Here is a 116,749-nt window from a genome sequence, read left to right on the forward strand (position 1 = left end):
CTGCAACCCCTTTATTACTAGGTTGATATGAAGTCAAATGCAGTATTGGAAGACTATTTGAATAATCATATGTTTCATTTTCCTAAATAGATAGGACCCCAAATCACTAGATGCCAGATTCTGTTTCCACATCAACCCACAGTGGCTGATATTATACATTTGGATACTAAAAGATTTGTTTTAAGGAAATCAGCTAGTTCTCATTGCAGTTTATAAATAAGTATGACCAATGAATGTCCAATATATTTGCCTCTGCCAGGCTCTCCTGTTACTTTCCACTGTTGGTACTTGGAGAATGATTGCTAGAAATGAGAAAAAGGCAGTTCCTACTGATCATAATTGTAATGGCATTAAGTTGTATCACTATTCTACTTGTTAATGGCAAAAACAAACTGATTTCATTTTAGAGTCTTTTCTACTGTTTTTAGTCTATACAATTTCAGAGTAAGATTTCTATTCTACAAGGAAAAAGGTATGTTCCTAACAAAGGAAGAGTATATATTTCTAACTGAAGGAAACAAATTTACCAGAAATGACAAAATTAAAACTGGAAGTCTAAAATGGATATTTCACAAGAGTAAAACTGAAGTGAAAAATGTTAACATTTATTTTAAAAACTAAGTTTCTGAGCTTTTTACTTATGGGAATAGTTCACTAGAAAGTCATGGCAAAAAAAAAATATAAAAGTTAATAACTACTACTTTAGCACTTTCATTATCTGATATCACTGCAAAGAAAGATTTCCTTTCACAGTGGAAAAATTAGAAGTCAGAATGCTTCAAGTTGGGCCTATAACAAGTAAAGAAGGTACTGTATCATTTTAAAATGACAAACACCAGCTCCATTCACTGAATGGAAATGCTGTAAAGTGATCAATTTCCCCAAACAGTCCTTAAATTCCATGTTTATGTCTATATCTAAAATTAGTAATTTATTTTTAACTTCTCATGGAAGTTGATTCCTACAAGGAAGTCTCTAAGACTTTGCTTACAAGATATTGATTAAAATATTCATGCCATTCTATTCAAGAGTTTTGAGAAAGGACTTTCTTGAACTTGACTCCCCGTACTTAATCCCATCTATAACGCACCATTCAAACTAACCCCCTGCAAACAAACACACACTCCTATCACCTCTTCTTCAAAGTAGAAGGGGATTCTGCAGATTTATGGCTCATTTGGCAATTGCTAAGAAACCTCACAGTTCAGCATCATCTCTGAAGATGGCAAACCTATATATAACCTGAATTTTTACACCTACAGTGCAGCTAACATGTAGAAAGAAGCCAAAATGTAATCGGTATTACATTTCAACATCTTCAAGTTTCAATATCACAGATATCAAGAGATGGAAAAGACCTGCCTGTAGAACTTTAAGCATCTGTTGAACAGAATTACTATCAATATCAAAAATAATTAAGAAATACTAATTTTTTTGCTCTACATGCACACCTTTACAAACTGTGTTTCTTTAATGTAGTAAAAGCTGGAGATCACCAATTTAGGTAAACTATGGCTTTTATCAATAGGTGTTTTGAAACATGCATCAGTAAGTGCCGTGGGTAGTAATCCTAATATTGTTTCAAGCCCTGTTCAGTTCTATGTCTGTGCTTTGCACCTCAGAAATGAGCCTGCCAAGGCACTTAAAAACATAAGACTTCTGCGGACTTCAAAAATCAACCACAATTTACACAATGGAGAACGCCCATCCATCAGCAGTCCAATCAATAAGCATTTCTTTCAACATATAGTATTATCAAAAATTCCCCAAGTTAAAAAAAATACTGTATGCCACTAAGACAAAATTTACCCCTAACAAATTAATAGAGAATGGTTCTTGCCTCCCTCTAGCAATAGTATATGGTTTCATTTATTCAGAATAAAGAAAAAGGAACCCAAACAAGCCCCCCAAACCTAACATAAAAACAACCAAGATAAAAATAAAATAAAACAAAATCCAAATACACTCCACACAGCTTCATTTGAGGAATAATTTGCACACATCTGCATCCTTTTATCTGTCCTTTGAGGTGAGTTTTTCAATCAGTTCCTGGAGTGGTGCAAGTTCTCTTCTGTCAATAAGGTTGAATTCCTATGTATGACAAAGGCAGAAGAAATAGCAGAAACACATTATTTACATCTCACTCCAAATCAGATTTCCATTAACATTTGTTGGAAATTAGCTTCTAAAGTAAATAAAAGTCAAATCTTTTTTTCAAGAAAATTTTTTCTATTCCCTACCTCTGTGTCTTAGGCAAATCACTTAACCACTTCTGATATTATATTTTACATCTGTAATAATATTAGGGTAAATTACCTCATAAGATTATTACGGGGACTAAATGTGATACTGTATGTTAACCACTTCATGTAATCCCTGGCACAAAGTAAACGCTCAATAAATGGGAGTTGCTGCTTCCTGTTAAAAGGAATAACCAGGGCACCATTTAGATATAGTCAACCAAGCAGGGATCAAAAACAATCTCAGGCAAATTTCAGCATTATACGAAGAGTAAAAAAGTTAGTTCATGTTATTAACTAACGTATCTGCAAGCTACCATATAATGTGGTATGAGAATAACATGAATAATGTGGAGTCCACAAATGATAAATAAATCCTGTAAAGAACAAATAAGAAAGCCTGGCTTTAAATTGTGCTTCTTTAGAAGTTCTACCACTGTCATTCTGAAATTCAATTATGAACAGATTTCCCCTGAACTATAAATTATAAGGCTAATAAAAAGTGGCTGTTGATACTTCTGATCTTTTGATATTCTGCCACAGTGGGGCATTCTGAGCTCACAATTTCACTCATTTATTAGCATCCATCACGTGCCAAGCACTGCAATAAGTACTAGGAAGAGGCATTAAGGGGCATTCAATAGCAAGTCTACCACTAAGACTTGCGGGGTCTGGACCAAGAGCACAAATGGATATACATCACATGACTAAATTACTGTATTTTACATTAAGCTAATATATTGTTATATATGTTCGATTCTCCTACCTTAACAAACACACCACAGTAGCCAGGAAAGCAGATTCAAATTTAGAATTCTTAAGACTCCTCAGTCTACACTGGAAAGTAGTGACATGAGGAGAGCCAGTCCCTGGCCCTCAGCAAACCTCCCTGATCTACCAAACCGCAGCTCCATCCTGTACTTCAATGGGTCTCACATGCAGTAGTGTGGACACCCTGACAGGCTTATAAAGGCAATGTCCACACACACTCACCAACAGCTGCCATCTGGCTATCCCTTAGGTCTGGCTATCAGAGATATGACCTTCCCTTAAAAGAACGGACCAAAGGAAAAGATCCGTGCAAACCCTGGCAATACACTTGAGACCATGTGGGCAGGGAATTCTGAATCTCAGGTATCCAAGCACATACCAGAAGGGATCTATGTAGGTATGTTCTTGGCCCTGTGGATTTCTCACTCCGTGGGGAGGAGTATGGGGAAGGGCCAGAGCAGAACTTCTAAATTGTGAGGCCCAGGGCAGAGGCCACTCTCACTGAAAGAAGTGGTGATACTGTATAGCTAATGGACCCACCTTTAAGAAGGTCACAGTGTCCTGAGCTGTAACTAGGCTCAGATGTGGTAAATGCAACATATCAATCCCTTACTATTTGCTAGGAGTTGGGAGATACAGTGTACTTTAAGATCATACAGTAAGGTAAACCTAAACCTTCTGGTGGGAGAATATCCTCCCCCAAACCACTAAAGCCTCAAGCAATCATGTTCTGCCTAAACCAAAGCGCAGATGCAAATTTTAGGATAACATTTTGTTTCTATTGGTGTCTACAGATGGGATACCGTAGTAAAATAATTGCTCAGGGAAACAGTTTTGGCAAGTTACTATCTCCTAAAATTTGTTTATATAGGTGAAATTAAGATACAAAATGTGTCTCCTCATTATGAGGAGTGTATATAGAGGGAAAATAAACACCTTTTTCTTTGTGGAGATGGGGCATGGGAAAGGTATTTATAAGTTTATGCCCACAGATATACAAAAACAACAGATTCAAGCTTTGGACTTCTCCTGCCTACCATCTCCCTTCTCTAAACTCCACCAAAAAACAGCTGCTCAGCTTATGCATTTCTACCTCTTTTTCACTCCTACCTTTTAGTTCTCTAATTATTAAAGCAGGACAAGAATAGCCTCACTCCTTTTAGTCTACATCTCTAAGGCCCATTCTCTGAGAAATAAAGAGAGAAGGAAGAGGAGGTCAACTAAGGATTCAGATCAAAAATTAATGGACCTCTGGAACTTCAACACTCTTTGGGACATTTTTTTCCCCTTTGGAATAATGGACAGTACCTAATTCAAAAATTACTCAGAATATGGTTTTAAATAGGAGGGAAAAAGGTATGATATTTAGAGTCCATTTCCATGGCAAAGTATGCTAAATAAAGATCCAGAGCAGACAGGAATTGAGGGTTAACAGGAGTAGGAGGAGTGCTCAAGACCAAGTTCATCTACATGTTTACCAAACTAGCCAGGTTCTTTATTCAGCGGCTCCATTATGGACTGTTAACTGAAGCAAATCCAAGGTAAGACCTCTCAGATTCACTGTAGATTTGCAATGGAATTCAGAAACCAAAGGCCAATCTTTATCATCATGGCAAGTATTAAAGGGGATGAAGACTAGAGAGATATAGCGAATTTTATCCTGACAGTATGGATGTAGTATTCACCTCAAAACTCTGTAGATAACTGCTTTTTCTGAGCAAAAAAGATCTCCTAATCCAACTTACCTGGACAAAAAAAATAAAGTGCTTGAAAGATGTATTGAGATGTGCTTCCTCCTGAAGCTGGATCACAGGGTCAAAATGCTGATGATAAATGTGAGCATAAACCCTAAAGAGGCGTTTGAGTATAGTTTTTGCCACAGACATGAAATTCTTCGGAAACGGGACACCTAGTAAATAGATAAACAACCCCCTCTATTAACAAGAAGAGAACAAGGCATTATCAGCAAATGGCAATATAAATTACCAAGACAAGGCTGAAAATAAGAAGTATTTATGAATTACTATTTAAAATACCCATTGTACTTTTCAAAAGTTCTCAACATATCATGAATGAAAATAAACTTCAATGCTTCTATGGAATAAGAATTTGTCTTCAGTTTAGCCCTTTAGGCCTCTAAATATACCACCACTTTACCAAAATGAAACAAATAGATGTCTAAGATGGTAATGGAGCTAAAACGTATACTCAGATCCTCAGATTTCTTACGCTGAACACAAATAATGTATTACTATGTTTAGTTTTGTTTAAAATACCTGCAATACATTTTCATATTTTTTTCTATGGAAATTATTTCATTACTACACCAGGTCTACATTTACCCTGAAATTAGCTGCAGTCTCAGTTCAATTAGAGAGACTTGTTTTATGAATTAGAGCACTTTTACAGCATTAAACAAATACAAAACTAGAAAAATACAAAAGTCTGCATCCTTTGTTAAAGTGGCTAAATGATCCAGATTGGCAAAACACAAGGCAAATACTGGTACTACTGGGTTCAATGTCATCACATTGCCTACTGCCCATTTAAAAATGTTATAGATCACAAGAAAACATAAGACATTTTGGGGTACATAAGTGTCTCCCAAAATGAAGGGACACTATATAAAATAGTATGCTTACACTCTTCAAAAATGTCAAGTGTCATGAAAAGACCAAAAAAGCCTGAGAAATACACATATTCCACATTAAAGGAGGCTAAAGAGACATGACACTGAATGAAAACAAATGTCAAAGATTTTCTTTTGCTCTTAAGGAAATTACTGGGAAATTTTGAAAAATCTGAATAAGATTTGTAAATTAGACAGTAGTATTGTACTGGTGTTAATTTCCTGATTCTGACAGTTATACTGTGATTTTCTAAGGAAATACACATTGAAGCACATACAGATAAAGGTGCATCATAATTGCAACTTACTCTCAAACAGTTCAGGAAAAAGAAAAGAATGTGGAGTGGGGAGGGAGGGAGAGAGAGAGAGAGAGAACGCAAATGTGTTAAAATGTTGGCAACTAAAAAATCTGGAAGAAGGATACATAGGGATTGTTTGCACAATTCTTACAAATTTTCTAGAAGCCTGAAATTGGGTTAAAATTAAAAGTTAAAAAGTATATTATGAAGATAAAAGATAAGATGAGGGCACTTATCCCAAACCATTACTATGTATATAAGTAATGCAGTCTTGAAAAATAGACCTTTTATTACAAAGGCTCCAAAGTAGTTAAAGCATTCAATGAATGTGTTTAAAACAAGCCATAACAACAGCAACTATTTACATTGCTGACTCCTCCACTATATCCTTCTCCCCAAAACTAAAAAAGCATAAAATACAGTCAAAAAGTTGAAAAAGAGCAAATTCTTAATTTTTTCAGAAAACACAGTTGTAAGGAGTTTGACACACTAAAGTCATATGAACTGTCTAAATGTAATTTCCACTTGAAAGGTCAGCCCTTTAAAAGGTCAGCATATGTAGAAGTCACTCAGTGGATAACAGGCCAACCTGTCAAATCTTGTTTTCTTCTCACGTAGCCTGATTTCACAGCCTGCAAGGTTCACACCGTGGGTCATGAATACAAATGCCCTCTTTGCCACAAATATAAGGTAAAACTGTTTTGAAGTCACACAAACTCCCTTCCTAAACAAGAAATGGATATGACTGCAGCAGATGATACTGGCTGCTTACCCCATGTCCAGTCTCTTTTTTCCCTAACACAGGCCAGATTTGTTACTATCCAAGATATACCGATCTTCTTACTGTTTAAAATTATAGGGAGGTTTACCTAATGTTCATGATAAACTTGGTATGAAAAAGATAGACACTTTCAAGTACATAAGATTAGCAATATTTTGATAGGTATGGTAATCTAACATGGTTCCTGGAACAGAGAGGCAATAAGCCCTAGAAACGCATGAAATTAGATAAATCATGATGGATCCCAGTTAAACAATTATACCAATTTTTGATGGAAATAATGTCTCATCATCCAACTGGTCCTGAACCCAAGTCATCAGGTAATCAATGTACTTTGGTGCAGAGCACTTAATAGGCTTCTTTATGTTTGTTCCATCTGCCCAATGATACTCATATCTGTATTAGAAAGATAAAAAGTACACAGAATATCAGTGTATACCTATATATAATGTGTATATTTTTATATTACATATATATGTTTATTAGGAATGTATTCAGGACATATTCTAATCTCTTCCTCCAAATAAAGATTTTTTTGCATTTGGCACTTAAATTTAGCATTTTTAAATTGCTATTGGACTATTTTGCATTTACCAGGATACAAATTAAGCAGATCCCACCAAACCCATTTTTTGTGAGCTTTCCTTCATACATAGCAGTTATATTTTAGAATCACACATAGTATAAACTGCCATAGTAGAAACCCTAAGTTTACTTCCCACTTCTATGATGACCATCTTTAATCTTTATGATTATTGTTTTCTTCCTCAAAAAACGCTTCTCCTTACGCAGTACAGTTCTTTTTAACTTGGGGCTTTAAATTTTGGGTTAAGACTAGAGAATGACATGGAAGCGCCTAAGTAACATTAATGAAAAAGAGAATGATTCAATATTTGAGTACATTTGGTTGAGGAGCTAAACATGCCTTTGAGGAAAATTGGCAACCCAAAGATGCCTATGGTATCTGGGTATTAACCAGACACTATCCTTTGGTATAATAAACATTTAATGTACACCTACCATGTGAGAAATACTGTGTCAAGAAATACTGTTCTTGAACAAGGGACACTAAAATGAAAGACACTTTCTCTGTTCTCAAGGAAAAAGACTAGTAGAGAAGACAGACTTGTAAATGAGTATGTGAAAACAGTACAACAGAATGCTAATGGAGTTAATTAAACAAACACACACACATACAACCACAACCTGATTTTTAAGACAAGGAATAAGCATGCAGCTGAAACTCCATGTACTAAATTATCTAAACTGAACTAGCATTTAGTTTTTTAGTTTCTGAAGATTACCTCTGCCACTTAGCTTCTCTCTTTGAATCAATTGTGTTTTTATAATCTTGTCCCAGAGTTTGGACTGACATAATGATAGGTGATTAAGCCTAGCAAAGGAGGTGGAAGAAAATACAATGGAAAAATACTACAGGGTATTTTAAACAATGAAAACTATCTTGAGATAGGATAACAAGGATGCTTTCTATTTAATCATAGTTACTTACACTTGAACAGTAAATCTTAAACAGGATACACCTGAATAAATATTCTGACAGCATACCAACCCTGGGAAACAGGGATGAATGTCAAGTCTACTTCGAAGGTCTCCAAGAGGAGATTCCCCAACATTTCTTGGCATCCTGTTCCACTATTTAATCACTTTCACAGTCAAGAGATTCTTCCTAACATAAAACAAAAGTCTCAAGTGTGACTTAGGTCTCTTCTTGTTTGAGCCTCTTAGGAGATAGAGAACATGAATGGTAGGACTTCTAGCCATCATTACTTAGTCTTCATTTAAAGACAGGAACTCATCCATGTTTTTTCCCTTATGTTATGAAGCCTCAACGTTTTTGCATTTCTCTCACAATCATGTTTTTGATTTTGTTAATGATTCTCAGGTGTTCCCTATTCATTTTTAAATGCAAAAGTCAAAAGCAGGCACAGTAAACCAAAAAATCATTTTCAATATCCTGAAGCTTTATAAAAAATACTAATATTCAATGTCCTAAGGTTTTTTGAAAAATAAAACAACTGTATATTGCTTATACTTCTAGAGTTGATGATTCCCTGATTCTTTCCTTTTCTTTTGTCATGTTTATACTTACGATGACTTCATCTTCTAACTCTATTTTGCACCCACTGATTTTTTTATTCCACCTTTGACAGACCGTTGTCTTTGAAATTTATTTCTGTCATCATGGTATGAACTTATAAACTACAAATTCCAAAATGTTCATTTCTTGGTTAATAATGATAATAAATAGTAACTGAGACACCACTTCAAGAAAAAAGTGCAAAAAATACTAACAGGTGGAGTCTAAACAACATGCTACCCAATAACCAATGGGTCCCTGAAGAAATCAAAGAGGAAATCAAAAAATACCTGGAGACAAATGAAGACAAAAACATAACAATCCAAAATATATGGGATGCAGCAAAAGCAGTTCTAAGAGGGAATTTTATAGTAATACAAGCCTACCTCAGGAAATAAGAAAAATCTCAAATAAACAATCTAAGCTTATACCTGAAGTAACTAGAAAAATGGAACAAACAAAACCCAAAGTTAGTAGAAGGGAAGAAATCATGAGGAATAGAGCATAATTAAATGAAATAGAAACTAATAATAATAATAATAATAATAAAATAAATAGAAAAGACCAATGAAACTAAGAGCTGGCTCTTGGAAAAAATAAACAAAATTGATAAACCCAAACAAATAAAATCAGAAATGAAAGAAGAGAAGTTACAAACAATACCACAGAAGTACAAATGATCATAAGAGATTACTACGAACAATTATAGCCAGTCAAATGGACAACCTAGAGGAAATGGATAAATTCCTAGAAACATGCAATCTCCCAAAACTGAATCAGGAAAAAATTGAAAATATGAACAGATGGATTACCAATAATGAAACTGAATCAGTAATTTTAAAAAAACCCAAAAACTCATAACAAACAAAAGTCAAGGACCAAACAGCTTCACAGGTGAATTCTACCAAACATTTAAAGAGTTATATTACCTATGTTTCTCAAACTATTCCAAAAAATTGAAGAGGAAGGAAAACTTCTGAACTCATTCTATGAGGCCAGCATCACTTTGATCAAAACCAGACAAATCACCACGTAAAAAGAAAATTTCAGGCCAATATCACCAATGAACATAGGTGCAAAAATCCTCAACAGAATATTAGCAAACCGAATCCAACAATACTTTAAAAGGATCATAAACCATGATCAAGCAGGATTTATCCCAGGGATGCAAGGATGGTCAATATCTACAAGTCAATCAACGTGATACACCACATTAACAAACTGAAAAATAAAAATCATATTATCATCATCTCAACAGATACAGAAAAAAGCCTTTGACAAAATTCAACATCCATTTATGATTAACAAAAACTCTCAAAACAGTGGGCTTAGAGGGAACATACTCAACATAATAAGGCCATATATGACAAACCCACAGCCAACATTATACTCAATGGTGAAAAGCTGAAAGCATTTCCTCTAAATCAGTAACAAGAAAAAGATGCCCACTCTCACCATTTTTATTCAACATAGTATTGGAAGTCCTAGCCAAAACAGACAAAAAAAGGAAATAAAATGAATCCAGATTGGAAAGGAAGAAGTAAAACTGTCACTGTCATTGCAGATAACAGGATACTATACATAGAAAATCCTAAGCATGTTACCAGAAAACTACTAGAGATCATCAATTAATTCAATAAAGTTGCAGGATACAAAATTAATACACAGAAACCTGTTGCAATTCAACACACAAATAGTGAACTATCAAAGATAAATTTAAAACAATCCCACTTACAACTGCATCAAAAAGAATAAAATACCTAGGAATAAATCTAAGCAAAAAAGTATAACACTTGTACTCTGAAAACTTTAAGATATTTATGAGAGAAATGGAAAAACACACAAACATATGGAAAGATATAACATGCTCACAGACTGGAAGAATTATTATTTTTAAAATGACCATACTACCCATGGCCATCTACAGATTCAATGCAATCTTTATCAGAATAACAGTGGCATTTCTCATAGAACTAGAACAAGTAATTCTGAAATTTGTACAGAAACACAAAAGACTCCAAATAGCCAAAGCAATCTTGAGAAAGAAGAACAAAGCTGAAGGTATCACACTGCCTATTTCAAACATACATACATATAGTATACTATAGCTATACTACAAAGCTATAGTAATCAAAACAGTATGGTACAAGCACAAAAGGAGAAACACAGATTAATGGAATAGAATATAGAGAGCCCAGAAACAAACTTACACTTAAATGGTCAATTAATCTGCAAAGGAGGCAAAAATATACAACAGGGGAAAAGAGACAGCCCCTTCAATAAATGATGTTGGGAAAACTGGAGAGCTACATGCAAAAGAATCAAACTGGACTACTTTCTCACATCATGTACAAACATAAACTAAAATAAAAATGAGGGACTTCCCTGGTGGTCCAGTGGTTAAGACTCCACACTCCCAATGCAGGGGGCCCGGGTTCAAGCCCTGGTCAGGGAACTAGATCCCGCATGCCACAACGAAGAGCCCACATGCCACAACTAAAAGATTCCACATGCCGCAACTAAAGATCCTGCATGCTGCAACAAAGATCCCGCATGCCACAGCTAAGACCTGGAGCAGCCAAATAAACAAATAAATATTTTTAAAAATAAATAAATAAAATAAAATAAAAATGAATTAAAGATTTAAATGTAAGACCTGAAACCATAAAATTTCTAGGAGAAAACTCTTTGAAATCAGTCTTAGCAATATTTTTTGGATCTGTCTTCTCAGGCAAGGGAAATAAAAGCAAAAATAAATAAATGGTACCACATTAAACTAAAAAGGTTTTGCACAGTAAGGAAACTATCAACAAAATGAAAAGGTAGCCTACTGAATGGGAGAAGATATTTGCAAGTGATATATCCAATAAGGGGTTAATATACAAACTATACAAAGAACTCATACAACTCAACATCAAAAATAAATAACTAAATAAACAACCCAATTAAAAAACGGGCAGAGGACCTGAATAGACATTTTTCCCAAAGACATACGCATGGCCAAGAGACACATGAAAAGATGCTCAACCTCACCAATCATGAGGGAAATGCAAATTAAAAACACAATGAGATACTTCTCACACCTGTTAGAATGGCTATTATCAAAAAGACAACAAATAACAAGTATTGGCAAGGATGTGACAAAAAGGGAACCCTTATGCACTGTTGGTGGAATTGCAAATTGGTGTACCCAGTATGGAGAAAAGTATAGAGGTTCTTCAAAATATTTAAAATAGAACTGCCATAAGATCCAGCAATTTCTTTTCTGGGCATTTACCCAAAAAAAACAAAAACACTAATTTGAAAAGATATTTGCATATATGCAAAAAGATGTATGTTTTTCATTGCAGCATTATTTTCAGTACCTAAAATATGAAAGTAATTTAAGTGTCCATCAACAGATGAATGAAGAAGATGTGGGGTGTGTGTGTGTGTATACACACACACACACACACACACACACAACGGAATATTACTTAGCCATAAAAAAAAAGGGAAAGAAATCTTGCCCTTTGCAACAACATGGATGGATCTAGAGGGTATTACATTAAGTAAAATAAGTCAGGCAGAATAAAACAAACACCATATGATCTCATTTACATGTGAAATCTAGAAAACAAACTCACAGATACAGCACACAAAAGGGTGGTTGCCAGAGGGGAGCGGGGTGGGAAAAGAGCAAAATAGGTGAAAGGGATTTAAGGATACAAACCTCCAGTTATAAAATAAATAAGTCATGAGAATATAATATTCAACATAAGGAGTATGGTCAATAACACTGTAATAACTTTGTATGGGAACAGATGGTTAGTAGACTTATCATGATGATCATTTCATAATGTATGGAAATGTCAAGTCACTATGCAATACACCTGAAACTAACATAATATTGTATATCAACTATAATTCGATTTTAAAAAATATTTGGATAGAGAGGCATAAGCAATCAGAAGAAAAGCAGGATGGAGGACAATACAATAGGGAGGACTATAAAGCTCAGGCTAAGGAATCTGGACTCAAAACATTAGTCATTGGTAAATCACTGAAGGAGATGCTAAATACAGAAAATTACAAGGGCAGAAATTTTCTTCTAATCTAAGAACTGCATGATAAAGTAAAAATGAGAACTGATCATGAATCATGTCTTACTTTGGGCCAGCTGACATCACTGGACAACTTTCTTCTGTACAAAAATCTGTGATTGTTCCATAAAGCATGTTGATCTGATTGAAGAAATCTACAGCTGCAAAGCAAATATCAGTTATAAGTAAAAAGTTAAATTTTAATTTTACTCAATCTTTTATTCCAGCAGAATCTGAGATCTATCAGTGTTCTTTCCTCAACAAAGAACAGATGAAAAGAATACAAACAAACAATATTTGCCTCACTGAATTTAGGAGCTTCTGTTCATTAAGTGACTCCCTTAAGAGAATAAAAAGCCAAGCAAGAGTGGGAGAAATTATTTGCAACACATATAATCAATAAAAATCTTATATTCAGAATATATAAAGAACTTCTATAGATCACTAAGAAAAAGACAACACCGTAAAAAAATGTGAGATGGTTTCTGAGTCTGTTGGTTATCTCTATGGAAAAGAATAAAACTTGACTCTTCATTCACACAATACCTGAAAAGCAATTCCAAGTGGATCATACATGTAAATGTGAAAGGCAAGACAATAAAGTTTAAAAGAGCATAGAAAAATATGTCCATGAACTTTGGCATGGAAATATTTCTTAAGAAGAGCACAGAAAACACCAATCATAAAGGAATAGTTTTCCATATGTTTCACTGGAAAACTGTTATTCCTTGTTTTTTTATAATTTTTATGCTACTCATAATTTTTTTATATTGACCTCAAAGCCAACAAGTTTATTAAATTTACCTATTCATAATAATAGTGATGGTGTAGTAATAAAATCATAGTCTTTTGGTTTTTCAACATTCATTCATGTTGGCTATGAACATAAATGTTGTTTCTTCCTTTCCAGTTATTATTATCTTTTATTCTTCTTCCTGCCTTACTGCATTGGCTAACGCTCCAGGAAAGTGGTGATGGTGGCTAACCTTAACTCATTCCTAATCTGAGAAAAAACTTCAACATTTCATTATCAAATATGATGTTTGCTGTATCTTTTTTGTAGATATGCTTTATCAGAAAAAAGTTCTCAACTTTTACTTCATAAGTTTATTACGAATTGATTTTAAATTTTACCAAATGTTTTTTCTGCTTATACTGAGATGATCATATGATTTCTTCCTCTTCCTTTATTTTGGCTAATGCGGTGAATTACAACTGATTTGCAAGTGTTAAGCCAACCTTGTATTCTAGGAATAAGAATAATTTGGTCATGATGTGTTATAATTTTTAAGTATTGCTAGATTCAATCTGCTAATATTTTTATTAGGATTTTTACATCTAAGTTCATAAGTTAGATGACCTGGTTTCCTTTCTTATATGTCCACATAGAACTCATAACACTAGTATTTTCTCCTTTCCACATAAAGCTTTAGAAAGACTGGTGTTCTTTCTCTCTTTTCTTTTTAAAATTGAAGTATAATTGATTTACAATATTTTGTCAGTTTTGGGTGTGCAACATAGTGATTCAATATTTTTATAGATTACACTCCATTTAAAGTTATTATAAAATATTGGCTATAGTCCCTGTCCTGTACAATATACCTTTGTAACTGATTTCTTTTATACATAGAGGTTTGTACCTCTTAATCCCTTACCCCTATCTTACCCCTCCCACCTACCCTCTCCCTACTGGTAACTGCTAGTTTATTCTATATCTGTAAGTCTGTTTCTGTTTTGTTATATTCATTCTTCTTTTTTTATTTTTTAGATTCCACATATAAGTGATAACATACAATATTTGTCTTTCTCTGATTTATTTCCCTAGTCATAATACCCTCCAGGTCCATCCATGTTGTTGCAAATGGCAAATTTCATTCTTTTTTATGGCTCAGTAATATTCCATTGTGTGTGTGTGCGTGTGTGTGTGTGCGTGTGTGTATACACCACATCTTCTTTATCCATTCATCTGTTGATGCACACTTAGGTTGCTTCCATATCTTGGCTATTAGCTTCCATATGCTGCTATGAACACTGGGGTACATGTATCTTTTCAAATTAATGTTTTCATTTTCTTAAAATATACATCCAGCAGAATTGCTGGATCATATGGTAGTTCTAGTTTTAATTTTAAGAGAAACCTCCATATTGTTTTCCATAGTGGCTGCACCAATTTACATCCCCACCAAGAGTACACCGTAGGGCTTCCTTTTCTCCACGTCCTTACCAACATTTGTTATTTGTGATCTTTTTGATGAGAGCCATTCTGACAGGTATGAGGTGATATCTCATTGTGGTTCTGATTTGTATTTCTCTGATGAATAGTGATGCTGAGCATCTTTTCATGTGCCTGTTGGCCATCTGTATGTCTTCTTTGGGAAAATGTCTATTTAGGTCTTCTGCCCATTTTTAATCGGGTTGTCCTCCACATGAACAGTGGGTAACCCTATGGCTTTGAATCCCAACTCTATACTTAATAGTTGAGTTACTTAACCTCCCTGAATCTCAGTTTCCTACCTTTAAAATTCAGTTTACTGCAGAGTGCTAAAAAACAAAATACGTGTCTACCATAAAGTAGACATTTAGTAATTGTTAGTTTTCTTCCACAAATGAAGATATGGCCTCAAGATTCTGTGCCACAAAAATTAATTATAAGCCATCCATCCACTTTTTCCAAAACTCTGAACCTTGTATCTTCTTTAAGTTATCACTCTTTCTAGCAGCAGAACGTTCAAAACCAGCCTCTGGTTTCTGGCTATGAGACTAGTTGTTGAATTTGTAAAACTTCCCATCTTCTACCATTTATCTTCATCTGGCAAGTAAACTGAAGGAAAAAGGCCATTAAGATGCCAATCTTATCAACAAATCCCCTTCACTCTTTTATGTACCCGAAATGTTTACTTAATCACTGTCAGTGAATGGAAATTGTCTATCTAGCCTCAAATCCTATTCACTTCATCAAGTGTCACTTGGAAAGATTACTATGAATAAGAAAAAAATTGTAATCCAATACTTCAGTCAAATGCTGTATTTTAAAGGCAGAATTCTATGTTCTACAGGGATGTTCAAACACTTCAGTTCAAAGCAAGTTTTTTCTGGCTATAACTGCAATATGTCTGTGAAATTTTATAAGTTCCTGAAGTTCTAGACATTTCAATAGTACAGACACTCAGTTCTGATAATTGAGACAGAGCGAATACAGACAGAAAACAATGATCTGCTTTTATACTTAAAAGTCACAATCTCATGTAGTACAGAAGCTCTACACTGCCTTCCTTAGATTTCTAAAATTAGAAAATGAGCTCTCAAATAAATGGTACAAAAAGGCACAAACAAGTACCCAGAAAAAGGATGTACACATATATTGGAAATTTATTCTGAATATTGTCCTTAAAGTGTCATAGAACTATCTTATAGGTTAGATGACTCTCATCAATAAAGCAAACAAATCACTTTATCTCTTTAGTAACTAAACTCTCTGGGTCCAGGAGGATAACCATACTCTAATAAATACTGCTCTTACAGAACTGCTGTCACAGTAAGGTTTTAAGACATCTCAGTAAAATACTTTAGGTTCCTAGAAGTTAGTGGGTGGCAGCTCAATTTATAAATCCCATGATATGTTTCAAATTACCGTAAGATACCATCAAATATTACAATAAAAATACTGTTCTGTTTTTCCTTAATCAAAGCCTAGGCATTTAGTGTGTATTTTCAATTAAATTTCATTTATTATAACTAGAGTCATATAAATTTCCTCCAGTTATAAAATTCTATTAATTTCTTCACCAATGCTGATAAACCTTGAATATTAAAAGTACCACTTTTGGGCTTCCCTGGTGGCACAGTGGTTAAGAATCCGCCTGCCAATGCAGGGGACACGGGTTCAAGCCCTGGTCCAGGAAGATCCAACATGCCATGGAGCAACTAAGCCCGTGCGCCACAACTGCTGAGCCTGCTCTAGAGCCCGTGAGCTACAACTACTGAAGCCCGCGCGCCTAGAGCCTGTGCTCCGCAGCAAGAAAAGCCACCGCAATGAGAAGCGCACGCACTGCAACGAAGAGTAGCCCCCTCTCTCTGCAACTAGAGAAAGCCCGCGCACAACAATGAAGACCTAACGCAGCCAAAAATAAATAAAATAATTAATTTAAAAAGAGAGAGAAAAGAATCAAAATAAAATTTAAAAAAAATTTTTTTTAAAAAGTACCACTTTTATTCCCCAACTTACTCTGCTTAATTCCCAAGAATATATTTACTTTTTACTTATATTTTTTTCTTTCTAGGGGTTACGAATATATCATAAACATATTTTACTAATTTCATAAGATCACTATTGAATTGTCTTTTTTTCTTTTTAAAGCAAAGTTTAGACAAATAACTAAGTATGCTACTGAAAGAGGCAATTTAGCATAGGGGTTAAAGCGCAGTCTCTGAAATTTTAGAGCTCTGTATTTGAGCCCAGGCTCTAGCATTCAATAGCTGTATAACATAAGCACATTACTACAATCTTTCTGTCTCAGCTTTCTTACCTATATACTGGGATAATAATAGTACCTACATCATGAGGTTGTAAAGATGAAATAAAATAATCCATGTAGAAGAAAATAAAAACAATAATTTGAAAAGATACATGTACCCCAATGTTCAGAGCAGCATATGGAGGCTAATAGCCAAGATATGGAAGCAACCTAAGCGTCCATAAACAGATAAATGGATAATGGTGTGTGTGTGTGTATGTACATATACATATATATAAACACCACATCTTCTTTATCACACACACACACACACACACACACACACACACACAATGGAATATTACTCAGCCATAAAAAAGAATGAACATTTACCATTTGCAACTACATGGATGGACCTGGAAGGTATTATGCTTAGTGAAGTTAAGTCAAACACAGAAAGACAAATACTGCATGATATCATTTATATGTGGGATCTAAAAAATAAAATGAATGAATATAACAAAACAGAAATAGACTCACAGATATAGAGAACAAACAAGTGGTTACCAGCGGGGAGAGAGAATGGAGGAAGAGCAAGACAGGGGTAGGGGATTAAGAGGTACAAACCAGCAAGTATCAAATAAATAAGCCACAAAGGTATATTGTACAGCGCAGGGAAATATAGCCATTATATTGTAATAACTTTAAATGGAGTATAATCTAAAAATATTGAATCACTATGTTATACATCTGAAACGAATACCATAAATCAAATAAACTTCAATAAAATAAATAAAAATAATTCATGTAGAAAGAATAGCAGAGTGCCACAGTGTTCCATAAACATTAATTGTTGCTATTATTATCATTTTTTCCAATGAAGATGGTAAATCTATGCTTTGTATTACATGATAACAGGAGATAAGAATTTCATGTAACTCCATATTCAGAAATAAAATACCATAAAGGTTAAAGTAAACTGAGGTACCACTATCTTGTGGTATTAGGTTGCTAACTAAATCCTAGAATAGAGAGCACCCCAACACTCACCTACAGTGAGGCTACTAACCTAATTTACGGTCTACTGAGAAACAGAAAGGCTACTTACTGTTCACTGCAACCCACTCATTCAGATCTTCCCCCTCAGGAAGCATGACAGCCATCCGGAGGTTTCCACTGCCCAGTGTGGCCTCTGCATGCTTTAAGAGCTCATACTGGTGAGAACCCTCTGGTATGTTCTTCTTTGGTTTAAACGTTTTAGAGGAGCGACTACCACTATAAATAGGAAAGAAGAAAAAGGCACATCAGTGTTTAAGGCATGACTTTCAATAGAGTCTACTACACTATATTACTGCATAAAATAACAGAGGTGATCCTAAAAGTCCACAAATAAACAGCCCTAAATTGTACCGGCTACGTTAAATCCTGGCAATATCATTGTTGTAACTACTGTGTTTGATTACCCAAAACTCCTACAAACCTCCTCTACATTCCCTACTGTAACTCCAAAGGAGAAAAATAATTTTTAGCTATAACTAATCCAGCTAACTAATCTAACAATAAATTACTGATTCAGGATTATAAATTGTAATCTATAAAAACAGAAAAGTACTGGGGACTTCCCTGGTGGTCCAGTGGTTAAGACTCTGTGCGGGGGCCCAGGTTCGATCCCTGGTCAGGGAACTAGATCCCACGTGCTGCAACTAAGAGCCCGTGTGCCACAACTAAAGATCCCAAGTGCCGCAACGAAGATCCCACATGCCACAGCGAAGATCCTGTGTGCCACAACTAAGACCCGGTGAAGCCAAATAAATAAATAAATAAATATTTAAAACAAAAATCAAAAAAGTACTTCTGTGATAATCTTTAGTCATTGTATTCCTTTTTACCCCTATTCTAAGTCTCTCATCCTAATACAAATAATTTGTTTCCTTTGTATAAAACACATAAAGATATAATTTTATATCAGTAAAGCACAAAAATCCTAGAGCAAGAAAGAAAAGCTACATGTGCTTCTATCCAATTATAGGAAGCAACAGCAATCTTAATCCAGAATCCCAGGTATGCAGATAAGTAGCTAGACATTAATATGGTTGCTCAAATTTCTAAATGTGTGTATGTATACACAAAGAAATATATTTTTTAAATGAATCAATGGAAACTCATCTTAGAAATGGTTTGACGAATTTTTAAGAGATGGATTCTTCTGTTAATGCTGACAAATTCTTTTTTTCTTTAAAGAGATGTTCAAATGGAGAGCCCCTTTATTTATTTATTTATTTATGGCTTCGTTGGGTCTTCGTTGCTGTGTGCGGGCTTTCTCTAGATGCAGAGAGCGGGGTCTACTCTTCGTTGTGGTGCGTGGGCTTCTCATTGAAGTGGCTTCTCTTGCCGCGGAGCGTGGGCTCTAGGCACACGGGTTTCAGTAGTTGTGGCACTCGGGCTCACTAGTTGTGGCTCGCGGGCTTAGTTGCCCCACGGCATGTGGGATCTTCCTGGACCAGGGCTTGAACCCGTGTCCCCTGCACTGGCAGGCAGATTCTTAACCACTGCACCACCAGCGAAGCCCCAATGCTGGCAAATTCTTATCAAATTGTATTATATTCTAGTCATCCATTCTCAATACTGCCCTGGCTCTTCTTATGAAAAGGAACAGATAGGGAAAGAATCAATTATAAGAGGCTGGATAAGTAGGAATTACCTAAAGTTTAATGTTACTAAATTCATACTACCGTAACATTCAGACATTTGAACATACGAATTTGAAAATAAAATTCCAAAGAAAACAGATAAACAATAGTTATACTTTCCAAGCTCTCCAAAGCTTTTCACTTTTAACCCCCTTCTCCCAAGCTTACCCCCAAGATCTCTCCTTTTTTCCCCAAGATAAAGCAGATAACCCCAAGATAACCCTGGCTGCATTTTATAATCACCTGAGGAGTTTTCAAAAAATATTGAGAATCCTGAGAGAAACTAAGAATCTACTTACTAGTCAACCCAAATATCCAATTCAAATGACAGGTATTTTTCACTCTAAGATAATGGTATTCTCATTTACATGTAAGTCTCTCAGGTGTTTATTTAGAGTAAAGTGACGCTCCTCAACTCTAACCTTGGTCCCTCTCCCTGCCAGATACCTCGACTCAACAGCCAAGGATCTCTTTACAAACACTAATCAGATGATGTTACTCCTCTGCTTAAAGCCACTCAGTGGCTTTCCATTGCACTCAGAGTAAACCCCAAAGTCAATATTAGACACTAGAGTGTGGAAACGCTTCTTCAGTTTAATCAGATAATGTATTAAATGTCAAATTCTCTCCCAGTATCTCTAAAATGTGAAAACGTAGAAAAGGTCACTATGCCTACCAAGCTTGACGCTTATTTCATTTTCCTGCTCCGTCTCATCCTTTATCAAAATTTAGTGTGAGAAATAAACTTCACCAATATTTTTTACAAAAAGACATTTTACTAACTTATGCATGATTAACTACAAAAATAGCTCTCCTAACACCAATCTGGTACACGTCTTCAGGCCAAGTGTTAAGTACATTCCCTTTAAATAGCCCACTGCTCAGACCGGTGCAGCAACTGAGGTGACAAGCTGCTCTGAAAAGGGCTGGCAGAGTACATGAGAACAACAAGCACATCAGCTGTGCTTGCACCCAGGAGGGTCAGAGCCTCCCCTGCTCCCCTAAACCACCTATTTATTGAACCACTGTCCCTTCAAGTTTTAGGTTTCCAAATGTTTTCTTGATTGTTGACCCACCCAGAATTGGTCTTCCACAAAGCTAAACAAATATACCTCAAAGACCTTATACTTGGGTAGAAAGAAAAAAAAAAAATCTGAGTTTGATTTTGTAAAGGCCAGTTTTGACACTTATCAGCTGTGTTATGTCAAGCAAATTACCCAACTTTCTCGAGCCTATTTTTTCTTTAATAGTGAAAGCCTAATAACAATAACAAAACATTACCACTACCTGTATCATAAAGAGCTGCAAAATGAGAAAATAATAAAGGTGAAAGAAGTTTCTAAAGCTGTAACATGCTGTGCAAATGTTAGTATCCTTCCTTTTTCTGAACCAGAATGACTCATAGTAAAAAAAAGAAATGGTAGTGCAATGTACAAAGCGGTATTCAACCCTTATTCCCATTCTTGTCCCCTAAGACTGGGGAAAATATAACCTTACTTTGGAAACAAATGCTCTTACACATCAAGTTCCAAACAATTTTTTAAATGTTTTGGTTTGGTTTTTGGTGCTATTCCCATGTCACGGTTCAGGTGATAGAATACTCGTGGGGCTGGGCGGGAAATCAAGAAAAAAGGTGCTAGTCCTCATTTTGCTATTTTCTTCTTATGTTACTTAGGAAACCACAAATTATCATCTGGGCTTCAATTTCTTTACTTTGTTTTATGAAAGTCTGGAAAATAACTTTTTACAAAAGGGTATAATTTAGAGATGAGATAATGTTTATAAAATGTTTTTAGTTACCTGAGGACTCCCTCCTCGGTTCCTCATTTCCATGTACTTTCATACTTCCAAAATGCTTTCAAGTCCTCCATCAAATTCCCCTTCTTTCTGACCCTTCTGCTTTATTCAGGCAGAATAATTAAGCATTTCAGTATTCTGATTTTTTAAATGTTCTTTTTTAAAACTATATTCAGTTTTTCTTCAACTACCTGAAACTTCAACCAGGATGCACCCTACCCTGGAAGGGGTGGTGGTTCAATACTGCTCCTTATTCCCATGTCAAAAGATTAAGAGAGTCCTCAAGTTCAAAAGTACAAGTACCGAAGCATGTACACAAAATTCCTCATCAATGAGTGCAAGTTCTTAAGGTAACAGTGTATGTGGCCAAATGCAAATATATCTCACATGACATGTTAAGACATTTGATGCAAATATTCAAAAACATTTTCAATAACAGAAAGTATGTAGCCCTCCCACACCACCCCCTCAGAAGAAATTTCTGTATCAGAAGAATCTCAGAAGAAATATCTTGTGTATCCTTCCAGAGAGTCTATGCCTACACAAGCATAAGAATGATTGTGCCTGTTTTATACAATTGTTGCATACTATAGTATACTAAGTAATGTTTTTCACTTAATATATCCAGAATATTGTTGTGTATTAAGGTAGAAGTAGATCTACTTTATTCTTTTTAAAGACCGAATAATATTTCCTTATATAGGTACATAATATTTTCAGTCAGTCACCTATTGATACACGTTTAGGTTGTTTCCAGTCATTTGTTACTTCAAACAATGCCACAGGGACTTCCCTCATGGTCCAGTGGGTAAAACTCCGCACTCCCAACGCAGGGGGCCCAGGTTCAATCCCTGGTGGGGGAACTAGATCCCACATGCGTGCCGTAACTAAGATCCGGCGCAGCCAAAAATAAAGAAATAAATAAGTTAAAAAAAAAAAACCAAAAACTAAGACTCCAAGAGCGTTTTAAACTATAAAAAACAAAACAAAAAAACAATGCTGCAGTAAGTATCCTCATATTATGAAAGATAAATTCGTAGAAATAAAATTGCTGTGCTACAGAGCACATACATTTTAAATTGTTATATAAGGTCTATTTTTTCCCAAAAAATAAGTTGTACCCTTTTAAAACCCATTAACAATGTATGAGAGTAGCTATATACTTTTTTGGTCTTAGAGGACAGGGATTCAATTGCTAGTTTCTCTTGTACAGCTCCCAACAGGGCATCATAACTATATGAGAGTTTAGAGCTTTCTGATTAGGATGTAAATGTGACTGACAATTCACAGCATTACGTTGAGGTCTTTTCTTTCCAAATAAACATCCAGGAGTCAGGTTTGTTTATTCCAGTCCTCTTACTCATATTTGAAGGACAATCAATTTCTAGAGCAAGACAGGATGGCTTGACAGGTAAATAACTGAGTCTAAAGGGAAAACTCTGAACACATATCCCTTATAATTAGTCATCCAATTTGATCACCTTTTGTAAATTTCAAAAGCATCATTTATTTCCTCTTTGAGACCCTAAACAATAGATTAGTCCCCACTGTGACACCTACATTTATTCTCATAAACCACTTCTTACTATCTCAACACAGTCACACCCATCATTACCCTCAATTTTAACCCTTTATTGTTCAATCCAACTATCAACAAAATTGATATTTTCTAAGTTGGACTGGAGAATTGTAAGGCTGAAGGAATTGAGGGGGCGGATTTACAGAGAACTCAAAACAGGCGCACTAGTAAGGGTTAGAAGAATACAGATCTGTATATTTTGACCCTGAAGAACATGTCAATATATTCAAAATTAGAAGTAAATTAACATCAACTTATTTGTGTCAATAACTCCATACCTTCAAAGTTAAGTGACTTACTCTGACCACCTAGCTAAATTCAATGGTAGAAGTGGGACTCAAAAACAGTCCATTATCTTCAAGTTACTTAACATTACCAAGCCTCAGCTTGGAATAATAACATCTACCTTACTATTGAACCCTGTGGTAAGAACTCCACTAATAATAGCTCACTTTGTTCCATCTCTAGGTACCAACCTGATATTCACAACAGTAGCTCCTTCTATAGGTTTAAATCCAATACTAGAGATCAGATACTTGATAAATACTTGTTAATTGATAGTTCCAGTCAACTTCAGGCTGAGAACTCCTACACTAGGATAGTAATGATGATGATTAATATTAACTAATATTTACTGCAAGCCTTGTACTCTTAAGTATTTTACATGCAATATCCCATTTAATCTTCATAACTCTATGACGTACATACTATACTTCCTTTATTTTATGGGTAACAAAACTGAGGCTTGAAGTACTTAAATAATTTGCTCAAGCTTATAATATTGGTAAAGTAGGAGCCAGAATTTAAATCTAGGATTTAAATATTTAAAGCCCATTCTTTTATCCACTACCCAACACTACATGATGCTTACCTTTATTTTCCATCCAATTATTTCTAATTATTTTCTTCCTCTATCACCAAAGTTTAATCAAGTCACTTATGAAACAACACAAGGCTAATTTATACTGAGAGTGTCATTAGTAGGTACATCTTTAAAAACAATCTTCAAAGTACCTAATTCCATTTCCTCTCCTCACACCTCTTCTAATTTATATGAATATTCAGTACTGCCATTAAGGAAAACTACAATTTCACGAGAGAGCAATTTCCCCTAAAAGGTTGCCACACACATTTGTACTTTCAGAAACACACATATGCACCAGCAAAAGATGTTAGAAACTGTCAAAATCAAGTAGAATGTGTTCTAGACATAATAAAGCCAAAGGCTAAAGGCTAAAAGCTATGAGTACCAAAAATACAATCTTGATTCAGAAAGTTAGCAATCTGAACAGACATATCTATTTACATTTCTGCCTTACATCCTTTTATAATCACTGTTACTGTTAATGTTATGAGAGTAAAAAAAAAAAAAAAACCCTCAATATTTCTGGAAAGCAAGAAAGAAGGCTAAGAGAAGATCAGAAATTGAGGAAATCTGGTAAGATTAAAAAGTTGATGAGAAGAAAATGGGGAGAGGAACCAAGATGGTGGAGTACAAGGACGTGCTCCCACTCCCTCTTGCGAGAACACCAGAATCACAACTAGCTGCTGGACAATCATGGACAGGAAGACACTGGAAATCACCAAAAAAGATACCCCACATCGAAAGACAAAGGAGAAGCCACAATGAGATGGTAGGAGGGGCGCAATCAGAGTAAAATCAAATCCCATAACTGGTGGGTGGGTGACTCACAGACTGGCGAACACTTATACCACAGAAGTCCGCCCACTGAAGTGAAGGTTCTGAGCCCCACGTCAGGTTTCCCAACCTGGGGGTCTGGCAACGGGAGGAGGAATTCATAGAGAATCAGACTTTGAAGCCTACTGGGAATTGATTGCAGGACTTCAACAGGACTGGGGTAAACGGAGACCCCACTCTTGGAGGGCGCACACAAAATAGTGTGTGCATCGGGACGCAGGGGAAGGAGCAGTGACCCCAGGGGAGACTGAACCAGACCTACCTGCTAGTGTTGGAAGGTCTCTGGCAGAGGCGGGGGGCGGGGGGGGGGGTGGCTCTGTTTCACCGTGGAGACAAGGACATTGGCAGCAGAAGTTCTGGGAAGTACTCCGGGGTGTGAGCCCTCCCAGAGTCTGTCATTAGCCCCACCAAAGAGCCCAGGTAGGCTCCAGTGTTGGGTTGCCTCAGGCAAAACAACCAACAGGGAGGGAACCCAGCCCCACCAATCAACAGTCAAGAGGATTAAAGTTTTACTGAGCTCTGACCACCACACAGCAACAGTCAGCTTTACCCACCACCAGAGCCTCCCATCAAGCCTCTTAGATAGCCTCAACTACCAGAGGGCAGACAGCAGAAGCAAGAAAAACTATAATCCTGCAGCCTGTGGAACAAAAACCACATTCACAGAAAGACAGACAAGATGAAAAGGCAGAGGGCTACATACCAGATGAAGGAACAAGATAAAACCCCAGAAAAACAACTAAATGAAGTGGAGATAGGCAACCTTCCAGAAAAAGAATTCAGAATAATGATAGTGAAGATGATCCAGGACCTCGGAATAAGAATGGAGGCAAAGATCGAGAAGATGCAAGAAATGTTTAACAAAGACGTAGAAGAATTAAAGAACAAACAAACAAAGATGAACAATACAATAACTGAAATGAAAACTACACTAGAAGGAATCAATAGCAGAATAACTGAGGCAGAAGAACGGATAAGTGACCTGGAACACAGAATGGTGGAATTCACTGCTGCGGAACAGACTAAAAACAACAGAATGAAAAGAAATGAAGATAGCCTAAGAGACCTCTAGGACAACATTAAATGCAACAACATTCGCATTATAGGGGTCCCAGAAGGAGAAGAGAGAGAGAAAGGACCAGAGAAAATATTTGAAGAGATTATAGTCGAAAACTTCCCTAACACGGGAAAGGAAATAGCCACCCAAGTCCAGGAAGCGCAGAGAGTCCCATACAGGATAAACCCAAGGAGAAACACACCGAGACACATAGTAATCAAATTGGCAAAAATTAAAGACAAAGAAAAATTACTGAAAGCAGCAAGGGAAAAACGACAAATAACATACAAAGGAACTCCCATAAAGTTAACAGCTGATTTCTCAGCAGAAACTCTACAAGCCAGAAGGGAGTAGCATGATATACTTAAAGTGATGAAAGGGAAGAACCTACAACCAAGATTACGCTACCCGGCAAGGATCTCATTCAGATTCGATGGAGAAATCAAAAGCTTTACAGACAAGCAGAGGCTAAGAGAATTCAGCACCAACAAACCAGCTCTACAACAAATGCTAAAGGAACTTCTCTAACTGGGAAACACAAGAGAAGAAAAAGACCTACAAAAACAAACCCAAAACAATTAAGAAAATGGTCATAGGAACATACATATCGATAATGACCTTAATCGTGAATGGATTAAATGCTCCAACCAAAAGACACAGGCTTGCTGAATGGATACAAAGACAAGACCCATATATATGCTATCTACAAGAGACCCACTTCAGACCTAGGGACACATACAGACTGAAAGTGAGGGCATGGAAAAAGATATTCCATGCAAATGGAAATCAAAAGAAAGCTGGAGTAGCTATACTCATATCAGATAAAATAGACTTTAAAATAAAGAATGTTACAAGAGACAAGGAAAGACACTACATAATGATCAAGGGATCAATCCAAGAAGAAGATATAACAATTATAAATATATATGCACCCAACATAGGAGCACCTCAATACATAAGGCAACTGCTAACAACTGCTATAAAAGAGGAAATTGACAGTAACACAATAATAGTGGGGGACTTTAACACCTCACTTACACCAATGGACAGATCATCCAAAATGAAAATAAATAAGGAAACAGAAGCTTTAAATGACACAATAGACCAGATAGATTTAATTGATATTTATAGGACATTCCATCCAAAAACAGCAGATTACACTTGCTTCTCAAGTGTGCACGGAACATTCTCCAGGATAGATCACATCTTGGGTCACAAATCAAGCCTCAGTATATTTAAGAAAATTGAAATCATATCAAGCATCTTTTCTGACCACAACGCTATGAGATTAGAAATCAATTACAGGGAAAAAAACGTAAAAAACACAAACACATGGAGGCTAAACAATACGTTACTAAATAACCAAGAGATCACTGAAGAAATCAAAGAGGAAATCAAAAAATACCTAGAGATAAATGACAATGAAAACACAACGACCCAAAACCTATGGGATGCAGCAAAAGCAGTTCTAAGAGGGAAGTTTATAGCTATACAAGCCTACCTAAAGAAACAAGAAAAATCTCAAGTAAACAATCTAACCTTACACCTAAAGGAACTAGAGAAAGAAGAACAAAAAAACCCCAAAGTTAGCAGAAGGAAAGAAATCATAAAGATCAGAGCGGAAATAAATGAAATAGAAACAAAGAAAACAATAGCAAAGATCAATAAAACTAAAAGCTGGTTCTTTGAGAAGATAAACAAAATTGATAAGCCATTAGCCAGACTCATCAAGAAAAAGAGGGAGAGGACTCAAATCAATAAAATTAGAAATGAAAACGGAGAAGTTACAAGAGACACTGCAGAAATACAAAACATCCTAAGAGACTACTACAAGCAACTCTATGCCAATAAAATGGACAACCTGGAAGAAATGGACAAATTCTTAGAAAGGTATAACCTTCCAAGACTGAACCAGGAAGAAAAAGAAAATACGAACAGACCAATCACAAGTAATGAAATTGAAACTGTGATTAAAAATCTTCCAACAAACAAAAGTCCAGGACCAGATGGCTTCACAGGTGAATTCTATCAAACATTTAGAAAGAGCTAACACCCATCCTTCTCAAACTCTTCCAAAAAATTGCAGAGGAAGGAACACTCCCAAACTCATTCGATGAGGCCACCATCAACCTGATACCAAAACCAGACAAAGATACTACAAGAAAAGAAAATTACAGACCAATATCACTGATGAATATACATGCAAAAATCCTCAACAAAATACTGGCAAACAGAATCCAACAACACATTAAAAGGATCATACAACACGATCAAGTGGGATTTATCCCAGGGATGCAAGGATTCTTGAATATATGCAAATCAATCAATGTGATACACCATATTAACAAATTGAAGAATAAAAACCATATGATCATCTCAATAGATGCAGAAAAAGCTTTTGACAAAATTCAACACCCATTTATGATAAAAACTTTACAGAAAGTGGGCATAGAGGGAACCTACCTCAACATAATAAAGGCCATATACAACAAACCCACAGCAAACATCATTCTCAATGGTGAAAAACTGGAAGCATTTCCTCTAAGATCAGGAACGAGACAAGGATGTCCACTCTCACCACTATTATTCAACATAGTTTTGGAAGTCCTAGCCATGGCAATCAGAGAAGAAAAAGAAATAAAAAGAATACAAATTGGAAAAGAAGAAGTAAAACTGTCACTGTTTGCAGATGACATGATATTATACACAGGGAATCCTAAAAATGCCACCAGAAAACTACTAGAGCTAATCAATGAATTTGGTAAAGTTGCAGGATACAAAATTAATGCACAGAAATCTCTTGCATTCCTATACACTCATGATGAAACCTCTGAAAGAGAAATTATGGAAACACTCCCATTTACCATTGCAACAAAAAGAATAAAATACCTAGGAATAAACCTACCTAGGGAGACAAAAGACCTGTATGCAGAAAACTATAAGACACTGATGAAAGAAATTAAAGATGATACCAACAGATGGAGAGATATACCACGTTCTTGGATTGGAAGAATCAACATTGTGAAAATGAGTATACTACCCAAAGCAATCTACAGATTCAATGCAATCCCTATCAAATTACCAATGGCATTTTTTACGGAGCTAGAACAAATCATCTTAAAATTTGTATGGAGACACAAAAGACCCCGAATAGCCAAAGCACTCTTGAGGGAAAAAAACGGAGCTGGAGGAATCAGACTCCCTGACTTCAGACTATACTACAAAGCTACACTAATCAAGAAAATATGGTACTGGCACAAAAACAGAAACATAGATCAATGGAACAAGATAGAAAGCCCAGAGATTAACCCACGCACCTATGGTCAACTAATCTATGACAAAGGAGGCAAAGATATACAATGGAGAAAAGACAGTCTCTTCAATAAGTGGTGCTGGGAAAACTGGACAGCTACATGTAAAAGAATGAAATTAGAATACTCCCTAACACCATACACAAAAATAAACTCAAAATGGATTCGAGACCTAAATGTAAGATCGGACACGATAAAACTCTTAGAGGAAAACATAGGAAGAACACTCTTTGACATCAATCACAGCAAGATCTTTTTTGATCCACCTCCTAGAGTAATGGAAATAAAAACAAAAATAAACAAATGGGACCTAATGAAACTTCAAAGCTTTTGCACAGCAAAGGAAACCACAAACAAGACGAAAAGACAACCCTCAGAATGGGAGAAAATACTTGCAAATGAATCAACGGACAAAGGATTAATCTCCAAAGTATATGAACAGCTCATTCAGCTCAATATTAAAGAAACCAACAACCCAATCCAAAAATGGGCAGAAGACCTAAATAGACATTTCTCCAAAGAAAACATACAGATGGCCAAGAAGCACACGAAAAGATGCTCAACATCACTAATTATTAGAGAAATGCAAATCAAAACTACAATGAGGTATCACCTCACACCAGTTAGAATGGGCATCATCAGAAAATCTACAAACAACAAATGCTGGAGAGGGTGTGGAGAAAAGGGAACCCTCTTGCACTGTTGGTGGGAATGTAAATTGATACAGCCACTATGGAGAGCAGTATGGAGGTTCCTTAAAAAAACTAAAAATAGAACTACCATATGATCCAGCAATCCCACTACTGGGCATGTACCCAGAGAAAACCATAATTCAAAAAGACACATGCGGGCTTCCCTGGTGGCGCAGTGGTTGAGAATCTGCCTGCCAATGCAGGGGACACAGGTTCGAGCCCTGGTCTGGGAAGATCCCACATGCCACGGAGCAACTGTGCCCGTGAGCCACAATTACTGAGCCTGCGCGTCTGGAGCCTGTGCTCCGCAACAAGAGAGGCCGCGATGGTGAGAGGCCCGCGCACCGCGATGAAGAGTGGTCCCCACTTGCCACAACTAGAGAAAACCCTCACACAGAAACGAAGACCCAACACAGTCATAAATAAAAAAAAAAAAAGACACATGCACCCTAATGTTCATTGCAGCACTATTTACAATAGCCAGGTCATGGAAGCAACCTAAATGCCCATCGACAGACAAATGGTTAAAGAAGTTGTGGTAAATATATACAATGGAATATTACTCAGCCATAAAAAGGAACGAAATTGAGTCATTTGCTGAGACGTGGATAGATCTAGAGACTGTCATACAGAGTGAAGTAAGTCAGAAAGAGAAAAACAAATATCGTATATTAACGCATGTATGTGGAACCTAGAAAAACGGTACAGATGAGCCGGTTTGCGGGGCAGAAGTTGAGACACAGATGTGGAGAACGGACATATGGACACCAAGAGGGGAAAACTGCGGTGGGGTGGGGATGGTGGTGTGCTGAATTGGGCAATTGGGATTGACATGTGTACACTGATGTGTATAAAATTGATGACTAATAAGAACTTGCAGTATAAACAAACAAACAAAACAACTAATACTAAACTTTCATTGGGTTATTTGTATGGAAATAGGCTAATAAAAATGTATCAGACATTACATGAAATTTCTAAAAATCTTATATGTTCTGGTATAATGTTATAAGTCATAATTCTAGTTATTACTTTAAAATGTATATCTCAGAAATAACTAAATTTCCTTGTCAATTGCATTATTATGAACTTTCATCAAATCTTTAACTGTGGTCATTTTTAAGTCTTTTGTCATTTACAGACAGTTCTGGGTGTACTGTGATGCTTTTGCAAATATGTTCCTATAAAAGGGTTTCATCTTCAAGGAATTCATGGAAAAGACTCTGACAAGTACAGGTTTCTGGTAACTGACTGTACTGCTGAACTGAATGAATAAGCATTTTCATAACTCTAATGAAAAACTGATGAACACATAAAAGTGCTAACAAAAGATCAAGATGAAAAAAAAAATTAATTACGTGGGACTGAGTGAACTGATGAGGATGATTATAATTTTTGTGACTTTCTGTTTGAATTAAAAAAAAAAATCCCACAAGGACTCAGAGGCAAAGAATATACAAATCAATTTTCACTGCAAAATAAAGGAGCTGTTACAGTGAAAAAAAAAAAAAAAAAGGAAGATGGACTATTGAAAAAATAGCTTCAGACACAATATGGCATTTTATGATTTAGCACGAAATCTGAGAAATATAGAGGTTATCTGAAGCCTGCAATGGTAAAAAAAAAAAAAAAAAAAGTTGATGAGCTACAGTGACAGAGAAAGTCTGAAAAAAACCTAGCCTAGAACGTGCCCAGTAGAAGACTCAGTGAACATGCCCAGTAGAAGACTTACCTTCTCAGTGAAGGTAAGAGTGGTTCCCACTGTGCTTCAAGCTCAGAATCTGGACTACAGGAGAGTGAAAGGACCGTAAGAGACTCTTCAGGAATTATATAGGACTGTGATTCAGAGTCTTTGAGCAAGTGAATCCCAATACCCTCCTCTGCTGATCTTTTTCTGAGCAGTAGGCAAGTGGCGGCAGGTATTTAACATTAGGCTAAAGCTCAGTGTTTTCAGGAGGAGCAGGTTCCTCTGTAGGCAATTTACTAAAATTAAAAATTCTGGAAGACAAAGAAATAAAAGGAATCCAAATCGGAAAAGAAGAAGTAAAGCTGTCACTATTTGCAGATGACATGATACTATACATAGAGAATCCTAAAGATGCTACCAGAAAACTCCTAGAGCTAATCAATGAATTTGGTAAAGTAGCAGGATACAAAATTAAAGCACAGAAATCTCTTGCATTTCTATACACTAATGACGAAAAATCTGAAAGTGAAATTAAGAAAACACTCCCCTTTACCATTGCAACAAAAAGAATAAAATATCTAGGAATAAACCTACCTAAGGAGACAAAAGACTTGTATGCAGAAAATTATAAGACACTGATGAAAGAAATTAAAGATGATACAAATAGATGGAGAGATATACCATGTTCCTGGATTGGAAGAATCAACATTGTGAAAATGACTCTACTACCCAAAGCAATCTACAGATTCAATGCAATCCCTATCAAACTACCACTGGCATTTTTCACAGAACTAGAACAAAAAATTTCACAATTTGTATGGAAACACAAAAGATCCCGAATAGCCAAAGCAATCTTGAGAACGAAAAATGGAGCTGGGGGAATCAGGCTCCCTGACTTCAGACTATATTACAAAGCTTCAGTAATCAAGACAGTTTGGTACTGGCACAAAAACAGAAATATAGATCAATGGAACAGGAGAGAAAGCCCAGAGATAAACCCACACACATATGGTCACCTTATCTTTGATAAAGGAGGCAAGCATATACAGTGGAGAAAAGACAGCCTCTTCAATAAGTGGTGCTGGGAAAATTGGACAGGTACATGTAAAAGTATGAAATTAGAACACTCCCTGACACCATGCACAAAAATAAACTCAAAATGGATTAAAGACCTAAGTGTAAGGGCAGACACTATCAAACTCTTAGAGGAAAACATAGGCAGAACACTCTATGACATACATCACAGCAAGATTCTTTTTGACCCAGCTCCCAGAGAAATGGAAATAAGAACACACATAAACAAATGGGACCTAATGAAACTTAAAAGCTTTTGCACAGCAAAGGAAACCATAAACAAGACCAAAAGACAACCATGAGAATGGGAGAAAATATTTGCAAATGAAGCAACTGACAAAGGATTAATCTCCAAGATTTACAAGCAGCTCATGCAGCTCAATAACAAAAAAACCAACAACCCAATCCAAAAATGGGCAGAAGACCTAAATAGACATTTCTCCAAAGAAGATATACAGATGGCCTACAGACACATGAAAGAATGCTCAACATCATTAATCATTAGAGAAATGCAAATCAAAACTACAATGAGATATCATCTCACACCGGTCAGAATGGCCATCATCAAAAAATCTAGAAACAATAAATGCTGGAGAGGGTGTGGAGGAAAGGGAACACTCTTGCACTGTTGGTGGGAATGTAAATTGATACAGCCACTATGGAGAACAGGATGGAGGTTCCTTAAAAAACTACAAATAGAACTACCATACGACCCAGCAATCCCACTACTGGGCATATACCCTGAGAAAACCATAGGTCAAAAAGAGTCATGTACCAAAATGTTCATTGCAGCTCTCTTTACAATAGCCAGGACATGGAAGCAACCTAAATGTCCATCGACAGATGAATGGATAAAGAAGATGTGGCACATATATACAATGGAATATTACTCATCCATAAAAAGAAATGAAATGGAGGTATTTGTAATGAGGTGGATGGAGTTAGAGTCTGTCATACAGAGTGAAGTAAGTCAGAAAGAGAAAAACAAATACAGTATGCTAACACATATATACGGAATCTAAGGGAAAAAAAAAAAAAAAAAGGCCATGAAGAACCTAGTGGCAAGACGGGAATAAAGACACAGACCTACTAGAGAATGGACTTGAGGATATGGGGAGGGGGTGGGGTGAGATGTGACAGGGATGTGACAGGGTAAGAGAGTGTCATGGACATATATACACTACCAAATGTAAAATAGATAACTAGTGGGAAGCAGCCGCATAGCACAGGGAGATCAGCTCGGTGCTTTGTGACCACCTAGAGGGGTGGGATGGGGAGGGTGGGAGGGAGGGAGATGCAAGAGGGAAGAGAAATGGGAGCATATTGTATATGTATAACTGATTCATTTTGTTATAAAGCAGAAGCTAACACACCATTGTAAGGCAATTATACTTCAATAAAGATGTTTAAAAAAAAAAAATTCTGTTCTGTGAAAGACACTGTAAGGCACACAGACTAGGAGAAAATCTTTGCAAACCATATATCTGATATAGCACTTGTATCCAAAACATACAGAAAGTTCTTAAAATTCAACAAGAAAACCACCCAAGGAAGAAATGGGCAAAAGATATGAACAAAGTCCACCAAAAAAGATAAACACATGGCAAATAAACATATGAAAAGACAGTCAACATCACTTGTCATCAGAGAATTGCAAACTTAAACAATGAGATACCATTACACACCTATTAAAGTGGCTACAAGCCAAAAAACTGACAATACCAAAAGCTGATGAGGATGCAGAGCAACATTCATTGCTGGTAGGAATGCAAAATGCAAAATGGCACAGCCACTTTGGAAGACAGTTTGGCAATTTGCTACAAAGCTAAACAGAATCTTTCCATACAATCTAGCATACCCACTCAGGTATTTACCCAACTGAGCTGAAAACCTATGTCCACCCAAAAACCTGCCTGTGAATGTTTATAGCAAATTCGATCATAGTCACAGAAGTGGGAAGCAACCAAGATGCCTTTCAATAGGTGAATCAATAAACTGTGGTACGGGGCTTCCCTGGTGGCGCAGTGGTTGAGAATCTGCCCGCCAATGCAGGGGACACGGGTTCGAGCCCTGGTCTGGGAAGATCCCACATGCCGCAGAGCAACTGGGCCCGTGAGCCATGATTACTGAGCCTGTGCGTCTGGAGCCTGTGCTCTGCAACAAGAGAGGCCGCGATAGTGAGAGGCCCGCGCACCGCGATGAAGAGTGGCCCCCGCTTGCCACAACTAGAGAAAGCCCTCACACAGAAACGAAGACCCAACACAGACATAAATAAATAAATAAATAAATTTTAAAAAAATAAAAAATAAACTGTGGTACATCCATAAAATGGAATATTATGATCGGAGATTAAAAAGAGACAAGTTATGGAGCCACAAAAACATAAAAAACAAAACCATGAAGAAGCCTTAATTGAATATTGTTAAGTGAAGAAAGTCAGACTGAAAAGGCTACATAGTGTATGATTCCAAATACAAGGCACTCTGGAAAAGCTTTAGAGACAGTAAAATAATCAGTGCTTGCCAGGGGTTCAGGGGAGGGGAGGAGAGATGATTAGGTATATTCCCAAGAAAACTGAAATTTATGTCCACAAAAACTTGTATATTAATGTACACAGCACCATTATTCATAAGAGCCAAAAAGTGTGAGCAGCCCAGAAGTCCATCAACTGATGCACAGATAAATAAAATATGGTATATTCATACATTGGAATATTACTCATCCATAAAAAAAGAATGAAGTACTGATAACATGTTATAACATGGGTGAATCTTGACAATATTATTATGCTGAGAAAAAAATTCAGACACAAAATATGAAGTATCACTTATTTTATGATTCCATTCATATGAAATGTCCAGAATAGACAAATCCATTGAGACAGAAAGGAGACTAGTGGTTGCCAGGGGCTGGAGAAGAGGAAATGGAGAATGGCTACTAATGATACAAGGTTTCTGTTGGGTGTGATGAAAATATTCTGGAATTAGTTGTGATGGTTGCACAACTCTGTGAATATACTAAATCCACTGAATTGTATACTTTTTTTTTTTTGGCCGCAACACGCAGCATGTGGGATCTTAGCTCCCCATCCAGGGACTGAACCTGTGCCCCCTGCAGTGGAAGTGCAGAGTCTTAACCACTGGACCACCAGGGAAGTCCTGAACTGTATACTTTTAAGGAAGAATTTTATAGTATGTGAATTACAGCTCAATTTTTTTTAATGTTTAAGGAAAAACCTTTACTATTAAAAAAAAGTAGCCTCCCAATAACATTCCTCACCAGTTCAATAAGACAGTTTCTTTCATACATTTATTCACTCTTGCATTCCTTCATCCAACTAGCATATTCTGACCACCTACTATATTCTAAGTAGCACTGTTCTAAGCCCTGGGACATAGCACTGAACAAGAGAATCTCTACTTTCACGGTGGGGAGAGAAGGTAGAAGAAAAAGTAAAACCAACAAAACACTACTGGGTAGTGGTAAGTGCTCTGATGAAAATAACAGAATGATGTGACAAATAATGTGATATGACAAGGCACTATATTAGATTAGGTAGTTAGAGAAGGCCTCCCTAAGGCCAGAAAGACAAGAAGGAATCAGCCATGGGACGATCTGGAGAAGGAAGAGCATTCCAGGCTTATAGGATAAACTAGCACAAAAGTGACTTTTTCAAGGAAGAGTGGTAAAAAGGTAATGGTGATGAAGGCAGCATGAATGATGGCAACAGTGGTATAAGAAATCAGAGCCTTGTAGAACCACATTAGCTAAGTCTTTAGAGACCAAAGTATGGAATTTAGATTATCATTTTAAGTATAAATGTGAAGACTTTGCAGATTTAAAAAAAAATGTAAGTATAACATGACTTAATTTAATGGCCTAAAAAAGATCATTCTAGTTGCCATGTAGAGAATGGACTGGGAGGAGGGCAAAAGTAGAAACAGAGAAGCCAGTTAAGAAACTACAAAGAAGAAAGAATGATCGCTTGGACAAACAGGGACAGAAAGATGAAGCCAGATTCCAATATTTGTAGGTAGAACCAAGAGGACTCACTTTGGATTTCAGAATTTGTGGAGAGCGGTGAAGAAAACACAATCAAGAAAGACTCCTAGGTTTTTAGTATCAAGCAGGTAGAAAATGAGCCATTTATTGAGATAGGTCTGGGGAGATGGATTTTGCACAAATTGAGATACCTATTAGACATCCAAATGGTTAAGTTAGGCAGGCAATTGTACCTACAGATCTCAGGCTCAGAGGAAAAATAAGACTGAAGGTAACTAATACTCTTGGCATCCTCACTGGTTAGCACAGTGCCAAAAGATGCACTAGTATATTATTAAAACAAGTATTTTACAAGCTATGAGAAGTCCTATAGTAAAGAAAATTGCTTATGGTTTAGCTCAGGGCTTCCCAAACATCTTTAGTCATGGAAACTTTTCTTCCACATTTTAACATCTTGCTCCTTAACACATATTAGGGATCACTGCACAAGTATATTAAACTGCTAACTGGGTTACCTCTCAATTTTCAGTATATTCATAACACTTCAATTGTATAAAGTGTAACTCCATGACTTCATGCAAGAACAGGTAGAGGGTTGGTCAAGTCACTATTTATTTAATACCCCATTAAATTTTATAATCTAATCCTTAGAAAATAAAAAGCACTTCTCAAGCAAAGGTCAATTAGTCTCTACATCTGTGAAGTTATGTGAGGCATAATTTCAGCTATAGATGAAGACACTGAAGTTTAATCACTCATCTCCAATCACCCTCTGAGCTTCTGAGTTGTATACAGACTGCAGTTTCCTTTGCCCAGAACTGAATTCATTATTCAGTAAATAGGTACTAAAACCACAGGAGATTTTAGGAAGTGCCCATAGTTGAATATCTAGGTGATTTCCATGCAACAGCAGTAACTGCATTTTCTGAATCCTCTACAATGCACTGGACTGTTAGAAGGAAGAAACCAAAACTTGCATATGCAGAGCTCAGAATGAGCATCAACCTGCAACTGAGTTGGTAGTAATTCCAAATATACTGATATTTCAACAAAGAAACACCCAGGGAGCTTGAACATCACTTCTTTTATAAAAACTTTTCCTAACCTTCCATGAAAAACTCTCCATCCTCTCTTCTGTCTCCCTGTAGCTTAAAACACCTGTAACATATATATGTGTTTGTTCTCTTTGAGATAGCTCTTTCAAATAGGAGGCTGTGGCCTCTTCATTTTTGTAACTACAATGCTCAATATGGTATCTGGGATACAGAAGAGGAAAGGGCAAAGGATTTGGAGTAAAGACCCAGTTTCAGATCCTGTCTTCGTAACTTACTGGCTGTGAAATCTTAGATAAATCATATAACTTCTCCAAGCTACAACTAAAAACTGGACATGACATCACCAATTTTGCAGGACCATTATGACAATTAAATGAATGAATACATTTAAAGCAGCTTAATTTTTTTAAATAAGTTTTTACATTCTTTTTTTTAACATTTATTTATTTTATTATTTTTTTGGCTGTGTCAGGTCTTAGTTGAGGCATGCGAGGTCTTCGTTGAGGCATGCGGGATCTTTCGTTGCAGCACGCGGGCTCTTTGTTGCAGTGCCGGGCTTCTGTCTAGTTGTGGCGTGCGCGTTTTCTCTCTCTAGTTGCGACGCGCGGGCTCCAGGGTGCATGGGCTCTGCAGTTGTGGAACGCGGGCTCCAGAGCACATGGGCTCTGTACTTCGCGGCATGCAGGCTCTCTAGTTGTGGTGCGGGAGCTCAGTAGTTATGGCGTGTGGGCTTAGTTGCCCCACGGCATGTGGGATCTTAGTTCCCCGACCAGGGATCGAACCCATGTCCCCTGCATTGGAAGGCAGATCCTCTACCACTGGACCACCAGGGAAGTCCCTAAAGCAGCTTAGTTTTATAGTAGCTGTCACACAGCAAATGCGCAGTATAGGAAATGACAGCTTAAAAATGCTCAATGAATGAAGGACTATATGTATATGCACTTATACATATACATATACACACACATATAGATAATCACCACTTTATCCCTGTCTTAGTCCATTCAGTCTGCTATAACAAAATACCACAGACTGGGTGGCTTATAAACAACAAAAATTTATTTCTCACAGTTTTGGTGGCCAGAAGTCCAAGATCAGGGTGCCAGCACTGTCAGGCCCTCTTCTGGGTTTCTGACTGGCCACTTCTCACTACATCCTCATATGGTGGAAGGGATTAGGGAGCTCTATGGAATCTTTTTCTTAAGGGCACTAACCCCAGTAATGAGGGTGGAACCCTGAAGACCTAATCACCTCTCAGAGGCCTCACCCCCTAAGACCATCACATTGCGCATTAAGATTTCAACTTACGAATTTGGGCGGACACATTCAGACCACAGCAATCTCCCTGCCATACTTCTACTAATCCGTAAAGGGTCAGATTAAAACAATACCTCCTCATGCTTACTTGTTTTCATTTTTCTTTCTCTCTCTCTCACTAGACTGTGAGTTACTCAAGAATATGGATCATGTCTTGGTCATCCTTGAATCCCGAGAATCTAACAAAGAACCTGGGACATAACAGGTTTACTAATAAGTGTTTATGATCTTAAATAATGATACTGAATGGAGAAAAAAATCTTGTTCTTATTGCAAGGAGCAATTGTTCCCAGTATTAAAGAAAGGGATTGACCCATCATCTTTATTTGGTGCAAAAAATCTAAAAGATTTTAAACTACAGCAAGAGAAGTAACAGATGGATTGGGGAGATTTCCTAACCCTGACACCAAAATTTCATTTTAAACCTTAGGCCCTTTAACTCCTAGAGGAAAACATAGGCAATACACTCTCTGATATAAATCGCAGCAACATCTTTTTCGATCCATCTCCCAGAATAATGGAAATAAAAAAAAAAATAAACAAATGGGACCTAATTAAACTCAAAAGCTTTTGCACAGCAAAGGAAATCATAAGCAAAATGAAAAGACAACCCACAGATTGGGAGAAAATATTTGCAAATGATGTGACCAACAAGGGATTAGTCTCCAAAATTTACAAACAGTTCATGAGGCTTAATACCATCAAAACAAACAACCCAATCAAATAATGGGCAGAAGACCTAAACAGACACTTCTCCAAAGAAGACATAGAGATGGCCAAGAGGCACATGAAAAGATGTTAAACATTTCTAATTATTAGAGAAATGCAAATCAAAACTACAATGAGATAACACCTCACACCAGTCAAAATGGCTATCATCAAAAAATCCACACACAATAAATGCTGGAGAGGTATGGAGAGAAGGGAACCCTTATACACTGTTGGTGGGAATGTAAATTATTACAGCCACTATGGAGAACAGTATGGAAGTTCCTTAAAAAGCTAAAAATAGAGCTACCATATGACCCTGCAATCCCACTCCTGGGCATATATCCAGAGAAAAGCATGGCCCGAAAAGATACATGCACCCCAATATTCATTGCAGCACTGTATACAATAGCCAAGATATGGAAGCAACCTAAATGTCCATCAACAGAGGAATGGATAAAGATGTGGTGTATATATACAATGGAATATTACTCAGCCATTAAAAAGAATGAAATAATGCCATTTGCAGCAACTTGGATGGACCGAGAGATTGTCATACTGAGTGAAGTAAGTCAGACAGAGAAAGACAAATACTGTATGATGCGGAATCTAAAAATAAATGATACAAATGAACCTATTTACAAAACAGAAACAGACTCACAGACTTAAGAGAATGAACTTATGGTTACCAGGGGAGAAGGATAGGGGGAAGGGATAGTCAGGAAGTTTGGGATCAACATGTACACACTACTATATTTAAAATGGATAACCAACAAGGACCTACTGTATAGCACAGGGAACTCTGCTCACTGTTATATGGCAGCCTGGATGGGAGGGGAGTTTGGGGGAGAATGGATACATGCATATGCATGGCTGAGTCCCTTTGCTGTGCACCTGAAACTATCACAACATTGTTAATCGGCTATACTCCAATATAAAATAAGAGGTTAAATAAATAAGTAAATAGGTCAATCAAAGCAATACATCTCAGTCAAAGCAAGCCTACTCTTCCCATTGGGGGAGGGGAGGGCAAGGGAGGAGGTAGCTCTTATTTTTCATTTTATTTAGTTATTTGTAATAACTAAATAGGTTGCGGTTTCCTCCCATAGTTTAGAGCAATTTAACTATACTTTAAAAACTAATCAGCACTTCCTTGTAGTAACAGGACTTTTTTTTCCACCAAAGTAAAAGTGGAGAATTTCCCTGGCATCTATTTCAAAACCACAGCTCATCATAAAGAGCGCAACAAAAGATCAAGTCTGCAGTCTTGGCAGTAATGGAACAATCTTTACATCAGATACAGATCTCAAGTTAACACTAGAGCAAAGATTCACCTACAACTCCTATAGTCCATCATTTGCCTGCAAATATGAAGCAGTAACACAGTAGGTATCAACTCAATCAGTGACACAGCAGTTTTACTGGTCTAAATGCTTTGAAATTAAACTCTTACAATAAAGACAGCCTGACTAGGAAAAAAAAGACAAAGTTAAAATCAGATGGAACCTACTCATCCTTATCTCATACACTTTTAACTGAACTTTCTTTTCTTTACCAGTCATCCCTAGAGAATTAATTCAAGGGTGATTTTTCCTCAGGAAGCTTCACTGGTATCCTAAGCTATGTTAAGGATGCCTTCTCCATGTTCACACAGAACACTAAAATGTGTCTCTATTTTACAATGCGCCATGAGATTCTCAAAGGCCAGGACTGTTTCAAGCCATCACTGCATCTCCAGAACCTAGCAGAAGGCCTAGGTCAGAACAGATCCTCAGCAAAAGTTTGTTGAGCTAAACTGATAAAGGACTCCAGGTCAAAAACGGTAAAGTAAAAGCAAACATTTTGACAACATTTGCTAAATTTATATTCTGAGCTTATACAAATAGGCCCAGTCATAATAGATACAGACGCATAGTACATACTATACATGCATAGTTGTAGCTAAGTACATAAGATGGAAATACCTCCTGTAATGTTCTTTAAAATGTATACAATTTTTTCTTTACTGACCTTTTTACCTCTAGTTCTTAATCTATTTTGAGCCTCTGATAATCTGAAAGACTTATGAACCTTCTCTCTAGAGACATAATATTTTGCATACAGGAATTCAGGGAAGTGCTAAAACCTGCTCATAAACCCAGAAAAAGAACTCCTGCCCTCGTCTGTCTCCCTTCTCTCAGGCTATCATGAGAACATTCGTTTTCTCCTGAAATCTTCTAAAAGCTCCACATTTATTTTCTAATCCTTTAGATGTATTCTTAAGGATAAAAACACACAGATGTTAAGATGATAAGTATAGGTTTTTTATTCAATTAAAAACATCTACAGTTTGTATTCTAAGGTTTATTCTTTTTCTATTAAATAGTAACTCTAATAGAAAGCTTTGTTCATATTTGTACAGTAATTTATATTAAAGTTCAAAACCACGGCATTTATAAGACCATCAATGCATTAAATTAATAGTTTTAAGAAAATAAAAAAGCCCATGTTAATGCCTATAAAAACTGATAAAGTGTCCTGGGAAACAGGAAAAGCCATTTCTTTTATTACTGGAACTGGAGGAATATATTAGAAACATGAATACAGAAGTTACAATAAATCATTTTTCTCCTATAAATCTAATTTCAAATGCAGCTAATTGGTTTTTGTTTGTTGTGTTTGTTTTTTTTTTTTAAATAAAACAGATAATTCCTGATTTGGAGATAAATTTTAACCAAAGAATAATTCAGGTCAAAGGAATTAAAGTTTAAATGAGATCTGCTAAAGCATACTCTAGAAGCATAACCTGAATAATCTGGAATATCAGTGAGGACTGATAATAAACAATAAATAAAAGTTCCTTGCAGCTCAAATTTACATTAATCTGCACTTTTGTAAAAATTAGAGTTATTGAACTCTGTTTGGTGGAAAAGGACTCTTAGACTTGCTACCTACTAATACATTGCAGTAACAAAGAACTCAAAAAACATTAAGTAGTTTAACACAGTGATATAATTTCCTTTCTCTTAGAGACACCACAAAACTGTGGATGCTTAACAGAACATGGCAATAAAATGGATCAGTACCTATAAGACGATTATTTTGAAGAGTGATGGTTAAAGATGGTGGACTGAAAACACACATTAGTTTCCACTCCCTACTCAAAGTGATAATAAAGTGAATTTTTAAAAAAATCAATCCCATAAGGATAAAGAGAATAAAAGAGGAGAAAACAACAATTTTAGGAATTAGAAATTAGATGAATAAATAACTGGATTAACATACCTAAGGAAGGACTTCCCTGGTGGCGCAGTGGTTAAGAATCCACCTGCCAATGCAGGGGACACGGGTTCGAGCCCTGGACTGGGAAGATCCCACATGCCATGGAGTAACTAAGCCTGTGTGCCACAACTACTGAGCCTGTGCCCTACAGCCCGCGAGCCACAACTACTGAGCCCACGTGCCACAACTACTGAAGCCCGCACGCCTAGAGCCCATGTTCCTCAACAAGAGAAGCCACCATAATCAGAAGCCTGTGCAGTGCAATGAAGAGTATCTCCCAATCGCTGCAACTAGAGAAAGCCCATGCACAGCAACAAAGACCCAATGCAGCCAAAAATAAATTAATTAATTAATTAATTAATTTTTAAAAACCCACACATATCTAAGGAAACCTAACCCTAAACTTGGAAGCAACCCAATTTATACAACAGATCCCATAAAAGATTCAGGAATCAGTACAAGTAGGATACTCTGGAAGTAGGAGTGAAGATGGAACAAGACTTTCACAGTCTGTTTAAGAAGGAGTTACACACCCAGACCCCCTCTGCAATCTACACAGTAGGCTTCTGTACTACCCCCCATCCTAAGAAAAGACTAGAAGCTAAAGGTTTATTCTATGAAGAGGGCAAAACAGAGAGGGTGTCTGCCTTGGGAGATACAGTCACAAGCCCAGTTGCAGGCAGATGTACCATATTTAACACTGGGCGATTAGATGAGTTTAAAAAATCAACGTTGAGACCTCTAGCCTTTTACCCCAGCAGGATCCCCAGAACCTTGCAGTCGGGATAATAATCTCCAAGCGAAGACTAATTGTGCTTTTTTTTTTTTGGCAAATCTGACCACACCACATAAAGACCTAGAAAGTAATTTATCCTAGGGGTTCTTCAAGGTAACAGCCTAGCCATATCACCCTTCAGCAAATCCCACAGTTGACATGCCCACCACACACATGCACAGAGTTCCAATTCACTTCTCGGTTGTCCTACTTGTAAATAAAAGCAGAAAGCAAAAGGGTTACCAGGTCTTGAGGCAAGCCTCTAATGTGAAACAAGACATCAAAATAGACAGAAAAAAGCAACTTAAAGGATAAACAATGGCAAATAATAAAAATGCCCCCCTAAAATTAATATCCTCAGTGACAGGAAAAAAATATTGCTTCATGAAATGAGAAAGGAATACTATATATAAAAAAGAAAAGAGGACCCTTGAAATTTTTTTAAATGGTAGCAGAAATGAAAACCATAATAGAAAGAATAGAATATAAAACTGAAGTAATCTCTCGGAACACAAAGAATAAAAAACAAAGAAAGAGATGTAAGAGAAAAATATCAAGGATCTGTCCAGGAGGCCCAATATCCAAGTAAGAAGAATTCCAGAAATATATAACAGAAAAACAAGGAAATATTTTATCAAGAAAATACTTTATCAAGGAAATAAACCAAGAAATTTTCCCAGAATTGAAAATGTCTTTTTATTTATTTATTTTTAAATTTCTTCTCAAGTTTCCTTTCTCCCTTCCTTCCTTCCTTCCTTTCTTTTACTTACTTGGTTGTGCCGGGTCTTAGTTGCAGCAGGTGGGCTCCTTAGTTGTGGCATGCGAACTCTTAGCTGCAGCATGCATGTGGGATCTACTTCCCTGACCTGGGGTGGAACCCGGGCCCCCTGCATTGGGAGTGCAGAGTCTTAACCACTGCAGCACCAGGGAAGTCCCCAAAATGCCTTTTTTAGACTGAAAGAGAGACCACCAACTCAGTGGATGAAAATAGACCCACAACCAAAGATGCAATTATGAAATCTCAGAACAAAGAGAAGAACTTACAATAGTCCAGAGGGAAAAAAACAAGTTTCATACAAAGTATCAGAAATCAGAAAGGCATCTGGACTTCTCAATAACAAGTGGAGCACCTCATCCATATAAATTAAAATTAAAATTCTGTGGGAAAATTTACAGCCTAGAACTTGATACGTTGACATAACATCAATCAAGTATGAAGGTAGAATATATTTCTAGACACATGAGGTCTCAAAATATTAACATTCCACTTACTGTTTTTAGTTAGCTTTTAGACAGTCTGCCCCAAATAAGGGAGTAAACCAAGAGACAGGACGTGAGGCCCAAGAAAGAAGAAATCCAACCAAAAACCATGCAAGGGGAATCCCCAGAATGAAGGTGAAGGTAGATTCCAAAAATAACAGCTGCACAAGACTTAGATAACATCAACCAACAAACTGGAGCAGGTCAGAAAGCCCCAACAGACACTATTCAAGAAGATAAAAGTGAGAGAATCTGAATGTATTTGAAGGTTAACTGAGGGAATGTTTGGGGATTAAAAGAAGTATTGACTACACAGAAAATAAAACAAAAAATTTCCATAAACAGTATAAAGTTGTTCAGGAAAGGAAAAATAAAATTACAGTACATACTTGGCTCAACTGTCAATAGTGTTTATATAGTATTAACTGCTATATTGAGAAGCAGGCAGGATGGGATGTGTGTGTGTGTGTATATATATATGGTATAGGAGGGGGTGATAGTCTCTTCTTCCATAATAAGAATTCAATAGTTAGTGCCTAGAAATGAAAAAATCAATATGTAACAATATAAACTAGTTAGAGATAAGAAATTAAAAATCAAAACAATCAGGTAAAAGAGCTCAAATGGCTGTAACTAGAAGCAAGAAAAGAGGGATTGTTTTTATGACAAGCTTTATAAAACTCTTTGACTCTAAATTAAATCATGTACATGTATAATACTGACAAAAATTAAAACTAAAACTTAAAAAGTTTGAAAGCTTAATAAAAAAGTTTGAATGTTTACCAAAACATGGCAATAAAATTGGGTTATTTGCAGAAATGTTAATGAACTGCTCTATCTTTAAAATCTAAACATACTGTGCAATATATTTCTGACCCCAGTATTATTTACAGTACACTATGGATAAGTAAGCCAAAATCACCTATATATATATGCAGACTTCTCCTAATGGCTTATTAGCTGGCGGCTGCTATTGCTATCATCCTTAGCTCTATTATCAAAATTGTTTCAAAAACATACATTCACCTTAGAAACTTGCCAGATTCAATCAGTTTGATATACCAATGGTCCCTGAGGAAACCAAAAGCCATCAGTTAAATACACATCAAGCTGAAATTTGTAAAAGTAGCATGCAGCACAGGGTAGTGGGAAAACACTGATGCTGATTGGACCTAAGCAATCACAGGGCTTGGATTCACAAGGGGCCTGGAATCACAGAGTACCTCTACTACTTGAGAGACCTTGACTTAGTTACTTATTACTTAGCCTCTCTGGAGACTTATCTGCCTCATCTGAAAATGAAGAAAGCATTATGCTGCAGAGTTGTTTCAAGGATTAGAAACCAGTAAGTAAAATACTACTGCAATGTCTGGCACAAGGCTCAATAAAAGCCATCTACCGTTATTATTTAACTTGAGCATTATCTACTTCATCAGGAATAGGAGAAACCTTGATTTTACAGTTGGGTACTCTAGGCTGGAATCCCTAATTTGCTTTGTATTAGCTGGGTGACTTTGGGTAAGTTACTTAGTCGCTCTGATTGCAAAAAAGAGAAATCATATCACCTACCATGTGGGATGGTTCTGAAAACCAAATGATATGCATAGAAATACAGAGCATAAGCTGGTACACAATCAGTGCTCAATAATTGATACCAGTTAAATATATCTGTACCATCTCTTTATCCTTCATAGTGAAGGTCCATCATAGACATAAGCTTTGTTATAGCTACATACTGTCCTTTTTTAATAAGCAATTGTAAAAAGTGTGAAGTCATGTAATGTCAAAAAATACAACTAAAATAGTAAGACACTTGGAATTCTTGGTATAATCAAGATTAGTCTCATTAGAATTTGTTTATATAACTAAGTGTAGCCTTGGAAAATCACAAGATCCCAGAGTCTCAACTGGTTCATCTAAAAATAAGAGGTTGGAACAAAATCTTCTCTATTCCTAAAAATCACTAAATGTAAATTATTTCTCCAGAGATTTAATCTCATTCCTACCAATCCCACAAGCCACCATAAATCTTTTCAAACACCATTAGGAAGAAACACTGAATGTTGTCAAATATAAAACTGGTTTTTTTTAGAAATAAGAAAACGAGGCACAAAAGTACGATTTTGCCCAACTTACACACTCCAGATCACAAGAATAACTGAATTCTTCTATAAAGGAACTGAGGGAAAATATTTCTTTTAATCAAGATTGTTTCATTCTCCCTTTCTGTTCAGAAGCAAGCATTTCCATCTTTCAGACCACCAATGGCTTAAGCATGAGCTTATGGTGCCCAAGCACAGGACAAATCATGATGCTTCTAAAGGAATGCTAAAAACAAGAACGGCTGGTGGATATCAGTGTGATGTCAGGAAAGTCCCTGTGAAAATAATACACAGATGCAGCCAAACCTGAGAATACAAGGCAAAGAAAGGGCTGTATAAAACTCCAGGAAAGACACAAGTGGAAAAAAAAAAAAAAAAGCCCCTTTAATCCTAAGACAGTCAACTGTAAAAGTGACATCTCACACTATCTGAGATTCAGTAATGCTCCCCAGTACCTGGAAAGGGCTTCAACTGTGACTATTTAAAAGTAAGAGAGAATAACACAAATGAGTGAAAACCATAAAAGAGGAGAAAAAAGTAAAAAATGCATAAAACTAAATGAAAAAATCTTCCCCTCTTCTCTCCAGTTTATTTTTGAACTAAGTGAAATGTAAATATCAGAACTGCCATAAAAAGAACAGATTCATTAAGGCTAGCAGGGTTCTTCACACACACAATTATGCAAAGTATTTACTGATAAAGTAAGAGTGTTCTGAGTTTTTATAACACATAACTTACTCATGCTTATAACAGTTTGACCTGTAAGTGCTCAAAAACAACAAGCATATCATAAAGGCATATTCTTCAGATTCACGAGCAATTAGACACTACTATTCACTCAAAGTTTGGGGAAAAGATTCTCCACTTTGAAATAATACAGAAAGAAAACCCCTGGTGAAGCTCTCTATCAAACTCCATGAGAAAGACAATAAATGTGTTGAGAGTAACAAGTGAAAAGCAGTTTTACATCTACCTCCAGAATCTATAGGTCATTTTTACAGCTCCAAGTATGTCATCTGCCTCCCAAACATGTTTATCATTTGCATTAAATTATCAGTTTCCTATCCGCATTAAAATATCAGAAAGATAACTTGGAAACAAGAAATCCGATTGGAGTTAAATACCTCATTTTGTAAAATCCACCTCTACAGATAATCTGTGCCTATCTTGGAGAAAAGTAATATTTTCCTACCAAGTTATTAAATAATTTTAAAATTATATTCTACTGTTACTTTTCACATGACTATTAATTTTTAAATTTCACTTATTAAAAAACTACATTCTCAATTTTAACATAAAACATATTATTTTCCCCTTTTAAAATAAAAGAGAAAAAAGGTTGATGGCAATAAAAGCAAACACCCTAACCATGCCATTAGAAATAAAGGGGGCATACAACTCAACAACAAAAAATCAAACAACCCAGTCAAAAATGGGCAGAAGACCCAAACAGACATTTCTCCAAAGAAGATATACAGATGGCCAATACACACATGAAAAGATGCCCAACATCACTAATTATCAGAGAAATACAAATTAAAACTACAATGAGGAACCACCTCACACAGGTCAGAATGGCCCACATTAAAAAGTCTACAAATAGCAAATGCTGGAGAGGGTGTGGAGAAAAGAGAACCCTCCTACACAGTTGGTAGGAATGTAAATTGGTGCAGCTTCTATGGAAAAGAGTACAGAGGTTCCTCAAAAAACTAAAAATAGACTTGCCATATGATCCAGCAATCCCACTCCTGGGCATATATTTGGAGAAACCTATAATTCGAACAGATACATGCACCCTAATGTTCACTGCAGCACTATTTACAATAGCCAAGACATGGAAACAACCTAAATGTCCATCAACAGATGAATGGACAAAGAAAATATGGGGGTGGGTGTGTGTGTGTGTGTGTGTGTGTGTACACACACACACACACACACACAATGGAATACTGCTCAGCCATAAAAAAGAATGAGATAATGCCATCTGTAGCGACATGCATGGACCCAGAGATTATCATACTAAGTGAAGTAAGTCAGAAAGAGAAAGACAAATACCATATGATATCACTTGTATGTGGAATCTAAAATATGACACAAATGAACTTACTTACAAAACATAAACAGACTCACAGACATAGAAAACAAGCTTATGCTTACCAAAGGGGGAAGCGGGTGGAGGAGTGATAAATTAGGAGTTTGGTATTAGCAGACACAAACTACTATATATAAAATAGATAAACAACAAGGTCCTACTGTATAGCACAGGGAACTATATTCAATATCCTGTAATAAACCATAATGGAAAAGAATATGAAAAAGAATATATATATGTATAACTGAATCACTTTGCTGTATATCAGAAACTAACACAACACTGTAAATCAACTATACTTCAATAAAAAAAGAAAGGAAGAGGGACTTCCCTGGCGGTCCAGTGGTTAAGACTCCGTGCTTCCAATGCAGGGGGTGTGGGTTTGATCCCTGGTAGGGGAACTAAGATCCCACATGCTGCGTGGCGTGGCCAAAAAATTTGCAAAAAAAAAAAAAAAAAAAGAAAGAGAAGGAAGGAAAAGAGAGAAAGAGTACAGAAATTCTTTGGAAGAATCTTTACTATTAACTTGTTTACTTGGTTATATGTACAGACATATTTACATATATATATGTATATATTTATACATATTTACATATGTAAGTATATATTTATATATATATATTTGAAGCCCAAGAAGCTCTCACAATTATTATTCCTAGCTGTGCGATGGTGGTGGGGATGCAGGGATATGAGCACTCACATTCACTGCTACTGGAACGCCATTTATAGTGGCAGGTAGGGAATGTGCCTGGCATATATCGATTCTTGGAAAAAGGGTAAAACAACAAGGTCTCTACAAAACTGTAAAATAAAGATCCAATAAATAGGTGTTCCAAATCTTTCTGTGCACAACAGCCACCTATTTCTAGCTCCCCAAAAGTCTTTGGAAGGGAAAAATTAGAGCAGAATGAAGGGAATCACTCATATCTCCTCCACCTACCACCACGTAAATACTTGAAAACGTCATTGATTTGTTAAAAAAAATTTTTTTTACTTCTAATTTATCTCTCCCCACACCTCCCCGCCCCATCCCCTTTGGTAAGCATAAGTTTGTTTTCTAAGTCTGTGAGTCTATTTCTGTTTTGTAAATAAGTTCATTTGTATCATTTTTTTAGATTCCACATGTGATACCATATAAAAAATTTTTATTACCAAGTAATATATAACAGGCACTATGCTAGATGGTAGAGATTTAAAAATAATTTTTGAAACTGCTGCATCTTCAAAGAGGTCACATACTCTGATGAGGAAGAAAGGCCTGAAAACTGACAAGTACAATATCTTTTTGATACGAGCTATAATAAGGACTATGGAGGACACTGAAATGGTACTGAACAAACTGGGAAGGGGACAGAGGTCAGGGAAAAACAGTCGGCTCCTGGACTAAAGAAATGGAGGTGGGCCGCCTCCTTTCCCTATTAAAAAACGTGATGCTGGAGTGGAGCAATAGTGGCAACAGTGCAGAATTAAGCAGGGCTGGCCCCCAAATTCATCCAAATTCATATTTTAGGCCTCTGCCTAAAAATACAGAAGCACATATTTGCAAAATTTCTGCTGTTTTGAATACATGAATATACCAGACACATAACTTTTATAAATACCGAATGCAACTATTTCACACCTACACCCAAAGAAGTTTGTATTCTCACTGGAATATCAATAATCTTTAACCTTCATTAGCCAGTGGACTTAAAACTAATGAGTTTACAACAATTTTATTGAAGAGTACATCCATGTAATATGCTGGTCTCCAATTTTAAGATTCTTGAGGACAGAGAACACATCTTATTTATTTCTGAATCCCTACCTTTCTCCTCCTACCACCAGCACCTAATAACACTTTACTTATACACAGGAGACTCCAATAAATATTTATTATATTATGCAGCAATACCATGCATTTGTTAAGACGGCTAAACAACATTTGAATTCAGAAAGAGTTTACATACTGGGCTTGGGAATTTCATGAGCAAGGATACTAACAGGGTTTGCACAGGACACTCTGGTTGTTGAAAACCTCCATATACATTCTCTCATTTAATTCTCGCAGTTACCCAATGGAATAGGCATTCCTTTCCTCCCAGTAAACAGAGGAAACAGAAGAAATTAAGTGACATGCCCAAGGTCACATGGCTAGTGACAGACCAAAGACTCTGAAACCCAGGTGTCCTCACTTACAGGCCACTGTTTTTCCATGACAACCTTTAGTCTATCAAACATATTTACATATTGAGGACATATTTGCCAAGCAAGGTACTAACATGCTGGGAAATAAAACAGTGAACAAACCTTATGAAACTTACAGTCCAGGAAGGGGGAAAAGACCTTAAATAATAATTACAAATAATTACAAGTGTGCAAAGACAACCAGAGAACCTAACCTTGAGGGCTGTTAAAGAAAATAAAAAAAAAAACTGACATTTGTTAAAGATGGTAAAGCAGATTTTACTCAGGAACAATGAGGTAGGTATAGGGACTACTGCAATGGGATTTTACAGTATGGGAGAGAGACGGAGTTCAACTCCAAATACAGCATGGGCAAGAGGGAATGTATAACGAAGAAGCAGGGTGCGGGGGTGAGTGGATAGAAAAATTACTAAGAGGAAATATTGGGGGGGAAAGGGGATGGGGAGGGGGGTGTTGTGTTTCTGGTTAAACTGACCTAACAGGATTCTTTTTTTTAAAATAAATTTATTTATTTTATTTATTTATTTTTGGCTGTGTTCGGTCGTCATTGCTGTGCGCAGGCTTTCTCCAGTTGCGGCGAGCGGGGCCTACTCTTCGTCGCGGTGCGTGGGCTTCTCATTGCGGTGGCTTCTCTTGTTGCCGAGCACGGGCTCTAGGCGTGCGGGCTTCAGTAGTTGTGGCACGTGGGCTCAGTAGTTGTGGCTCGCAGGCTCTAGAGCGCAGGCTCAGTAGTTGTGGTGCACAGGCTTAGTTGCTCCGCGGCACGTGGAATCTTCCAGGACCAGGGCTCAAACCCGTGTCCCCTGCATTGGCAGGCGGATTCTTAACCACTGCGCCACCAGGGAAGCCCCTGACCTAACAGGATTCTTGCTGAAGACAGGCAGGGTTGATCCATACATCACCTGAGGGATGGTGGCAGATGAGGAAGCTGATCAGATGTTGAGGGTGGTAGGGGATTGTGGTTAACCTAACTAGCAGGGTTCTTTATAAAACCAGACTTCACAAGGAAGTGCACAGATGCACCTATTAGAAAGTTCAAGACCTGACCAAAGTTTGGTCAGGCAAAGAATCTTTGTCAGGGCCTCACAGAGTCTCTTAAAGACAGAGGTAGTATTATACTGAGTCCCAAGTATTTTTTTTTTCTTCAGTGTTATACTGAATCCCAAGGATTTTTTTTTCTTCTTTACCTTACTTTGAATTATTTAACTCAATACATAGGCATCCATCGACTTACTATTGTCTAAAGCTTCTAAAACTTGAAGGTGCTTTTTAAAGTAAGGGATCTTATTAAAACGCATTCTAATTCGAGGATTGGAGTCTGAAATCTTGCATTTCTAACGTGCTCCTAAGTGATGCTAAAGCGCCTCACTTTAAGTGTCTAAAGTAGACTTCTCAAGGGTTATAGTTATGGGAGTTCCCTCATGACCTAGTAGTTAGGATTCCATGCTTTCACTGCCATGGCCAGGGTTCAATGCCTGGTCAGGGAACTGAGATCCCACAAGTCATGCAGTGTGGCCAAAAAGAATCCAGAAATAAACATATTTTAAATTAAAAAAAAAAAGTTTGGGCTTCCCTGGTGGTGCAGTGGTTGAGAATCTGCCTGCTAATGCAGGGGACACGGGTTCGAGCCCTGGTCTGGGAAGATCCCACATGCCGCAGAGCAGCTAGGCCCGTGAGCCACAATTACTGAGCCTGCACGTCTTGAGCCTGTGCTCCGTAGCGGGAGAGGCCACGAAAGTGAGAGGCCCGTGCACCGCGATGAAGAGTGGCCCCTGCTTGCCACAACTAGAGAAAGCCCTCGCACAGAAACGAAGACCCAACACAGCCATAAATAAAATAAATAAATAAGTTAATTAATTAATTTAAAAAAAAAAAAAGTTATAGTTATGCATAGATATGACCTCCTCAGTCCTGGGGGTGGCCTTCTGTCACCAGAGGGTCAAGAGTAGCCTTTCATCCCAACGGTGCTAAATAAAATGACAGTGATACCTTAATACTGAATGACAAAAAAAAAAAAGAAAAGGTAAAGATATCTCTAGAACCTACAGTTATCATGTGACAATACAGTCCCAACACCTTATAAATATGCTACCATTTGAGCAAAAGCTAAAATTTTTTTCCCCGTTTTTATTTATTTATTTATTTATAACATCTTTATTGGAGTATAATTGCTTTACAATGTTGTGTTAGTTTCTGCTGTATAACAAAGTGAATCAGCTATACGTATACATATATCCCCCTATCCCCTCCCTCTTGGGTCTCCCTCCCTCCACCCTCCCTATCCCGCCCCTCTAGGTGGTCACAAAGCACCAAGCTGATCTCCCTGTGCTATGCGGCTGCTCCCCAATAGCTACCTATTTTACATTTGGTAGTGTATATATGTCCATGCCACTCTCTCACTTCGTCCCAGCTTACCCTTCCCCCTCCCTGTGTCCTCAAGTCCATTCTCTACATCTGCGTCTTTATTCCTGTACTGCCCCCAGGTTCATCAGTACTATTTTTTTTTTTTAGATTCCATATATATATGTCAGCATGAGGTATTTGTTTTTCTCTTTCTGACTTACTTCACTCTGTATGACAGACTCTATGTCCATCCACCTCACTACAAATAACTCAATTTTGTTTCTTTTTATGGCTGAGTAATATTCCATTGTATATATGTGCCACATCTTCTTTATCCATTCATCTGTTGATGGACACTTGGGATGCTTCCATGCCCTGGCTATTGTAAATAGTGCTGCAGTGAACATTGTGGTACATGACTCTTTTTGAATTATGGTTTTCTCAGGGTATATGCCCAGGAGTGGGATTGCTGGGTCATATGGTAGTTCTATTTTTAGTTTTTTAAGGAACCTCCATACTATTCTCCATAGTGGCTGTATCAATTTACATTCCCACCAACAGTGCAAGAGGGTTCCCTTTTCTCCACACCCTCTCCAGCATTTACTGTTTGTAGATTTTTTTGAGGATGGCCACCCTGACTGGCGTGAGGTGATACCTCATTGCAGTTTTGATTTGCATTTCTCTAATGATTAGTGATGTTGAGCATCCTTTCATATGTTTGTTGGCAATCTGAATATCGTCTTTGGAGAATGTCTATTTAGGTCTTCTACTCATTTCTGGATTGGGTTGTTTGTTTGTTTGACAGTGAGCTGCATGAGCTGCTTGTAAATTTTGGAGATTAATCCTTTGTCAGTTGCTTCACTTGCAAATATTTTCTCCCATTCTGAGGGTTGTCTTTTCATCTTGTTTATGGTTTCCTTTGCTGTGCAAAATCTTTTAAGTTTCATCAGGTCCCATTTGTTTATTTTTATTTTTATTTCCATTTCTCCAGGAGGTGGGTCAAAAAGGATCTTGCTGTGATTTGTGTCACAGAATGTGCTGCCTATGTTTTCCTCTAAGAGTTTTATAGTGTCTTGCCTTCCATTTAGGTCTCTAATCCATTTATAGTTTATTTTTGTGTATGTTGTTAAGAAGGGTTCTAATTTCATTCTTTTACATGCAGCTGTCCAGTGTTCCCAGAATCACTTATTGAAGAGGCTGTCTTTTCTCCACTGTATATTCTTGCCTCCTTTATCAAAGATAAGGTGACCATATGTCCATGGGTTTATCTCTGGGCTTTCTACCCTGTTCCATTGATCTATATGTCTGTTTTTGTGCCAGTACTATACTGTATTGATTACTGTAGCTTTGTAGTATAGTCTGAAGTCAGGGAGCCTGATTCCTCCAGCTCTGTTTTTCTTTCTCAAGATTGGCAAAAGCTAAAATTAATACAGCTCAACTGAGGAACATTTTGGTTCCCAAATGTCTAGCCACTTAGAATTGTACTTTTTGGTATAGTTTGGCTCTAACTACAATCTGAAAAAAAAATTTATTTCAGTTCTTGATAACCTGCCATTTCTCAAATTAAAAATTGACAAGGTTAACAAAGGACTGATTAAAAGGTTGAACATTCTGACAAATAAGACCCCTTTGGGAGCCCTTAACAATAGAGTGGAAACACAAGCATCAGTCCTCAAAACAATGCTGTGTTGCGGTTGAGACTTCAGTTTTGACAAATCGGTGTTATTCACTGACTCAAAAGTGCAATTTCTGAGCGTTGAAAATAAGAGGACCAGTTGAACATTTGGCAGGGTGTGGGGAAGGGTTAGGGAGAATGGAACCAGGCATATGTGAGTACAACCTATAACCAACAGGGAGTTTTTAAACAAAGAGCTATTTCAGTAGTTAAATCTAATGCTACAGGGCACCAGCAAACAAACAGATTCTCTAAAGAGAAGGTCATGCTGCTGCCCATCTGTGTGGAACATGATCTGGGCATCGAGATACCAGAAAAGTTGCCATAAAAGACTTTTACCCCTACTGCTTCCACTTTATTCTATGTTTATACTGAATAGTAAGAAATTATTTAAGTTAAACCATTAACTATTTCTACAAAGAAACACAAAAAATTAACACCCAATACTATAACTACTGAACTATTCTCATCAAATTTCAATTTGAGAACAAGAGAACTTTGGCAAAAAAATAAAACAATAGTAGCAATAAAATAAGATTCAGTCTTTCCATTACAAATATTAATAAGGCTGCTTGACTATGAGGTACTTAGACTATTACCCAAATAATGTTTGTTTACCTTCAAACTCCTGCTTTTAAGTTCTAACTTCAAAAAATCAAAGTAGCACTAATACATATGATAATAAACCTACAGAAATTGGCTATGATTTAGTAATCAGAAATGATGACTATGTTTATAAAAAATAATAACAGCTACAAGCAACCATCACACTGTTGAGATATTGACAATGAACTAGATATCACTGTTGCACATTGAGCTAGGCCTTTTACATTCAGGATATCTAATCCTCCCAACATCTCTATGAGGTATTGGTCCTAAACACAGGATTCATGGGGAAAAAAATTAGATTACTATCACACTGATACCACACATAGTGGAGTCTCAGACTACTTTCATCCTTAATATGGGCAAAGGAGGGGTCCACACATGCTCAGGAGAGTATTAATGGTGGCTGGATGACAGCTGGACGCCAAGCCACAAGGAAGGTGGCCAGGCAGAGTTAGAAGAATAGCTATATATACAGAGGTCTGAACAAATAAGTATATTGAGGATAATGGGAGCCAGGTTTCTCACTGACAAAGGAGAAAGTGAAAAATACATAAAGGGATAAGACTAGGATGAACCCTGTGCTCAGAATTGCAGGAATTAGTGTGAGCTCATTGGGTATATATGGATAGACACAAAATAAAATTTTTGGATGTAAATTTTATGGGTATGTATTTTCTAGCATTGTCCAATGAGAGACCCTGGGAGCAGCAAAACATATGTAGTAATAAGCACACCTAGCACCTAAATTCTGGTTTCCAAATACTATTCATCACTGGCCAGAACCAAGGCCCTTAGAGAAATGGCCAGTTCCAGGACTGAGGCAGAGAAAGTATAAGATAAACCTGGGGGACTTCCCTGGTGGCACAGTGGTTAAGAATCTGCCTGCCAATGCAGGGAACACGGGTTCGAGCCCTGGTCTGGAAAGATCTCACATGCTGTGGAGCAACTAAGCCCCTGCGCCACAACTACTGAGCCTGCGCTCTAGAGCCCGCGAGCCACAACTACTGAGCCCGTGATCCACAACCATTGAGCCCGTGTGCCACAACTACTGAAGCCTGCGCGCCTAGAGCCCGTGCTCCGCAACAAGAGAAGCTACCACATGAGAAGCCTGTGCACCACAACGAAGAATAGCCCCCACTCACTGCAACTAGAAAAAGCCCACACACAGCAATGAAGACCCAATGCAGCCAAAAATAAATTAATTAAATAAATAAATTAAAAAAAAAAAAAAAAAAAGATAAACCTGGAATATCTGGTTGTGCCGGAAAGTAACGGAGTACTCAGAGAAAGACAGGAACAAATCAAAGGGACACAGAAGCCAGCCTGAACAGGACTCCAACTAGCTAAAACTGAGACAATTTGAGCACCAAAATAAATAATGATTATAGATTATAACTCATTAAATAAAATAGGAACCCATGAGTCCACACTGATACTAAAAAAATAAATAAATGGGAAGAATAAGTGATCCCTTACAGTAACAGTGTCAAATAATAAATGTAAACGCAATGACAGAATTAGAATATTGGCAAGCATCATAGTAGTAACATAGAGAAGAAATACCAATGAACACTAAAACTAGTAGGTGAAAATGGAAGGAGATAGTTACATAATCTCAAAATAGCTCCCGACAGAATATTAATCACAGAGAATAAATATATAATAACTTTATACTAGAGGATCTTTATAGACACTTAAATCAAAGGAATCACCTCCAACAATGAATAAACATACATTATGTGCACCTGATAAGATGCTGTAAGAAAAACATGTATCACGCCTGTGATACTTCTGCCTCAAATGCACAACCAGGTCTCACCACAAAGAAACACCAGACAAACTCAAACTGAGAGATATTCTACAAAATGACTGGCCTGTAGTCCTCAAAGATATAAAAATCCTGAAAGTCAAGGAAAAACTAAGGTAATGTTTCAGTTTGAAGAAGGCAGCACACACAAAACTGGGTGCGATACATGATTGCTGACTGGATCCTTTTGCTGAGGATGACATTATTGGAGCAACTAATGAAACTAAATGGGTTCTCTGGATAAGGAATATATAGGAGTTCTTTGTGCTATTTTTTGCAGCTTTTCTAAAAATTTGAAAATGTTTCAAAATAAAACTTAAAAATCACTTCTGCAAATGAACAGGTTTCACAGCTACACTTTAATTAAGCATGCTATAAAAGATGGCCTTAAGTTAGTTGATACAAAACAAAAATGGAAGTTATGCCCCTGAAACTAATGTTATACATCAATTATATCTCAATCTTTTTAAAAATGGAATGTTGCAAGACAGGAGAGTTTAAAACTTCTCTATAGGACTTAACATTCCTTATAGGTACCATTTTTCTTATATTTTTCAAGAAGTAACACAAGTATTCTGCTTTAATACCGCCTAATCAAATATACAGTTGAAGAGAAGTACTACATGTGCTTTCATATATCAGAAACTCCAAAGGTACAAAAACTCTTCAACTACATCAAGGAAAAAAAGTCGTTAATGGTAAAAGTAATCACATAGTAATTATTTTGCACTCAGTAGTGTAAAACAAAAGCAATCCTGTATCAGATGGTAAGAGTAAACTAAGGCCAGCCAAGTACTGATATTTGCAATTCCCAAAACTATAGTTCTGAAAAGATGACCATACTTACTTCAACTCCCTCCCCCCCACCCCCGAAAAAGCGTAACATATTAAATTGGTTGGTCAGATAACAAAACTGTAAAGATAATACTTGGTCAACAGCCACTCAAAGTGATGCTGTAGAAGTATACTGACATAAAAACTTCACAAGTGAAAAACCTGGTCTATGGACAGTAGGGATCCATTTGTGTATTTTTACACATGTACAAACAAAAACGTGACAGAAAAGATTAGGAAGTGATATCACAAAATACAATAGTTATCTCTGAAGGTGTGATTATGAGAGATTTTTATTTTCTTCCTTTTCTTATAAGTATTTTGTAATTACTCCAACATGTGTATTATTCTTTCTTTTTTTTTAAAACATCTTTATTGGAGTATAATTCCTTTGCATTGTTGTTAGTTGCCATTGTATAACAAAGTGAATCAACTAGTATTATTCTTACACTAAAAATAAAAGTCAAAAATAATTTTAAAGTATTATTTAAATTTAAAGGTTTCTATTTTCTCTTCCACCATTATATTCTTGATGATCCTTAGAAAGCAGTCCTCACAGTGTGAGATATTAATACCTGGTCATGAAAGACTTCTCTTAAAAACAAGGCCTAAAAACAAACAAACAAAAAAAAAAACAAGGCCTAGCAGTGGTTGAGAATCTGCCTGCCAATGCAGGGGACACGGGTTCGAGCCCTGGTCTGGGAAGATCCCACATGCCTCGGAGCGACTACGCCCGTGAGCCACAATTGCTGAGCCTGCGCGTCTGGAGCCTGTGCTCCGCAACAAGAGAGGCCGCGATAGTGAGAGGCTCGCGCACCGCGATGAGGAGTGGCCCCCACTTGCCACAACTAGAGAAAGCCCTCGCACAGAAACGAAGACCCAACACAGCCATAGATAAATAAATAAATAAATAAATCTGTTTCCTGCAGTTCTGCCTTGCTTTCAAACCCTCTTCGTTGCCTTACCTCAATATATTTAAAAAAAAAACAAAAACAAAAACAAAAAACAAGGCCTATCTGAATACCACCTTTTTATATAATTTTATCAATTAGAGATAAGGTAATATGAGGTAGGTTCTCTGGATCTAGACTGCCAGGATTCAAATCCCAGCAACCCCACTGACTAGCTACATAATTTGAACAAATTATTTAACCTCTCTTTGCCAGTATCTTCATCTGTAAAAATGGGGTTCCTACTAGTTATTAAATTGAGTTACTTATCTAAAGCATTTGGTGTCTGGCACATGGTAAGCACTTAGCAGGCTATTTTTATTATTAATTTCTTTTACAGGTGAGGATACTGAAGCACTAAAATCAGTTGAATCATCTGCCTGAAAACAAAGATGCTGGTATGGGGGGCGGGGCGGGGGGAGGTGTTTGGAGGAAAGAAGGAGGTAAGAGAGAAGAGAGAAGTAGAAGAGGGAGACAGAGAGAGACACATATAAACACAGCTAAAATCCTGGGTCCCCTTTCCCAAATTGCTATTCTTTTGAAAACACAAATGGCAGCTGTCTAGCATAATGTTCAATATATATTTCCTTCCGTTCCCAACCTCTTTGTTTCTTCCTATACAGAAACAGACCTGGTTTATATTCATTCTCATTCCTAAACCACCTTCCTACAAACTTCTGTTTTAAAGTTAACTATATTTGTTCTAACTCTGTTCCAACCAAGCAGTCTTACATTAGGAAATTACACCTTGGTTTTTTCCTAGTCAAATGTTTCTGTGGAATTCCATGTCAGAAGAGACTTGCAATCTAAAAATGCTAGAAACATAGAGAACACTCTATATATTTTTTGAATGGCTGTTAAAAACTCACTCTGATCCTAAATCTCCCTCAACTTTATATGAATAAAATGTCAGGAGAGGAAAAACCCTAAGTCAAGAGACCTGTGTTCCAGTTCTACCCAGGCCAATAATTAGGCCAGTAACGTGAGGTTGGTGATTTTGCCACTTTAGCAAAAAAGAGAGGAGTACACTGTGTTACTGATAGACCCCATCTAGCTCCCAAATTCTACAGCCTCTTGAACAAACCGGAAAATGGAGAATTCACAGGCAATTTCATGCCTCCATGATGTTTCCTCTAACTGAAATCTCCCATTTCCCCTTACCCTTTTAGAGAACTCTTGTTATACCTTCCATTAACTATCCATCACTTCTTCCATGAAATCTTCCCCCTGCTCAAATAGAACACAATGCTCTGTATTCTTTGGACCCCTATGCTTGTATTGCATCTATTACAGATGACTGTTTATACACTGTCTACCATTTCTAGAGTCTCACATCTTGCACAGTGCCTAGCACACAGCAGGTACTATGGATGTGTTTAAAGATTTGAGTCTACAAAGTTAAATTAGGTTCCTGTGAAGTTTTTGTATGCACTATCTGGGAGTTTAGCTTAATTTGAAGACACACACAGGCCAATATGCAGCACAACCAAAGGTTTGTCCCAGTTAGAATCAAAGCAGTGCAAATTTATTCTGAACCAGTGCCTATAGCAGTGCCTGCACAATGAATGATGTTTTTTAAATCAATAATTTTCTTCTATCTTAAAGCCCTCAAGAGTTGTGAGTCATCACCTTCATAACCCTATCGCACATTGCCCTTATTTTTGCAGCTTCATCCACTTATAGCCACTTTACAAATAAGCTTCCAAGAACTGGAGAGAAATATTTGTATTTAACTCCTAAACTGCAGCTCTTATTTTCTCTGCTTATCTGTTGGTACAGAAATAATATTCAGGAAAGTATACCAAATAACAAATAGATAATAACCAAAACTTTGTTCTTTCACTTCTGATAATAATTATTTCTACTTACGAGGTGTTCACTTCAGATTTTAAACTATCGGTGGACAAAAATCAAAACCAAAAATATTAGATTAACTTTTTTGGACTGTCAAGCAGCACACAGGCAAAATATCTTGGGAATTTATTAACTGCTACGTGTGACCTGACTGAAAAATTGTGTTCCAAATGGTACAAACCCTCTAATGTGCTATCTACGTTAGTTGTGGCAAGATTCTTCTTATGCAGCTAATATGCTTCAGGATAATGAACTTATCCATTACATTTCTGTAATTATTACTGAGCCAGGGAAAAGCAGGATACTATTGTATTTATGTTCAGAAAATACCACCCAAACCTTCTCTATCCCCTAGTTTCAGCCAAATATGGTTCTTCCCTGCTTCAAACAATTTTAGCTATGAGTTCCAAGAGACACAGGCCCATCAGAAGCAGTCAAGGACATATCTACATTGCTATTTCAAAGACAGCTTTTAAATTCTTGAAGAAATCAGAAAACAGCAATGCAAAAAATACTCAAGATGAGACGTTTCAAGTGGAGATGCTTGGCTATCTTGATTCAAACTAAAATAGGAAGCAAAGATGTTTATGAAGTCACTCAGTCCTCTCATCTAGTACTACCTATCTGACAAACTCACAATCAACTTCTAGGATGAGCCTAAGAAAGAGGTTTCATAAGCTCAAATGTGTTAGGCAGGTTGACACAAGCCAAGCACCCCCTGTGCATATTAGAAATATTAGCAAGTCCACCTGCCGGTTAGCCTCTGTGATGGCTCAGTTTTGCTTAAACACCCTAAAAAGGATTAACATTCTAGACATAAGCTTGTGAAAATAAGGGTTAATTAAATTCTCAGGATTCAGGTGCCAATGTGATGACGAAAAATTATGGGAGGTGGGGAAAGAAGAAAATCTTTAAATGCTCATTTTCTCCACAACGGTAAAGGAGCATATGGGGTGGGTTTCAATCTCCGAGTTTTTATTAGCTTTCTAACCACAGATTAAACAGAGGTGAATCACAGCGAAGCCTTCAAAAGAGTAATTCCCCAGGGTGTAAGGTCTTGTTTTCGGAGGACCTGAGGCTTGTCTGCTGCCACCATACTCCCATCCGGCCACCCCATCTTTCTGCCCATCCCCCTCAACTCGTCTGCAATAAACGATAAGGGAAATAATGACGAGCACTAAATGCGACGTTGAGTTGGCATTTACAAATGATTTGCAAAACAACTCCCTAATCAACCCAGAGCACACTACCCAGACCCTATATGGTGGTTGTCTAAAAAGATAGAGCCCATACTCTTCAGGGGAGCACGCTGGGAGGAGGGGCACCTCGGGAAAGCAAGGCGCTCCAGTCCCCAAGACCCCAGGTTGTCACCAGAGGATCCTGACGCGCAAGCAGCCGCGTTGTGTTAAATACACAAGACTTGTCACCCCAACTTCCCACTCCTAAAACCTAAGTGGGGAATGAAAAGGGTCCTGGGGTGACGGAAGAAAGTAGAAGCTCTATCTTCTGTGCTTGGGACCCAGAAAAAAAAGCAATGAACAGGGGAGACGGAGACAGGCGACCGGGCACGCGTCGGATACGGGTCTTGCGGAAGAGTGGGAGCTATCTATATAGAGCGTGCAAACAAACGCAAGAGAAGAGCGAGAGGAAAGGTTGGGGTGATGGAGAAATGTGGACGCAGGCATCGGGGTGTGTCGGGACTTGGGGTCCGGGGAGAAAGAGCCTCCTTGGGGGCCGGAGGATTCCCCGCCTGCTCGAAGCGGGCCGGGGAAGCGGCGGCGGTCAGGCAGCGCGAGCATTCGGGGGAGGTTCCCCGAGACCTGGTGGGTGGGGACGCCCGGGTCAAGCAGCTAGGGGCAAAGCTGGGAGAGGGGTGGGGGACCCGCGGCCCAGGTCTTCTGAACAAAGCCGGTGCGCGCTGGGCCTGGCTACTCACAACAAGAAGCTCATGTCGGCCGTGGCGTGGGCTGCGGGCTCGGCGGTCGCGAGGCCTCGGGGTGGCGGCGACGTCGGCGGCCAGGCAAGGAGAAGAAGAAGGAGAGGATGAGGAGGCGGGGAGCGCCGGCTGCTCGGCGGCCGCAACTTGTTCGGTTTTGCTAGTTCCAATGGCTGGCAGAGGGGGCGGAAGTGGGAAGCACCAGGCTTGAGTCACTCAGTGGGAGGAGAAGGAAAAAGGGGCGGGGAAAGGGCCACTCGCCTCCTGCACAGAGAACAACCACCGCGACCGCAGCGCTGCTCCCCCGGCACTTCGTCTCCAGCCCCTCGCTGCCCCGACTCCGTGAGCTCTCGCGAGAGCGGCGCGCGCCCACCCTGCCCCTCCCGTTGCGACCCCGGGTCCCTTACTTTCTGGACACTTTTGCAGCCCCGGGCCACGCCCCGCAAGTGTGCTGGGGCCACCCGGTTGGTCGAGGCCAGTCCACCCGGTTGGGGGTCGTGGCAGAGCGCTCCGAGCCGCTTAGCTGGGTTTCAGCGGTCAGGAAGGAAATTGGCTGCAGCTCTGGGATGTCAGAGTCCTGCAGTGAGGGATGGAATTGCCACCAGAGTTCTGCCCACTGTGAGTGCCCAGACGAAATGTTATGGAGTCTCTCTGCTACGTATGTAAAAACAGGAGTGAGTTTCATCTGGTTGGAATGGTTTGGGTGTGGTTCCGCCAGAAGAGAGGAAAGGATCTAAATGGGCTTTCAAGGTCCCTGTCGTTTTATGGGCATGTTTTAAAACCCTAAACAAGGAGATGGTTAGGGTACATCACTGTCTGAACAGGCAAGTGAGGCTGTCATCAGCAGCTGGGAAAACTGCTGTGGTGACATATTCAAGTTATATGGAGCAAATAGATTATAAAGCCTTGCCCTGGGCCCCTTAACTATGTGAAATGCAAGTCCTTCTATAAGGGGGGACTAAATTCTTTCTAGCTTCTAGAATGTTTTGTGCATCAGAGTGCTCAATGGCTATAAAGGACTTGAGCCCCATAAATGCTTAATCAGCGTTGCCACCAGCCCACCACAGCATTATCAATTTGGGTACCGATTTATTTTACGAAGAGATGTCCATCTTCTTTACTCACAACACCCGTCAAATCTACAAGTAACTTTTCAAAGAATCTGAACAAAAATTATGTGTGGCTAGTAACCCACCTTGGGCTAACAGACTTGAAGGAGGTGCCAATATGAAATGTGTTCTGTTGAGTTTATGTACTATTAGTTTGGCATGTTAGTAAATCAAACCATTTTTTAAAACAAGAAAATATTGAAGTGTTGATACTATCTCAGGAACAGCAGAGGTCACTGGAATAATTTGAAAAGACTTAAGGCTCCAAAGGTGCTGGAAAGGAGGGAGAAGGAGGCGTTATCTTACTATACTGAAAATCATGGATTTATGACATAAAAGCCCTGTGTTCCAGATTTTGATATGATCCAGATTTAATATACAATTCCGTAAGGGTCTTCTGACAATGACTTGAATGACCAGATTAGGATATTATCTTTCATCTTGGGAAGAGTAAGTCTGTAAACCTGTTAGAACAACAGTTTCACCCCCTTTCAAATGAGCGCTTTGGATTATTACATGATCTCTAAGATATCTTCCAGTTCTAAAATTCTGTCATGCCAGGGACATCCTTTAGAATACTGGCAGACAATTTCCATCTGCTCCCTGGTTTGGTAGGCTGGCTTATGTAGCCTTGCTTTTGGTCTAACTAAATTTAAATGAATCCTATGACTCTTGAGTCAGGGCAATGATTGGGAGAGGACAGAATCTGCAAAAATACTGAGTTCTTTATCATACCACTAGGAGAATTGCCTGAAATTAACAGCTGATAAAACATAAATGTATTGGTCGTAAAAATGAGAGTGGTGTCATGTTAATAATACAAAATATAATTTCAGAGGTTAGACATTTAAATCAAACAATGACTGTCACTTAAAATTATTCAGCACTTAAAGATATTGGGCAGTTTAGAATCCAAGAGAGAGTATATTCAAATAGAGATTTCTAATTCCATGTTCTCCTTCACCAATCCAAATTTCATACCACTCTCTTCCTAAAATTTCAATTTCAAGAAATTACTCTCCTAATCAAAATCTTATTTTGTTTATGAAGCAAGATTATTAAAATTTGTATTCTATCCACCAGTTTCTCAAAGAAGTGGAATTATAACATGAATAGAATAGAATAGAATGTGAGTGGGTATATGCCTTCAAATATCTTTAAATATTCATTCAAGTTAATTTCTTATCATAATAAACAAGTAAGATATTTATATAAGTATAAACAAACAAGATAATTATAAATTGTAGTAAGGTATAAAATAAACTGAATATTGTGACAGAGAGTAGTGGTGAAGGAAGATCTAATTTAGATTGAGTGGTTAAGAAAGGCCTCTCTAAGGAGGTGAAGTTTTGCTGAGACCTGAAGGAAGAAGAAGGAGCCAGCCTTGCAAAGAGCTAGGGAATGATCATTTTCTGGTACAGGGGGTAAAAATTACAAATGCTCTAAGATAAGAAAGAGCTTAAAGGGTTCTCAGAACTGACAGGTTATGGCCTGGGCAGCCTGAGCAAGAAGAGTGGCATCAGATAAAGCTGGACATGTAGACTGAGGGCTGGCTGGGGCTCACAGCCATTTGGTTTTATTCTAAGAACATAGAGGAGTCAGCTGAGAAGTAAAATAGTAAGAAGTTAATATAAATAATATGAATAACATTTTATTTTTTTAATTTGGAAAATTTCGAACACATAAAGAGGGGAAGAAATTAGTATAATGAATCCATCACACAGCTTCAACAATTATCAGCTCATGATCCTTGATTAACGTTTTAGAAAGATCACTCTCCCTTCTTGTGGAGAATGTTCCAGAGGAGGCCAACATGTCAGCAGGGATGCCAGAAGACTTATTGTAATAGCACAATTGTTTCTCAACAGCTGTGACTTGGTTTAGGGTGGTGTCATTAATAATAGAAAGAAGAAGTTAATAATCTCAAAATGAACAGCACTTGGTGATTCATTGATTGATTATAGGGATTGGAGAAAAGAAGGAGTCAAAGTCTACTCCTGTTATTTTGGCTTTAGTAACTGGTGGATGGTGCTGCCATTTAGTGAAATAGGGAAGATCTGAGTCACAATTTTGAGGTGAAACTAAAAGTTCCATGTTAGATATGTTAACTCTGAAATGTCTTTTAGACATCAAAGTTGCCATGTCAGATAGAGTTTTGACAGCTGTGCAAAGTCTGGGGAGAGATCTGAACAGGAGATAAGAATGCAGGACACCTCAGTAAGTAAATATTGATAGTATTCAAAGCCTTAAGGTGGGCTTCCAAATAGGAATTTATATGCCAGATAAGAACAGACTTAGCAAAGTGTTACCTTTAAGCGTCTGTATTTCTTTCTTCTCTTCCCAGATATCTCAGGTTTTTGATCACCATTTACTTCCTCTCCTTCATTTGTAGTTATATTCTCCTTTTCCTTCAAGGTGAGGGTTTCTACGATCATAAAGAAAGTGATTCATCGCATCTTTTTATAGGATAAGTTAGTTACTGCCAATGTGTTAATTAATATGTTACCCTTCTCCAAGAAAATAACACCAGGTAAAGCCAAATTTCCAAGTAGTAGATCAGGGGAAATTTCTCCTTATAGAAGTATTTCAGTTTAAAAAAATGAAATAGGGGGACTTCCCTGGTGGTGCAGTGGTTAACAATCCACCTGCCAATGCAGGGGACAAGGGTTCGATCCCTGGTCTGGGAAGATCCCACATGCTGCGGAGCAACTAAACCCCTGCACCACAGCTACTGAGCCTGCACTCTAGAGCCCGCGAGCCGCAACTACTGAGCTTGCGTGCTGCAACTACTGAAGCCCGCACGCCTAGAACCTGTGCTCCACAGCAAGAGAAGCCGCTGCAATGAGAAGCCCACGTGCCGCAACAAAGAGTAGCCTTGCTCACGGAACCCCCGCTCAGCGCAACTAGAGAAAGCCTGCACACAGCAACGAAGACCCAACACAGCCAAAAAAAATAAAAAAGAAAGAAATAGGAATGATTGAATTATTTTTAGAATATCACCATTTTTGCAACCCCTGATGGATTAATGGATCTAGACATTGATCACCAACGGCTGCTAGTATCACAAGAGAGACAACCACACTTTATGTGTGTCCTGATGGAAGACTATATCATCACCTGTGAAGAAGTCTTGCTGACAAAATAGAACCTGAATCTGATCAAGCCTCTATAAAAGATTTATCAAATTACAGGAAATATAGGGAACAGAAGAATATGGTAAAGAACATGTTAAATGACACAACAGGGATGCAAGCAACAAATCCAAACAGTGGGGAAAATATGCAGGACCTAATTTCTTCAACAAATGAATTGCAAGAAAAAAATAGAGCTGAAGGAGAGACATAGAGGTTGAAAGAAACATAAGAGACATATCATCCAGCTGTAATGTGTACAGTCATTTGCATCTCGATTCAAATAAGCAATCTGAAAAAGAACAATAGCAAATATGTATGTCATTTATAGACAACCAAAAAATTTAAACATTGGATATTTGATGTTACTAAGGACTAATTATTATTTGTAGTGATGATGTTGTGGCTGTGTTTTTTGAGTCCTTATTTTTTAGAAATATGTACTGAAATAATTGCAGATGAAATAACATGCCTGGGATTTGCTTCAGAATAGTGTGGGAGGGGGAAAGGAAGTAGGCGTATAGATGAAGTGAGTTAGTAATTGTCAAAACCAGGTGATGAGTACATGAGGATCATTATACTGTGCTGTCTACTTCTGTTTAGTTTTGAAATTTTCCATAATAAAAAGAAAATGAACAAATAGCAGGTCTCTTTTTTTTTAATTTATTTATTTTTGGCTGCGTTGGGTCTTCGTTGCTGCGCGCAGGCTTTCTCTAGTTGCGGTGAGCAGAGGCTACTCTTTGTTGCGGTGCGCGGGCTTCTCATTGCAGTGGCTTCTCTTGTTGCGGAGCACGGGCTCTAGGTGTGCGGGCTTCAGTAGTTGTGGCACGCGGGCTCAGTAGCTGTGACTCGCGGGCTCTAGAGCGCAGGCTCAGTAGTTGTGGCGCACAGGCTTAGTTGCTCCGCGGCATGTGAGATCTTCCCGGACCGGGGTTCGAACCCATGTCCCCTGCATTGGCAGGCGGATTCCTAACCGCTGTGCCGCCAGGGAAGCCCAGCAGGTCTCAGTTTGAAAAGGCCTAGAAAAAGTGTTACTATTAATGGGGTTTTAAATTTTTAATATAGAAGATGAGTTTTCGGACTAGGGAGTTCTTTCCTTGCCTTCACATTAGCCAGCTTTTTCTACCAATATATATATAAATGTTCTTTTACCTGTAAAACTAAAAGCAAATGTTCCTTACGCCAGAGAGAAGAAATGCAGAATTCAAACCCTGTAACTAAATCTGAGCCTCAGTATTTCTTGAGTAGCTGTTCTCTTCTGATTCGGTAATGTGATCTAACTCTGAAAGAATAGATACCTGAAAAACAAACATGAGATAAAGTATACCCAGGTAACAAATCTTTAGTAACCTGATAAAATGCATTCTGTTGTGCAGGAGTGTTTTGGTTACATAATATCTAGATTGATGTGGTAATTATTCCATCTAAATAGTTTATTACATATTATTTTTGCTTTTATAACTACCATTTTTTGATTATTCCTGATGGGCCAATCACTCTGCTAAGCTTTTCGTATATTTTATCTCTGTTTTATTTATTTCTTACACTTCCCCATGAGGTTGATATTAGGTGTTATTTTCCCTCTTTTATAGATAAGGAAACTAATGCTGAGAGGTTATGTATGTAACTTGCTCAAGATCATATAGCTCATAAATACAATCTGAATTCAGTAAAGTCCATTTCTTTCCCCCGCTTCCCAGGATGACCTAAATTAGAATGAATATATTCTAAAGGAATTTTGGCATGCTACATGATCCCATTTAACATAGCTGACAATTCAGCCTGATCCTTATCAGTGGTCTTTAGATTTTAATTCTATATCTTCATTAAAGACAAACCAGTTAATTGTTATAAATGCTTCTCAAGGACATATTATTTTTTTTAACATCTGTATTGGAGTATAATTGCTTTACAATGTTGTGTTAGTTTCTGCTGTATAACAAAGTGAATCAGCTATACATATATATATATACACATATCCCTATATCCCCTCCCTATCCCACCCCTCTAGGTGGTCACAAAGCACCGAGCTGATCTCCCCGTGTGATGCAGCTGCTTCCCACTAGCTATGTTACATTTGGTAGTGTATATATGTCAATGCTACTCTCTCACTTTGTCCCAACTTACCCTTCCCCCTCCCCGTGTCCTCAAGTCCATTCTCTATGTCTGCATCTTTATTTCGAGGACATATTATTTTAATGTAATAGAAAAGAATGGAAGTATTAAAGGTTGTTTGTAAAGCTTGGTGTCTCTCAATGCACTCATTTATCACCAAAAACCATAAAGCATCAGAACACATTATAATGTGTTACAATAGAAGAAAGATCTTCCATTGATCCCAAACCGAAAACAGTACCCTCCCTTTCAAGATGTGCATTCCTCCAAAGGTGAATTTTGTGCAACAGGATGCTAGATTTAAGGGAATGATGAGGTGCAAATCATTGATTTATCAACTCAACGAGTATTTATTGTCTATTATGGGCCTCTGTGAGCAAAATAACAAGGATATAGTCACTGCCATTACGAATCCTATGGATCATTGAGAAATACAGGCAGTCAAACAAAGAAAAGCAAAATTAGAAATTGTGTGTCAGGAAGGAAAGGTCCATGTTGTATGTGAGTGTATTACAGGAACCTCACCTACCTATTTTGGTGGTCAGAGAATTGGATCCTATGCATTCAGAGTAAATAGTATGTATTTACTCCTTGCACTTAAATTCTTGAGATAGATAGATAGGTAGATGATAGATAGATAAACAGCATAATTTAATAAAACTTCTATCTCCCCACTCATCATTGCCAAACCATTTTGGTGTCTTAAAGCACCGTGATATGGACTTCCCTGGTGGCGCAGTGGTTAAGAATCCGCCTGCCAATGCAGGGGACAACGGGTTCGAGTCCTGGTCCGGGAAGATCCCACATGTCTCGGAGCAGCTAAGCCTGTGTGCCACAACTACTGAGTCTGAGCTCTAGAGCCCACGAGTCACAACTACTGAACCCACATGCCACAGCTACTGAAGCCCGCGTGCCTAGAGCCCGTGCTCCGCAACAGGAGAAGCCACCGCAATGAGAAGCCCGTGCACTGCAACAAAGACTGGAGAAAGCCCGTGTGCAGCAACAAAGACCCAAAGCAGCCAAAAATAAAAAAAAATAAAAGCACTGTGATATAGAAATTTATTTTTGTTTGTGAGAAGCCAGTCTTCTAGAACTTTTCTGAAAGTGCTACTTTGAGTATAATGTTGAGGATCTTAGTCATAGGACAAACATCCTAAAAGATTTCTTACATGGGCCTTCGACTTGCTCAAGAAATGTTGGATTTCTTGATCTGTCAAATTTACCCTGGTTTATAATTAATTAATTGTTTTTCCCATTAAACTTAAATCATGTAGCCACTTTTCCAGTCAGCTGCATGGGGAGAAGAAGGAGGAAGGCTCCTTCTGAACCTATTCAGAGCTGCTTTTCCCCAGTTGGTAGTACATTGCCAAGGTCAGAAAGCCTAAAATTAACTCCACCAGCTGTGTTTTGGTTTGCTTCATATAGCACATGGACTCAGGGGGCTCAGTCTGCTGGGCTTGCTTGCTGCTTCAATCTACCGTGCTCTTAAAAGTTTGTTTGCCTGGAGTGCATGTTGTGCGCAAGATGTGGTAACTAAGCAGCTTGAAAGTATATGGGGACTAAACAAATAAGTCTCTCCTTTAATCTCAAAAAAACCTAGCAACAATGTTGGGGGGAGGGGGGTGGGGCATGGAGGAGACCCTACTGAGTATGTCAGTTGAGAGGCTTAACTTTTAACCTTGCTGAAGTTTCCCAGAGAGCAGGCTGCTGACGTGCTGTCAAAGACCAAGAGATGATGATGCAGTTTCAAGGAGTCTAAGTTTTTAGCCCACCCATCTCCATGAGGTCCTTTAGCATGAAGGACCATATATAGACATAGAGAGTATCCCAACTGGCTGCAACTTAAAAATATCCTAAGGATCAGCAGCTGTTACTTTCACCCACACAAATTCACAGTTGGCTTAATTAAATTGCGCCTGTTCTCAAGCGCTGCAACCCTTTGGGTTGTGCCCTAGGTGCTTATGCTGCCTCCCCCATCTCCATTCCCTTCCACAGAGTAACTTAAAGCAGAATGGATGAATGAAAGGGATCACCTTATGAGCGGTTCAAGGTTTGCATCAATATAAATAATGAAATGTGGAAGTCAGATCTTGAATCCCTGCCTAGACAACCACTGGACTCCAGGGACCCTAAGTGGCCCCTAGCCTTGGCCATCTGTTCTCTCTTGCCCGTGGACACTCCCACACCCCTCTTCTTGGCATCTGTCTCATGTTTTCCATAGTTGTCATAATCACAACCACAGCAACCTGAGCAGGCCACAATCCTCTTATAGCTGGAGACATGAGCTACTGCTTTACACGATATAATTCCCCTGTCCTGCACTAGTAGGAATCTGGTCCCAGATAGTCAAACCATTTGTTTTTCCTCAGTAGAAATATTCCAGCCCTCCCAGAATATCACTGTCCTTAAGGTCTATATGGCATCAGGGCAGCCAGGAAGCATCTACAGAGAAGACGACCAAGATAATCAGTCCCACCTTGAAATTTGGCCAAGTATATCCAGATCCCTTATTTATATAGGCTGTACTCTGTGTTTCCACACCAATCATTCCATTTGAGTATAGGACAAAGAGATTTAGTAAAGTAAAACCATAGTGGGCAGGAAGATTTCCTATCCAAAACAGAGCTTTTAAAGGAAGTAATCTTGTAATGTACTCTTTAAGGGATAAGGAGTGAGATCTTCCTGGAGCCCTGCAGGATAAAGGACCACTTATAAGATTCAATGAGTCAGTAACATTTTTTGAAGATCTACCATAAACCAGTTACCCGTGCTAAGGGTGAGGATACAAAAGAAAGGTGCAACGTTACAACGCTCAGGGAGCTCATTTCTAGTGGCAGAAACTGACTTATAAACAAATAATTACAGCACGAAACCATCCCTCTTATAACAGGATTATATGCAAAGGACTACAGGAGCCCAGCTAGTGAAAGAGTGTTAATTTGAGGAGGAAGATAGGGTCCAAGAGAGTTTTACCCACAAAGCAAGTCTTAAAGTGTTAGTAGACTTTCTCCAGGTAAGGAAGGGGTGATGGAGGAGTAAGAGGCAGACAATGGCATTGCAGAAAGATGATGCAGCACGTGTAAATCCCAGAGTCATGAAAAAAATACATGTGTAGGCAAAGGAAATGTTGACTGCTACAACCATTTACACCTTAGTATGAACGCTTATACATTCAACAAATATTTATTAAGCACTAACTATATGCTAGTTACTTATGTAAGCATTGGGGATATAGTAGGGTACAAAACTAAGTCCCTACCCTAAGATGTTTACATTCTAGTGAGGAGGAGATATTCTGAATTTGTCAGTGTATTACCTCTCTAGTTGTATTTGCATTTTTTTTAATACTTTTTTTGTTCAGGTTTTTAAATTTATTTATTTTTATTTATCTTTATGGCTGTGTTGGGTCTTCGTTTCTGTGCGAGGGCTTTCTCTAGTTGTGGCAAGCAGGGGCCACTCTTCATCGCGGTGCGCGGGCCTCTCACTATCGCGGCCCCTGTTGTTGCAGAGCACAGGCTCCAGACACGCAGACTCAGTAATTGTGGCTCACGGGCCCAGTTGCTCCGCAGCATGTGGGATCTTCCCAGACCAGGGCTCGAACCCGTGTCCCCTGCATTGGCAGGCAGATTCTCAACCACTGCGCCACCAGGGAAGCCCCCTGCATTTTAATTATCCCTGATTATGGCATGAAATCTCAAGCCTTATTAAAGGAAAATTTTAGAAGAATAAAGGTGTCAGGAATCAAGTAGGGAAGAAATTTTAGAGTCAAAATTCTGAAGACAAAAGCAGACAATAGTTCCAATGCTCATTTGAACTGCACTTCAGCTGATATCACAGAATCACAAATCCAGTCCTATAGGAGGTGCTGTGAATATTTAAAATACAGCCTTTAGCCATAAACTCAATGGCTGTGTGGCCAAATGGCAGGCCCAAAATTGGAGCAGGTATGTGTGTGTTTAGAAATTAGGATGGATCCACTACTGTGTTACCGGGAACAAAGCCTCCTTTTTCTCTCCTTGTTCTTTCCTCCCTCTGGTAACCTCCAGGGACCTGTGTCATCTATCAGAGTCACTGTCTCAGGGCTGTCATGCTTGCAAATTCCATAAATCTTCCCCAGATCATCAACAACCTTCACAGGAGCTGGAGGCAGGGGGGAAGGTGTTGGCTACACAGCGTGGCTCAAAAGGCCAGTTCCTCCCAGGAGGCCTCAGTGGTTACTCTGGATAAAGCAGCTCTTTGTTCCCTGTGGTACTCTGGAGCCAACTGTGGCTGCATGTCCTGCCATGGCTCTTAGAGAGCTTGTGTAATCATGGAAGCATATGAGAATCTAAGCCAGTGCTGGAAAGGGACCACAGAATCTTCAGGAAATGAGAGGAACTAATATTTATTTTCTGTTGTGTAATTTTCTGCCAGTATCTTTCAAAACTCTTTATAGCTCACTTAATTCTCACTACAACCTTATGAGGCAGATGTTATTGTCCTAGTTCTCTGGATGAGGACATTAAATCATATCTAATATACATAATACCAGTAATAAGTAGTAGATCCAGAATTTGAATCTAGGTCCATCTATTTCATGGGGAATCAAAACATCCTAGAGCTTTGTATATTTAAAGAGTTGGGATTGTAGGTAGTACACAAACACAGCATTATATAATATTGAATTACATAATAGGGAAGTTGTCACCTTTAAATTCGTTTTCATTTCTTCTGATTATATCAAAAAGAAAGTCTTGGTTTGATACTAGTATGTCTTTAACACCTCTCTAACACTTAGTCTCCCTTTTTATAAAAGAGCCCCAGGCTTTAGACCCAGAGACTTCAGCAGGCAACAATATCTAGCTAGAGCCTAGTAGTATTTTGCTCTAATTGAATTTATTTATATGTTCTTCTGCTACATGAGACACGTAATACCGGTTTTCGGGCTCCCCTGGTGGCTCAGTGGTTAAGAATCCACCTGCCAATGCAGGGGACACGGGTTCGAGCCCTGGTCCTGGAAGATCCCACATGCCTCAGAGCAACTAAGCCCGTGCGCCACAACTGCTGAGCCTGCACTCTAGAGCCCGTGAGCCACAAGTACTGACCCCGTGTGCCACAGCTACTGAAGCCCACGTTCCTAGAGCCCATGCTCTGCGACAAGAGAAGCCACCACAATGAGAAGCCCACACACCGCAACGAAGAGTAGCCTCCACTCACCGCAACTAGAGAAAGCCCGCGTGCAGCAACGAAGACCCAACGCAGCCAAAAATAAATAAATTAAATAAATAAATTTAAAAAAAAATACTGGCTTTCATTTATACTAGTGATATAAAATTGGGCCTATTAGTTAAGCTCAGGACCTCTAGCATCCAACCATCCAGATTCAGCTACTTTCTAGCTGTCTGACCTTGGACAAGTTAGTTAACCCTCAGTTTCCTCACTTGTAAAATAAGTTTTATGGTGTTATCTACTATATAAGGTTGATGTGTAGATTCAATGAAATATTGTACGTCAGACACTTAGAACAATATTTAAAATATCCTACTGTATAGCCCAGGGAACTATACTCAATATTTTGTAATAACCTATAAGGGAAAAGAATCTGAAAAAAATAGGTACATTTATGAATAAGTGAATCACTTTGCTATACACCTGAAACTAATGCAACATTGTAAATCAACTATACTTCCGTAAAAAAATGTATACTATTGCTCAATAAATGTTAGTTATGATGAAGTTTAAAAGAAAATGAGCTGATTTACATCAGGATTTCTCATCTTTGGTACTGCTGGCGTGGTGGGCCAGGTAATTCTTTGCTGTGGGAGGCTGCCCTATGTATTGCAGGATGTTTGGCAGTACCCCTGCCCCCTATCCACTAGGTGCCACTAGCACCCAGTTATCACAAACAAAAATGTCTCCAGACATTGCCAAATGTTCTCCTGGGTGCAAAATCACCCCTGGTTGAGAACGACTGATTTAGGGGAAAATATTAGGTAAAAACCATATTTAGATATGACAAACATCTAAACACGTAATGGGAAAAATTGAAGTTTGGGAAACACTGCTCTAAGACAGTACGATTTGAAGTTTAATTCTAAAAATCAAAAATTACTATTTTTATTTGCAGGTTTATGACAATGTTCTAAGTTTCCTATCAAAGCTAAAAGTCTTCAAACAACTTAGAAGGGGCTAGACTAGTAAGTACATGAAATTCATCTTTATTCTTCTTTGACCTCCTTCTCTTCTCCTGCCTTCTAGTGTGCCACCCAACACCTCCCTCTGCACACATTCTCCTGAACTGACCAGGCAACATCCTTCATCCAGACGTCTTATACACCCCCTCCCCAATCGAGTACTCTTCTCTTCCCCCAGCGCTCTATTCCCTGCTTTTTGAATTCATGTAAAAATGTAATTGATGCCATATCAGTGTGTTTTCAGTTACAGACAGCAGAAAACTATACTCTTAAATGGTTGAAACAATGAGGAAATTTATTGGTTCACAGAAATGAAGTTCAGAGATTGGGAGGTTTCAGAGTAATGTTAATTCAGTGGCTCCAGCTCCGAATTTCTATGGTTCCCTAGAGTCTGCCCTTCTCTGTGTGCTAGCTTCATCCTCTGCTTGGTGATGAATTGACTACAACAGTTTGGGACCTCACATTCATAGGCAACCATGTTCAGAGGACGTTAAAAGAAATTTGTCTCTGGAAGTTATCCAGTGCCTTTAATGAAAGTTCAGCCTTAAGTTATTCAGCCTTATAAGTTATTTGCCTTTAATGATTAGATGCCTGAAAAACTCTGTCTCTGAAGTTCATTAGTCTCCTGGGTTGTTGATAGATTAAATGAGATAATATAAGTGAAAGCACTGTAAACTGATTTGTAAACTGATATGTAATTGTAAGATATCTTTTCTTGGAAGGGTCTTTTTTTTAAAGAATAATCGATCTACTGAACTAGATGATTCATAGTGGAGTTTATTGTACAAACACTCAGAGAAAAACAATGGTGCATGAATGCCAAAGAAACCTCAAAACTGGTGCCTTAATAAAGCCAAACAGATCTCAAGGAGACCTGGTGATTGATTCTAGACTCAAGATAGCTCTGGACTACTCAGCAGCAGAAGTTGTAGACCTTATTATGCTCTGCATTGATATGGCTCAGCTATAATAAATGTTTCTACTTTCTTCTGTCCTGCTCCCAACTGGCAAATTATTTCTGCATTTGTAATTCAAATTGCCAGGATGGGGATGACGATTTGACTTAGCCAATACCTCATCTATTTTTGGACTAAACCCTTTACCCAGGCCACATCAAAGGCCACTGGCCAGCTTGTGGGGAGGATGTGCTTGGTCTCCATGCTTAATAATGTCTTTCAAAACCTAAATGAATGTCATTTCACACTACACAATATGTTCTTGCACAAATCAAGAAATTGATTTAAGTAAATAGAATGTGTGAAAACATCAGTACTCTGTAATTAGACTATAAATGTAATGCAATTCTCTACCCAACAAATATACCCATAGGATGGGGACTTCAAAAAGAAGAATTTTCAGAAAAACTGAAATGGGCAAGTTTAGCCAGGAAAATTTTTAAAAATAAGGGCAGTGAAGGGGTGATCAGACTACCAGATATTAAAACATTATAAAGTTACAATGTTTAAAAGCTTGAAAAGAAATCTAGATCAATGAAAGGGAATAGGAAGAAAACAAGAAAAATAGATTATTCAGTAAATGATGATGAGACAACTGGAGAACCATCTGAAAAATCTTGGATCCCTACTTTAATGTCTTACCAAATTAAATTGTGAATGGATCAAAAATTTAAACATAAAAATTGAATCCATAAAAATACTAGAAAAAACATTGAAGAATTTTTTTATAATCTCATCAGGGAGAAAGCCTTTCCAAGCTTGACATAACTCCAGAATCCAAATCCACACAGATATTCACAGCTGATATTCATAAATCTGATAAATGAAAAAAATTGCCAATAATGAAAAATATTAATAACAAAATTTTAAATTGGATAATTTGGGAGAAATATTTACAACATATTACAGAGGTAGTGCTTATTTCTTTGCTTTATAAATAGCTCTTATAATTCAATAAGAAAAAGATCACTACACAATTTTTTAAAATAGAGGGAAAAATACATAATATTTTACAGCTGGTAAGTAAATGAGGCAGATCTGTATAAACTGATCTTAAATTACCTTTCAGATATATTAGTAAGAGAGAAAAGGATATGGTAGAGGATAAGGAATCAGACATAGAGGGTGATTAGTTCTCAAGAGTGGGGATTCTGGCTAAACCGATTTAGCAGGATTCTTCCTAAAACTGGGCAATGCAGACAAACATGTCAGCCGAAAGGTCAAGACCTAATTGAAAAGATGGCTCAGAAGAGCCTGACTAAAGTTTGATCAAGGAGAGTCTTTGTTGATAGTCACAGGTTCCAGGGATTAGGAAAAGGGGGTTATTATTCTGCCTACCACCAGGCAAATTGATCAGCCAAAGAGAATCAACTCAAAAACTATTATAAGCAATAAAATAATTCATTAGAGTGGCTGAGTATAAAATTAATGTACAAATTAATATAAAAAAGACAACATCCCATCCATCTAGCAACTAAAATTATAAAATACATAGAAATATCTATGTCCTTGATTACGCAAGAAAACAGTAAAAGTGTTGTTGAGAAGGGAAAATATCAACCTGGGGATCAGAAGTAGGAAGGAGAATTATTTTTCAATGTATCCTCTTTTGCATCATTTAAGTCATTTCATAGCCATATGCTGTTAAACATATGAGTCTGATCTTGTCACCGCCTATTTAAAATTCGATATTGGTTTTTTGGTTGTTATTGCTGCTTGCCAGAATTGTTTTGGTGGGTTTGTTTTTGTTTTTGCTGTCTATTATCCAACTCCCTTTTCCTATTTTGGGAGAATCTGCTATTGTGTATGGTTTCAGTAGGACTCAGTGCCCCATCATTTTCTATGGAAACTGAGGGGGGAAGAAATTAGATCCTCCTGCCCAGGGCATTGACTCTGGAGGTGGTTACACTGAAGCCAGGGACACTTAGATCGATCATGGGAATCTGCAGAAGCATCCCACACGGGTGGAGGTGTTCCATTCTAATTAAAAACAGCCATTGTACTTTGTGGTTTTTTGCTTGTTTGTTTTTGTTTTTATTTATTTGGCTGCATCGGGTCGTAGTTGTGGCATGTGGGATCTTCATTGAGGCATGCCGGCTCTCTGGTTGAGGACCATGAGCTCAGTAGTTGTGAGGTGTGGGCTTAGTTGCCCCGCGACATGTGGGATCTTAGTTCCCTGACCAGGGATCGAACTTGCGTCCCCTGTGTTGGAAGGTGGATTCTTAACCACTGGACCACCAGGGAAGTCCCTGTACTTTGTGTTTTTTGACCCGAAGGAGCATCTTGGTTTTTTTCTGTTTTCCATATCTTATCTTCAGCCTCCTGCTGATGTTGTGAATCCCGAAAACTAAGTAATAATATGTGATTTCTTTCCTATTTCTTGCGATCAAAAACCCTAATTCCAGATATCAGTCAAACCCCTTAGCAAGTCATACAAGGACCCTCCTTTATTTTTAGGCTTATCTCTAGTCTACCTCATTCCCAGTACATACCTGGATTTTCTATAATTTCCCAAACATGCCATGGCTTTTTACCCCTCTGTACCCATATAGAATATTTTCTTTTCCCAACAGAGAGGTAAATGCCTTCTGAGCTTTTAATACCCACTTAATTCAACTATACTTTCTCTGAATCATCCCCTCAGTACTTTCTCTCCTACTTCTATGGTCTATTACAGTATTTATCATATTATGTCTAAAGTATTTGAACTATTCTGTATCAGACTGAGAATTCTGAGGTTTGATCAGACCACCAGGGCCTGGTCCAGCACATGGCATGTTGAGACACCTTAATAAATGTTAATTGACTACATGAATGAAATTAGTTAAATGCATTTTTGATGATTCAAGATTATTTTGACCACCATCACCCTTTTTTTTTGTCCATTTCACTATAGCTTTTTGGCGTTATGAAAGGGTAGAGTATGATTTGTTCCTTTAAAAATCTATTTAATATTTGGCAGCTTAAAAATAGCTTCCACATATATTTTCTTAGTTGATTTTTGTTACAATCATGTGTGGCAAACTAGGGTAATGAGTTTCAGAGAGATTAACTTTCCTAAGATTATATGACATATATATATGGTAATAATAATATAAAATTAATAAAGGAAAAACATGTAACATTTACTTAACACTTACTATGTCCAAACACATTTTTTTTTTTTTACTTGCTGTCTCTAATGTGATCCTTTCTACCGCATGGTAAGTATTATTATTATCCAGTTGTGTGGCTGGGGAAGCTGAGATCACCAATTAGTAAATGGTAAAGCTGAACTTGAACTGTTGAAATGGAATCAGTGTCCCAAATCAATATGCTACTCTGGTAATTTTACTGTAACCTCCTGCTGCTATTAATGGCCATACTTATGGCTTTGTATAGCTTCTTTTTCTGCTATTTTCTTGCAATGCCATCTTGCTGCTGCTAATTCACTATTTCTTACCTGTGCTGGAAAACAGATAAGTAAACTTATTGTGTCTAAAATTAAGAGAAGGAAATGAATGAATAGCTATGGTTTCTGTAACACCTTTTATGGGAAAAACTTTATTTTGTTGTTGTTCACTTTTTGATTCTCCATCATATTCTATTTAGTAAAAGTCCCAGAAAAGTACCCCTTCTCAAATAGCTTTATTTGAGTTAACTCATGCAATTGACCTGAACACAAGTTTCTCTAAGTAGTCAATAATGAGGCATTGGAGTGACAATAATCTGGAAGCCATAATCTTTTTTCAGCCCTTGAGCTCATCCACCTGAAGGAGAGAGACAGTGGCTGGCTCAGTGAACCCACCACAGAGTGTCTATACTATAAACTGCTCAACAGTGTTAAATGGCTGAAATGTTAAGTGGATAATACTTTGCCAAAGGAGCAGAGCTCACAGATTCAGAAGAGCTACTGAGCTCTAGAACACTTGTTAGAAATTGCCCTTTTGTTAGTTTATTCTTTCATTAGTGTATATTTTTCTTTACTATGGCTTCTTTTCTTTTTAGCATTTATATATATGCATTTATATATCATTTGCATATATGCATTTATATATCATTTGCATATGTATGTATCAGAAAAAAAGACCAGAGAACTCAAATTTGCCTCCATCACTGGCAGTAGAAAAAAGCCCACTTTTGTATGCGTACTACTTAAACAGCACAATAATGGGTAGTTACCCATGAATGGGTATTCATGTAGTTTCTTTCAGAAAAATGTTTAAGAGTCTGATTTCACTCATTCAGTTCATTTCATGCACATTTACCATGTGCCCAGCACTCTATAGGTACAAGACATACAGTAGTGAACAAAATCAATATGGTTCCTAGCTTCATTGAGATTATGTCTCTTGGTGTATGGCCTCATTGTATAATCAACTTTTATTTTTAATTTATAACCCAAGGTCATCATAAAATACTACCTGTAAAATTTTTATAACAATATGAAACTTCCCAAATATACTCCCTCAGAAAATATGGTGCCAAATATAATCATTGAATTTTAGTGCTGAGATACATTTTTAAAAAGGCATATATTATGCTTTTCTGCTGTGTCTTAAATTTCATTAGGTACTATATTAATTTCCTATTGCTGCTGTAACAAATTGCCACAAGCTTAGCAGCTTGAAAGAACACAAATTTATTATTTTACAATCTGGAGGTCAGAAATCCAAAATGGTGTCTTATTGGGCTAAAATCAACTTGTCATCAGGACTCTGTTCCTTCTGGAGCCTCTAGGGGAAAATCCACTTCCCTGTGTTTTCTAGCTTCTAGAGGCTTCCTGCATTCCTTGACTTGTGGCTTTATTCCTCCATTTTCAAAGTGCAACACCACTTTGTTAACTGTGGTGAGATTATGGAAATTATTTTAATTTTTTTCTTTTCAGCATTTTCTGATAGATCATGTTTTCTTTTTATAATACAAAAAAAAAAGAACATTATGACAAGATTCTGTTCAGAAAACACTTTAAATTCCTGTGCAACTAGAGCATGAGTGCATAGAACAGATCAGTAGGAATTGAGGCTGTTCAGATCCGGTTGGAACCAGACCAAGACCAATATTGTAGCCTGGGTAATGGTCTTAGCTTGACCTGATGAGCAGTGGAGAACTGTGGGAGATTTTTAAGCAGATGATTACCAGTCATATTTGTAATTTAAAAACAAGCTGTAATTATAGATTTTACTAATATAAGATAAACTTTACTACTATTTTATAAACCCCCCTTTTAGATTCACAAACTATAATTTAGTTGTCTCTGTTGTTAATCTAGGCTATTTCTTCATACCATCAGGCTGATACCAATTTTTAATTCACTTTGCTATGAAAGTGAAGCGTTTACTTTATGCTCTTATGGATAAATGGCTGGATTCTTCATCTTTTGTCTACGGATATCTGGTTCATATTCAAACACTACTGTTTCAAGTGAATCAGAATTTCTCCATTGTCCATGGAAGTGGAGTGGGAAAAATTTCAGCAAATTTTTATTATTCATTAGCCCCAAGTATCTTCTTGACCTTTGGCCAGGGGGTAAAGCAGTAGTGTTGATTAGTAGGTTTGGTTCTGATAGGTGGGATTTAGGACACAGATTTTCAGAAACATGCTTGTAGGGGTCAGCAGAAGCTGCTGGGGGAGGAACTAATTGGGTGAGAACTCTGCCTCCATCCCCTTGAACTAAGTTCTACTAGAGCCATCTTACAGAAAAAACCGAACAAATCTTTTGGCCAGCCCTATATTTTCATTACCCTCCTACTTATATCCTTTTTTAAAATATTTATTTATTTATTTATTGTCTGTGTTGGGTCTTTGTTGCTGCACACGGGCTTTCTCTAGTTGCGGCAGGCCAGGGCTACTCTTCCTTGCGGTGTGCAGGCTTTTCATTGCAGTGGCTTCTCTTGTTGCGGAGCATGGGCTCTAGGCGAGTGGGCTTCAGTAGTTGTGGCATGTGGGCTCAGTAGTTGTGGCTCGCGGGACCCAGAGTGCAGGCTCAGTAGTTGTGGCGCACGGGCTTAGTTGCTCTGAGGCATGTGGGATCTTCCCGGACCAGGGCTCAAATCTGTGTCCCCTGCATTGGCAGGCGGATTCTTAACCACTGCGTCACCAGGGAAGTCCCATCCCTTTTAAGAATAAAATTATATCATGCAATACCAGAGTAATTTATATTCTGGGAAAAGAATAAAGAACATAATCTCATTTGTTAGAATGTAGTATAGTGTCAAAGAACTAGCTTTGAGGTGAGAAATCTGGCTTAAGATTTTGCTCTACACTATTAGCTATGGGACTGGGTCGTGTCACTTAATTTCACTGTATCTCAGTTTTCCAGTTTAACAAATGGGATTAATATTTAGCTTGTAGGTTATTGTGAGGATGAATACACAGTAGTAATGGTAACTGTCATTATAAATATATAGATAGAAGTGCTTGCTTTTTCCTTTATCGCTGAGGTTCCCAGTGTAGTGCTTTAAAGAAAAATGCTCGCCATTTTTTCTATTTTTCCTTCTACTCTTGATTATATTCTGAAAGTGTTCACATCTAAAAATGTTGCCTTATACCAATATTAAGAAGAAAAAATCCATCTGTAAAGCATTATCTGTTGGGCAGTAAAGTAAGGGTTAGGGAGAGCATAGAAGACAGATGAATTTTGGAGCATGACAGTGGATTATTATGAACTTAGATAATTATTCCTACTGTAGCTGCTGTTCAGATGTGATTTTGTTGCTGGAGCAAATAAAAACTGAGCCATTTATACAGAACCATTCCCTGAAGGAGATCTATCGGCTATTTGGGGGCAGGTTTATTTTGTTGGACCACTTCCATCATGGGAGGAGCAGCATTTTGTTCTCAATGGGATAGACACTCTATATATAGATTTTCCTTCTCTGCACATAAAGTTTATGCCAAAACCACCATCCGTGGACTCATGGAGTGGCTTATCCTCTGTCACGGTATTCCGTATACCTTCACTTCTGATGAAGGAAGTCTTTGTATAGAAATAAAGAATGGCAATGGGACTATGCTCATAGAATTCACCAGTCTTACCCTGCCCTCCTCCCTTCCTAAATCCACTGGCTTGACAGAATGGTGGAATGGCTTTTTGAAAAATTTTATATGGTACCAGCTAAGTGGCCTATGGCATAGCTTGTGCAGCTGAGGCAATGTCCTCCAGGGTGCAGTATTTGCTCTAAATTAGATAATAATATAGATGGTGTTCTTTCTCCTATGGCCAGGATTCATAGGTTCTGGGAATTAAGGTGAAAATGGGAGTGGCTTTTTTCATTATTATCCCTAGTGATCCACTAGCAAACTTTTGCTTTCTATCCCTGTGACTTTAGGTTCTGTTAGTGTAGATAGAGGTCTTAGTTCCAAAGGGAGGAATGCTTCCACTAGAGGTCACAATAATGGTTCCATTAAACTGGAAATTGAGACTGCCACCTGGCCACTTTGGGCTCCTCATACCAATGAATCAACAGGCAAAACAGGTGATTACTGTACTTACTGTGGTGATTGATCCTAACTACCAAGGGGAACTTGTGTTACTACTGCATAATGGTGATAAGGAAGAATAAGTCTGAATTGTGGGAGATCTCCCAAAGGGCTCTTGCTACTCCCATGTCCTGAGATTTAAGTCAAGGAAAACACTACAGCAACCCAATGTGGGTAGCAGAAATGAAGGTTTGGGTCACCCTACCAGTCAAGGAACCAGGGCAATGGGACTATGGAATTAATAGTAGTTATAAAAATCAGCTACAACCATGTGAGCAGGAGTAAAAGTGAGGTCTGTAATAGTTATAAGTATTAAACTGAGAAAATTGCTTTACCAACATCAGTGATTACAGAAACCTCTGAAATTTTTTATTTACCTTCTATTTGTGTCGATTCTGGAATTTCCATTCCAGAAGGAAAAGAATTTTTTAGAAGTCTACTTTTCAAAATTAACTTTTAGCACATTACATAATGTCAAATAAGCCAACTAAATGTTTTCCACTAAAGGTTTGATTGAATAGTTTACATATTCAAAATTAGCACACGAAAGCATAGCTGAGGCAGTGATGGCTCCCTATTAGTTGCTAAAGTGCTTTGTGGATATTCCTAAGCAGTATTCATACTTTATATTCTAGTTATTCATTCACTGTTACAGTTTCCAGGCTAGCCTACAAACTCTATATAGGCATATTTTTTCTCCTTTTTATATCCAGTACCCAGCTAATGTCCAGGTCCTAGAAATACTCTCTGCGACAAAAATGTTTACAGTATATGTGGGATACAAATGAATGAATGAACACTGCATGTGTATAAATAAATAATTCTAAAGTGACTAAAAATTGATGACTGTAAGTAAACATCCTTAAAATCATTTAAGAAAGGTGTAATGAAAAGAAGTTCAGAATCAGAAAGATGGGAGTTTGCCAGCTTTGCAACTTGTTAGTTGTTAAGCATTGGGCACCTCACTTTACCTCTCTGAGTCTCAGTTTCCTCTTTTGCAAAATGAGATAACATCTTAACATCTTGCAGCATTTTTATAATTAGAGATAGTTTACACACCTGACACAGTGCTTAGCTCAGAGTAGGTTCTCAATAAAAGGTAGTTCTATTATTATTTACTGCGTATGTCCAGGAGTAATTAAACAAGTCTTTGTATCAATCATTAAAATTTCTGAATTAACATATTGCGTTTACTAGAATTATTTAGAAAACGGAAAACAATGTATGATATTCTGCCTCATAGCAGGATTAAAAAAAAAAACTTAGAATTCTCTTCTAAACCTTGAGAAAATCCTTCAAACTTTGAGTCTTTTTTTAAAAATGTATTTATTTTATTTATTTTTTTAAATTAAAAAAAAATTTTTTAATTTTTATTTTTGGGTGCATTGGGTTTTCGTTGCTACGCGTGGACTTTCTCTAGTTGCATTGAGTGGAGGCTACTCTTCCTCGTGCGCGGGCTTCTCATTGCGGTAGATTCATTTGTGGAGCAGGGGCTCTAGGCGAGCGGGCTTCAGTACTTGCAGCACGCTGGCTCAGTAGTTGTGGCACGTGGGCCCTAGGGCTCAGGCTCAGTAGTTGTGGCGCACGGGCTTTGTTGCTCTGAGGCATGTGGGCTCTTCCCGGACCAGGGCTCAAACCCGTGTTCCCCGCATTTGCAGGCAGATTCTTAACCAATGCGCCAGCAGGGAAGTCCAAACTTTGAGTCTTGAGAAATGTCACCTATAAAGTCTTCATCTGGGCTTCCCTAGAGCCAGTGCTCCACAATAAAAGAAGCCACCACAATGAGAAGCCCCCGCACCGCAACAAAGAGTAGCCCCGCTCGCCACAACTAGAGAAAGCCCACTCACAGCAACCAAGACCCAACACAGCCAAAAATAAATAAATAAAATAAATAAATTTATTTTAAAAATAAATAAATACATAAATAAAATAAAATAAAACCTTCATCTATAAAATCTTCATCTTCAACACCTATCCTACCTATGTTACAGAATTCTTGGAAGAATCAAATCTACAAATGAATTTTGTAAACTCTAAATGCTAAACAAATGCTAATTATTGTTTTTACATCTTCCATCTCAGTGCTTCAGCTATCATTGTGACTTTTTTTGTCACTGCACTATTATAACAATGCATTTTTACCTCCTTGTCCATTTTCTTAAGAAAAATCAGAGATAAAATTTGCCACTCTCTTCAAAAGCTATCATGAGCCCAATGATCTAATGTTTGTTACAAATTCATAAAATTCTCAGCCCAAGAGACATAGATATTGAAATAGCCAAAAGAAATTTTAAAAGCAAAGTGTTATGTATCATTCTGTACTCCTCATCATAGTTCTGCTCATTGAAAGCCTACGGTCGTTGAAGTAGACTTAGAAACTTGAAAAGTCAGTGGCACATTTCATCAGGCACCAAATGTGCTATTGACTCTCCTCTTAACCTTTACTTTAGAAACTTTAGGACAAGAGCTTTGTATGAACAAACCAAGATGGCCCTCAGCATTATAGGAACATTGACTTTGTGTGTTTATGAGGTGAGGGTCATGTTGTTTGGGTTTTTTTAATGTGGCTTCACAGCTAATAGTTCCTAAATTTAGCTGCATATCAGAATCGCCCAGAAATTTGCCCCAGATCTATTGTGACAAAATAATAAGAGGAGTCCTCGAAAGAGTATTTTGAACAAATTCCATGTCTTTCCTATTGGGAACCTCTGGCTCATCTTGTGGTACTGTTTTTCTCTTCTCCATTTTTCGTGCTCTTTCCTTTGCTAGTGGTTCTGTACTTCTCAGAATTCCCAATGTCAGAATGAAATCTATCTGATATGTCATTAACATCCTAGTGTGACTTAATTTAATGTGCCATTTCTTCAGAAATGCTAATGGTGGAATTTGGGACTCTGATAGCGTGGAGTGGGGGTGGATGAGGGAGGAGAAGCTTTGCTTCCTGGCCCCCAAAATGGCATTACTTAGGGAAAGCTTCCTTTTATTACCTTCCCATAAAGTCAGCCCTACATATAAACTATGCACCACTAAAAAGAGATGAATTTCAGGAAGAGAAAATGCAAGCAAAGTCAATGGAAAATCTGGATAGCACCTGGAATCTTGATTAGCAAGTCCCTACAAAGCTCCCTGCTTTTTCTTTTTTCTTTTAAAAATGAGAGCAAATGTATGCAACCTTTCTTATGGAATAGTGGATCGTTCTCACTGGAGTTACTTAACATGGGCTGGGTCCCCACTTAGTAGGGATGTTGTAAGGGGATTCAAACATTGGGTTAGAATCTCTCAATAACTTTAACGTTGTTGTTTTTTTTTTTCCATCCCAAAGACTTTACAATCCTTTGACATAGCAAAAATTACTCTTTTGGTTTAATATTTCCCCAGTTTGTGACAAGTAGGATTAAAGCCTTTACTTTTTTTTTTTTTACATGTTTATTTGAGTATAATTGCTTTACAATGTTGTGTTAGTTTCTGCTGTACAACAGAGTGAATCAGCTATATGTATACATATATCCCCATATCCCCTCCCTGCTACCCTCCCTATCCCACCCCTCTAGGTCGTCACAAAGCATCAAGCCGATCTCCCTGTGCTATGTGGCTGCTTCCCATTAGCCATCTATTTTACATTTGGTAGTGTATGTATGTCAGTGCCACTCTCTCACTTCGTCCCAGCTTACCCTTCCCCCTCTGTGTCCTCAAGTCCATTCTCTACATCTGTATCTTATTCATGCCCTGCCACTAGGTTCATCAGTACCGTTTTTTTGATTCCATATATATGCGTTAGCATACGGTATTTGTTTTTCTGTTTCTGACTTACTTCACTCTGTGTGAGAGAATCTAGGTGCATCCACCTCACTACAAATAACTCAATTTCATTCCTTTTTTTTTTTCAATTAATTTATTTATGTATTTTTGGCAGTGTTGGGTCTTCGTTTCTGTGTGAGGACTTTCACTTGTTGCGGCAAGCGGGGGCCACTCTTCATCGGGGTGCGCAGGCCTCTCACTCTCGCGGCCTCTCTTGTTGCGGAGCACAGGCTCCAGACGCGCAGGTTCAGTAGTTGTGGCTCACGGGCCCAGTTGCTCCACGGCATGAGGGATCTTCCTAGACCATGACTCGAACCCGTGTCCCCTGCACTAGCAGGCAGATTCTCCACCACTGCGCTACCAGGGAAGCCCCTTCATTCCTTTTTATGGCTAACATTCCATTGTATACATGTGCCACATCTTCTTTATCCATTCATCTGTCGGTGGACATTTAGGTTGCTTCCATGTCCTAAAAGCCTTTACTTTTGATATATGTCTGTTAGCTCCTTCAGTTTGACCTTTCCCTGGAAGCCTCTGCCCAGGGCTGCCATAAGGCTTATAGAGGACAATTTCAGGATAGAAAGACAGTCCCAACAGCTCTTGAAGTTGCTCTCATAGTCTAGGCACTCCTTATTTCTCCTGTGAATTATTGCATTAGCCCCCTAATTACTTCTGGTCTCTTGTCCTCATATTCGTCTTCCGAATTCATCTTCTGAACTATTGCCAGAGCCCAATTTCTAAATGTAAATCTGCTTATATCACTTTCAATGGGCACCCCATTACCTTCCAGATAAAGTTCACATTCCTTACGATACATGTATAAGGCTTTTTAATGATCTGCCTTTTCATCATTCCCACTATGTTAGTATTCTTGCCACAAACCATTTGCAATTCCTTAAATTCTCTAGATCTTCTTATGTTTCTGAGATTGTGTAAAAACTGCTCCCTCTGCCTAGGACAGCATTCCCTTTATTTTGCTAATCTTTATCGCTTCCCTCAATATCCAACTTTGTTATCAACTCTGTTGGCATGGTCTTTGACCCATAAGAGTGTGAAAGTGTCCCTCTGTTGAAGTCCAATGGTATCCTGATATATCTCATTATCACAGTAAATACAGTGTGTTGGAATTGATTTTCTTATCCATTCTTCCTTATTAGACTGCGAGAGCCTTGAAAGTAGGGACTAGTTTCATTATATATTTCTCAGTGTCTAGTACAAAAAATGCAATAATAAATATTTCTGAAATTAATGACTCTCAGAATACATCACTCCTAAGTCTATGATCTATGAGGTCAGATTCATGGTTAGCCCTCAAGATAACTCACCTATAGAAATTGTAATGAGTGGAAAAAACTGTGGGGTTGGCTATTGAAATACAGTCCAGCATACAAATTCCGAATGGAGAGTAGACCTAGAAGCTCAAAAAGGTGTCCACGAAGTTGTAAGAATGGAATAGGAATGGAATTGGTAGAAGTGCAATTACTTTCTTGAGTTTTTCCAGGGATAGTCCTTGTGATAGCTTAGATTTCAACTATCCTGTGTTCTTATTTGAAGAAAAATACCTAGAAAGCAGGCCCCACGCATTAGTTAACTCTTTTTTCTCCTTGAAATCTTCGAGGATTAATTTGTGATTATAATAGTAGATGGAATAAGTAATTTTGTGTAAATGAAGTATAACAAGTGATCATAGTAAAATTATATATTAGATGAATCACTTCACATGCAATCCTACAAATGATAACAGTATTGTATTTGCTCAAGTGACTTCAATATAAATTAGGTACTATATGTGTACTTATAGCAGCCTCTAGTAAGTGTTTGTTATAAATGGAGCCTACAAATACAGTCAAATTAAAAATACATATTAAGATTATTTTAAAATACAGGTTTATATTTTTACTAGAAAAATGTCCTCTCCAATGTCCAATTTACCATTAGCTTTTTCATTTTTGTTACCTCTTGATCAAATAGAAATGTTACCTATAAAGCCAGCATTATATCCCTTAACCCAGCGGTCCCCAACCTTTCTGGCACCAGGGACTGGTTTTGCGGAAGACAATTTTTCCACGGACTGGGGGCGGGGGAGGGGAGGGTTCAGGCGGTAATGCTAGCGATGGAGAGCAGCAAGCAGATGAAGCTTAGTTTGCTCGCCCACTGCTCACCTCCTGCTGTGCAGCCCAGTTCCTAGCAGGCCACAGACCGGTACTGGTCCTCAGCCCAGGGGTTGGGGACCCCTGCCTTAACCCACACACATATACACACACTCATATATATGTATGGTACAGATAGGTAGGTATGTAGGTAGAGAGCTAGATATAAGGATTTTATGATACAGACCCTTGTTTTATAAATAAATGTAGTTGGGAAAACAGACTAAATATAATATATAAGAAATAGGTACTTCCGGGAGTGGGATGAACTGGGAGATTGGGATTGACATACATACACTACTATGCATAAAATAGATAACTTATGAGAACCTACTGTTTAGCACAGGGAACTCTATTCAGTGCTTTGTGGTGACCTAAATGGGAAGGAAATCCAAAAAAGAGTGGATAAATGTATACGTACGGCTGATTCCCTTTGCTGTGCGGCAGAAACTGACCCAGCAGTGTAAAGCAACTATACTCCAATTAAAAAAAAAAAGAAAAGAAAGAAAGAAAAAGAAATAGGTACTTCCAAGATCTTTTTACAGTGATGAGTCTCAATCCTCTGATGTCCTTCAGACCATTAGACCATTAGGGTGTATATATATCTGCCCTAGACCCTAGGACATGCTTAAACAGGTCTCTTCAGAGTTTAGCGTTAAGCTTGGTGTTTTCTAATTCAATAGAATTTATTTCAAAGAAACTCTTATTTTCCTAGGGAGGAAGCTGTCTTAAATCCTTGGATACATTGTTAACAAATAAATATTGAGGTGACTATATGCCAATTACATTTCAATTAAAAAAATAAATAAATACTGAGGTGGGATCAGAGGGGAGAAACAGAATTAAAATACAACAATAACCATTTCCTTTAAACCATGCCTAAGAAAATAATAATAGCCACCACTTATTAATTTTTTCCTATGTGCCAGGTAACTCACAACTTTATGTGGTAGTTAATATTATCTCTATTTTTTAATTTAGGAAAACAAAGCTCAGAGAGATTAAGTAATGACCAAAGTCATGTAGCTCGACAGTGACATAGCCAGGATTTTATCAGACACTGACTCTAAAGTCTTGTTTTTCCTAATTAAGCTACTGTTAAATAGGGAAAAAATTATTCTTCCAAATATCACCTTTATTTCATGCCTCTTTTCTCCAGTGTCCTTTGTTCCTTGGGACACAGAAGCCCATTTGTCTCTTGTGTTTCCTTTTCCTTTTGCTCTCAATTTAGAAACAAACTGTCTTCAGAACGTCCTTTCACAGCAGGTGGAAAACTTGTCAAAATCCCAAGTACAGCAGAATTACCAAATTTAAAAGTGATGAAACACTGCACAGACCATCATGGGAAGGGTACACAAAAAACTGGTAACATATTTGAGAAGAACTGGATGACTGGAGGCCAGTGGTTAGAGGCAAACCTTACTCTGTGTGTGTGGGGGGAGCAGGGGGGGGTGTATGCACATGCTTGTACACGTGTGTATATATAATCTCGCATGGCTTGACTTTTTTTTAAACACTAAGTTTCTGCATTACCTATTTTAAAGAGGTGATTATTCAGAATGAGACCTATTAACAGAGGCTTCTCGGTTATTTTGTGTCTCGTGTGTGTAGGTTGATGCACAGAGCCTTGGCTCTTGTTGCACCCTAGCTTTTGCCCTCCTAGGAAAAGCTAGTCAGCTCAGTTGCTGACTAGTCAAAAGCACTACCACCTGATCTTTGTAAATATGGCCAGAGGATGCCATAGCCCATCATCCACTTTCCGTACATCCTCAATGTGAGCTTTACACAGTAGTACCGACTCAGCATCCATAGAGGATTCAGTTTTGTGACCGCTTCATATATCTTGGAGTAAATCAGTTCCTTGTGATAATCGTGTTGACATTGTATTCTGAGAATTCCCCCAGGAATCCAGTTCAGGTTTCCAGTCTTGTTCATTTAAAAATTGCCATGGGAGGGCTTCCCTGGTGGCGCAGTGGTTGAGAATCTGCCTGCCAATGCAGGGGACACGGGTTCGAGCCCTGGTCTGGGAAGATCCCACATGCCGCGGAGCAGCTGGGCCCGTGAGCCACAACTACTGAGCCTGCGGGTCTGGAGCCTGTGCTCCGCAACAGGAGAGGCCGCGACAGTGAGAGGCCCGCGCGCCGTGATGAAGAGTGGTCCCCGCTCGCTGCAACTGGAGAAAGCCCTCGCACAGATACGAAGACCCACACAGCCAAATAAATAAATAAATAAAATAAATTAAAAAAAAAAAATTGCCATGGGAAAAAGTGGACTACTAATATAAGATAATCCTTTTATTTTTTTAATTACTATTTCTTGATGGTATTTTTCATTTAAACAATGAATCAGCTACTCTCTTTCCCAGACACCTACTTTAATTTTAACAAGCTCATTTTATTTATTTATTTTTCTTCTGTATTTTATTTTATTTTATTTTTATTTATTTATTTTTTTAAGTTTCCTTTTTTTTTTCACAACTCACACACACACACTGTATTTTACTTTTACAAGAGATAAATAAACTGACAACAAGCATTGTAAATGGATGACCACAACAAAAGCAACAATGATTGCAATTACCAAACACGAAACACACTCATACTATGTCATAATATTGACATTCAGTCCAGTAATCCTCTGCTGTAACAGCTCCTTTACTTTGCAGTGAAAATTGATTTGTATATTGTATTTTATTTTTTAAATTATTTTTTATTGGAGTATAGTTGCTTTACAATGTTGTGTTAGTTTCTTGCTGTACAGCAAAAGCAAGCAGTCATATGTATACGTATATCCACTCTTTTTTAGATTTCCTTCCCATTTAGGTCACCACAGAGCACTAAGTAGAGTTCCCTGTGCTATACAGTAGGTTCTCATGAGTTATCTATTTTACACATAGTAGTGTATATATGTCAGTCCCAATCTCCCAATTCATCCCACCCCCCCGTCTCTTCCCTTGGTGTTCATATATTTGTTCTCTACGTCTGTGTCTCTATTTCTGCCTTGCAAACAGGTTCATCTGTACCATTTTTCTAGATTCCACATATATGTGTTAATATACGATATTTGTTTTTCTCTTTCTGACTTACTTCACCCTGTATGACAGTCTCTGTGTCCGTCCACATCTCTACAAATTACCCAATTTCGTTCCTTTTTATGGCTGAGTAATATTCCATTGTATGTATGTACCACATCTTCTTTATCCATTCCTCTGTTGATGGACATTTAGGTTGCTTCCATGTCCTGGCTATTGTAAATAGTGCTGCAATGAACATTGGGGTGCATGCATCCTTTTGAATTATGGTTTTCTCCAGATATATGCCCAGGAGTGGGATTGCTGGGTCATATGGTAGCTCTATTTTTAGTTTTTTAGGGAACCTCCATACTGTTCTCCATAGTGGCTGTACCAATTTACATTCCCACCAACAGTGCAAGAGGGTTCCCTTTTCTCCACACCCTCTCCAGCATTTATTGTTTGTAGATTTTTTTGATGACGGCCATTCTGACCGGTGTGAGGTGATAACTCAGTATAGTTTTGATTTGCATTTCTCTAATAACTAGTGATGTTGAGCATCTTTTCATGTGTTTGTTGGCCATCTGTATGTCTTCTTTGAAGAAATGTCTATTTAGGTTTTCCACCCATTTTTTGATTGGGTTGTTTTTTTGATATTGAGCTGCATGAGCTGTTTGTATATTTTGAAGATTAATCCCTTGTCAGTTGCTTTGTTTGCAAATATTTTCTCCCATTCTGAGGGTTGTCTTTTTGTTTTGTTTATGGTTTCCTTTGTTGTGCAAAAGCTTTTAATTAACAAGCTAATATTAATAAGTGAAGAAGCTGCAGTATTTAGAGGGTTATTGGTCTGTTATGTGTCAATCATAAATATTATGATTATTATTTTTATTCCATCACAGAAGGGTTATCCAAATGCAATCTATGGGAGAGATAAAAATTGGTTAGCATGGACTTGTTAATAGTGAATATAGACCAAATGACAAAGTTAACCTAAGAAACACATCACTGCAGCAGAAACAAATCTTTGAGCTTGTGGATCCAGTGGATCAATTTTTCTTGTCAGATAAAAGAATGAAGCAGTGATAGTGGTGATAAAATGCACCTCTTTGTCTTTCCTTGGAAGTAACTGGTAGCTTCAGTTCCTGAAGTTCTCTGTATCTACTCAACGTAATAAACTTCTTCCTTTAATCTTGGATGATGAATAGCACCTTAATCACAGGTTACACAAATGGGCACCATTTCTTTATGGTACTTGACTTCAATTCCTTTTCCTTTTGCCACCCTAGGCTTATTGACATCCATGGTTCATGATTTTTTGTTTCTTTCAAATGCAAAGGTGGCTGTGGGGTGGGATCCTTTGAGATTAACTCAACCTCATTGCATATCAGAAGAAAAAGTGTGTTCACCTTTAAGGACTGAGGGGCATGGACAATAAAATGAGTTCCTTCATTTATTTATTAGTAATTAGAACAGTTGCCCCCTTCCAGCTCCTTTCCGAGCTCTAATAATGTGCTTTTTAGAGCCAAGAGGGCTTCTTTTGAACATTCTTTCCTAGTGATGGGAGGCAGTTGTTTTTCTCCTTCCTTCTTACTCTCCCCCAAATCCAGAGTGTTTCTTTACACCAATTTAGACTAAGTAGTTCTACCTCAGGAATTCTCCTCAGAGAAGCAGGCTGACACCCTCTCAGTGCTACTCTGTATTTAGTACTGTAATAAGTGCTAAATGACCATACTAGAAGAACAGTATGGTTGATGATTAATTTATCATAGAAAAGGTGGAAGAGCTTTCTCCTGTTTAAAGCTAATCTCTGCCTCTGAGCTTTGATGCCTCTCCTCTTTCACCTTTCTAGGAACCCACACACCAATTACGCCTATTTTCTTCTGGTTACTCAAATTTTTATCACCTGAATCCTTTCCCACCGTCATTTCAGCATGCTTTACTCTCAGTTTAATCCAAACAAACCAAAACAAAAGCCACTTTTGACCTATACTTCCTTATCGTTTTTTCACCTACAGAATAACTTATTTTGCACTTCTATCTCCATTTCCTCACCTGTGCTTTTTTCTGGCCTCTGCTCTCACTCCCCCAAACAATTGTGGATAAGGTTATTGAAGCCTTCCCATATCACTAAATCCAAGACTTTTTCCTGTTCTCACCTCACTTTGATGAGTACGTCCTGATCTTAATAAGGACTTGACACTGTTGAATACTATCTATTTCCTTCCAGAAACACTCTGTTGGCTTTCCTTAATTTACTCTTAACTCTCTTGCTGCTCCTTTCTCTCCTTTTGTTAGTTTATTTTCCTCTACAGGGCATTCAGTGTTGTAGTACCTCAAGCCTTGTTTCTAGGCCTTCTTCTCTTCTCATTCTAAACTTAGTCCTAGCAATCTCATTCAACCAGCAGCTTCATTTATACCGACAACTCCTGAATGAATATTTCTAGGACAGACTTCTCTGGCTTAACCCAAAATGGGGTTGATTTGCTTCCAATATATCTATATTGAATCCTAAACTTTCCCAGGGATGAAAGTCATCGCCATCCATCCCTCCAAATTCTAAATAATAACAAAATAACAGAAAACACTATCCCCCCTTTCTTTTTTTTTTTTTTTTATAACGTAATTGATTTTTTTGGGGGGGGGAGGATTATTTATTTATTTAATTATGGCTGTGTTGGGTCTTCGTTTCGTGCGAGGGCTTTCTCTAGTTGCTGCAAGCGGGGGCCACTCTTCATCACGGTGCGCGGGCCTTTCACTATCGCGGCCCCTCCCGTTGCAGGGCACAGGCTCCAGACGCGCAGGCTCAGTAGTTGTGGCTCACGGGCCTAGTTGCTCCGCGGCATGTGGGATCTTCCCAGACCAGGGCTCGAACCCGTGTCCCCTGCATTGGCAGGCAGGCTCTCAACCACTGCACCACCAGGGAAGCCCTATCCCCTTCTTTCTAATCTAGCCTCAAATTCTGTTGATTCTACCTCCTAAAAAAATCTCTCAAATCTTCCCTCTTCGCTTCATCTCCATTGTCATAACCCTACTCAAGAAGTCTCTCAATGTAGTTTTTTTTTGTTGTTGTTCAAGAGTCTTTTTATTTCCATAATAAAATTTAGCACTAAAGAGGACTAGTTATAGTTATTTGGGTTTAAAATAATATTTATTAACACAACTTTTAAAATCTGGTGTTCCATAAGACATTAGTTTCAATTTTCAAAATTTGCTATTCTCTCTTTATATAATCTAGACATATGTAAGTCTAAACATCATTTTGATATTTAGTCTGTAAACTTATTGTTGTATCCCTGAATGCATGGAGCATAGCACAGTGCCTGGAACACAAAAAGCACTTAATAAGTGTTTGTTAGATGAATGAATAAGTGTTCAAAGTTAGTTTTTCTCTTTTATTTTCTCCCAACATCCTCTAAATAAAAACTAAAGCTTTCCATTTTGGTAGTTAGGTGTTACTCCTGATTATAATCTGTAAGATTTCACTCTAAGTATTTAGGTTTCTAATCCACTCAGAATTACATAATATGGATGATGGTTTTGGCTAGTAAGAAGATGAAGGCAAGATTCTGTAAATATGGACAGAATCCCTAACATGTCCACAAATTGTGATTTGTAGTAGTGATCATCTGTTATGAAGAGCTAACCCATTTTCCTTCTTGAATGGGAAATCTAAGGAAAAAACAATCTCTAGAATTCCTAAATCTTGCAGAAGTTCCCTTCTCTTTGATACTCCAGGTCCATAGAGCCAAGCCAATCAGATTTTTTCCTGTTCTTCACTTTTTTTGGTGAGGAAAGGGTTTTCTAGGAAATACTGAACGTTCCTTTCCCTAAAAGTAGGCCAGAGTAAATAATCAAACTTTAAATGCAATAATCTTTAATACTTTAAACCAGCTGTTAAAAACAAAACAGGTCCAAAATGGAGTCACTTATGCTAAGCCCCACATCACCAAACCTAATTACACTTTTGGGCTTTTGCAGAAATGGAATCTTAAACTAGTCAGTCAGGAATTACCTGATCAGCACTAGTGAGGTAGTCTTCCTGATAGACCCCAACTACACCCTAAAGGAAAGCGACCTTCACACAACCAATTCACTTTTTGCTAGTATGATTTCCTTGTCCCGCCCTCTTCTGCCTATAAAAGTCTCTCATTTTATACAGCTCCTTTTTACCTGCTAGATGAGATGCTGCCCAATTCCTGAATTGTTGGATAAAGCCAATATCTTTAAATTTTACTCAGTTGAATTTTTTTTAACGCAACTAATCTGAATGACATTTTTCCCCTTTAAGTCATTATCAGCTTAAGATGAATGCTGAAAGGATGACTGACATGATCTTTGGGGTTTGCTTTAAGATATTCCAGATATTTTAAACAGGAGAGAGATGAAACAAGAATGAAAAAATGTTGATACAATTTCTGCAATTCTAGAAGTTTATACTTTCCTTTGAGATTTTCCACAATAAAGTTTAAAAAGTTTAGCTTTTTCTATTTTTCACTCTCTGAACTTCCTTGAGAGGGGTCCTGGCCACAGGAGGAGGAAAACTGCACAACCATTTCTTCGCAAACCTCTGCCTGTCTATTCCTGAATCCTCAGGAGAGGCTTTAATCTTTGTTATACAGGTTTCACCTGCTGTCCGAAAGCAGAGCGTTCCTATGAAACCTTTTGGAAGCCAAAATGGCATAAAGTGAGGAAGCAATTACCCTAGAAGACATCTTGCTAAGGAAATAAAGCACAGATGTTCAAATACACAGTTCAAAGCTATGGCAGGGAGATGCTGAGTACAGTTTCCCAAGACGGAGCTTGGCGATGTCACTGCAGCCTCTACTACGGCTGCTGCAAAACAAACGCTGACTGCTATTTTCAATTTTCGACTTTTCCCATAAAAGTGAAAATCACATTTCTTTCCACTAGCAAAAATAGGTACTAATATGGGTCTTCCGTAAAAGCGAAGCGGCCTGTTGTGAACTTTCTAACAGCGGAGGAATACCTGTATTCGTTATTAACATATAACAAGTATCTATAGATTTCATTTTAAAACAAAGAAAGCTGGCTTTCCGCACATAACCCAAGCTGGGGGGGCGGGGAGGGGCCGTTATTAAATCTCCGCCAGTATTATCCCAACCTCTTTTTATAACCAGAGTATCACAATTCCTTCCAGAAACGGCCCTTTTGCCCCTCACGTCACAAGACTGGGGAGAAAGTGCAGAGCGTCGGTAGATCTCCGTTCCAGGGCTCAGCCCTCCAGAGAAGGAAGCCTCGTCCTCATCAGGCCTCAGTTTCCAACGAGTGAAAGAATAACCGGGCGATCATACCGGCCCCCGGCCCCTCCCGGCCCGCGGGCAGCCCCGCCCCGCCCCGAGGGCGGAGACCGGGCGGAGCAGCGCGCTCTCCTCCGCCTCCTCCCGACTCGCCGCTGCCCCTGGTGCCGGCGGCGCATGTGCCCGGCAACCCCTCCCCGGCCCTGGATTCCACTTCCCCTCCGCTCACGCTGCAGCCGCAGCCGCCTTCAGGCCCCGCGCCGCCTCCGGAGTCCATGGCCGGGACGCGCTGGGTCCTCGGGGCGCTGCTCCGGGGCTGCGGCTGCAACTGCAGCAGCTGCCGGCGCACCGGCGCCGCCTGCCTGCCCTTCTACTCGGCCGCCGGCTCATTCCCCTCGGGAGTCTCGGGCCGTCGCCGCCTGCTGCTGCTGCTCGGGGCCGCCGCGGCCGCCGCCTCTCACACGCGGGGCCTCCATACTGGGCCTGTGCCGGCCGGGAGGCTGGCGGGGCCTCCCCCAGCGGCCGCCTCCGCCGCCGCCGCGGCCGCCGCCTCCTACCCGGCCCTGCGCGCCCCTCTGCTGCCGCAGTCGCTGGCGGCGGCGGCGGGCCCGGCTCGCGGTTACAGCCAGGTACGTGGGCGCCGAGAGGGGCCGCGCGCGGGACCCTTCCCCGGCTGCGCGCACGCGCCCCCGCGCCCCTCCGCGTGCGCCTCGCGTGCGCGCCCGGGTAGCCACGGCACGCGCCACAGCCCCCCGCCCGCTCCCACCCCCGCCCTCCCAGTCCTCCTATTGGGCCCCAGAACAACGGACACTCTCCCAGCCCTCGGGTTTTCTCCTTGTTTTGTTCTCCTCTTGAGTCTCTGGTCGGTTGGGCAGTGTAAGTGTGGCTGGGGGTGAATGTTGAGGCCTTGTTTCCCGCCCGCCCATGGTAGGTTTTGTGAGGCTGTTGACGCCCCCACCGCGCATCTCTGTCGCTCTCCGCCCGCTGGTGGTGAAGTTGGGAGGCCGGACCCCCGGAGGGCTGGGACTCTCCGTGCCGCCCGAGCACTAGGCCTGGGCGGCCCTTGGTGCGCCTCGCGGCCCGCTGCTACGAAGGTTCACGCACACACTTGCGTGGACTGGGTTCGTGAGGAGGGAGGCTGGTCCCCAGCGCTCTCCTCGCTCTCGTGTCCCTTGGGAAAGGCGGGCTGCCCCAGTTACTGAAGGTCACCTCTGCACCTTCACTTCCTCTGACAGAAGGTCCTTTAGGACCATGGGTCACCGCCGATGGGAAGGACAGTTTGGAGACTATGACATTGGGGGAGGGGGACCGAGGAGAGGAGGCGTCTGGGGCTGAGGCGATGGTTTGGGGACCCAGGAGTGAGTCTACAGTATTTTTTTTTTTTTTTTTTGAGTCAGTGTGTGCTTTAAGTACTCACATTGCAAATATTTTGTGCCTCGTAAGAGGCTTTCTTTTCTGCTTGTTACGTGGCATCTGGGAAATGTCCGCACACTTTTTGACTACCATGTTCCTGATGCCTTGGGTCATATTTATGTTAATTCAATTTGTGCTTTTCCTTGAACTTAGGGAAACTGGGAAGCTAATCAGCATGGCCGCTGTCTGCCAGTGGCCGAGCTAATTGATTTGAATCCTGGCCCAATACTTTCTGCTGCCCTTTTCAGTGAAAGCTTGTGATGCTTATGGAATTCTGGGAAAATGGGGAATGTTGCCCTTATTAAAAACAACAACAACAACAAAAAAACTATCTCTAATAAGCCTTTGTGACCCGGTTACTCTCTTTACTTGATTATTTTTTTCTGTGAATTTGACTAGCATAATGATATCTGTTCAGCCTCTGCTAGTAAGTAAGCCTCTGTGCTTGCTTTTATTATTGATTCCATAAAATTATGTGTAAATCTCCATGAAAATGATGGGGATATACAAAGGAGTGAAGTATCTCTCTCCTTAGCCCAATAGAGTGCAAGTCACTTGACTTAAAAGCCTGAGTTGTCTTCCCATGTTGATAATTGAAGTGCTTGTTGCATTCTTATTAAATAATGTATGAGGCCTCTGCTAGAGGTTTACATTTATCATTGACTCCTTAAAATTAGACATAAGTCTTCGTGTAAATGGTAGGATGGTACAGAGGAATCTATTTCCTTAGCCTAGTAGAGTGCAAGTCTTAAAACCTGAGTTGTCTTCCCTGGTTATGGTTGTGGTGCTTGTTGGAATCTTACAACATTCCGGTTTTTGTTTAGTGTCGTGAAATAGAGTTCTTTGGGTATGTCTTAGGCTCCTGTTACCTCACACTACTGCTGTTGCCTTTTATGATCTTTCCCTTATTCATTTGATCTGACATACCAGTTGACAAATTAATCTTTCCAAGCCTCCTGCTGTCTTGTTGATTTACACACTTCTAAATGTCTTTTATTAGCTCCCCTTTGCCTACCAGGTTAACGACACACACTGAGCTCAACACTCAATCCCTCTGCTGTGTGGTACCCAGTTTTTTTTGCCAGCTCATCTTCTTTGGCTCCTAATTGTACCCTACAGTTTAGCCAAATGGAATTATTGCTGTTTTGCAAATGGGCTTCTGTTCATACTGTTTCTTCCCCTCACTTCTCAAACTGGAATGCCTATCCTTTATATATTGCTCTCAGAATTCTAGCCTTCCTTCAAGGCTCATCTCGTATCATGTCTTGATTCTTCTGTTGGTGCTCTGTTTTGAATTTCTATAATATCTTGTATCTTAATTATAGCCCTTAAAGCATCTGTCTTGTGTGCTTGTCTTAGTCTGGATGGTAAGCTTTTTGAGATGAGGGCCTAATTATGGTGTACTGTGATTAGGAGATACATATTTGTTAAATTGAAGGGACCCCTGTTGTCCTGCCTTAACTAAAACACTATTATGAGGTGTACTTCAGGACTGATGGACTTAAAAACAAGCCTGGAATAAAATTGATGTCCTGCCAAACCATTAGGCTATACATGCTTGTTGCTTTAGTATGTACAATTTAAGCCAAAATAGGATGAGTTAGATTTGTGAATTTTACTTCTTGCCTCTGAAATACTAATGGTCCCCAAAGAATAATATCCAGGGTGTTAATTTGTAGAAATAAACTTTGAAAATAAATTTTCTAAGTAGGTTGTTCAAGAAATATTTCTACATTTCTTCATTTCTCTTGGAAGGAGTCCAAAACTACCTACCTGGAAGACCTTCCACCTCTCCCTGAATATGAATTGCCTCTGTCCAAGTTAGGAGAGGAAGTGGATGACGTTTATCTCATTCGAGCTCAAGGATTACCGTGGTCGTGCACTGTAGAAGATGTGCTTAGCTTTTTCTCAGGTATATTTTATGTATGTTTTGAATATGTAATTTCATCTGACTGAAAGGTAGTCCCATAAAATTCAAGTTAGGCTATGTTCTAGACATCTTATTTGATGGATGGGAATTGTCTCATTCTGGCTGTTTACATATGCATAGTGACATCATGTGTATCATTTGTCATATATACCAGGTTGAATACCGAACAAATTTTAATGTTAAAACTACATGATGCAAAACCAGTTTTCTCTGAAGTTTTAATATGTACATATCAAAAGGTGAAACCTGTTAGCGGGAATATGTTAGTGAGAATATAGATTGAGTAGCTTTTTATGTAATAACATACATTTAGAATACAAGATCACTTAGCAAGTGATATAATTCCCTTAATAACATGTTTGAAGGTTTATGCATCTGTAGTTAAAGTTTCTGCATCTGACTGATTTTTAATTTTCCTCCCTCTTAAGAAGCCTTTAGAAGATGTTGCCTTAAATGTTATAAAACAATGTTAACACTGTATTAAGTACCTGATGTGCATTTGTGTGGATCAAGCAGTTTATAAAGCCACTTACATCTTCAGCTTGCTCCCAATATAAGTAGTGTGCAGTATGGGGATGTCTTTCTTTAATGAAAAGGGGGAAAAGTTAAATTATTCTTACAGGAGATATATTAGAGTTCTTATGGATATGATCATAATGAAAGAAGACACTTATGCATAAACCATATTTTAATTCCTTAAGTGATTTGAAACTGATTGTAGAAGCATTTGGAAGTCCATATTACATTTTGTATTGAGCCTAGCCTGATTTGCCATTTAATGATCAGGGGGTCATAAGTTTTTGTGCTAAGGTTTCCTTATTTCTCCACATGGAACGTTTTAGAGGCTACCAGCTCATCAGCATTTGGATGGCTTCAGTGTTGGGGGTTTGTGTAAGGAAAATGACAGGCATTTTGGATCTTGCTTTGGTTTGGTTTTGGAAGATTGCAATTCTAGTGACTTGTATGATTGATCTAAAACTTTGATTTCTGGTTTTAATTGATTTTACTCACATACTTTCAGACTGCAGAATTCGCAATGGTGAGAATGGAATCCACTTCCTCTTAAATAGAGATGGGAAACGAAGGGGTGATGCCTTAATTGAAATGGAGTCAGAGCAGGATGTGCAAAAAGCCTTAGAAAAACACCGCATGTACATGGGGCAGCGGTATGTGGAAGGTATGTGAAGTCGTGTTATAGCTTTTCGGGTTCATTACATTGACTGTACTTTTCAAGGCAGCTTCATTTGATCCTGTGTTAGATATTATGAATAGTGAAGTAGTTAGATACTATGAAAAACCCTTTTCCAGGGTGTGAAAATGAAGCACACAAATAATCTCAGTTTCTTATCTATAAAATGAGGATGTTGACCCAGTTTACTTCAGAAGTTGTGATGTTACAGCTGGCCCATAGTAAGTACTTGATAAATGTCATTTATTATTTTCTCCAGAGAAGTACGTAAGGTTAAAAATACTAGTTTTTAGATTCCTGGATAACCCACCCAGTGTGATTATTTTTTTAATGGCTTCTTCCTTTGTTATGTAAATATTGCATACCTTTTGTGCTCTTTTTTCTTAGTATATGAGATAAACAATGAAGATGTGGATGCCTTAATGAAGAGCCTGCATGTCAAATCTACACCTGTGGTAAATGATGGCGTGGTTCGCTTGAGAGGACTTCCTTACAGTTGCAATGAGAAGGACATTATAGACTTCTTCGCAGGTGCTTTTCAGTTATATCGTGTTTGGGGCCTCATACCTTTTCCCCCCATTGTTTCCTTCTTTATCTTAGGTGAACCTTTTCCTGGTAACTGCATGCAGTTATATTAGGTTGTTCAGGGGAGAACTCTTCACTTGGATTGCCAATATTTATAGATTATATAAGTGTTTTGACCTAAAACGCTGATCTTTGGGGGGTGTCATATTTCAAAATGATTTAATGTGGAGTTTTTTTTTTTTTTTTACTATTGAGGAAAATATCCTGTCATGAGAGTAGCTATATTTGTCTTAGACAATAGTGATTTATATGATTTAAAAGCATTAACATCTAGGGAATTCCCTGGCAGTCCAGTGGTTAGGACTCTGTGCTTTCACTGTTGAGGGTGCGGGTTCAGTCCCTGGTCAGGGAACTAGGATCCTGCAAGCTGCACAGCACGGCCGTGTAAAAAAAAAAAAAAAAAAAAAGCATTATCATCTAATTCTTAGGGGTAAAATATGCACCAGTAGTGAGTGATGTTAGTCTAAATATCTGTATACAACTAATGGCAAAAAACCGAATTGTGTGTTTTAGATGGACTGCTTGGACCCTAAATGTTCTGGGAATGTGTGGGTGTTATTAGCTTTTGGCTGCATAATAATTTTCTTCCCATTAGGCATGAATTCAGCTTTGGGACTGGCAAAATAGCCCCACAATTTTACTAATAAAATTAAAAAAAAATTCTTAGTATGTGAACGAATGTGTTAAGTCTAAGAATAAAAAATCTCCTGTTAGCAGCACTAATTTGTAATAACTTTTCGACATCCTAGGACTGAACATAGTAGACATTACTTTTGTCATGGATTATAGAGGGAGAAGAAAAACAGGAGAAGCCTATGTGCAGTTTGAAGAACCAGAAATGGCCAACCAAGCCCTTTTGAAACACAGGGAAGAAATTGGCAACCGGTGAGTGAAGCAGATACTAATGATGCAGAAGGATCATATTGGCCAATACCTTGGGTCGTTTTGATGAATGCAGTGTAATATGACTGTAAAATTATCTAAACACAGAAAAAGTAGAGAGAGTAGTATGATGAGCTGTCAAATGCCCATCACTTAGATTAACAAATTCTTAACATTTGTTGTATTTGCTGCATCTGTTTTTTTAGTATGCATCTTTAAGAAAACATTTTTATATGATCCCAATATTATCACGTTTAACAAAATTAGCGATAATTTATTATCTAGTGCCAGTCTAATCACATTTTCCCATTTATACCCAAAATGTCTTTCTCCAGTTGCTTTTTTTTTTTCCCTCACCAGAATCTAGACATGGTCCATACGTTGTATTTGATTGTTATGCTTCCATTTCTCTTCAGTTAGAGCAAATCCCCATTTCCTTTATTTTTATGTTCCCTCCCCCTTTTTATTATTATTATTTTTTCTTTTGGCTGCACGGAGCAGCTTGCGAGATCTTAGTTCCCTGACCAGAGATTGAACCCAGGCCCACGGCAGTGAAAGCATGGAGTCCTAGCCACTGGGCCACCAGAATTCCCCTCCCCCTTTTCGATGTGGACCTTTTTTTTTTTTTTTTAAATTAATTAATTAATTATAGTTTTGGCTGTGTTGGGTCTTTGTTTCTGTGCGAGGGCTTTCTCTAGTTGCGGCGAGTGGGGGCCACTCTTCATCGCAGTGCGTGGGCCTCTCACTATTGCGGCCTCTCTTGTTGCGGAGCACAGGCTCCAGACGCGCAGGCTCAGTAGTTGTGGCTCACGGGCCGAGTTGCTCCGTGGCATGTGGGATCTTCCCAGACCAGGGCTCGAACCTGTGTCCCCTGCATTGGCAGGCAGATTCTCAACCACTGCGCCACCAGGGAAGCCCCCCTCCCCCTTTCCAAGATGTAATTGGCTTTTGAAGAAATTGAGTCAGTTGTCCTGTACAGTGTCTCACGTTCTGTGTTTATCCTTTTGCTTCTTCACGGTGTCACTTAACTTGTTCCTTTGTATTCTCTATTATTTCCTGAAAACTGGAAGTTAGACCTAAAGTCTTAGATTGATTCAGGTTAACAGTTTTGATATAGATACTCTATAGACGATACTGTATACTGCATATCACATCACACTAGGATACACGTAGTGATGGGTTGAGTTCATTTGTGTTGTTCTGTTTAGTTTTCTTCTTTTTCTCTTTTATTTTATTCTTTTTTTGTGTGCTCATTTGTGTTTTAACTTTGGGGGAGTACTCAAAATTGTCAAATTTTAATTCATTGTCTTGCTCGTTTTCTGACCTTTTTTGTTGACTTCTTTGAAGTTTAAAAAAGTCATTCCAAAGTCATTCTATTTCAGGATCTACGTATCGAATTGGTTCAAAGGTCTTTATTAAAAAATTTTTAATGAAGAAAGTACATGCAAGACACACCCCCCCCCCTTAATTTTCTTTCAGTACTCTTCATATTTTCTTATAACTGGGAACACGTCAATAATATGTTTTTATGTGGGAACATCAAGGCAGTGTATAGATCTCTTCAGTAAATTAAGGAATATTTCACATCTAGGTCTGCAAATGCAAAGGATTTGTACAATTCAAGCTTAATAACCTAATTTGGAAAAGTATTGTTGAGAAAAATAAAACTGGTTCCAGAAGCTTGGATTTAACAGTTCCACAGCCAAACAGATAGCAAGTTAGAATTGACATTTAGTTCATTAATTCTCATTAGCCTCTTAGTGAAGTCCTGGGAGAAGTTAGCTCCTCATATACTGTGACTTTTAATATCTTAAACACATACGATTAATTTTCACAGAATTGAATTGTAAGACCTCAAGAGATTGATTGTTAATCAACTGTAAAAAACAAAATGAAACCTTTCTTACTAGATCTTTTCATACACACAGTTAACCTTTGCATATTTGTCCGCATGAAGCAAAACAGGGTAGAAAACATTGTTAAAATGTATATGAAGAAAACTTATCTTGGGGAGGATTAAATCAGTGACCTGCTCTGTTGAGAGTACTTTTTCATGGGTGAATATCTATGTCCATTCTTACTTTATGCCCCACCTGTTGTCTTTGGACACCTGTGTTTGTTAGCTGTCGGAAATAATATGTATGCATGTTTTATTTTAATTTATTTTAAAAAAAATTTTTGGCTGCGTTGGGTCTTCGTTGCTGTGCACGGGCCTTCTCCAGCTGCGGCAAGCGGGGGCCGCTCTTTGTTGCGGTGCGCGGTCTTCTCATTGCGGTGGCTTCTTGTTGCGGAGCACAGGCTCTAGGTGCACGGTCTTCAGTAGTTGTGGCTCGAGGGCTCTAGAGCGCAGGCTCAGTAGTTGTGGCGCACAGGCTTAGTTGCTCCTCGGCATGTGGGATCTTTCAGGACATGGCAAGATCCGTCTGCATTGGCAGGCGGATTCTTAACCACTGCGCCACCAGGGAAGCCCTGCTTGTTTTATTTTAAAAGAGTTCAATGTAAAGTTACTTTGTACCATTTATGCCTGTTCACTTTTGCTTTGACGTAGATATATAGAGATATTTCCAAGCAGAAGGAATGAAGTTCGAACACATGTTGGTTCTCATAAGGGAAAGAAAATGGCATCTTCTCCCACTGCTAAGTATATAACTGAGCCAGAAATGGTCTTTGAAGAACATGAAGTAAGTGAGGATATCCGACCCATGACGGCTTTTGAAAGTGAGAAGGAAATAGGTAAGGATTTGCCTCTTATTGAAACTCATTGGGTCTGCCTTGTATGTTTTGATATTTGTTAAAAAATAATTTTTTTTTATGACCATGTTGTATCAAATTGTAGATTATAGGACAAAGGGAATTGAGTTAAATGTTTAATATGTCTTTGAGTGTAGTATGTGCTATGAATACAGTTGTCCCTCAGTATCCCCAGGGGATTGGTTCCAGGACCCACCGCGGATACCAAAATCCATGAATGCTCAAGTCCCATAGGCAGCCCTCCATATCCACGGGTTCCACATTCACAGATATGGAGGGTTGACTATACATGCAGAAGGTCTTAATTATTTCATAGGTATTTTTTTTTTAATTTAATCATTTTTGCAGATTCTTTGTCAAAACCTGGGTTGCACATATATAACAAAAAGAAGTAAGATGTCAGCATTTAAACTTAAAATGGGAAAAGATGTGTGTAGAGAGCAGGATTGTTGACTAAAGTAAGGTGTTTTGTTTGCCTCTGTGTTTAATTATTCCTTTGATTCTTAATCCCAAAGCAACATTTGGAATCTTTAAAGTTTGATAAATAATTTTTAAGTTTGTGCTCTAGGATTATCCTGTTACCATATTTATTCCTTTTTTTTTTTTCAAAGTGACTGTAACTCAGGGAATTGCTCTTGTCTTTAGTTTTTCATTCATAATCATTTTCCCGTCTCTCAGTTGTTAGAGAAAGGTACGTTCTTTTGTAATCTGGTAATGGTTTGAGACACTAAATCCTTATGAGTGTTCAGGTGATACTTGTTAGGCAGCAGAAATTTCAGATCATCTTGGCTTTTAAAATTGAAACCCTCTTCGTTACTAGGGTATTTCAAGAGTAATTGAGGATTTTCTCATAAAGATCATTCCTAATTATAATCTGCTAATAACCTTTGAAGTGTTTATGTTCTTGACAGTGCTTTTTGTCCCACTTCTTAGAATTGCCTAAGGAGATGTCAGAAAAGCTTCCAGAGGTTGCTGATTTTGGAACTACGTCTTCACTACATTTTGTCCACATGAGAGGATTGCCTTTCCAAGCCAATGCCCAAGACATTATAAATGTGTGTGGCCGTAAGATGTCCAATCTCAATAGCTTTGAACAGAAGTTGTAAAGTTTTAAACTTCTATTTAGGGAAGGTAGAGAAGAAAAATATAGTATTTCTGTAGTGTCTTTGGACAGCAAGGTGGCGTCTCCACAGTTGTGGGGGCTTGTTTTATTTTCTTTGGCTGAGAGGTGTGGGTTTTATTACATTTTAAGATCATGTGTATAATGGATAATAGCATTTCATAGATGCAAAATAATATGGCGTAGGTTAAGTATTCAACGTAAAAAAGCTTGGTCTTTCTCTAAATTAGTTCAACCCATTCATTTTTAAAAATTGATTATTTAATTAATTAATTTGGTTGCACCGGGTCTTAGTTGTGGCATGTGGGCTTCTTAGTTGCGGCACGTGGGCTCCTTAGTTGTGGCATGCGCGAACTTTTAGTTGCGGCATTGAGCCAGGGCCCCCTGCATTGGGAGCAGGGTTTTATCCACTGCGCCACCAGGGAAGTCCCTCAACCCATTCATCTTTGAGTTTAAGAAAGAGACTCCGAGAGCATTTGTCACAGGGCAGTTATGTACTAAACACAAATCTAGTACTCCTAAATGCCTGGAGTTATCATTACACCATATAGCCTTCTTGCATCCAGCTTCCCTGATTTTTGAGAAAAGGAATTTTTAAAATATTTTCATTTTATGATAGATACTCTATGAAATGAAAAGATGAAATAACAAAGTCCTTATTGACTTCTTGAACTCCAGGATGTGTGCTTAAGGTAGATCCAAATCTAGGATCCAGTTAGTAGTGGGGCCTCAGAATTAGTTAGTAGTGGGGCCTCAGAATTGTCTTTATTATTTCAAAAAACCTATTAGGAATCATATTTTTACCCAAATGAAGGTTGCACAGTCTCATTAAAGAATTGGTTTGGTTTGGAATATTAACCACACAGTGTGGTAGCTCTGTTTAGGTAGTGCTGATAAGAAACTTACTATCAGCTCCATGTTTGATTAAAACATGGTAAAAATGAATTATTAAGAAATGAAGTGTAGGGAGTACACTGGTGGTCCAGTGGCTAAGACTCCGCACTCCCAATGCAGGGGGCCCAGGTTCGATCCCTGGTTAGGGAACTAGATCCCGCGTGCCACAACTAAAGGTCCCGCATGCCACAAGTAAGATCCAGTGCAGCCAAATAAATAAATAAATAAATATTTAAAAAAAAAAAAAAGAAATGAAGTATATTTGACGGACAGTTTTTAGAAACGGGAAAGGAGGTGTGTGGGAGGAATAATAAAAGTGGTCCTTGTTGGTATAAAGAAAAGTTAGATAACTATTGTATATTATTGTGTTGTATATATAGTTTAAGTTCTCTGTGAACAGATATTTGAAATGTAACCGTGCGTTCTCAGAAGATCAGAAGAGGCAGAAGAGGTGGTAGATGTGTAATTACGTTGTTGCTTAAAGAGATTTCCTAAAAATAAATTTATCAGGTGTATGAATCAAAGTCTGAAAGAAAAATGCAGAGCCACCAGACTTCTAGAAATTGACCTAGTAACATTATGTTCCTTTTGGCTTCCTTTGTTTGTTGTTTAGTTTTTTGCTCCACTGAAGCCTGTTAGAATCACCATGGAATACAGTTCCAGTGGGAAGGCCACTGGAGAAGCTGATGTGCACTTCGATACCCATGAGGACGCTGTTGCAGCTATGCTCAAGGATCGGTCCCATGTTCGTAAGTGCTGCCCATGGTTTTTGTTGTTATTTTTGATGTCTATCTTTGTTTACAAATGCCTTTCTCTGTTTTCTGTGGGTTTTTTTGTTTTTTTGTTTTGAGAAAAGCCAGCATAAAGCACTTTTATTGCAATAATAAATCTTGAAACTCATATGTAGTGCAGGGGGGTAGAGGTAGGGGTGGGGGAGTAAGCAGCAGTTTCTCTCACCAGATCACTACACAGGACAGCAAAGGGATGAGGTGGGGGAAGGAGAAGCCAGGAAACTCTGAGATCAGCAGGGGGAGCTGAGCATCAAAAAACAGGAGATGCTGAAGCTGTCATGACCAGCATCATTTTCTGAAGACAACACTCAGGGATTTGTCATGATGGCTGGGCTTTCATGGGTGTTAAGTGTCTACAAACAGTACCTTCAATTTAACTTTAGATTAAAGTTCTTAAAATTTAGGAAGTGGAGCTTGGATAGCTATGAGATTACAAAAGTCCTAAATATCCATTAGAAAAACCATGGGATGGGAAAAAAAGCCAGGTCATGAAGAAGGCTTCAGAGGTCCCTGCTGGCCTGGGGACAGACACCTGTAGTGTCCAACATCTCAGTGAAAACGATCTGCTTTCAAAAGGCAGAGGGTTAAGAACGGATCCTTTTTTGTCATTCTCAGACCATAGATATATTGAATTGTTCCTGAATTCATGTCCGAAAGGAAAATAAGACTTCCAGGGATTCCAGAAAATAAGGTAAATTTAAGAGGTGCAATTGTGTAAATTATTTTCAGTTGATAAGTTAATCATTAACTCACAAATTTATAATACGGTTGAAAACCATTCTCTTTTTAATAAACATCAAACTAATGATAATTGAAGCCTGACTATAAGGAATGAAATTCTCCTGGGAAATAGAATTCATTATGATTGTATAGTGGCTTTGAGTATTTTCCCCATTAGAATCTTTTTGTGTCATTCCCAACATTCATCATGCTATGTGCTTAAAAAGAACTTTTCATCTTTAGTAGCTGCATATTATAATACACTGAAAATATGCCTTGTGTTAGCTTGTCGTCCTATAAAATTTACACACATTTCCTCAGTTCTAAGATATTTTTTAGATATTTGAAACCAGGGTGTGTCATGGATTTATATACTTAATGTAACACTTCTTCTTTTCCTGAAATGGTGTTATGAAAATTGTTGTCCTAGGAAGTACATAGATTTCAGAGTTTTATCTGTGACAAATCAACTAAATATGTTTTGATGTCCCTTCCCTGACTCAGTGCTATGTGTTGTCTTTTTCCCCGTAAAATCTTTTAATGTATTGTATTGTGATCATTTTTCTACATGTAGTGGGGCATTCCTTTAAGACACTTACCTGTAGTGATTTCTTGAAAACACATGGGGCATTTCTTTACTATAGTTGTCATAGGCTATTTTTGGATATAAAGTCCCACAATCTCGTGGGACTTAAGTATTTACATTAGCTAAAATCTATGCAAAATAAATTCTGTGCCCAACTCTGAAAATCTGCTATCTTCATACCAGGCTGCAAACACTTAATGCCTACCTAATATTCTTCACCTTAGCTTAATTGGTTTGTCAGATAACTTGCAGTAAATCAGAAAGAAAAAAAACTATTGAATTTGTAGTTTTAAATGGTATGGGAACGTGCACAACACTTTTTCATTTTGAGTAAGCATGCAACATTTTTTGTTTTATTTTCAGGATGAAGCAAGAAGCATTTCATTTGCACATCTTTCTTGGACATGGGATCTAAAGTTCCAGTTTTTTAGCAGCAACTGCTAGAGAAACCATTTGGGGGTTTTGGGTTAATTGCTTATAAGAAAAATTCCATAATAGACTGTTTAGAAAGAAAAAGGAAAGATTCAGTTTGGGATTATGAAATAAACCACAGATTTACTTTTTTGTTTAAACTGTCCAGGATCTGATTTAAAAATCTGGTCTTTATTTTAAATGATTAAACAGTTTTCATAGACGATTTGTGACCCAGTGTAAAGACTACATATTTTTATTCAGCACTGTCCTTTAAAATCTTTCTCCCATTTTAAAAATGATCTGTTTGAGGTTTTGTTTTTTGCCTGTGAATTAAGAGCTCTGATGAGAAACTTTTCATGGGACGAAATACTGATTATTTTAACCAAATACTCACCAAAGCAAGGAAAGGTTTCAGACCTTTGAACCATTATGGTTTGGCAGAGTTATTTTAATTTTAGGCGTATTTGGTTACTTAGATAGGGTTAGGAATTTTAAAAAAACAATCAAAACAAAAAATAAATACCACAGGTTAGTGAGTGTAAATGACAACAATTTGGCAGTTTTATGTCTTTAGAAATGTTTTGCCTTTCTAAGCCTTGTACTAAAGGCATTTAACATTGGTGCCTGTATAATTAAGGAGGCAATTATAGTCTTAATGTAAAAGTTGTCTGACCCCTGCCCCCCACCTGTTTTTGATTTTGGGGTAGACCTTAAGGTGTGTGTTAGTCTCAGTACTGTGAAGTGACATGTCATAACAGTCCTGACTGGTAAGGACATTAATGGCTTCACTTGAATTTAAACCAGCTCTAGATAGGAAAAAATCTGAGTCTCCTCATTTGCTTTTTCAGTGGGGTAGCACATCCCATATTTTAGAACAAGTAGGGGTGCCTTGCTTAACTAAAAATAGCATTTAACGTATAATCGTGTGAAAGGATTATGGATAAAGCTGTATTTCTGTCACATTGTGGCAGTACTTTCTGCTTTAATATTAAACAGCTTGTTATTTAAATATTGGATCAAAATGGCTGGCTTCAAAATGTAGTCATTAATAAACTAACTTTATGTGTACCTGTGTAGGAGAATCAAAGTCCTGTATTTTTTTTTGCCTTGTTCCTGTTCTCAGGGTGACGACTGTCACGTGGTTACCAGGAGATGCAATTCTAGTTCTTAAAGTTTAATTAGCCCAGATTTCTGAGAGGTGGTATCTGGAAGAGAGATTATGTCTTCTCTCACTTAATACATAACCATCTTTGATTACCAGCTAAGATATGGAATCACTGTACTGTAAGTAGTCAATAAATGAAGGTTTGTTTCAGGCTGAAGATTACCTAAGAGTATTTATTTTGGAGTGTGTGAATCAACCTAGTACATTTTTATTACATCAAGTCCTGGTATATTATTATAAGAAGAAATGGTTAATTTGTAGTTGTTTGCTTTTATCATCCTATAAGAGCATGATTCAGTCAACCAGCTTAACATCTTCCTTATTACGACCTAAATAGAAATGTATTTTCATATGTGGTTGAATGTATTGAGCTATAAGAACTGGTGTCTATAGCCGTATGAGCTACTAGAATGCGATCTTTTCTTTCTCCCTCTAGCAGTAGGTCTGTGGAAAAAAATCTGTAGTGTTGATTAGGATTGGGGTTGGTGAGGAGTTAATTCATTTGCAATTACTTTATTTTAAACCTAATGAGGGACTTCCGTGGTGGTCCAGTGGTTAAGACTTCGTGCTCCCAATGCAGGGGGCCAGAATTTGATCCCTGGTCAGGGAACTAGGTCCCGCATGCCGCAACTACAGGCCCGGTGCAGACAAATAAATAAATACGTTAAAAAAAAAAAAAAAAGCTAAAACTTTCCCTTGCACATCTCTCTGAAAAGAATGAGAGCAAAGCATTAAGATATTATGTGGTGGGTAAGCTTGAAGGGTGTATCTTCTTGTCACACTAGTGGCCAAGTTCTCAGAAAAAAGGTGGGCATTCTTGGGAAGTCATCCTACGAATTCATACACTTTCCTGTACTTCCTTTAGTAGGTTATTGCTCATAATTTACGTTAGTAAATGAATAATTGCTGACAAGGCAAATGTAGTTACTAGAAAGGGAAGAAAAACAGATAATAGAATAAAAGTAATCTTTTATTTTTATCCAATCTAAAGACATACTTCTCCCTCTTGAAATTTGACAAGACTGGATTATGCATCATCATTTGCTATTGCAAGAAATAATGACAGTGAATTCTGCTCTTCTCTTTGGGTCCTCTTTGTCTTTATAACTTCCTTTGTGGTAAAGCTCTCAGAAATAGTGGGATTGGATATGTCCATGTTACCCGTATCCTGCTTTGGCTAGCTCAGAAGAATTGCAAGGGAAGACACATACGGAGCATGTAGATACAAAGGAGAAGATTGTTGAAGATTGTGATCTGATCTGATACACTCACTTTTGCCAGAGAATTAAGCAGAACCATTTTGTGCTTGTCTTTCTACGTCTGGGTGAGACGCTTCTGCCAGGTGGCGAGGGAGGCTGAATGCTGTGGAGCAGTAGGCTGTAAATCCTTCTCACTTCTGTGGTGTGGAGAGAAAGAAGCAGGAGAAAGCCACTTCCATCTAGGTGACACTTTGAGGCGGTGACCCTGCTTATTATTAGTTAACATGCCCTATTGGCATCCTCTGCCCGGAACAGTCCCTTAGCAGATTCTCACTTGGAGATTTTTCTCTGGATTACATCTTGATCATTTTATAATTTAAAACATTCCATTATTTTGAGAGTTTTCCCTAAATTATGTGAAAGGGTTCACATTCAATTGATAGGACCTGTATTATAGAGTAGAATGGTATATCTCAGCAGTAAAGTGCCTAAGTTCCAGGGCTTTGAAAAAAAAAAAATTGCTCTAATGTAGTAGGAATACATTTTTCCTGCCTGAATTCAGCAGATCAGAAAATAAATCTCTTAAGTTTGTACGAAGGGAATAAAGCTGCTATAAACATTTGTGTGTAGGTTTTTGTGTATACATAAGATTTCAACTCATTTGGGTAAATACCAAGGAGTGTGATTGCTGGATCATATGGTAAGACTATGTTTAGTTTTGTAAGAACCTGCCAAACTGTCTTCCAAGATGGCTGAACCATTTAGCATTTCTACCAGCAAAGAAGGAGAGTTCCTGTAGCAACTCATCCTTGCCAGCATTTGGTGGTGTCAGTGTTTTGAATTTTAGCTATTCTAATAGGTGTGTAGTGATACTTAGTTTTAATTCGCAGTTCCATAATGTGCAAGATGTTGACATCTGTATATATTTGCATCAGCATATTGTCTTTGGTGAGGTGTGCAGATCTTTTGCCCAGTTTTTTTAGTTGGGTGGTTTTCTTACTGAATTTCAGGAAGAGGATATAGGAAGGTTTAATTTGGTTCTTAAACCTTGATGATACGAAAATAAATCGAATAATTTTAAAATTTTGTGGTTTCTTTGAAGGAAATAAAATTTAAGAGATATGAAGGGCTATACAGTGAGCAGTTTCCTTCCCATCCTACACTTCAGCCACTTAGTTCCCCTTCTCAGGCAACCCTGTCATCAGTTTCTAATGTAAACTTCCAGTGATTTTACTGTATAGATAAGCAAATATTAATAGGCATTTTCATTTATTTTAAAAATATAAATTATAGCATAGTATGCATACTATTCTGTACATTTCTTCCCATTTAATTACATCCTAAATATTTTATATCAGTATATAAAATCCTTTCTCATTTTTTAAAATGATTGTACAGTGTGGGTGTATTTAATTTAACCTGTCCTTACTGATGAAGGTGTAAATTGTTTCCAGTCTTTTGCTGTTATACTGCTGAAATGAATTACCTTGTATAAATTTGTATCATTTTGTACATACATAAATTTCTCTGTAGGATAAATGATCAGAGTATGTGCACTTGTAATTTATATCTAAAATTCAGTTGATATCTATAATTTGTTTTTCCTTAGTTTGCACCAGCAATGCAAAAGTATCCATTTCCCCATAGCCCCCCAACACAGTGTAATAGCAATCTGTTCTTTGCCAATCTGCCAAGGTTAAAAAAAACACACAGAATGGTATTCTCTTATGATGGAGCATTTCTTCATGTTTAAGGGGTTTTGGGATTTTTTTTCCTATAAATTTGTCTTCATATCCTCTCCCCATTTTTCTTTTTCTCTTATAATCCCCCTCTACTTATCCTCATTAATTTTAAAGCAAATTCAAGACAGCATCATTTTATCTGGATATATTTCAGTGCACATCTCTTTTAAAAAAGGACTTAAAAAAGTACCATCATTCCTAAAAATACTAATTTCTTATCAAATATCTATATGAAATGTCATTTTAAAAAAGTATATTTGAATCATGATCTGAACAACAGTCCACACATTGCAATGGTTATTATGTCTCTTTTTTCCCTTGCAACATGTTTTAATAAAAAAATTCAAGTATCTGGAAAAGTTGGATTAAAAACATGCCTATACCTACCACCTAGATTCTACGAGTAACATTTTGCCATATTTTCTTCATCATGCATCTGTGCACCCATCAGTCTTTTTTTCTTTATGTGTGTCAAAGTTGTAGACATTTATACTTGAATC

The 116,749-nt window shown here is 38.1% G+C and overlaps 2 protein-coding genes across 3 annotated transcripts; one reads left to right on the forward strand and one right to left on the reverse strand.

The window, feature by feature from the left end:
• Positions 1-558: 558 nt before the first annotated feature.
• Positions 559-63,969, reverse strand: MOB1B (MOB kinase activator 1B). Its single transcript, XM_068542850.1, has 6 exons — positions 63,708-63,969; positions 18,463-18,629; positions 12,968-13,061; positions 6,983-7,116; positions 4,757-4,920; positions 559-2,091 (listed from the first exon to the last, which is right to left on the reverse strand). Exons 1-6 carry the CDS (start codon positions 63,719-63,721, stop codon positions 2,014-2,016), a joined length of 651 nt encoding a protein of 216 aa, XP_068398951.1. The 5' UTR covers positions 63,722-63,969; the 3' UTR covers positions 559-2,013.
• A 35,093-nt stretch (positions 63,970-99,062) lies between these two features.
• On the forward strand, positions 99,063-113,465 carry GRSF1 (G-rich RNA sequence binding factor 1). Of its 2 annotated transcripts, none has more exons than XM_068542848.1 (10): positions 99,063-99,497; positions 102,037-102,193; positions 103,233-103,388; positions 103,788-103,931; positions 104,735-104,870; positions 107,416-107,600; positions 108,552-108,673; positions 110,246-110,381; positions 111,039-111,114; positions 112,093-113,465. In XM_068542848.1, the coding sequence occupies exons 1-9, from the start codon at positions 99,144-99,146 to the stop codon at positions 111,086-111,088; spliced, it is 1,440 nt and encodes a 479-aa protein (XP_068398949.1). In that variant the 5' UTR covers positions 99,063-99,143; the 3' UTR covers positions 111,089-111,114; positions 112,093-113,465. The 2 variants fall into 2 exon arrangements, with proteins under 2 accessions (XP_068398949.1, XP_068398950.1); XM_068542849.1 differs by lacking the exon at positions 99,063-99,497 and adding an exon at positions 99,777-99,795.
• The last annotated feature ends 3,284 nt before the right edge of the window (positions 113,466-116,749 follow it).

The sequence above is a fragment of the Eschrichtius robustus genome, chromosome 4 (assembly GCF_028021215.1).
Source record: "Eschrichtius robustus isolate mEscRob2 chromosome 4, mEscRob2.pri, whole genome shotgun sequence".
Classification (NCBI taxonomy): Eukaryota; Metazoa; Chordata; class Mammalia; order Artiodactyla; family Eschrichtiidae; genus Eschrichtius; species Eschrichtius robustus.

Excerpts from the sequence above, each read along its gene's own strand:
- MOB1B (XM_068542850.1), bottom strand. Across the intron at positions 7,117-12,967 it reads GTGATGTCAGCTGGCCCAAA|ATATGAGTATCATTGGGCAG; the intron begins GTAAGACATGAT and ends TTTCTAATACAG. Across the intron at positions 4,921-6,982 it reads ATTATTTCCATCAAAAATTG|GTGTCCCGTTTCCGAAGAAT; the intron begins GTATAATTGTTT and ends TCTATTTACTAG.
- GRSF1 (XM_068542848.1), top strand. The coding sequence starts at position 99,144 with ATGGCCGGGACGCGCTGGGTCCTCGGGGCGCTGCTCCGGGGCTGCGGC. Across the intron at positions 102,194-103,232 it reads TGTGCTTAGCTTTTTCTCAG|ACTGCAGAATTCGCAATGGT; the intron begins GTATATTTTATG and ends ACATACTTTCAG. Across the intron at positions 103,932-104,734 it reads CATTATAGACTTCTTCGCAG|GACTGAACATAGTAGACATT; the intron begins GTGCTTTTCAGT and ends TCGACATCCTAG.